The sequence below is a fragment of the Lissotriton helveticus genome, chromosome 8 (genome assembly GCF_964261635.1).
Source record: "Lissotriton helveticus chromosome 8, aLisHel1.1, whole genome shotgun sequence".
Taxonomy (NCBI): Eukaryota; Metazoa; Chordata; class Amphibia; order Caudata; family Salamandridae; genus Lissotriton; species Lissotriton helveticus.
This window is the reverse complement of record NC_136069.1, coordinates 1,343,833,802-1,343,976,417: the sequence shown is the minus strand read 5'-3', so window position 1 is coordinate 1,343,976,417 and position 142,616 is coordinate 1,343,833,802. Positions and strand designations below refer to the sequence as shown.

Below are 142,616 nucleotides of genomic sequence, written 5' to 3'. Positions count from 1 at the left end.
AATCACATGAAGTAGCCCACAATAATGGACAGAGAACACAGTCAATGGCACGTTGTAAATCAATAAAAACCACATATATCAGTTGCTTTGTCAGAACCACAAACTTGATAATTAGGAGAAAAAACCTGAATGCTTGATCTGCTGGGACCATTTACTTTCTGAAGCCAGCCTGGCAGTTGGATAAGATATTGTTCTCTTTAGCCCAGCTTTCAATCCTTGCAAGCAGTAAAGTTGAAAATACTCTTTGGATATCAACAACATGCTTTATTTTGGCAAAACATGTCATAAAAGCAGTACAACGCATATAATTTAAAAAAAACTGCTTGAAACTGAATAGTTGACATGGGACTTCATTACATAGGTCTGGGTGTCAAAATAAATAATAATGATTGAAAACAAATCTCTATAGAACATAAAATCACTGCAAGGGTAATATGTTAAAAAAAATACATTTTTGTATAAAAATTCATAAAAACCAAATACCATGAACAGTCATATAAATAAAGTGCAATAAACAAAGTGCAGCAGAGAAAGAAGTACTGATCAGGATCGTCACACTCTAGCAAGGGGGAGGCTAAGATTCACTGTGTTCCCTCTGGAAAGGAATGGATAGCTTCTTGCGCCTTATGACCCCCATCAAGGCTACAAATTTAGATATCATTAAGCAAGCTAATTGGTGATAAGCAATATCCATCCAACTATCGACCAATCTCAGCAGTGAGGCAGGGATGGAGGCTCCCTGTAGAACTACATTGCAGGTAAGGATAATATAGTGAACCTATAGAAGGGGGTCTGTTTTGTAGAGGTCTGATTGAATGGCATTGAGGCCAGAGGCCTTTCCAGATCTTTTACCCAATTGGGGCTGCTATCACCAGTTTTAGCAAGAAAGAGCGAAGGCCATGAGCTACAGTACGGCTACACCAGGAAACGGGTGATCCAGTTGACAGGGCTTCCAGAGAATATAAGGTTGGAAAATGGGAGTGCCATTGAGCCTCACTTAAATATAGCTCTGGGGAGGAAGTTTTGTTAATGTGTCCTAAAGCTATGATTTTCCAGGTCCTTGTTCCTTACTGCAGTAAGCAGTTTGTTCCAATTAGCTTTTTCCCATTCTGATTTTATTACACTAATCCAAATTGCAAAAGTGTGTTGTGCCTATGATCGCTGCAAGTGACCTGTTCTGAATCTATTGTATTAGGGATGTCTTAACCAATTTATATAATTTGTCACACCACTGCACAGATTGAAAAGAAGATTTCTTCCTGTGCAGAACTAGCCTATATATAAATTATGCTATGAATAGTGCAAGGGTGTCATACTGGATCATGATATGTGGAGGACAAGAGAAGAAGCTCTCTTCTTGGTGCCAATTGATCTTGTAAAGCAGTAGACCACAATGATAGGGCACTGTTATATTGTACTTCATGAAATTTCAACCTCCAGCCGAACTGTGCAGTCTGAAGGCCATTACAATCAGCGATACTGGGAATAGAATGAGAATCGATTTCAAGGATGAGGAAGAGCACCAGTGTATCATGGCCGGTTTCTGTTGTATTTCTATGTGCATGTTGTTCAGTCTATCCAACTGATGAATGCTCAAAAGGAGTACTGTATTATTGATTAAAGATAACTGTTGTTGGTCGCCCTGGAGAATATTAATTGGATCTCCCATTGCAGGCACGTAGGCTATGCAACTGTCATCAGACCTAACTGACGCACAGTTGCTGTAAGGTGGCCCATGTCACTTTCCTTTAAGGGTGGAATACCCTTCATCCTCCATCATATTGCAGTATTCTTCATAAGAGTTGAAAGAAGTACTTAAATCTCCTGCAGTAATTACTCTTGGTTAGTGGCAAGTTTTTGGGTCTGAAATCCAAGCAATTAGTGCCTGTCCGAGGGTCAAGAGAGCTGTTGCGGTTTCTACAGGAAGGGTCGTCTGCAAAAAAAACCATAAAAAGTGAAATTTGTAAGGTAGAAAAGTTAAAAGTAGGTGCTAGATGAGCGATTGCAAGTGATAGCTTAATCTTGCAGTTCAATGGGCTATGAATCCAGGTGGACAATCCGCCTGAAGGCCTCCCTATGGGTTTTTTTTGTCCCGAAGGGACATTGCAGCAACTACAGCCAGACCTGTACAGGGGAGAGGGGCGGGGATAGGGCACAGGTTTCCTGGAATACGCATATGTGATGTTTGTGAAAAAAGAGGGAGTGCTGAGTCCTGTGAATTTAAGATCTTTTCGTGTTCCTCAGTTTATTTATTTTTATTTTTGGCATTTGTTCAGCGCTCTGTTACCCGTAGGTGTCCTGGTGCTCAGTTGTTTTCTGCTATAAAGAATATATGAGTGATGCTTCTCGTAGATTATCTTGCTTTTTTAGTATTCACCTTCGGAAAATATTCATCATTTGACATATTTCATAGAATATCAAATGCCACAGCAGCCATCACATGTTTTGCCCTTTTAATTGGCTAGTTACCCTGGGGCTTTCTCAAGGCTTTTTTTTTGTTTTTAAACATTTTTATTCAATTTTGCATAGTAAAACAAAACATTCTCCATTACATCATGTTCCATTACATTGACCGTTATTTCTTTACAATAAGTCACATTGGTTCTCTGGCTAATCAGTTCGTCCCACCCTACCAAACTTGCATCAGACTTTTCCTTTGCACCCCCTCCCGTCTCACTATGGTGTCGAATACCTGGCCAGGGCTTTAATCTTTTCATTGCCATCATTCAGGGCTTGCGTCATGGCTTGACTGTTTGTGCGGGTTCGCATATGTAACCCCTAAATTCATTCTATTTCCCCCAAATCTTGGCACATTTCCTGGGGCATCCCCTGTGTATAAAAACTGCCCTTTCCGCCATCATTGCTTCATCTATATCGTTTCTCCAGTGCTGGTATGTGGGCAGTACATCTGTTATCCAGGTCCTTGCTATATTCCTTTTAGCAATTGTCATCCCCAATGTAACCCAGTTTGGCATTTGCAGGGTCAAGTCCGTGGGTTCCCACATGTGTAGGAGACACCTCTTTGGGTTTGGCAGGACCTCCACCCCCCGCCTGTGATAGCACACTCATAATTTTCCCCCAGTATATCTGTATCCGCGGGCATTCCCATAGTATATGGTAGAATGTACCCGGGAGTCCACAGTTTCGCAAGCACAGTGAGTCAGGTGCACGGCCAATTTTATGTAGCATGGTGCGGGAGTAGTACATGCGGTGAAGTACCTTTAGCTGTACTAGTTTGAGTTTGGATGGTATTGCCCCTTCGCGTGGTGATGTCAATGCATCATGCCAGTCAGAGTCTTCCATGTCGCCCAGGTCTATCTGCCATCGCTCCCTTAGGGCTGTCGTTGGGTCAGGTACATTATTCATGATCTTACGATACATTAGGGAAATAGCCTTCTTATCCATGTGGTCTGTGAGGAGTCTATCTTCTAGGGGAGCGGTCTCCGGTAATTGTGTCTCTGGAGGAATGGCACTTGTAAGGGCATGTTTGATTTGGGTGTATCTATACAGTTCGAACTCCGCTAGTTCATATTTTCCCTGCAGTGTTGCAAAGGACACCACCTCCCCTTTAGACCCAGGTCTCCTATTTTGCTAATACCAATTAGGTCCCATTGCTTTAAACCCTTCGTTCTGGACAAGTTTCCTAGTTTTTGAGTCTCCCATAGGGGGTTGCCTGGGTCAGTACTCCCTCCCAGCCTAGTGCCCGTTGCGCCATATGCCAGATTTTGATTGTGTGTGCTGTGGGGCCTGTAAGTGTAGTCTTTCTTTTGGTGGTGTAGAGGGCTCTCATCAAGCGATCCGCAGGCAGAATGAATCTGTCCTTCCGAAAAGCAGGTTCGTCTTGCAGTGTATGTATCCAGTGATTTATCACCATAAGTTGTGCTGCCCAATAATACAATTTTATGTTAGGTAAGGCAATCCATCCGTCATACCAACTACGGGTCAACTTGTGTTGTGCTATTCGCGCTGCCTTGCCGTCCCATAGTAGTGTGGAGACCTCCGTTTCAATTGCCTTGAAATATGTGGGGAGGGGGGGGCGGAAATGGAGTGTTTTGGAGGGCATATAAAAACTGAGGCAGGGCCAACATCTTAAAGAGGGCAGCTCTGCCCAAAAGTGTCAACGGGAGAGCCCTCCAATGTGTGACGTTGAGTAGTGGTTTCACAAGGTTTTCGTCTATGAATAATGTTTGCTGTGTCGTAACATAGATTCCCAGGTATTTGAATCCTAGGGTTGTGATCTGTAGTGCACATCCCTGCGGAAGCTGTGGTGTGGGGCCATGCATTACATAAAGAAGAGACTTCGTCCAATTAATTGTGTATCCCGACACCTTTCCGTATGCAGTGCATTTATTCAGCAGGCAGCTCAGTGATCGGGTCGGTGATGTCAATTATATCAGGACATAATCCGCATAAAGCGAGATGCGGTCTTCCCATGACTCTTCCCATCTTATCCAACGGATCACTTCGTCCTGTCTTATCCAAGTTGCTAACGGTTCTAGTATCAGTGCGAACAGGAGAGGTGACAGGGGGCAACCTTGTCTTGTGCCTCTTCCTAACGCAAATTCCCTGGAGATACGTCCATTTGCTACCACTTGTGCCAAAGGGGCAGTGTATAGCAACTTTATCCAAGCGCAGAATTTTGGACCAAAACCTACCCTCTGGAGGACTGCAAACAAGAACGGCCATTCAACGAGGTCGAACGCCATTGTTGCGTCTAGTGATAGGATTGCAGCATCTTCCTTTATGTCAGATCTCTGGGCCAGTACCTCGTGTAGACATCTCAAATTTAAAGCAGTACTGCGTCCCGGCATGAACCCGGATTGATCGGGGTGAATCAATGTCGCACAGTAAGGCTGCAGGCGGGACACCAGGGCTTTTGCCAAAATCTTGGCCTCTCTATTCAGGAGGGATATTGGGCGATAAGACAAGCATTGTAATTGTGGTTTACCCAGTTTATAGATCGCTACTATGGTAGCCAAGTGCTGGTCTTTAGGTAGTATTCCTTTTTCTATACTCTCGTTATACATATTTAGTAGTCGAGGCAAGAGTGGCACCGCTGCTTTTTTGTATAATTCTACCGGCAACACGTTGGGCCCTAGTGCTTTCCCCGTGTGGAGTGCATTTAGCGCCTTACCCAATTCTTCTGTAGTTAATGCCCTTTCTAAATCCAGACTTTCCGTTTGTGACAGCGTGGCCAGCTGTATGTCTCGCAGAAAGTCTAGGTTTTCGTCCACTGTGGCCGTAGGCGTGTATATACTGTTTCATAGTGGGAGGCTAGCTCTTCCACTATTTGCTGCGGGTCTGTCGTATTGGTGCCATCTGCCCTTGTCAGCTGGACAATCCAACGGCTTGCCTCCTCACGTTTCTCTAGCCACGCCAGCAGTTTACCTGTTTTGGCCTCTATCTCATATAACAGTTGATTTGTGGCTGTGTGTTTAGCTTTAATTTCTTCCGCTGCAAATATCCTAAATTCTTGGCAGGCTAGTGCTAGGTCATGTGTAGTGATGTCTGTGGTGTTTGCTGCATGTGCCTCTTCCGCCTGTCGGACTTTCTCTTCTAGCTCCTCCATATTTTGTCTATGTTCCCGCCTATGGCTCGTGACTAACGATATGGCCTGTCCTCTAACCACTGTATTGTATGCCTCCCATAATACACTCGGTGAATCTACCGACATCTCATTTTCTACAAAGTACTGCTTTGTGGATTTAAGCAACTCCTTGCCAATCTTAGGGACTTTCAAGTATCCGGGATATATTGTGAAAATGCACCTCCTACTCAATGTCTGAGAAATGCATTTAAATATTATTGGCAAGTGATCTGATATGCCCCTGGGTAGGTGAGTTATCTCCAAACGTCTCCCTTGAGTGATTGCCATTGTAAAAATGTAGTCTATTCTCGAGACACTGATATGCACTCCAGAGTGGAATGTGTATTGTCGGTCCGTTGGGTGTTGTCTGCACCATATATCAGTCCCATGGAGTCTATGAAATCCTTTAGTAGTTGACTGGGCCTATTGGGTTCCCTGGGGGGCATCTGTCCAGGGCAGTGTCCATTACTGTGTTGAAGTCGCCCACTATAATCAGTTCACCCTCTGGAAGGTCTAGTAGAAACTTACTGAGATCCTGAAGCGCCATTTGGTGGAGCGTAGGGGGAACATAGACCGATATCATGTTATATGTTTTCCCTTCCCACTGACAGGACAATGCTACAAATCGGCCTTGGTCATCCGTCCAAGTTACTGTTACAATCAGCGGTGAGCTTTTTAGGACTAGTATACCCACCCATCGGGACCCTGTGATAAATGCTGAGTGAGCCACCATTTTAAACCCCCCTCGATCGAGTGCCCTGCATTTTGAACCCGTAAGGTGTGTTTCCTGGAGTAGTGTCACTACCGGCGCCTTATGTTTTAAGTATTGGAGTACCAGCCCCCTTTTTATCTTATTTCCCAACCCGTTGACATTCCAGAGATTACCGTTAGGGGAGGGGTCAGTTGCACGGGTGCCTTGGGGTGGGTTTCTGCGTCATCAGGCATCTGCGATATCGTACAGATACTTGAGTGCTGCTTTTATCTGATGCAATCGGCTGTGGGACAAACAGTGTGTAATTGTGCGTCGTCAATGTCTATCAAGTCGCCATGGAGAAAGAACAGTACACATAACTTCCAACAAAAAATGCAATACCCAAGAAGAATCTTTCTGATAATCTTGCAACGGAAATCCGGCATCAAACTTAGTGACCTAATTCTTTGATGATCCCACCCCACCGCCCCCTTCCCATCCCTGCTACCTAGCGGCTTTTGAACTACCCGCCTCCCCAACTTAGCAGCGTGTTCAACCCTCCCTGCTTCCCTGCTTCCCTGCCCGGCGGAATTTGAACTCCCCGCCTCCCCAACTGAGCAGAGGGCTTTGATTCCCCAACAGTCATCATATAACGTGGGGGTGAGTCTAACAGTGATCCCAACAAGTCCCCTTCAGGAGTGAAACAGTCGCCACAGAAAGTAACAATGAAAGTCTGTTCATACCTTTGTGGAGCGCCCGCCCAAGCCCCCAGTACTTTACGGTATGTTGTGGTCCTTACGTGAGTGAAGTCGCCTGCAATGTTACCCGTCTGGAAACTGAGGCTGCAGTAGCTTCCTGTCCTAGTTGTGTGCACCCAACCTCAAAGACTGGAGTTCCAGGTGAAGTCAGTCCTCAATTTCGCTTTGTTCTCTGATCCCGGACAGTTGAGAGTCGGTCAGTCCGCACTCCAGGTTCTTGCCACGTGCTCTGGAGACGTTTGCCGGGCGCCATCCATCCAACCATTCCTGTGCGTCCTCGGGTGTAGCAAAAAAAACACGCCTTCCCCTCAGCTTCTACTCGTAGTTTTGCCGGGAAGAGCATGGAGTTTTTGAGTTCTCTTGTGCGCAGTTCCCTTTTCACCTCCATAAAACCACGTCTTTGTTTGGTGACCTCCGCCGTGTAATCCGGATAGACTGAACCACTCAGTTATCAATCCGTACTGTGGGTGCAATTCTTGCTGCCTGCAGGATGGTGTCGCGGTCGCGAAAGTTGAAAATCCGTGCTAGTACAGGTCGAGGGGGGGCCCCCGGGTGCGGCCTACCACCCGGCGCGCCCTTTCCACCGAGAAAAAAACTGGACAGTCCCGGGGCTGCAGTTGGTTCTTGATAAGGTCTTCTACAAATAGGTCCAGCGCTGGCCGGCCCGCCCACCCTCTCCGGCACTCCCACTAGGCGTACATTATTGCACCTTGAACGCCCTTCTTGGTCGTCCAGTTTCGCAGAGAGTAGTTTATTGTCCGCTTCTAGGTGCTTCACTTGCCGTTGTAAAGTAGTTGTGTTAGTGGTGAGGTCAACCGTCGTCTTTTCCACCTCCACCAGCCTCTCCGTCATTTTGGAAAAGTCCGACCTGATCAGGGAGATGTCTGTTGATATCGTGCCAATGGAGGATTGCACCTTGTTAAAGGCCGCCATCACATCTTTAAGGGTGACTTCATCTGGTGCGTTTGATTTACCAGTGACTGGGCCAGTAGCGTGAGCCCCTTCCTTTTGCAACCCCTCAGTGTCCTTGGAGTATGCATATTTCTCCAACCTAACGGTTGACTCAGTTCTTGGGCCACTGCCCCCCATTGCGTCTATCAGCCCCAGTTATGTTGCTGCCACACGTGGGCGATCGAAGTCTCTGCTGCCTGTCGTGCGATTACTTTCACCCGCAGTCTTCTAGGTTTCCCGCCACTCACACCAGCCCAGTGAACAGAGTACTATCGCTCCCGCCGCAAGTTATGCCCCTCAGCGATATCGCAGTGCGGCGAGGAGTAAGTGTCCTTAATTGCCTCTGTAAGTTGCCTGGGAGGGAGGGGGGGGGGGAGCACCCTTCGAGAAGTCTTGAAGCGCTGTTGGTGGTCCACGAAGAACACCTCAGTCTCTTGCAATGCCCCCTGCGGACCCTGTAGGTTCGGGCGTTGAGTCCGTGCAGGCTCCGCATGCGCTCACCGTTCTGTACCGCACTCGCAAGCCGCGTCCTCTCTCCCTCACCCAGCAATGGGAGATTAGTTGCAGGCTGCACGTTGTAGTGGCACTGTGGTGCGCAAAGGGTTTTGTGCAGGCGGTCGGTCCGCTGTAACTGTGCCGGTCCCCCGTCGCCTCAGGGTCTTCCGCCGCTCACCTTCCTTCGGGTTCCGGATTCACTTGAGGTCCCTGCCGCAGCTCCGCCCATAGGCCCCGTGCCCGCCGCCGATCTTACTCCTTCTCTACACCACCCACAGCACTCCGGAGCGATTCAAACCATGTCGGAAGCATGGTGGGGCATCATACCACCATGTGCCATCCTGTGGAGTCAGGATTAATAAGCGGATTTATAGGGGAAATCACCCGGGATCACGGAGCTCTAGGCAGCAGTGGCCATCTTCCATGGCTGCTAGCCACGCCCCCCCTTTCTCAAGGCTTTTACATTCAACCGAACATCATAATTTCGACAGTCCTGAGCTGAGGTAGAGAAGAGGTTATACCGATATGGCTGATCATGCAATTTCAAGTCATGGGTTTAATTTCCGATGTTAGTGTTTACCGATAGTAAAATTTACTATCGTTCCTCCTACACACACAAAAATGGAAAGGGCGTTGCTTGCCAGGGGAAGAGTTTTGGACCTTGCATTTGAAAACTTCATATGTGGTGTTTGTTGATAAACTCACACCATTCAGCGTCGTCCATGTTGCCCAGCAGGTCTGCCCCATTCCAGCTGAGTAATTTGAAGACAGGGAAATTACTTCCTTTATATGAGGACAGTGAATGATTAACATGTGAAGGTGCTGTTAATGCTCAAATCCAAGATACTGTATTAGAGATCTTGCAGTGGTTTATGTAGTAAGGACTGCAGCACGTTATCATTCTTGAGGAGTTTGTTGTTGGCTTTCATTATTGTTCTACTGTCCTTGCAGGTATCATATCTTATTTTCATCGAGTGGAGATTGTGAGCTGATGAGAACCCTAAGCATGGGTCAATGTTTGCGTCCAGCAGGTCTTAACCTTTTGAATTCCATTGACTTCCACTTAATCATTACTGGAGCCGGGGACCCCCACCAAGTCATTATTGGCAGGCTGGGTCTACGCTAAGCATTTTCGAGTATTTGGACCACAATAAAAATACAAAACCAAAGCATTCACCAAACAAATACACAAATAATTAAATATGTATTTAATTTACAAATATATTATATTTTTATAAATCTAAATTTTAATAAGGTTGGAGCTATTCTAAATTCAATTGCGGTCACCCCCCTATGCATACTATATTCTGTTTGATGCATTTGCACTGCTCCCACAAATAAATCTGAGGATACTAACAATTTTTAATCTCCAATTTTAAATTCCTTTACGTTTATAGAACATTTTAATTTGGCTTCTTTATTTATACGTCCCTGGGTAATTCAATTGTGGAGAAAGGAGGTAGGGGACAAAATACCTGATGCTGCCAAATGGTCTTACCCATTGCTTAATTCTGCAGTTGTAGGGGAGGCAATATGGCTACATTCAGAATGATTAGATTTATTGATACAGATCAGGTGGTAATCACTGAATGGCATTTTATTAGAAGTTGCCATATGTGATTGAACCACAGATTTGGGGTGTATTGCTCTCCGTTAGTTTTTTAGTCTGAATAGCTTTCTAAGCCTTTTTATTGCACACAAACTGGAAGTTACTATTCAGACCATTGTCTTCAAAGTCTGTTGTTACTAGGCTAAAGTCCATAGTCTCAATAGGGGCTGGTGTGGTAGGATGAGTCTTTGGTTCAAATACTATGGTTCTATTGGTATCAAGAACGCAAGGCGCCATGGGCATTTTTGAAAAATTGCCGCTGTCTATAAGGGCAAGCCTAGTGGTTGTAGGTTGAGGGATATGGAGGGCTGATATATTAGCCACAGTTGCAGGTAATAACTTTTCAACAAGTTACATAATAAACTATCTAGAAGGTAACTAATTAAGATTTTTAAAGGGAAAAAAAAAAAGCTAGATATCCTTCAGTTAAATTTTATACCACTGCCAACTCATAGCTAGGACACCTCCGCATGAACTGTAAATAGGTGGGGCTGAAAATTAGGTGTGGTGAGGTAAGCACCCTTGAGCTCTAGACAGATCACCTGATGCCCTGGTGGAAGGATTATACCCTTAGGAGGGTATCCATCAGAAGATACATACCCTCCATCTTGAAGTGTGCTTCATGTTGATGTGTGCTTCATGTTGATGTGTGCTTCATGTATGGAAGTGAAATGCCCTGTTTAGTAAAGGCAACACGTTGGTGAATGGCCCACACCGGATCTGAAGCATTCCAGTGATGAGTGACACGGTTAACCAGACCGCATTTAATCACATAATATTGCCACGAAGCTGCTTGAAAGAGAAAATCTACACTAGCACCAGAAAGCCCACATCATGCGTGGACGTAAGTTGAAAGACCAAGAGTAAACTTTAGAGGTTTCAGGCTTACAACCATGCACATTTGCAAAAAAGCTGCCACTTCCACCTATAAACTGTGTTATAAACCTTTAAAACAGAGTATTTAATTCCACATTGGTACAAGGTAACCTCCCCCACTGCATATCAAAGATTACATTTGAAGCTCAGGCTACAGATTCAAAGCATAATGTGTGGCTTACAGTACTGAAACTAGAAGAGAGCCAATGAAAGCCTATTCAACGTAAAGCCTGTAAGCATACCAACATCGTAGCGGATGTTACTGCATCACTTAAAGTTAGGAACTACACTTACATAAGGTTGTTGGTGTTTTCATTTTATCCATTGAGAACGGAATTGAAATTAGTAAAACAGTCTATGAGGCACAAATAACTCTTAATTCCGCCCCGCCCCCCCCATGTGGGTGGGGTCCAGAAGTTATTGGTTAACTTTCAGCTAGTAAGAAGGAAAACACTGTTGTGGAAATTGGGCGTTCTTTACAAGAAGGGAAAACAGGCTTCTTGCCTCTTCTTATAAAGCATAGAGTAAAGGTGCTTACTAGAAAACAATTTCTTAAATGCTCACCAATTCTCCAAGTATGGAGTAAGGTACAGCCTATTCTGGGTTGCAGATGTGCAGCACTAGCAATTCACCCTTACAGAATATCACGGTAACCTGAATACTGCCAGACATACCATAGCTTCTTCTGGAGTTTACTCATGTGACCGTACACGCTGTGGTATAAGCAGCAGAAGAAATGAGGATCTTCCTGCAGGCCTTACAAGGATATGCCACCTCAAGGTGGTCAAGTAAATCCAATCTAGGGCTATGCTTGTTATTCCAGTCCATTATTTTACTTTAGTCACATAGTCTACCACATCTTTCTGCACCCAGTGGATCACAAGCTTCCCTTCCAGTAGCGCTCAGCCACCTTCAAAGTAGCTTGCAGCCTTGAGTTAAGTTTTATAGAAGCACAGGATCACATTTTACTTTGAAGGTTAAGCATTTATCTAACATTATCATCAGGCTGCAGATAGCAGAGCCTGATAATGAGAAGTGCCCAGTCAGATTTACGGGCCAGGCTTGGTCAGAGAGGTAAAGAACGGAAGTATTTAACTCTTAAATATAAGTACAAACAAAATGATGTTTCTGAATCCTTTGAACAGGAGAAAAGTAAAATGAAAGGTTACCTTAATGATTAACTCTTCATTTGAATTTCCCCCCCATTTCTAAGTGTTGCATTTAAAAGCAACAGGCTTTTTGCTCACAGTGGCCAGTAGACACTGTGACATATTTATAACTGACAGTCCTTTTTATCTCTCGCCTAGGGCGCGTTCTTCTCTCCCTCCCCCTCCCTTCCAATCAGCGAGCGGCCTCCAGTGTATTCATCAGAGTAGCCAATAGAGCAAACACCTTTTTTTCATGCTCGTGCTTCGCTTCTCCCTTCAACAGCAGAGTACAAAATTGTTCTCCTCAGAAATATTCCTGTTGTGTTGTTTCTAGCAGCCTCGTTTCTGCTTTCTGGGAGTAAAGACAACCCTGCTCGAATGTGCATCTGAACCCACCAAGAAGCCATTAGGCAGCTGCCACTAGTCTTGGCATGTACATTTCACTAGACTGCCAGGCGCATCACATACATACAAGGCAGTAGAGCACAGTTAGGCGTCGGAAAAAAAAGGGGGGGGGGCGTGGGAAGGGATACTGTTCAGAGATATTCAAGAACTCTTCTTCGCAGGAATGGTAAGAGACTTGGCAAAGGGATGTAAACGTGTTGTCAGTGTCACTGAAAAGGCGCAATCTCTACACATGTTTTGCTACTGTGTGCCATCTGTGGTGGTGTCCGCTGTGATAAAGATTCTAATGCAAGGGGCGCTTTGTGTGTGTGACAGGCATTTCAAATTCAACATTCAGCTGCCATCTCTAAGCCGTTAACAACGCTGAAAATAGACTGGGGCGATGAGCGAGAAATATTGCATTTAAAACGATTAGGGCAGAACAGCAGAAGGGAGGAAATGGTGGGTGTGCAACACAGATGCCATGGTGTCCTGGAGTCATGGATTTATAACTTTTGTTTGTGTGCCTATCCTTATGAATTCATTGTAAAATGGATTGGCAGTTCAGCAGATCGATAGATTTATGGATGTGCTTTTAGAACCGCATTAAATCTCATCTACTACAACACTGAATGTGCATGTAGCTGCTGTGCAAATGCCTACCCAATACTTTATTACCTGTTCGGGACAACAGTAACCAACTTTTTTGTGTTTAGGACTTACTATCAAATTAATTTCTGCGTTATACATTTATCTGTGGATAGATGAAAGGTCGAATCAACCATTCCACAAGGAACATGTGACGTGCAAAATATATGCTATGTCTGAGCAACATAACTGACAAATATGCACAAAACAAAAACACCATGAAATGCACTTGGTGCAAATATACCTACTGTAGGATACAGTGGATAACCGTACTAAGCAACACCCAAGCCCACCACACACATTTTCACAGTTGAAATGAGTAACGGGGTGAGAATGCCAGCTCGCACAAATGTAATAAAAAAGGTAGGTCTTTCTTCATTGTGACAGAATACATATTGTTGAGCCTTAAGCCACACTGAGTGAAGAAACCGTGTGTTTTTGAAGGACTTCACTCAAGGCCGCTGAGCCAACAAATCACAGGGTCTTTTCAAGCAGACATTGGCGGATGTGAAAACAAGATAGCAAGACATGAAGCAGTGACACGATATCGCAAGAACGAAAGGGTCATAGGAAAGAACCCATGTAGCTCCAAGTACCAGCATGCATGATTGTTAGAATAAACTCACAAATCCATTAACCATAAGCAAATGCATGAAGCATCTGTGTACTGAGTGATAAGTCAAAGAGCAGCACAAAAAACACAATACATGGCTTGATGCTCATCCCCAAAACTGTCCAGCAAAGTAATACTTAAGAACCAGCTTGTCAAACTACACTATTAAACACAAAGCAGGTGCAAATTATGAAAGAGGCAATTGTAGCACGTCACTATAGAAGTTCGACTTATAAAACTATATATGCCAAAAAGGCACTTCATTGGCCAGGCGGTCATCCAGTTAATGCAGAACACCATATGGGATTGGTTATTGACTTGCCCGCAGGGGCCTGGAGTGGAGCTCTGGTCCTCTGTGTGCCCTATGCTGACTGGACCCTAGCTACTGGCTTGTGCATCGTTGGTGCCATCGCTCTAACTTCGTTGAGCGCTGCTATCCACTGGCATCCTGCCATGTCAGAGACAAGCATTGACACTGGAGCTACAGATACTGCTGCACAAAGGGTTACACTTAAAGGGAGCTGCATAGGTGGCAGTGGTTGTGGGATGGACACTGACTGCATCCGGTGTGGTGACTGTTATTGAGCATGCGTGTCCATTCCAGCCCACTTCAAAAATTGACAGTCAACTGCTAGCAGCTTCTCTGGTTTCATCAGTAATTGCTCATTTTAAGTCCTCCAGACAGTGTTGCTGCTATGGTCTCATCGGTAATTCCTCCAAGTCCGCCAGACAGTACTGCTAGCTGCTTCTATGGTCCAGTCAGTAACTTCTCCGTTCTAAGTCCACAAGGCAGTGCTGCAGCCGCTTCTCTTGTCCCAATGGTAATTCCACATTCTTACTCTTCTATACAGTGCTGCTAACTGCTTCTCTGGTCCAGCCGGTAATACCTCGTTGTAAGTCCTCTAGATAGTGCTGCAGCTGTGTCTGGTCCCAGTGGTAATTCCTCATTCTATTCCTGTACAGTGCTGCCAGCTGCTTTTCTGGTCCCAGTGGTAATTCCTCATTCAACTGCTTCTCTGGCAGTCAGTAACTCCTCCATTCTAAGTCCTCTAAGCAGTACTGCAGCTGCGTCTCTGTTCCCAGTGGCAATTCCAAGTCCTCTAGAAAGTGCTGCAGCTGTGTCTCTTCCTGTGGCAATTCCTCATTCTCAGTCCTCTAGGAAGTGCTGCTAGCTGCCTCTCTGGTCCAGTCGGTAATTCCCACTTTCTAAGTTTTCTAGGCAGTGCCGAGCTGTGCTGTGCCTCTGTTCCCAATTGTAATTCCTCATTCCAAGTCCTCTAGGCAGTGATGCAGCTATGTCTCTGTTCATACATCCACTACACTCCAAAACAAAACACATAGGTTAAAGACATTATCATTTACAACGCCAATAGCTCTAACTTCAAAAAAAGTGAGACCTACTGCATTGCAAATGCTTGTTTTCAAATGGGAGAAATTTAAAGGGAAGAAACCTTTTTCTTTGAAACATTAAGTATTAATGCCTTTCTGAACTTTCAATTAAGCCATAAACCTCTTAATGCTTTATGAAGCATGTTTTCACTTAAAACTCCATCCACTTAAATGTAGTTTTCTGTATAAATATGGCACCATGTCTACAGGCCACTGGGAGCAAGATGCTTGGTGTCTATAAATGTGATGCTTGTAAAAGGGAGAAAATGTAAATGACAAATTTGATGGAAACCACATAAAGTTAACTTTTCAGTTAAATTTTCTCAACACAGTGCCATATTTATAAGTGAAAAACATACAGCTATTAAGTTGGAGAAATTTAAAGTGCAAAAAAAGATTCCATACTGTACATTTTTGCATAACATTTTTCTGCAGTTTAAATTTCTCCCATTTGTGTAATACGTGTCACAGTGCCACATATGGTGAAAGGCAAAACATTACAACATCCTCACACACCCCCTTGCCTGCCCCACGCCGGGTATGCGGTAGGGGGGGGAGGGTGGGCACGCCGGACATGACGTGTCCAGCTCGCCCTGTAAGGGGACTCCTACTGGAGTCCAGTGACTAGGTTGGGGAGGCGCCTAAATTGAACTAAGTAAGGCCTTCCTCCGAGGTGGCCCCCTGCGGGGGCCGCGGGCAGCCGCATAGTTCCAATATCGGCACAGGATGATCCCCACCCGCACCAAAGTCGAAAACACATGCATAAATAAATACACAACACAACGCCAATCCCGTATGAGTGACTGAATGCATAGGGGACACTGCCCCATTGTTTGTGTCCAGCGAAGCCTTCGACCATCGGCGCCTATCCGCCCACTAACAGCATGCCGCTGGGTTTGGCTCCGGTACATGCTGTCTCTCTCACTCGCATCTCCCTGGACCCAGGCGTGTGGGAGTTAAATAATAAAAGTTATTTCATTTGGAAGTAACAGTGCTGCATTCTCAGATCCGCTTAATTAAGGAAACCGCAAAAGAGTTTCATGTGTGTTGCAAAACACTCAGGTTCCATGTAAACGGAAGCAGAAGCAAACTTTAGCTTTCGGGAGAAGAGGTTTTCCGGGAAAACATGGTGGCCTGCAGTTAGCGGGTCACGGGAGCAACCTCGGAGCAGGAAAGAATCTCGGGCAACCTCGGAGCAGGAAAGAATCTCGGGCGAGTGAGGAAATGGCACGTTACAAACTTTAAAGATGCATAAGGCACAAGTGTAAAACAAGCAGAGCCACATAAGTAACATCGAGTTTTAATAAAAAGTGTCCAAGCACATGCAACTGACGAAAACAGGGCAGGGGGAGAAAGGAGGGGTGATTGAAAGCAAAGGTTACGAGAAGGGCTGGAGAAAAAGGGAGGGGGGAATGTAAGTGATGACTTGTGTCTGTTTGAAGGGCTGGTGGAGAAGGGAGGGGGAATGTGAGCAGCAGGGCAGGGGGAGAAAGGAGGGGTGATTGAAAGCAAAGGTTGCGAGGCTTCCTTTAAAGTCGGGTGGGGGGGCGGGAGAGCAGGGGAGCAAGCGAGTGGGAGGGAACGAGGTGTGAGTGAGGCCAAGCGCGTGCCTGGCAAAGCGTCATGGTGCATTAGACAACATGCTTTGGGAGGAATCCGGCTTGGAATCCTCTTGGTCAGAGAGTTTGTTCCAACCAAATTACTCTCGTCTATTTATCCCTGCGGGATAGAATAGTCGAGACCTAAAAAGGCGACTCTTGCTTCCCCTGGTGATGTTGCCCGTTCTCATACTTTGTAGGGGTTCTAAGATCAAGTGGCAAATGTGATTGTGTAGTGAGTTCTGCTGATAGTGAAGATCTTTAAAGGAGGAAGGGGTTTATGCCACGTCCAGCTACGCCTTACTAAAAATAGTAACACTCTGTTATATTTCTGATAACAGTACAGTTGTGATGCGATTGCTGTACTGTACTGTTCATAGTATTTATCAGTGTGATAGAGCCAACAGGAATACTTCTGGTGTTATAATGTTGCAACTTTGTCTCTGGTATAGAAATCAAATGAACCAAAATACATTGTGTGTACTCATTTGATCAAAAACTCAAATACAAAAGAAATATTCAGTGTAAAATTTTATTAAAAAACTACAAAATAAAAAACAGCTAAAATACATTTTTTGCTCTCAACTACATATAGTAAAACCAAATATTTAGCAAAGTGAGCCATTTTAACATTTTCTCTTTTCAAAATATCAGTCAAGAAATGTCACTTGTCAGATTCATCACCAGCAATGTATTTTACCATTCAGGCAGTAGTTTAGTACTCAGCTTGTGCGTCAAGTGTGACCGTACAATTTTAAGTGAAATAATGGAACTGTAAACAATGACACTTCTAGTTAATTTCTCAGTTTGTGTGTGCCATCAATGTCAATGTTGACCATGAAGCAACATTACGAACCCAGGGCTGTAGAAAGCTTTGTTAGCCAGCTGGAAAAAAATTGCACTTCTGATCAAAATTGAAACATCAGTTCTGTTACAAATTTATAATTGACAAGTCTAATCATACAATTTAAACACTGGTTTTAAAAATATTGACACTTGTACTTTTAGAATTGCAGGAGGCAGTGCATTAAGCATACAATTCAAAAACATACATACTTTGTTACGCAACAGACAGCTGGTCCAAAAATGTAATGTGCGGATAAATTCCCTGGGATCTGGTCTCCATTTATTGTTTTGAGATGCTACCTGGACTTTGTAAACTTTCAACTAGGATCCCTAAACCAAAAGGCACATTGCTTTATAGTTTTACATGTAAATGCAGGTTTGATGCCCTCCAAGGTACTAAGTGTGTGAATCAAAGACAGCAGTGATCAGGATGTTTTGTCCTCGCTATCTTAAAAGAAAAAGTTTACCACAACCTTTTGGTCAGACAACAGATATGGTGCTATGTACCTATATAAGACCACTGAAAAATGGCCTTGAAAAAAGTCAGCAAAGCTCTATAAGATTTGAAGAAATACAAAGTTATCTTGCATGTAGGCAACAGATGGCACATGGAGTTTTCGTAATTAGTAGGCATACTAACCACTTTGGGAGGCCTAGATGCAGATGAATGCTAGTGTCAAATCTTTGGTCAACCAATGTATAAGAGGTTGCCACAATGACTTATGTGACAGTAATTGCGAAGCATACATTCTCCTTTTAATTGCATTTAGGCAGATTCATATGAAAATTGTATCAAATACAGAACGACCACCATCAATGAATGAATAAGTAATTAACAGGTTTGCTTCACCTAAAGAGAAAAAAATGTACACACAGAGGGCAGCACAGCCTCCTGTGACCACAAAAGAAACTATCCCCATTGTTTGAGCTAATTTAGACCAACTGCATGTCTCTAGTGTTTGTACTACTATAACTAGCAAGTCTGTTCATGTTGCATACTTTACTTCCTAAAATGGGCCACATTTTACGAAGCAGATGCTAAACTGGTGTATGAAAACGTACCCACATACACAACATAAAGTACTCATGGCTGACTAAATATAACCTACAAACATATTTACAATAGTCAGGATGAATTTGAAAGCAAATGTTTAACTGGATACAAGGCTTCTGCTGATTCAAAACGTTGCCATCAAGAAGTGGGAAATGTTGTATCCCTGACTGTCCAATATGACATATGCAATGTGACAGTGTGGAAAGTCATTTCACTTCAGACAAAAAGTCTGCCATTAGAGAAGATTGGATACATTTCTAAACTGGCATTACTATCCTTAGTTTTAAAACGAAACACTGTTTTGAACTGAGGATTTGCAACCAACCAAACATTTCCAGACTAAAACAACGCATGAAATCCGACCTCGGTCCTATTCCCCCTTTCTTGCCAATGTATGCTCGAAGGAATTCCCCACTCAAGGTGCTTCCTTTTATCTGCATGCCGAAATAAATGTCTCCTTTCTGGATTCCCTGTGCAGTTAAACAAGCATATTTCCTAACATATGCTTTTAAAGCTGTACAGAGAAACCTACCATAGCCTATTATATCTGCGTGCAATCAAAACACTGGTGAGAGGCAGAACTTTCATTACATCGTAAAAGTGGCACACAATGCGGAGTGTGGGAGAAGGGGTAGCTCCTATGCAAGTGCATTTCCGGTTGAAAACATAGCCCAAAACAATATTTAATTAAGAGGGAGAGGTTGAGATATAGGAAATCTTTCTTATGTGGCCTTAAAATACTATAAAAAGAAGACTTTCAAGACAACAATATTCCTCAGATACGATAACGATCAAATTACATATTTTGAACTCGTTCAAAATTCAGGTTTGGTTGTGAAGTCATCAGAACAACTTGCTTAAGTTGTCTTTAAAGGGTGTGCATATTAAAGTACTTGAACACTGAGTGCATTGACATTGTATTTATATCATTTAAACTGTGCAAACAGAGAAACGCCATGTAAAAATATTCTATTCAGAAAACTCTGAAAAACCTTTATGAAATTCACCAACTCTTCAGACAAGCAAAGAAATACATTATGTTGCAAGGATACAGTTCGTCATAACAAGTACACAAATACTGAACCATTATCTTTCTAATACATTAAAGGGTAGTGGAATACTGCATGTACACAAATTAAATCGCCAGCTCAAAGAGGCTAAGATCATACATGGAAACTATTGCATGTATGTTCTCGTTTCATATTTTGGTAGGATATCAGATTAAAGTACATTTTATTTGGCATGATTTCTCAAACTATCCACTTAGCTTTCATTAATGTTTAACTATGGCACAGTACACTCCGAATTGCTGTGGAAATGTGTCAGATGCCAGTGCTAGACATTTTTACTTTTTATGCCAATGGAAATAGATTTCAAGGCATACCTCACAACCCACTAACAATATGGTTGTAATATAAAAAAGTTAGTCGATAAGTACAAAGGAAAGCATTTAAAGCGGATTTGTTTTTTAAACCGTGGCCTCCTTTAGCTTCATAATAAAACCTTATACAGTCACACAGAGAAATTCTGGAAAGGTTTATATTGACTACTGGGGCAAAACTTACTATTATTATGCCTCAGCCTTAAGGACCCTGTGCCACATCAAATGATCAAATTAAGAAAATCTAGAATCTGTATAAGTATTGACATAGATTCCAAAATACAACTTCCAAGTTTGTGTTTGTTGATAAGGCATACGTTGGTGCAAAGGGGAAATTAGTCAATAGGCTCTTATAATTTACAGGACGCCCTCAGCCATGTCCGGTTTCTAACCATTCTATGTGACAAACAGGAAGCCTATAATGAAACATGCATACATTATTCAGATACTAACCTAGACCACAGAATCATCATATTAAGGGTTAAAAAACAGAAAAGTTAAAGTTGTACATTTTCGGTTTCTTATGGGGATTCTGCATATTGCAATAGCAAAAGAGGCCCAGTTGTTGTAACACATCTAGTCACAAGGAGCCTGCATGATACAGATCCCTGCAGCAATTAATCAAAATCATGGTTTTCTTTTCAGTGCGTACCTCACCGACAATTTCCTTTCCCTCTCCCACAATCTTTCTTCTCCTTAAGAAAAATCTAGATTACTGTTGCATTTTAGGACTGAAATCTATGTGTACAAAGCTAGAATACGAATACTACTTGAATATTTGATACTGACCATTTGGCATTGGAAAGTTGTTTTATGAAGCAGTATGCATTCCTGCAAACATTGAATAAAAATCTGAGCTCTCTACTTGTAGCCAATTGGTGGATAATAAGGTGTTTCTCACAAATAGAGAGACTTTCCAGAGTTACATTCTCACTTGTCAGATTACACGTTAACATGTTTAGAAAATCAATCCACAGCTAAAAAAAAAATTTAAAAAAAAAATAGAATACTTTGGTGGTGTAACATTAAGGACACATTTCTGTCAAATGCAGAAATTTACAGCACCGATATGCAATCAATTTGCTGTAAAAAGGGAAGGAAAGCAAAATATACATAAAAAATATGCATTTAAAATGTATGCGGACATGCAGAAAAACAACTAAGCTAAAAGTTCTCATTGGTAAGCTAGCTCAATGATGTAATGCACCTGCTGCCAATGTGCACTTTTAGCCTGCAGGTCATAGATTTCAATCAGATTGTGCCACTACAGCCTCATACTTTTCAGTGGTCAATAAAATAGCATAAGTTAAAGTTATAGCATCTGTACTAGCTAAGATCACATATTTAAGTTGAGTTAAACAAAGAACATAGTTACCAATAGACTTCTGAAAGAATTATTGCTGCAAATGATAGTGTAGTTTCTGAATTTGCTAAGCATAAGGTAACCTTTCCAACATAAACCCAGGCTCAAGATTGTCAGTACTCCCTATTAAGAGTGCATTACCGAGCAGTCTTTGGAGAGAAAGGGGCTTAAAGGCAGAATGATGATGCTTCAGTCCTGAGAAGAATACAGAGATGCTCTAAAATACCCAAAACAGAAATCAGAACTGAAAAGCGATTTAAAAAAAAAACAACAAAAAGAATTTATCTAGTGCCCTACTCTGTGCAACTAAAATGTTAAAAACATTAAGTGATTTGTACTTCCAGTAACCATTTTGGAGATTTGAGAAATGGAAAGAAACTTCTCTGTACAGTAGAAATGCAACACGGTTTTAAAATGGAGCTTCAAAGGGAAGACAAAAAGATAAGCAACACTGAGGCAGCTCTTTGTAAAAGAGTACGTGCCCTTGACAATGGTTGGCAAAGCTGATATTAAAGAAAGGCTCTGCCTAACTTATAATTCATCAACTACTTATATTAAAACGTTTGGCTGCATTTGACATGTTTTATTCCGTTTTTAGGCCATAAAAAGTATTAGCTTCCCATTGGATGTTGTGCCACTTTTGCAGGAAGTGCCTCTTAACAAGCGAAAAGCAGTGTGACCATTTGGGTGTGCAATATAAATTATGAATGGGCTCAAAAAACGTAATTTCGTTTTTTTCGGGTTCGGTTTTGTTTTTGTAAACATACTCTAAAGCCTTACTTCTGGAAATCCAAGTAAAATTTGTCAGCCTGGTTCTGCTTAGACTTGCAATTTCAGGTATATCACCCCCCAAAAATCCAGTTTTTAGAAGTAAGGTCATAGAAGGAGGGCACTTATAACACTTTCGGTAACAGAAAAAGGCCACATGGTGTTGGCAGTCTGCACTGTACATTTTGAACCATCTTCATCACCACAAAAGCACTATGCTAATACAATTCGGATGAGCTATTTAACAGATTTACAATAGATGGCTGTAACACGTAAAGGCTGCCATGAATTATGAACACAATCTGTCACATTTATATTGCCTTTAGAGCAATATCAGCTAATAAACTCTCCATTAAAAGCTTACAAAAGAAATCAGGTCAGTTAAAATATTTGTACTTGCTCTTTTCACACCTAGAGGCTGATGAAAGCAGCTCGATTCTCAACTTCAGAAATTAAATGTGGGCGATGAGGCATACCAACCATACCAGAGCAAAGCAGAATTCTCTCTTGATAAAAGAACAATGTACTCTGCTCTCCTTGCATTCTGAAAATACACTGCCACGTCAAGAGCCAAAAAACCGAAAAACTGGAGAAATCGAGGATTGGTGAAACCTTTGAAGAGATGTATTCAATGTAATGGGGAAAGTGGGGTATGTTGGCTTGCTGTGGGATTTTTGGAACGGTCAATGGAAGGCTGTGAAATAATCACATTTGAAAGGACTGGAAATATATATATTTTTTTTAAAGTTCCATGCTTTACATTCCAGCTACAAAAAGGGAAAACCCTGCCACAAAATTCCACTGAAATATTATTTAGTGCATGTTGTAGAACAAAGGCACTTTCAGAAAGAGGTCCTAGGAATTCCATTTAGGAATGTATGCATAAGTATTGAGCCAAACAGTTCTATACATCCCAGAACTGTTTGTGACCCTTTTAGTGTACCTGTAAGACTAATTTTCAATTTTTTTTAAAACCACTTCAAACGCTTTTCCATGGTTTTCCATCACGTCTAACACCACAAGAGCTATTTAATAAAAAATATAAAAAGTTGCCACATGTACAAGACATTTTAACAAAGGCATGTGGGTTGTTTTACTTCATGACTGTCCAATGTACATCAGTGGAGCACCCGCATACAGGTCCATGCTACAATACCTAGACAACCACTGATTGTAAAGAAGTTCCAAATACATGATGTGTATGTAAATGTAACATTTTGGATAGACATAGCATGGTTCGAAACCCCGACATTTGCTAGGCACCCCTGCTTAAAAAAAAATCCTCTCCAGACAAGCTTTTCAGTGTCCCTGAAACAATTCAAGCCCATGATCGTGTGCCTTACAGAAAATAAGCATAAATGCCACAAATTAAAATAAGGGGAAACACTCAATGAACTAAAAAAAAAAAGTCTGCAGTCATTATCCTTGTGTAATTTGTACAGTTTTGGAAAGTTTATGTTACTGGACACTTTTAAATTATTGAAAAGCCATAAATGTAGTGTGCATAAAAGTACTTACACACGGAAATGGATTACTAATATCTGCCGATTTAATCCTTGCAAAATAAAAGTGTAAAATATCTGCAAGCATTTCCTAATTTCCAAACTTTCATTTTGACATGCCAGGTAATTAGCAGATGAAGTCTCTGAATTTAAGGGAGAGAGGCATAATTCAGAGACCAATCAGAATTCAATGCAGATGTAATCTATGTTTGGTAGTAAAAAAAAACCCTCATAAGAACCTAAAGATATTGTGCAATAACACATCACTGAAAGCCAACACTTACATATGCATGTATGCATAGAGAAAGAACCCCTGAACGTTATAGATTTAATTATCTGCAGTAGATAATGCATCTTTAGGGAAAACTAAATACAGTCAGGACAAGTGCTTCTGGTAATACTGCTACAGTTATTTACTTTAAACTCAATTTTCCACTTGCTCATGAGCTGGAGGACGCAATGAAAAAGTATACACACCCATTAACCATTACAGGCTGTGAATTAAGTATAAGACTCATGGTTTTCTCATCAAATGAGCCTTACAAAATACATATGTTTATGTAATTTGTGGTGTGCACAAATTCACGTTACGTGAAATATTATTTAATACAAAATACTACTGAAGGGCGCTGTTTGCTTTAAAACACACACATACCCTCTTTACTTTTACAGTATGGATCCCCTTCTTTAACCTCGCCTTTTAATTTGCACGTTCTGCCATCCAGGTGCTTTCTTATTTTACTCATAACAATAACAATTTAAAGCTCAGCGTTATATTTTATGTATGATAGTCTTTCTTAGTACTTCACAACAAATACTTTCATTTGGTGAAACGTCCAAAAGCCCAGTTCAGGTGACCCAGAATTTCTTGGCAGTGAAACGCTAACCACCCAGAATATGGAATTTTTACACCAATGGATTCCTCTGAAATCCTGACACTAGAGTGGCAACGACCAAAAGCATGGTTGGGCAAGGGTTGCTGCTGGCACTCTTGCTGGAATTTATATTCTACATGCCTCCTTTTCCTGGGTCCCCTTGCAACTGACCTGACATTTTTTAGATGGAGGAGTCTGGACGCAGGTGCGAAGACCACAGAGAGCTGTAATATAATGTTTGATCATCTACCTCCCTTCTATTCCCTTTCCAGATAGCTGTTGTGCATTTTAGATCATCAGTACCACGAGAGCGGATAGTTTCCACAAGCAGTTATGACACCAATGGAAATGACTCATTCATTTCTGAGGTCAGGTCTTAGCAGCCGAAAATGAGAATTTTTACTTTTTTAAGCCCTACGCGCTGCTTGGGGATTGAATATCTAAATGAGTACCATAGCTATTTAGTCACACTGTACTCAGGTACCATTAAGGAAATCTATGTACTTTGCATAACCCTTTGGCACGAATGCAACCATCTTATTATACCGGTACAGAATACCTGCAAAATTGTAGGGACTGCCACCACTTTTTGCTAAACTCTTTTAAAGGTCCGTGCAACGTAAACATAGATCAGAAAGATTCAGCACAGCAAAAGGATTGATGTCCATGTGCTTCAAAGTAACGGATTTCAAGTGTTTTTTGCCACTGTTGTCACAAAAAACCTACAAAAAAGGAATGAATTTAGTAGAAGTTGGTAGATTCGTTCTCTTCTTTGTTTCCACTGTTAAAAATTCCCTTCCTCAATACTCTGCAGGTGAAGTCTTTGACCGTTGTGGCTTTTGGTGCATTTTCGAATATTGATACTTCCTTGAGTTGATCGAGCTGCAAATGACGCACCTTGAATGGCATCTTCCCCAAACAAACTGATTTTAGCATCTGTTTCGATAGTTTTTGCAAGACAGGCAGCAAAGCTGTCCAATGATGTATGGACTTCAGCACTGACATGGACTATTGATTTTTTAGCCGATTCTGGAATAAATCAAGATACATATAACGTTAAAACACTGCAATTAACGGACTGTATGTAAAGCATAAACATGGAGAGAACGTAAGCGCCATCAACAAATTGGGTCATTTTTGAAATATCAAATGTTTTTCAGTTTTTCACATTTAAGCTTCACAAGCTGAATTTCGACCAGACCAATGGCCCTTTTAATTAAGTACAAGGGAGCCTGGGTATATATAAACATGCCTAAAGCATCGGGATTTTAGCAGCAAACCCATGTCAGTTATGAAAACTGTATAATTAACTTGAATGCACTGATTCGCTCCATTTAATCATAATGGCATTTTCCTGTTCCACTATCTTGTAGGTTCTTTAAGATTATGTATTTTGTACTATTTTGTTAAGACATTTTTTCTGAAAGTCAAAATACAAAACATTTGTCTCATTTAACCTAAACAGCACTCATTTGGATCTATAACACTGTACGCAGTTGAGGGATGTAAAACCTGAAGTTGCAGGAGCAGGGAAAAGTCCAGCTATATTTGCAATACAATCTGAAATACAATAGAGTTACAATTTGTCCTTGCGCTCAAAGAATGCAAGGGGCTTTCAAGTACAGAGATTTCACATTTATACAGCAGTGCCTTACAAAAGCTACAGTTTTTGTTTTTGTGGTAGAAAGTGGAACAAACAGCTGATTTGTAGGAGTAAATGTGTATCAGGAATAAAACAAGTGTATAGAGTTAGAAAAAAAAAAAAAGAATGACAAAGTTACCCTGTGAAACAAAGTCTTGGGGACAGAGGAATTGTGATTGTGGCAGCCACTTTTCCGCATTATTATGAATCCGATACACTTGCTACAAAATCCATCGCCTGCCGCATAATTTGCAGATTTTAACGAAAAAAATTGTCTCGCTCAACCAGATCAAAAAAGTTACTAAGAATGATTTCAGACGTCTTGGTGCAGTGACAGGTTCTTTGAAGCGGTTAATTAGCAAACTTTCAGTTGCTGACTGATGTTATTTAGATATTAAACTGATAACTATTGAAGTGGAAACTTTGCCCACAGTATTAAAATATGTACAAAATTATAAAATAACGAATACTGCCACAAAATGTGCAGGCAGTATGCTGCATAATTTGCCTTTCTTTGGAGCATCATTTAATATGCCCTGCTGCACTGCATGATTAGGCCCTTCCTTGCTACATAATTCCAGTGGCCATACTCCTAGTCCTTCAAGGTTGTAGGGTCCTTACTATTATTATCTTGTGGTTCTCTGCCACCTACTGGAGAGACCACAAACTACTCCTGCACTTGTCTTTTAACCTTACTTCCGATTTTTAATGTGTGGATGGAATTTATATAAAACGAGAAACCGGCTAGGCAAATCGCTGAACAGAAACTTCTGGTAAAATTTTACATTACTCTGGGAGGATTCCTGAAAGAGGTGCTGTTAACAAGTCCACACATTCAATGCCCGTGCCGGCAGATGCTCTACTTTAAGCAAAATTTGGTGGTGATTGGTCGAGTGCCCTATCGATAATACCAATAGTTGAGGCGAGGGAGTGCCCCTTTGTTTCTATAAGTCATACATTGCTGTCTCGTCTGTTTTCACCAGGACTCTTTCTTGGAAACAGAACGTAAAATACTTTGAGTTCCAACTGAATTGCTGTTAGCTCTATGAAATTGCTATTTATTTTTTGCTGCTGGTGTGTCCAGGTGCCTTGACCGGTCTGTTTGCCTAGAATTGCACCCTATCCTGAGACTGCGGCATCTCATCACCGGTGGCGGAGGGTGGCAAACAATCTGCCCAGTAACAAGTTCTTGTGGCTCCACCCTTTGAGATTGTGCTGAACTCTGTCAACACTAGATAGTCACATTGACCCGAAGCTTGTGACCATTTCTTAGCCAGACACTACAGTGGTGGCCAAAGGGGAGTTGAGCATGCAGCACTATCGCAATGTACGAGGTCATCCTCCACAACAAATCCATTATCATTGTTACAGGACATATGGCATCCAATAAAGATGGAGCAGCCTTTGAAATGCAATGTCTCTATCCTGGCTGTGATGGGCTTTGCCTAGGACTGTTTAATACCTCCCCAAAAAGCATTTTATCTGCTAAGGGGAGAGATGCAACTGTTTTGGCTTGGACTGCAAAACCTAACCTGTGTAAAAGTGACACTGCTGTCTGAGTGTGCGCTAGGCACTGCTGCTCTTTAACAGCGAGTCTTCCAGATAAGAAAGACATGAATAGCGCTACCGCTAAGGTGTGCTGCAATTATCGCGAAACACTTTTTAAAAAACCTTGCAGGATGTCTGTAGTTTAACAAGACCCTGTAACTACCAGCACGACATGGCTGCTGTGAGCATAATGAGATCCAACATATGGGTGATGGCAAGAGTCTAGGACTGAACCTTTTGAACAGGACACTACTGGACTACAGGAGAACTCAAGGAGACACCAATGGCAGCAGTGTTCAAATTACTTGCTATCTACAGTTGCTCACCTTGGGGACAACAGTATTGAAGTAGAAATTTATCAATTTATAATTGCAGGCAAATTGAACAAAGGCATATCCCACAGTAAAGGTAACATTTTTTTACTTTATAGAATTGACAAATAACGCATAAACTCATGACATTTCTGAAACATAAGTCATCAACTGAAACATACCTTTAAGTTGCTCAACCTCGTCTTCAAAGGTAACTGAACTCCTCCTTCGGCTAGGATAAATATACTCAGGTTGGTGTGCACTGTCAGAACATTCCTCAAGCAGCATTACATCAGTTCCTGAAACAAGTGGTAAACCGACAGAACTATGTGATTTAAAATGTTTCTAAAGCGTTATAGCAAATAAAATGGAATGATTGACATTAAAAAGTGTCACTGCTTGTAATAAACCTATGCAATACCCTAAAACAGAATGACAGGCAAACCTTTTCATGAAGGTTATTGCCAATACTTAAGCTTTGGAAGCAGCTACAAGCAAATATACCAGCTTCCAGTTTCTATATAAATGTTATATTTACCAGATTCTTGTGAGCAACTGAAACCAGTATCCCCAGTGCTACTGCTATAACCAGTAGGCTGTGAACTTGCCATGATAGCCGTGAGATGTGGCGACAATCCCAAATCTGAAAAACACAATTTGAAAACCGTCCTTAGAACAGCATTTATAGTCTCAAAGATATGTCTTTTACACAGTGTTTACAAAAGTTAAACTTGGTTCATATCGATATACATCCAAATTTGATGATCAAAGCGTGGAAGTAAGTTTACTTTACCATAAAAATTAAATGAAGTAGTCAATTATGTAACATAACAACCACACATTTGGGTAGTTGTCAAGATGGCAGGTTAGCATACAGAGTATAACAAATATGAAGATAGCAAGAATAGGATTCAAGATTACAGTCGCCTGTAATACCAGAACCGGCATTGTGGCACACCAGTCATTCTAATGTGCTGGAAATCTCTACAAAAACTACTGTCCATCTGCATAATATCTTAAATACCTTGGACGCGGTGCAGCGAGCTGCTGTCCCAGGAGCAGAGGAAATGTACTCTTTGAACTTTCCCTCAACCGTTGAGACCCTGCCATTTGACCAATGCCCAGTGAAGCTACCGGTTAGCTGAAGAGGAGACGGGCTGTGGATCACCCCTCGGCTGTCACCTATCCAGCCGGACATTGGGCAGACGTTTCTTCGTCTCTGTCGTATACCCCTCCTACCCCTTCACCATACCCCCTTCCCCCTCTACGCTCCCTTCTTCTTGCCTTTTATCCCGTTAATGTTTTTCTGTTGAGACCTAGCTATCTGACCGATGCCCGGTGGAGCTACCCGATAGCTGAAAAGGAGATGGGCTGCGGATTCCCACTCAGCCGTCACCTACCCAGCCGGACCTTGGGCAGACTTTCCCTTCGTCTCACCGTTGTATCTATACCCTACCCCTTTCTCCCATACCCCCTTACCCTTCTCACTCTATTTTCCTTTTCTTCTATGCTCCTTAAATGTTTTTACTGGTATCATTGGTAATATGTAACTGATGTAAGTTTGCAACTATGTGGGACCTTATGTAAAGTGCTCCGATACCTTCGGGTCTAGCCAACGCTATATAAAACTCTTTAAATAAAAACATAAATAAACAAACAAACAGCTGAAGTGAGTGGGGGACTGGAAAATGCACTAAGCGATGAATGAAGACGGGAGATTATATCCTGTGGCAAAATATCAGTTGTATAAGCAGACAACCCTTATCTCAATCCCAACTTATTTATTTATTTCCCAAAAAAGTCAAGCACATACTTCAAATTAATACAGTACAGATATAGTTTAGTTGGTAGACAAGAAGTTTTGTGGATTTGAAACATGGTAGGTAGTGAATGAGAAGCAACATACAGACTTAAACATGTATCTTATGTGTATTGTGCACTCGCTCTCTCATATATATATATAAATATTTGTGTATGAACCAAACATACATTTTTGTTAGGGCATTGACATTAGAGGGGAGTGAAAGAGCAGAGCTAAACTGAATTACTGTGGCCACTTTCGAGGTAAGGTCTCAATAGCCAAACCCCTTCACCCAAGCCACTTTCCAACTGTGGCTTGGGTGACTAGCAGATAAAGAGTACTGTCGCTAATACCAGAGCTGTAGTTAGATGGTAGCATCACTACTGATGCTACACGGTTCTATTAAATAATGTAGGAGTACTACCCCCTTATCCAGCTAATCCACCTAAGGTTACTATGCATGAGGACACAATGTTTCATGCATATCGGAGGTACTTTAGGCTACACTATGAGGTGGGATTATAAAAATTAGATAGAATACGAACAAGGAAGCTAATGGAACTAAAGAAAACAAATCATAGACTAAGAGAAAGCCCACATCACCTCTAAAGATAAACACATTCTAAATGAGATTGTCAAGAAAAGAAAGGACTACAACAAGCTTTTAAGCACTAGAGCAGGCATTTGGGTCAAACAAAAAATCATTAGGTTATGAGAGGATACTAAAAAGGGCAAAACCCTAGTAGACGACTATTAAAAAAAATATGATACAAAAGGTAGTCTATAAATGCTATTAAGGACAATAAAGGTCTCATCCACACCAACTCCAATAAAACGGTTTATATCTTCAGAGAGCTCTACCAAGAACTTTATGGTTTAAATCTTTTATTGAGTTTTCACAAGGGACAAAACAACACGAACTAACTGTGTCAAGCATGTGTAGCGCAGTAAGCTTCAATGCAATAATAATAAGTATACTCTGTGCTAGAGGAAGCAATTTGGCGTTGTAGGTCACAGATAACACCCCCCAACAAAACAACAGGTCCCTCCCCCTTCCCGCCCCCCTTGTCCACAAAGCAAAACGATAAACCTGTTATGAAAAGGAAAGTCAATGAGTGAGTGTAACATCAGCGCGTGGTTGCAGTTTGCACTTGGGCGCCTTCTGATCCGGGATTGGGGTGTCCGCCAATCGGAGAAGGCGTAGGTATCGGGGGCAACTCAGTTCACGGAACTCCCCTGTGAGGAGAGTCAAGAATGGCCTACACAGCTCCGCGAATTAGTCTCCCCGACCAGCCTTTACCAGGGATAGCTTCTCCATTCCAAGCACCATCCACAGCCTGTCTAACCAGCCTGTATGTGGGGTGGCCTGTGGTGTCCTCCAGTGTGCTAAGATGTTTTGCGTGGCCTCCCCTAATGCAATAGCAATCAGGCGGCCTCTCCGTGACTTCAAGGGATACATCAGGGCATTCGGCAATCCCAGCAGGATGTAAGCAGGGAATCGGGGAAGTTGGGTGTCTAAGTGTGAGTCTATGTCATCCAATATCGTGCCCCAGTACCCCTGTAGGTGGTCGCAGCTCCAGAGCAGATGTTCCAGTGTGCTCAACTCCCCACACCCTCTCCAGCAGCGATCGCTGATGCGGGGGTCAAACGAATGCAAGAGCTCAGGCGTGCGATATCAGTAGGTGGCCACTTTAGTCAGGGATTTGGTCAGTCCAAGGTGATATGCGGAATGCCTTGCTCTGTGATGGACACTGCCCCATTCTTTATGCGTGAAGGCCCTCCCCAGTTCCCGCTCCCAGTATGTGTAAGTGCTCAAGAGGGGGAGGTGTTGATACAGGTCTGAGATTCATTTCTTCTCGGGAGTGCGGGTGACTAGCCATTTCTCGTAGGGAGTTAGATGTCGTTATGCTCCAGGTCGAACCTCAGGGTGGAGTGCCCAATGACGCACCTGTATGTAGGATAGCCTGCTATCCTCCGGGATGCCATAGTCCTCTTCATCTGTGGAAAGGAGAGGATACCATCCAAATTAAAAAGATGTCCCAGGGCTCTGCACGGGGACTGTCGCCAGGCCACAAAAGCCTTAGGGTCCAGTCCCGGGGTGAAGTCGGGGTTAGCAAATAGCGGTGTTAGAGGGGAGGGGAACGATGTCAACTCATGTTTGATGGCGACCCGATCCCACACTACCATAACCATGCCTGTGATCTGGGACGCGTAGAGGTTGGGCGGCCGATGGCGCCTTGGGAGAAAGGGGATCCCCTGGAGGGGCATACCCGCTACAGCCTGGTCCTGGAAGAGCCAAGTCTTTCCGGATTCCAGTTGATACCACTCCACCAAGATTCGGAGTTGTGTTGCGTTAAAATAAAGTTGGAGATCTGCTACGCCGCCATGGTCAGGTGGGAGAACTGCGATATCATGTTTAAAGTGTGGTCGGCGTTCCTGCCAAATGAAGCGTGCCAGATCGGACTGTGTTTGTTGGATCCAGCCCTTCGGTGGCCGGAGGGGAAAGGTCTGGAACAGATAAAGTATCTGTGGCAGAAGGGTCATTTTCCTGGCAGCTATCCTCCCAAGCCATGAGAGAGAGTGGCGCTTCCATCGCCTGAGTTCTTCGCGGAGCTGCGTGCGAAGTCTGGTATAATTCGCCTCAATGGTAGCTGGAATGGTGGGGCCCAGAAGGACTCCTAGGTAGGGGACCGTGGTGCAGGACCATTGCACATCATGTTCCCCTTGAACATCTGCCAGCGTCTCCGTTGGCAGGGATACATTAAGGGCAATCGATTTGTCTGTATTAATCTTGAAACCGAAAGCGAGTGCAAAGTTATGGAGTTCAATAAAAAGCGCACAAAGTGATTGGACCGGTTCGGTGACAGAAAGTAATACATCGTCCGCGTAGAGGCTGATTTTGTGAGTGTCTCCTCCGAACAGAATGCCCTTGATAAGGGCGTGCTGCCTGACTCGCTGCGCCAGCGGTTCCATATAGAGGGCGAATAAGATAGGGGAGAGGGGGCATCCTTGTCGGGTCCCCCTGCCAATTGGGAAGCGAGAGGAAGTGTGGCCGTTGACACGTACAGTGGCGGTAGGCTGACTGTAGCAGTTTAAGATACGAGTACAGAGGACATCCCCCAGGCCGAAGTGACGCAAAACTTGTTCCAGATAGGGCCAGTGCACCCTATCAAAAACCTTTTCGGCGTCGATAGTGAGGAGCATGCAATCTGGCCTCGTACGTGAACCCACTTCAATGGGGTGAAGGACCCACCTAGTGTGGTCACTAGTTTGCCGCTGCGGTATGAAGCCCGCCTGAACCGGCTCCACCAGTTGCTGCATGTAAGGTGCAAGCCGGCTCGCCAGAATTACGGTGTACAGTTTGAAAGCAATGTTTAATAGCGAGATCGGCCGATATGAACTACAGCGGGCCCTATCCCTACCCGGTTTCGGTATGACCGAAATGGCGGCTTCTAGAAGGTTTGCGGGGTTCGCGCCCGGCTGGGCAAAAGAATTAAAAATATCACGCAGGAGGGGTGCCACCTGATGACAGAATGTTTTGTAAAAGATCGCAGGGTACCCATCGGGTCCGGGGCATTTCCCAAGCTTCAAGCGTGAGATCGCCGACACCACCTCCTCCAAGCCTATGGGTCGATCCAGAAACTCCGCCTGTGCCTGGTTCAGGAACGGGAGACGCGCCCCGTGCAAATAAGACTGGCCCGCCTGCAAGTCGAGAGTGTGGCTGGCGTAGAGGGATTTATAGAACGACCCGAAGGTCTCCGCTATTGCAGCGTCGTCCGCAACTACATCGCCCTGCTCCGTCCGTATGGCCTGTAACCCCTGCCTCTGGCGTTGTTCACGCAGCTTGTTCGCCAGTAGTCGAATGCACCAGTCTCCCCGTGCATAATAGGCGTGCCAGAGCTGGAGGGCCGCGTACTCCGCAGCGTCCTGATCTAACGCGGCTAACACCTTCCGCTCGGTGCATAATTGACGCCAAGCCCGCGCCGCCCCCGTGCACTGGTGCATTTGCTCCAGCTCCGTCACCCGTTGCGCTATTTCGGCCCTTTTTTGCGCTCGCTCGCGATTGTTGGCCGTGGCGATGGAAATAAATTTGCCTCGTAGGACCGCTTTAAGGGCAGCCCATTGAGTGGCCCGCGTCGTGTCGGTGGTGTTGTTGTGTGTCTGGAAGTTCGTAATGGCGGTTGTAATTTGGTCTACTGTCGACGGGTGTGGAGAAGGTTCTCCCTATGACGCCAGTGTCGTTGTGGGGTTGGTGCGGCAGGGAAGAGGAATGTGGCCACCACCAGGGAGTGGTCGGACAGTGAGGCTGGCAAGATTTCCACTTCCCGCACTCGCGGTACCATCGCAGAGGAAGTAGTCGAGCCTGGCGTAGGACTTATGGGCCCCGGAATGGTAAGTGTATGCGGTGCTAAGTGGGTGGATGTGTCGCCACAGATCCGTGAGGCCTAGATCTCGAAGGTGTGCATGTCCAGACTTGGAGAGGGCCCCCACCTGGCCTGACCTTTGGCAGGAGTGGCAGCTATGTTATGGAAAACGAGGTTGAGGTCACCCCCAAGCACTAGGTGTCGTTCAGTGTTGGCTGTGGCAGCCGCGAACGCTGTCTGGAGAAAAGTTTCCTGTCCCTCGTTGGGTGCGTAAATCGAGCCCACCAGTAATGTCAGTCCTGCTATCAGGAAGCGATACACCAAAAGTATCCCTTTTATCTCCGCCTCTCGCTGTAGGACTCTGCCTGTGAAAGATTTGGATACCAGTATTGCCACCCCAGCCACTTTTTTGGAAGAGGAAGAGAAGAGTTGCGTGGGAAAGGCCCATGTTCTAAGTCGGTGCTGGTCTTTGGGCAACAAGTGAGTCTCCTGAAGGAGGCAAATGTCAGCCGAGGAGTGTTCCAAAAGTGAGGGGACCGCTTGGCGCTTAATTGGGTTGTTGAGCCCTCTCACATTAAGGGAAAGGACTTTAAGGTTGTAGAGTGCCATAGCCCTTCATGATGGACTCCAGAGCTTTGTGTAACGTGTGGGAAAGAGAACAAAAAAGGAAAAAAGCGGACAAAGGAAAGCCCCCAACCCTCCAAAACAACCCTCCCAACAGCCCCCCCTCTCTGAACTCTCCCCCCGGATCTGCGGCATGACTGATGCTGATGGTTCCTCCCCCCGGAGGCAAATCAGTCTGCAAGAGCGGTGTCCTTGGCCACCTCTTGGATGGCGTGGTCCATCTCTGTCTAAATGGTGTGCGCATCGGGCCTTGAACTTGCTCCCGACGACAGTCGCAGAACAATTTGCTGCCAGCCATCCCTAGACGGCCGCCCAGGTAGCCTCAGTGATGCGCCCTCTTCAGTCTGGTTGATGCCCAACAGGGCGCATGTTTCCTGAAGGGAGCGAAGCTGATGCAGGGTGCCGTTCCACCGGAAGATCAGGCGGAAGGGGTGTCCCCAGGCATAAGGTGTCTCTTTGCTCCTTAGAAAGTCCGTCGCCACCTTGAAGGCCTTCCGTTTTTGGAGTGTGATTGCTGACAAGTCCTGGAAGAGGGCCACCGGGTGGCCCTGAAACCGCAGGGGCTGCTGTCGCCGTGCCTCCCTGAGGATGCGCTCCTTGAGAGGGTAGTCCGGTAGGAAGGCCAGGATGTCCGTCGCATTAATCCCACTCTATGAGCTCTGTCTATTCTGATTGCAAAGTCCGCAGATTCGCCCAGGATGTCTTGGAATAGGGCTTGTAGGTACCCCGTGATGTCTGTGCCATCTTCTTTAGGTGGAACGCCTCGGACCCGGATGTTGTTCCGCCGGGACCTATTTTCCAAATCCTCGGCGTGGGCCTGGAGGTCGACTTGTTGTTCCTTCAGCCGTACTACCTCTTGCTGTAGCAGTTCCACTTCCTCGTCCCTTGCGTGTCCCGCCTCTTCCATGGTGGATACCCTTTCGCCAAGGCCATCAACTTCTCTCCTGATCTCTCGGACTTCCCCTGCGACCTCTTGCTTCAAAGTATGGAAGTCCTCTCTAAGCGAATTGAAGAGAGTCTCCAGGAAGGATTTGGTGATGGGCACTTCCCCTTCATTGGCCTCTTGGTGGGGCTTGGGTGCGCCCGGGGATGGTTGTCCTTTATTCCCCTTCAACTGCCCTTTGCCCAGCATTTCGGGGAGGGTGCGTTCTTCCTTTTTCCCCCCTATGGCACGCCATCGTGTGTCTCGTGGTGGGGGTTATGGACCTGCAACCCTCTCAGCTCGGCCCGGGTTCCTCTCTTCTGGGTCCCTGTCTTGCTCGCCCGCCCCAGCTCCCGGGGGGGAAGGGGGATGGGACAACACGGAACCCCTCTCCAGGCAGCTCACTCGGTCTGTGCGACGTGGATACAGCCCAAACGGCGATGGCCTCCGGGGGCACTGACCCCTGCTCTGCTCCGGTCGGGTAGGCACGCGGGGGTTGGCTGCTTTATGAAGGATCTCTCTTACCTCGCCTCTCTTGTGTCTGCAGGGTAGGCCGCAGGGGCTCCCACGTGAGTCCGGCCGGCCGGTGATGCGCACCCGCTCGCCTTTCGGGCCCCTGGTATCTTCTCCGGATCCTGGTGCCACCAGCTCAGTAGGACATCCTCACGTAGCAGCAGAGAGGACAGGCGATCGTGCGGCAGGCCCCCGGCTCTGCTACGGGTGCTATGGAGGCAGTGCGTTCGGACCGGGCCCTAGGCTGTGCTCCAGGCCCCCAGCCTGGCTACTCCCCCAAGGCCGTCTACAGCTCTGGTGGTGGGTGTGGAGCCGCTCCGTCTCTCCCTCGTTGTCGCAGTAGCCCCGCCGGGTGACTCGTGCCCTGAGGCCGCAGTGCAGGCCCATGCGGGTAGGACCCGGCACCTCCAGGTGTAGGCCGGATCCCTGGCCTCAATTTCTCCGGACCCCTAGGTGCGCCGGGGGAGTCTGGGGAGCATCTGTGTGCCCCCGATCGGTGCAGAAGCGTCCGGGCGGGCTCCTCTAAGCGCCGCACTCTCTCATAGGCCGCACCGAGGCGCGGCGCCGCCACTCACCGGCTTCCTCTGGGCCACGGGGCCTGCTCCTCTCGGCCCCCTCTGGAGTGGCGTTGCTTGGGGCAGCCGCGGCCCCCTGGATGGCAGCGGCGTCCGCCGCAGGCCTCAGCGGCCTACCACGCCCTTCTTCACCGCAGTCCCGAGGCCTCCCGGCGGGCGCCCCAGATTGCATCGCCGCCGCAGGCGTGCTCCCGTTCTGGCTCCCTCCAGCTCGAAGGAAGCGAAACTGGCCCCAGGAGCGGCGGGGGTGAGTCTCTGTCCTCTCCCGCCCCCGTTACAGCGTTGTGGGGGGGGAGAGATGCAGTGGTAGGGGGCCCGGGAAAGTTGAAAGCGGAGGAGCTCACGGAGTGTGCGACTCCTCACTCCGCCATCTTGGCCACTCCACGTTACCAAGAACTTTAGACGAAAAATACTTCAATAGGTACAAGTGCGACGCATATCTTGATAGAGTCAACCTGCCCAAACTAACAGAAAAAGAGATCAAAATGATTGTCTGACAACACAAGAGGAAATAGTCAATGCTATTAAAAAGCACAAAACTGGAAAAGGCCCTGATGTGTACACAGCACAATTCTTTAACCCCTTTAGAGCTTGTAAACAAACCTCCCCAGTGCTGCGCTGTCCATTATCCAGTGCTGAACTGGACGTCCAACGGTCGTGCGCAGCACTGGGGAGGTAGTGGCCGTGACGACCGTTGGCCGACGGCAGCAATTAAGGGGTTAAAACTCCACAGAACAATCCCCACCACTACTAAAGCTTTATATTATAGAACCTTTTCTAGATGGGTTATGGATTCCCCTCCACCAACAAGCTAGTGCCAGGCACAAAAGTGGTACAGCTGGGTACCTTCTTCAGAACATTGATGTACCTGTGAAAAACAAAATAAGAACTACACCTGCTGAACCAAAGGACTGGAACTTGGAAGGACTGAGCCTGCTGTTTAACTGTGGAGAGAAACCTCAGGGCGGTATCTGTTCCCACCCGAACCCAGAAAAGAAGGATGGACTTCAAGGACTGGTTGGCTATCCTAATAATTAACCTCCAGGCACACAAAAGCTGCAAGAAGCCAGCAACAAGGAAAGGCCAGGCAACAAGTTCCCACAGGATTTACCCTGGACTCTGCTTATGGCTTCTAGGAGATTGGGTCTTAACTCACCAAGTGGCGCCCAAAAGGTCCAGGATCCCTGGCGGGAGTTAGTGTACTCTCTCCTCTTCAAGATTGTAAATGTGGGCACTTTTTCTGAAATTTCCCCCCAAAAGAATGAGGCTAGCAAGGGACCACCACCGAACCAGTCGTGCTGGTGAGCTTCAACATGCTGGTTTGCCTTGCTGAAAGTAACACGAAAGTTTCCAAGTTTCTGGCCAAATGCTAAGCAGCACCCCATCGTCGTCTAGCACTCTGGCGGATCCAGCCAGCAGCCTGCTCCGCTGCCGTAAAAATATCTTCCACAACAAATGCTTAGTAAAAAGGTCCATTACTGTCAGCCTTGGCTTTGGACTTAAAGCCGGTCTAGCGTGACCAGATAGCGGGAACTGCAGATTTGTGGCGGAAGATAACTCAAACTCCTAAAAATCAGGTCTCCAGTTCTCCCGATTTGATCTTGCTTGTTTTGATGTCTTATCTGCTCATTAAAATGTATACTACTTTTATGAATTAAAGTGGGATTTTTATTGTGCTTTCAACTTAACACTGTACTGGTAAATGATTTACACTTATTTTTCTCCGAGTAAAGCTTGACAGCTCTGCGCCACAGCCACCCAGGACTGTGCTAAGATTTAAATTACTTACCTGGATCTGATACAGAACAGGGATATTATTAATTTGTGAGGTCTAACAACCACTCCAACTAACAATCCACTAATCTCACAATATATATTTTATTTATTACTGTTGCGAAGCAGTTCCAAGAACTTTACATTTGGTCCAGCTATTTTAAGTTGTTGGTTTTAGGGATTGTGGTGGTTTGTCATGTTTTTTCCCTTGACATACTGTTTTTGTTTAGTTGCATCATTTTATTGCTGTGCTTTGACATTCATTTATTGCTGTAGTAAGTTTTCGACATTGACTTTGGAAATGTAAATTGTGTCCATTCTCGTTTTGGGTACAGTCTTCTTGTGATGTTCTCATCCATATATCCTCTACCTTCGTTCTCCAACTCATCCCAAACCTCATTTTCCTACTGTGATCTCGCTGATCCATCTCTAGGGACTCTTGCGTCCTCCATCACTTCTTTTTTTTTTTTTTACTTATCCCAAACCTCATCTTACTACTATAATCTCCCAAATAACACTTTCTAAACTCTTCCTTCTTCCATCTCTCAATTATCAAATTCAGTTAACAGACTTGCATGTCCACCACTCAAATTAACTCATGTTTCCCTATACTAATCCATCACTAATCCTTTTTGGGCTCCAGAGTAGCATGCTACTTGCCGAAACTCTCTCTCTCTCACCTCATCCGGAGTAGTAAGCGCTATATAAAAACAATTACAATCCAATACTTTGCCAATACAGGTCAAGTCACAGGCACCCTCGCAGAGACCATCATAACTGTTGTTCCCAAAGAAGGGAAAGATGCAATGCTTCCAAACAATTACAGACCAATCTTACTGCTTAGCCTAGACTGCAACATTTATGCCATTATACTTTCTACTTGGCTACAAAAAAACATATCTTAACTCATCCACCCCATAAAAGTTGGATTTCTAAAGAACAGAATATCTAGCGACAATACAAGGATACTCTGCCACGTTAATGAGAAAGCCAAACTGTCAAACACCCCAACACTAGTGATCACAATAGATGTGGAAAGTAACTAACTTTGATTGGAAGTGTATCTAAAAATCCCCCTTTACAAATAGGATTTCGCCAATGCGGTCTTAACTAAATAGATACTTCACAGATCGTACTGGACCCCCGAAAAATGACAAACTCAACCTTAGACAAGACCCCACCTACTCGAAGTGTGGCTTCATACAGATGATTTGGCACACATGCTCTTTTATTGTCCCACACTGAAATTACCGGGATAACATTTTTAAATTAATTAAAAACTACCCTGGACATTAACCCCTTTCATGAACTCCTACATTTTGCTAGGACAACTTATCCCACAAATAAGAAAAGAAGCAGACAAATTTCTTTTGGACTAAATGCTAACTGTAGCTTGCAAATTGGTTCTCACCAATCTGAATAAACCCAATATTGTATCCTTTCATATGTGAAGTGAATGGCTAACGTTTCTCGGAGAAGAGGATACTACCTCACTGCAACTTACCCACAAGCGTCTGCCCAACAGATCTATGTGGGGTGCACTTGAGGCTGCTACTTTTTCAATTAAACTACCACAGCCTGAAGGCTTTCCCGCTATGGCCTAAACTGCCGATTCACTCCACCTTGGTTACTTATTCTTAAATATCAGTAATGCAACCCTTAATGAATTCAAAACAGCTCACTCATACTCATCAGATCTTTGTTATTGAAGTGCTTATTGTAGTTCCTACTGTGCCTCCATATGACAATACAAAATGTTTACTGCCCAGTCTTACCCCCCCTTCCCTAACCATATGTTTCTCTCTACCTATTCCACTTGCGCTCGATATGTTGGTGATACAATACAATATGGACTGTAGGAAGGGCACATTCTCTTTCTTATTATCTGCTTTTCCAACTGTTTGTTTATCTTCTTATATAATCAATAAAGATTTGAACAAAAAGAAACTTGAACAAAAAGAAACTTGAACAAAAAGAAAGTATACACTAAAGCCTCTTGTGAATGAACTGGTTTTCTAGAGACACCAGATCTTGGACCGGTCTGGATAGCCACGATGAAACACTCAAATTTGGGGAACATGCCGTAAAAATAGATGGAACAAAATCTAAAGGGATGTTGAAAAAGTATTTTATTGTTTTTGTTATTTTGACTTTTACTTAGGATATCACTCTTCATCAACAATGGTGGAAACGTGCATTTATTGTAAAGTAGAAATCAAGTCCCATGTGGCAAAACAAAGTAGGATAACTAAAATCCACTCCGTTACCATTCAGAGATGTCTGATAGCAATAGCTGGAATACGGATTGTGTATTCCGGATGGAAAGGACATGCATGTATTGTAACTGAATAATGAACGAGCACCTGAATCAAGCAGTGGTAGCACAGTATACATCTCAAAAAGCAGTGGTGAGCCAGTTCACGCAATACGACAGGCCGTTAAATACTGCATCCCTTTGTAACATCAGTGACAGGCCTGCAGCGATCGCAGAACATTAGGTACACTCCATATTGGTTACTGGGTTACCCTTGTGAGTCCCTAGTATATGGCACCTTAGGTACTAAGGTCATAGGTACCCTAGAGGTCTACCAGGGGCTGAAACATGTATTAAGCCACCCCTGGGAAGCCTTCCAAAATGGCACCCAGATCGGCTACGGTTACCTATATCTACCTTTAATCACCGACACATATAAACCTATAAGTCAGTCCTATGACAGGCCTTATCAATCCTGAAGGCAGAGTGCTTGGTTTTGTGTGAGAGGGTGCCCATGCATGAGAAAAACCTCTCTGCAGCTTTCGGAATAAATTCTCTATAGCTGTTCTGTGATGAAAACAGACCAGATACTCTTAAGTGCATTATAACCTTGCGGTAATTTCTAACTTTGGAATGGCTGCATGGAAACGTGTTGTGTTTGGTGTCAAACAATTTGGAATCCTAACCCCCTGCCAGTCCTGGCGGCGGGGGTAGAATTCCACCCTTCTAGAGGGGGAAGACATGTACACACTAACCTAACCGGTAATAGTTTAAAAGCGGCCCAGCATCACAAAATGGATGCTGCAGCCACAGACACAAGTCTGACCTCCTGCTGCTGGACGACAGTCCGGCAGGGGAGGCCTGGACAGTAGGTTTCCTGTCACAGGGAGGTGCAACAACCTCCCAGACAGACTTTAGTGTATTGGGGCTGGGTGGGTGCATTCAGAGAATGCTTTTCAGACAGTGCTGGGGGTACACTTGGTGTCCCTGTGCATATCCCAGTTCAAACCGATTGCAGCGGCACTCAGCCCCTGCTGTGGCGCGAAACTGGACAAAGGGAATGGGTGTAACCACTCCTCTTCCCAGACCCTCCCATAGGTGGGTCCCCAGCGTATGTCCAACCCCCTTTCTTAGTTTAAGTTTGTGACCTCAGTCATTAGGACTTCAGATTACACCTGGAACTTAGACATTCTACATCGACTAGAAGATGGAAGAATCTCCCTTGGGGTCAAGGAGTGACTCCCCTGTTCAAACAGGCACCAAAGAAATATCTTGCCGGTCTGCATTTCTAAGGCTCCCGCCGGATTTGCGACTCAGGACCCGGACTTCTCAGAGGCCGACAGGAGATTCCATCAAAGCGGAGACCCGCAGCCCTCACAAGTGACGTGGGACCGGAACTCCTAGACAACGTGCACATTTGCTAGTGCATCCACTTCCTGAGCTTTCCCAAGTTTTGCATTGGGCTACTTGTAGTCCATGCCCCGAGCACCATCTGCACCGAAGATTGTGGACCTACACTCCACAAGTGTTCCGTGAGCCCACTTCTAGCATTTCTGCTCGAGGCCCTGTCGCGATCCCTGGTCCGTGGACTGGTCCCCACGAACGTAACTCTTCTTTTCCTTGTGCTTCCCTAGTTGCTCCAGACGTGCCCTGACTCCCCACCAAGGGGTGAGTCCATCAGACCTTGTTGGTCTGCACTGAAGCCAATCTCTGCTTTCTGCGTGGGTTGTTGTTGCCAAGGCTTGTTGGGTCCAATCCGGAAACCAACACCGCAGCACTCGTCATCCTTCATGGGACAGCTCAAATCAAGCACCTGGTCGACGCCGACGCCTCCTGGGCCTCGTGGCTGAAGAGTCAATCTTCACCTGAAATCACCCGACATCGGTGGGCATCCGCTCATCGCCCTCCTGGTCACTGGAAAGTGACCCAGACCCTGTCCCCTCTGCTTTCAGGTTCTTTACAGCTCCGATCCACTCGGACACTTTCCACTTGGTCGCCAGCAGCACTTTTGCAGCAACTCGCTGTTGAAATCAACGACGAAACCCGACATCAAAAGACACCTAAGCACCCGGCTTCCCTGGGTGAGGTAACTCGAGTACTCTGGTGCTCCCTTGGGTGTGGACTCTAGAAACTCCTAGTTTTAAAGGGGTTTGCTCCAAGTCCTCTTCTAAATGCCCTTAATCTTTCAAATTCCAACCACGACTTTCCCCATACAAGTTAATGGTGATTCGCGGCTGTGTTTAGACACTGCACGCGTCCCCCGTGGGTCCCCTGTGTCACTACCATGGGTGGTTCCTGGTGGCCCCAGCGGTTCTAAAGGCTCTAGGCCTTGTATCTATGTCAGTCGTAGTTCTTATACCACTTTCTTAATATATGGTTTGGTACGTCCCTGGGCTTAACGTATACTGTGCTAATTTACTGTGTGCTAATTAAGTTTACTGAATGTACTTTTGCCTTTAGCCTCAAAGAGACTAGAGGGATGCGTTTAGAATAAGTACATTACATATACACATACATATACACACACACACACATACATACATATACACATATACATATACATACATACATATACACATACACATACATATACATATACACACACACACACACACACACACACATATACACACACACACACACACACATATATACACACACACACACACACACACACACACACACCTGGCATGGTTTTCCTTTTATTTGGTCATTCATGAGATTATAGACTGGTAAAACAAGTTGTTTTACATTCCTCCAAGACTTAGCCTGAAGGCTGCTCTCCACAGATACCACTAGGATAGTTTTCTATATAGGTTGTCTTTAAACCTACCATCAATAAGGGTCATTTGGACTGGTGAAAGGTGCCCACTAGAATAGTGGACAGCATATGCCAGGCCAACTTCGGACACCTGTTACATGGGCAACTATCTTCAACACCAAGCCTTCTAATGTGGCACATTTGTATGTACGCCTTGATTCATCCAGGCTCAGACGAGGCAGACTTTGATTTCCCTGCCATAGTTATAAAAACAATTAACCACTAGGTATACTCAAACCAGAAGCAATGGAACAACTTGTCTGAGTGACATCTGTGGCAGACATCCACCATGACAACGTTGGTTCTATAGTGCCATGAAGGTGCCAGAAACATGCGACACAAATAATTAAAATGCACAGATTTGAAGTGGGAATTATAGGAAACTGTCACAAGGTATGCCAACTGTCTTTCCCATTAGGTTTGTTTTGCCCTTTCCCTATACCCTAGCTAGAGAAAATGCAGGGCAAATTACAAGGTGCAGCCTTCAGAGATCTTAACCACGTTCTAACATAATCGTAAATATATTCATTTAAACACACTATACATCTATGACGTTTTAAGTCCAATAAGAACTGAGGGGAACCTAGTGCGGTACTCCGTCACCTTTTTTTTAAAGAAAATCATATTCAAAAGAACAGTATTTGCATAAGGGCTTCTCTATTTAGAATAACCTAATTCTAAATGATGTAACAACTTCTACTCTGGTCACCATATTGCTCTGGGAGGTCTAGCTGGGCATCTTGTCACATACAGTAAGTCACATACAGTAAGTGTAATATCCCGGGTAGTTGCTGCCAATTACACTTTAATCATATGGGACCAGCCACCATGGGGGCGTACTTGAAGCATCCATGTCCTCAGGCAAGTGTCCAGAATATAAATTAGTATTGCTGGGGATGAGGCAGTAACATTTCACGAACTGTTTTGGTACAAAGAGCCAAACCTGCCAATCTTATCAACATACCCTACTTTCTCTTGTTGAATTGCTGCCTTGGGAATACCTGGGTCGTCCATTCTGTCCCAAGATTCCGAAATTCTACCCCAGTGGGTCTTGTCTAGGTTTGACATTCTTCACCTGTCACCAACAAGACCTATCTAGAGCGACGAATTGATGAGGCTGAGAACACCTGCAAAGAGATTTTTAAAGTGGTCCAGGATTTTACATCTCCTGCCATGTGTACCCCTATTCATACACATTCAGAACCCTGGATAAAACAACTAGCCACCTTCTTTGTTAATAAAATTACAACCATTCAGGCCTCCCTTTCTTATTCTTGCCCACAGTTGGATCTGAGCCTTCCATCCTCTTTATCCTCTCCGGTGGGTCAGGGCCCTTTTCTTTTTGAATTTCCCCCTATGTGCCTCAATACATCTTTGGATCTTCTGTCAGGCTTGAAATCTGGCTCACCATTAGACCTGTGCCCGGCTAAATATCTGGGAAAAGTGGCATCAGCCCTAAATGCTCTGCTGAACCCTCTTCTGAATTCCTCCCTGTCTACAGGTGTGGTTCCGCAGGCATGGAAACGCGCCATGATCATACCACTGCTCAAAAAACCTGCCCTAGATCCCATCATTCATGCTAACTACAGGCCAATCTCCCTCCTCCCTGCATTGGCGAAAGTGACCGAGAGATATGTGCATAGGTCGATTTCCAGTTTCATCAAAGGAAACGAACTTTTGCACGCATCACAATCTGGTTTCCGTGCTAATTTTAGCACGGAGACGGCCTTACTCTAGGTCACTGATGCCATCAGGGAGGTGCTCGACTCTGGGGGAAAGGCCGTGTTAGTTATGCTTGATTTGTCGGCGGCTTTCGACACCGTTCCTCACGAGGGCCTCCTTTTAAGACTCTGGGAATGTGGCCTTCGTGGAACGGTGTGGAACTGGTTCAAATCCTTTCTGGCCGGCCGCCGACAAACGATCTGGGCGCCCCCTTTCTCCGCTGACATGACACCGCTAGAGGTAGGGGTTCCACAGGGGTCCATTCTTAGCCCCATGCTTTTTAACATCTTTATGGCCCCTCTAGCGGTGGTAGCGGAGTCCTTTGGCACCCAGATCATATCCTACGCCGATGATACCCAGCTCCTGTTCACATGCGACCGGGGCGGGATGTTTGATGGCATACAGATTAGGGAATGGCTAGGTGCGGTTTTTGAGTGGTTTAGGTGTCATGGCTTGAAGTGCAACTCCGACAAGTCTGAGCTGCTCTTCTTTGGATGCGCTCCCGAGCCAAATTGGAAATCCTGGTGGCCACAGGATATGTTTCCTCCTGACAGTGTGTCCTTCAAGGCCAAGAACCTTGGAGTGATAGTGGACAGCGATCTGTCTTTTGGGCCACATATCTCGTGCCTTTCAGGGAAGTGTTTCGGCATTCTGCGGATGCTGAGAAAGTTCCTTCCTTTGGTGTCACTTCACCATAGGAAAATAATTGTTCAGGCACTGATTGGATCACGATTAGACTACGCAAACGTTCTTTTTTTGGGTCTACCGAAGTATCTTTTGACCCGTTTGCAAGTAGTACAGAACTCGGCAGCCCGAGCCATCTATGGACTGCCGAGAAGAGCAGGTGCCACTGTATTACTTAACACCTTGCACTGGCTACCTACTTCAAAGAGGATCCTCTTCAAAAGCCTGACACTGGCTTTCAAAGCTCTACATGGCGTAGGTCCCAAGTATATTGGGAAACGCCTTTTTTTTTTTACCAACCCAGCAGAACCCTCAGGTCAACTTTTTTGTCCAAAATGACGGTCCCTGCCATTAGGCGTGCAAGAATGGGAGGCCGGTCGTTTCGCTACCTGGTCCCGCGGGCCTGGAACGAACTACCACTGCCCTTGAGACAGGCTACCAGCCTTCTTGCTTTTAGGAAGGGCTTGAAAACGTGGCTTTTTACTAAATAATCTTTATCTTTTTCTTTTCTTAGTCTGCGTTTTAGTTGTTATGTTGCCTTCTACCTGCTGATATTCTTCGCCAAAGCGCCGGGATGCTCCTTGGAGTAGCCGAGCGCTATAGAAGAAAAAATTAACATAACATAACATAGCATCCCAATCCTAGGTGGCTTTCGGATTTGTGACTCAAATCTTAGTACCAGCAACCATCTTCAGCTTTGTTGGGATGGAACATCAACAGGAATTTTACCTCAAAACTTCACAGCTTCATTTTAACACTGTTAACTGAAACTTGCTGCAGTTCGAGTACTTGGTTGTAGGGGGAGGAAGATAAACACAGACATCCTGGTGGTGCATGCAAACATGGCATCTTGACATTTATAGAAAATGACTAGGGTCGGTATTACTCCAAGGACAAGTAATGATGCCATGCGGACGGGCCCCATATAGGGATTAAGGGGCGAGCACTTTAGAAGAACTGGTGAGCATGCTCCATTGAGAAGCTCCTCTTCTGGCAGGCACCATTTTAATATGGTGGCGCCTTAAGCAGCCTTCTGCTTCATTGGCCGTTTACTCATGGAATTCCTGTGACCCAGAATATCTTACATTTGCCATTTAAGGATAGTGACTGTTGCCACTAGGTCTTCAATTAATCCTTTAGTACTGGTAACTCTTACAGTGATGTTGTGCAAATTACAGCGATATGGATTAAAGTCTATTATTACCCAGATCAGTGCAAGAGATGAAAAAAGGGGTACAAGGTTGAAAGTCCAGCAATATTGTGTAATCTCAGCACTCACATTTTGGTTTTTCCTGTATCACCTAGCACATTCAGCAATCAACTGCTGCCACCACTGCTGGAGGTCAACCAGCATGTTGCCTCATTCTCAAACACAGGGCTTGAGGGCAGTACGTACTTCTATCACCAGCACCAGGCCAGGTATGGACCATCAGTGCAAGTCCGCAAAAGACGCTCTAGGACAAGGATGTTTGGATACTCTACACATCTTGAACACCCGGTCACCAAGTACACTTCTCTCCAAGGCTCCAAGTGAGGTATGCCTCTTCAGTGCACTGGGCTACAGCAGACAAACCACACTAAGGACTTACCTGCCTGCAGTTCACTTGGTCCCAGAGCAATAGTCATCATGGTAATTTGATTTAGTAACAGATTACCAGAAGCCCCTCAGTTTTCAGTCTTGTGTCTCCAGTGGCAATGGCTGCATTCATCCAGCAATACTGCAGAAAGGTACTACCCCTTTACGCTCAGGAGTCAACACTCAGGAGAACTGAACTGGTTCCCTGGCATGTGAGTGGATGCATGTCACTATGGGCAATAGAATCATGCCAGAATGCTGTTTTAATAAGGTACACAGCAGAGGGTGTGGGAGGCAGTCACTGGCCATGACCATCTCCACAGAAAGCTTTAATGAATTTACTATATTCATCAGGTTTCCATTCAACCTTCTTTTCTTAACGTTAGAATAAAATATTTATTTTTATGGAGAGATTTTCAATTTATCACAATGATTTCATAATTGATTGAGTGGTGCTTAGGTTGCAACAGACTCTGCCCGCCTCTCGCATATTTTCCAATGCAAGACTGACATATAGCGGTTTCTGTTGCAGCCTTGTCCAGCAGTACTAATCTTTCAATCACTAGTCGGACGTGACTGACTGAACAAGCCCTACCTGCCTTTCAGAGACAAAACTATAATGAGGCCTACACTTATCCAAACCAACTGGCTTTTACAAGTGAGAGGTGACCACAGTGCTGAGCAGGTGTTCCATGACATGCGACGCCTTCATCCAGTCAGGGATTTTCGGCCACCAGCACTCTGGCTTACACATTATAAAAGTGTGCTCCACAGTCTCAGCATGCGATGTGCTGTTGGCCAATGAACCGCAACTGGAGTAGTATATCTATGGGCAGATTAAATTGGTTATCAGCACATGAAAAACCACAGAAGAGGCCAGAAACTGTTTGACAGCTGGATCTCAAAAGTGATAGCCTGCATCGTCAAAGGGCAGTGTCACTGGCAAAAAAAATTAAGTACTAACCGAGTATACAGGGCACGCGTCGGGGTGGACACTATTTTTTGTGTACCGTGACCTAATGATGTTTAACAAACTAGAAGCACTTTTTGCTCGGAAGATAGATAAACACCAACACAAAACAAATACTCCTTAATATATAGTAAGTTAATAAATACACACAGCCCATGCTGTTTGCTCACTAACTGTAGCCTAAAAATGTAATTTACACGTTCCACATGACTATTTAAAACTTTTAGTCATTTCCAAGCTGTTAGACCTTTGATAGCTGAAAAAATACATAAGATTTATAAAAAATAAAGCCAAAACAATGTTCTTTTTCTATCTCTTAGTGATTATGTTAATATGCTTTTTCGGTAAAAATAGACTCCACCTTTTAGGTAAGGATTATTTTAGGGTCATGACAACACTACGTAGTTGTGAAGCCATTTCTGAATTACATATAATTAGTTACCCCACTTTGTTCCTTAGGATTTTTACAGTGTGGGTATGGTAAAGACTTTAAACAACTCAATCTCCAACTAGTTAATAGTAGCTGATAAGTGGACAAGAACAAAAAAGCCTAGAATCAATTTTATTAACACATACAAAGGATAAGAAATTGGCTTCTCTATGTAGAATGGTTTATGGTAGGAAAATTGCCGCACATAGGCAGTTAGTCAAACGTCTTTGAATATTACACAATATTTCATGTTAGAGAACTGTGATATTCAAATTCTTAGCCGTTAATGGCAGCAGAAAGATAATCCCCTGAGACGGATCTGAGCTTGCAGTTGCTCACTGTACACCATTTATGATCATCACACAACTATTGATATAAATCAAGGTTCTCCTGTTGCATATATCTAAGAACAAGATTAACCTCTTTAGATAAAATTTAAAAAAAAAGGTTGTTTAAAAAAGAAAAAACACATTCTTTATCTTTTTGTGTTTCTGAAGCACAAGCGTGAAGAGATATAGCTGACAATGCCAAAAGTGCTGTTGAGACAAGCTATAGTAACTAGCTCGAAATCAGTCTTTGGCTCTTTTTCAGTTTATAGGTTATTGAGTTTGTTTCCTCTAAAGCAGTGTCAGGATAGTAACTCCAATTCAAGGGGGCAAAACTCCCAAATAAGTACTCGAATAGGATCATGCACCCAAAATAAAATCATCATCTTTGGTGAAACGGTTTAACATTGGGCCTGCAATTCATATTTTTCCATCTACATCTTAAGCATAATGGCCAACTTCTAGTCTTCGTAAATTCCACACTGCTCAATGTCCTTCACCCCTTCAATACATCTTAGTCCTATACTTGATAGAAGGAGGAAAGAAAAATCCACCATACTTCTTCCCTTTAATAAAAAAATAGGGAACATATACACACACTTCCAACCCACCTGCCTCAACTCCCACTGAATGAGTGAATAAATGCTGGCATTATAACTTTACTCTGATAAGTGTAGTTAATACACCTTGCTTTACATAATTAAAGCAACATTGATCTAACCACTAGCTTCTGAACTGACCACCACAAAATACGGACACCCAGACAATCAACCACATCTCTGAAATTTTCTTGCTCTAACCATGCACTAGGGTACACACATTTTCAATGACATGGGCCACATTCACCTTCAAAGGTCATTAGCTGTACAAAAAAACACATCACTCCATTCCTCAAACTAACAGGACAACCCTTTCCTACAAACATAAATACACAAATTCAATAAGGAGGCCATAATCCATTAGACTTCAATAGTCAACATGATGTGATCCTCCAAATATTTGTAAAACAAAAAAAATATTTTACAGTTGAAGTGTGCAGTATTTAATACTCATTTTCATTTGAAAGAAAATGTCTGTAGTTAGCTAAAGCACCTTCAGAATCAGTGCATGTGATATTAACGAAGGCGGTTTGCTATATTTATTAATGTATCACACTAACATTGCTTTGAAAAAATTAGATGTGCATGGTTTTAAAACGCCTTATAACACATTGGGAATATATTCATTACCTGTAATCCTGTTGGAAATGCTGAACATCCTGGACGTCCTATTTCGTTGAACAAAAGACTCTCTGTAGTATCGGTCTCCAAAGCACATTCCTAATAGCTCCTTTCGAACGGTTTTGTTCCACAGTCCATAAATAAGTGGATGGCAGATTGCACTTGTGAAAGAGAGCCAAGTAGCTAAAGTCTCAAGAGCAGGTGAAATACTGTCTTTCCCCCAAAGGGCTTCAGTGCTTATCACAACCATGTAAGGTCCCCAGGTGAGAACGAAAGCACCAATCACAACTAAGATAGTAATAAGTGCTTTGCATTGATTGGCAGAATAGACAATATGTGGAAAGGCACTCCTTTTGCTTCCAGATGAAGAGGTAGAAGTGTTTGAGTTCTTTCTTCCATTCTTTTGGGATTCTTCTTGAACGATGACCACAGTACCACAGTGAACCTTCCGTGCTTTAATTCTAGCAACACGGAAGATAAATCCATAGCAAAGCACCATAACGAGAAATGGCAGTAATGCACACCAAATCTGCCAAAAAGCTGTGTATCCAACATTCTTGTGCCATGCAGCCACACACATCCATTTGAAATGATCAAACTCCAAAGATGACCACCCAAAAAGAGGAGGAAGGCATCCAATGAGGGAATGAAGCCATACATAGACGATGGCAAAGACTGCTCGGTTTCCAGTTATCTTCATAGGATAAACCATTGGATAGAGAACCGCATAATAGCTAGAGAGAGAGAGAGAGAGATAGAATACAATGTCGGTTAAACCAGTCTCTGAACAGGTTTTACACTTAAAGAAATAAACGTGCTATACAAAACTAGTGAAGGCAAAATAAATATATATTAGTCCTATCAACAGGACAAATGCTTAGCAACTACACAAGAGGAAAGAAAATATTTTGACGGCATGGAGAGAGCAATACGATTCAGAGATGTTATATCAGAATAGAGATGGGAGAACATGTGGTGGACTTCTTCACTTCGTGTATAGTTTTTTTTTTTTTTAACTCTGGTGAAAGCAAAAACATTTGATGCTGCATTTTCTAATTATTTTTTTCAACAGATATTGCTATTTTCAAACAACAAAGACAATTCAGCATCAGTGATGGCCATCATATGCTCTTCTATATTAATAATCAGCATGGTCCTGTACATTGTATCTGGGCAGCACCTTGGGGTCATATTATATGATTTAACAAGTATTTAAAGTAATGTTTAGGCATACATGGTTAGGTTGGCTCATCTAGTTCCGAAATCTCACCCCTCGCACCTCGTAGCAACAAAGTAGATCGTCTCAGGAGGAGTCTACCACCCTCTAAGTACTCGCAATCCTACATCTGAAGCCTGTCTCCTCATTGTCCATCTCTAGCCCCCAGCCCATCTCCTCCCTATGGTCAGTCATTATTCAAGGGTAAGTTAGCGTGTTCAGGCTATCAATGGTGTTTTTTTTTCAAAACAGTCCAGCAACACTTTTTTCCAGGCCCTAGCCCCGTCCACAAAGCCACAACCTCTCCTCATTTCCTGATGTAGTACTGCCCCCTCATAGCTAGCCCACGTCAGCAAGGTCATCCTCCATATGGATATCTGGGGGCCGGTAGATGCCTTCCATTTCATAGTGATTGCCCGTTTTGCTAGTACTAAAGCTAGGTCTACAAATCTAGTAGTGAACCGATGTTTAGTAGGGCGGGGGAAGTTCCCTAGTAGGCAGACCAGTGTGGTATATGGGAGGGTCCTATCTGTTACATCATTAATGCAGGCCATTACTCCCTCCCAAAACTCTTGCAGTTCCAGACATGCCCACACCATATGCAGGATTTTAGCTCCCAGCTCTCCACATCTAGGACTTCTCCGTTCACATGATACGAAATTCCAAGCAAGGGAGTTACACACCGAAGATAACCCCTGCTTACCCCCTTGGTAGCTTGGCAGAGCAGTCAGGCTTATCCCAGAGGCAATGTGCAAAGCGTTTGCGAAATACACTCACACAGCAGCGAAACACTAGGCCCACAACACAATGCGCCTAAATCCTGCCCAGCAAGTATCTATCTGGACGGATACAAAAGAGTTCATTCCCTCGCAGCATCTGTGCCAGCAAGGTGTTACCTGGGAGTAGCAGTATTTTCAGCACTCCCGCTGATTGCTGGTCAGGTGAAAGGAGAATTGCCAGAAGCACCTGCCAATGGGAGGGTGCAGGACTATGTAAGGACGCAGGTGGGGCAGCACTTTGATTTACAGCGGCATCCAAAGAAGGCTGCCGAAATGCATCATGCCATTTGCTGTGTTTAAATACACGCTTCTGAAGAAATCCCCTGTGTGGCCTCTACCTTTCGTAATTGGAGGGGTTAGATAGATATATATAGATATATATATATATATATATATATATATATATATATATATAGATATATATATAGATATATATATATATATATATATATAGATATAGATATATAGATATATAGATATATAGATATATATATATATAGATATAGATATATATATATATATATAGATATATAGATATATATATATATATATATATCCACCTCCATTTCTCCGACCTTGAGCCCATGACCTCCACAGGGTAGTCACGGCGCGTGGTGACCGCAGCACCTCACTAATTTCCAACAACACCTTCCTTGTGAGCACCAAAGAAGGGCGCCGCACACCAGACTTTGTAGAAAACAGGAGCTATCATTGCAGATTCATCAGCATGGCAGCAAGTTCTATCCCAACACGTTTCAGCTCGTGGGGAGCCTTGGTCACAGGTGAGTCATTTGGATCAAAGAGGGCATGACCATGATAATGCCCGCTTATCTAAGACTCCTACGTCACTTCGTAGTCATAGAATACTATATTGTCCATAATGCACTGGGAAAGTAATTATTTTGATGTTGAAATTCCAGTCTGCTATTTAGTTTTCCAAAATATTTCTTTTCTTTTCAGGGAAAGTGCGAACTGTATATTGAATTATTCTCGCTTCCCATGCACTCCAGCGGCTCAAAAATGTCATGCTGCCATCATTCTTGCAATACCCTGCAGCGTTTGCTTTCCAAAGTCCATTACAAACAGACAAGTGTCCATTCGTTTTCCCTTGCTCTGCTGCACTTGTTAACGGTTGAGCATTTCATACCTTTCTGTAGTGCATGATGCAGGCGGGTCAGGCTCTAGTAACTTCACACTCCACCTCCATTTCTCCGTTCTTGAGCCCATGACAGCCACAGGGCGGTCTAGGAGCGCAGGGACAGGAGCACCTCGCTAATTTCCAACACCACCAGGAAGGTGGGGGGGGGGGAGGTTTGAGCTCCTGGTGGGAGGCGCAAGCAGCGCTGCAAGCCCACCAGTAGCATTATTTAATTTAGTGGCCCGGGTATCTTTACAAGGGACTGATAGGTAAATTAAATACAGCAAACAGGTATAGACCAATCTTACCACGTTTACCATATAGAGCACATGCACTTTACACTAGACATAAGTGATAAAGTGCCTAGAGTCCTAAAACTACCAACACCAGGTCAGAAGAAATACCAGGAGGAAGGAAATGTTCAGGGATGACCCTGCAAAAAGGACTAAGTCTAACATAGGAAGTTTGGTCCCAACTCTTGCCAGGAAGTGCAACTTTGACCCGATCAGCTGTTAATATCGAGTGTAAATAGTAACAGGAGGAAGACTTTTTTCTTTTTTTAAAAAGGAGACGCTGGTGGGAGGTCTTACTCACTTACAGGCAGCCAAAACAAAGCTTCAGCCAGCCTAAATGCCCTACTGTAATTGTGAAGGCCAGACAACCAAAATCTTCCTTTGGAGATTGGCATTGTATGTTTTTGGGGGTAGGGATTGCTTAGCAGTTGACACCAGCAAAATCTGAGACATAATGTTCCAATGTCTCCACAAGGTGTATCAGAACTGGGAAGAAAGACGAGTTCAGAAAATGTTAACAGCAAATTGTTTGCAAAACTCAAGTCATATTCGTATGGATCTAGGATGACATTTAATTGCTTTCTTATTTCAACCAGCTAAAGTGCTAAGTTCAACTAACAGTGTATTCCTGTTTAGAGCCTTTGATTAAACGCACTTCCTCTTGAACCGGACAGATGCATTAATTCCCATTTTGGATCTTTCATATAAAGAAATTAAGATTTCAGAATGATTCTCCCATATTCAGTCTTCTTAACATCATATGTGAATATCCCCATCATGCTGTAGTAGATGCCTTTTCGGCATCAACCCGCACAAATAAATAATGACCTAGCATTGTTCGTTCTTCAAGCGTCTATTAAGGGCCTAATCACAAAGGTAATTATTTTTGTAAATGTAAGTTTAGGGTAGAAAAGCGCCCCCTCCCAACACTTGACAGAATTCAACAAAGGGATTCCTGGCAGGTGTAAATGCATTTACTAGTGTGGATTTCCCCATCACTAGTGCAGAGAAATCTGCAGTAGGAAATCAAGCGGTGAGATGTTTGAGTTTTTAGGCATGGTTTGTCTTTGAAGTTTGGGAGCATCCACAAACCTATACAGTTGTAGGCATTCTCAAACTTCTCTTGGATCCCTTTGCATCCTGGGAATGGTCAGAGGATGGATAGGGGTAACCAGGTCCCAGGTGCACTGAATGAAAAACTGACTGGGAAGAAAAAACCCATTTAGAACTAAAATGGTAGAAAGTAATTCTGATGGGGGTTTTGTCTGCTTCAGAGCACGGGGTTCCCAATAGGACAACTATACTACTCAATGGCGAATTGTTGAACACAACAGGATGTAGAATGGGAATCCTGGCTCAAGGAGCATAGAAACGGGCAAATGATTGATAGAAAAAGCCATAACCGCTGTTAGTGGGAGGCCCATAGGAACCTTAAATATAGGCTATTAATGTAGGCCCAATGCTGACCAACCAACTAAGATTAAAGTACTGTCATGGAATGAGATTAGTGGTATGTTATATGAATTAGATAGGGGCAGCATATAGATGACAACAAGATGATGGATGGAATGCTGAACATTTTCAACCACCCACCACTAGTGACACATCTGGGTTTAATCCATTGTTCTTTTGCTCACTATGCAACCCCAGTTTGGACCCAGCCATATGCAAATCAGTTTCGACCCTGTTCCTCATGGGAACAGTCTGGCCCGAACTACCAGGCCAGGTCTTCCCTGGACCAGAAACAAGAATCCTAGAACCGGTTTCGGGGTTTCATCCCTAATCAGCCAGGCCAGCTTGAATATAGTGGCACAGTGAGCAAGGGACCCACGTCTGGGCATACCCATGGCCACTTAGGGCAAACATAGCAAACACAACAAGATGATGGACGGAGTGCTGAAACTTTTTAACTACTCACCCCCATTTGCATTTGTCTGGGTCTGAACTGGGGTGGCAAAATGAGCAGAAGAATGATGATGGATTTAGCCCAGATCTAATAGTGACTGGGGGAGAGTGTGTGAAATGTTTCAGCGCGCCATCCAACATCTTACTGGGTTTGCTCTGCTCGCCCTAAGTTGGCAGGGTATACCCAGATGTGGGTCCCTTGCTCACTTTGCCACTGGATTCAAGCTATCCTGCCTGATGAGGGATGTTACCCCAAAACCGGTCCCAGGAGGCTTGTTTCCGGTCCAGGGAGGACCTGCCTCGCAGTTCAGACTGGACTATTCCCATGCGGAACAGGGTTAAAACTGATTTGCATATGGCTGGGTCTGACCTGGGGTGGCGAACGGATCAGAAGTATTATGATGGATTTAACCCAGATCCAATAAATACAGGGGGTGGGAGTGGGCGGTGGAGGAGAATGTCAATGCTCCATCCATCATCTTATTGTGTTTGCAGCCTAGAAAGGACCATATGTGCTTGCTGCAGGAGACCTGGTCCTCTGCCCCTATCTTTAGGAATGGATTTATGTCATTCTGTATTAATGCAACTCAGATAGGGGGAAGACACTCTGGGGATCTTGCAATCTGTGTAAAGATTTTACTTCAATGTAGAATTAACCCTAGCGCCATTGATTCTAGAGATGCTCTAGTCATTAGCTTGGTGCTCCTGTCAGGTATGTCACTGAAAGTTTTTCATGCATACAATTGGGTGGTTGCTCGTAATTTAAAGTCTGAAGTGATCAATATCCTAGATAATATGCTTTCCGAGTCATTTGGAAAAAAACACCTAATAGTAGCTGGGGATTTTAACATTACTTTTGAACCCATGCTAGTAACCCCCTCTGATTTAACTGAAGAACAGGATCGCCAGTGGAAGATTCCACAGACAGATCTCCTGTCTGAAGTGGTTTCCTAGATCAGAGCAAGTATTTGCCTTGAAACTGAATTTTGATCTACGAGCTGCCAATGGAAGGAAATCTACCGATAAGGAAAGCAAGGCCACATTCAATAGACTGGGCCACTCGAGTCAGATTTTTTAATCAACTTAGGTTTTTGGCCCTTTCTGACAGACATGACAGTAATGGAGAGACTGCTCAGTGACCATAAAGCCTTGAGCCTGACCTTAGTGAGATGTATGGTAGAGAAACTATTGACTAAAAGAAAAATGGTTTTTGGGGATCTTTCCCATACTAATAATGGGCAAGCAATTTGGTGGGACTTGCTCATCAAGCACCCCAATGTATTGGAGCTAGCCCACAAGAAAGTTAAGGTAGAAGTTGAGAAAATGCCTGCCCTTCCGAGGCATGAATAGTCATAAAGCAAGACAATCATGAAGTGTTCTATACACAAATTAGAGCAATGGTATCCCATCACCAGAGAATGTGGGCTCCTAAGGAGGTGGCCTGGTATAACAAAGACTGCAGGAAAGCAAAAGAAAATCTGTTGGCAGCTGTTAATGCAGATGGTAGATCTGATTTGAAGAGGTATAGATTGCATTATAGGAGAGAACTGGTTAAAGCCAAAAGAGATTGGGAGAGTGTCTTGTGGGAAAATCTACATGATCCATTGATAGCCAAAGATAATAAACCTTCTGGAAACATGCAACAGACTGCTCCAGGGGATCTAAATGAGATTGGGTAGTTAACTTTATCAATTGATACCCGTGCAACAGATCCAGGCCAGGATGGTACAGATTTACTGCAGGATTATGAACTTAGTAACCCATGTAACATGAGCAGACTAGAATTTGAGTTAAGTGAAACCCTAGCTGCAATGGAATTTGTAAAGTGCATATAACCAACAGGCATCAATGCGCTATAACAGGCAAGAACAAACGAGGGAGACCAGCCAAGGCCATTATGGTTGTGAGAAAAACCAGGTTTCCACATGCTTGCAAAAAGCAGAATAAATTAATACCAACAACCTGTGCAGGTAGTGTGTTCCATATCCTGGCCACTGACACAGAGAAGGTACGCTCACCCCATCACGCCTTCCTGAGACGGGGTACAATCACTTTCCTCTGCCCAGCTGATCTCAAATGTCTGCTGGCTCTCAGGTATCAAGAACCCAGCTGCGTGAGGGCCTTATAAACCAGACACAAGGCTTTAAAGATAAACCGCTTACTCACTAGGGGCCAGTGCAGTGTCCGCAATCCCTCACTCACAGAGATATTTCAGAACACCCAACACCAGCCGCATTTTGGATAACCTGAAGTTTAAGTGAATACTGGTTGGTGTTCAAATACAGAGCGTTACAGTAGCCAAGGCATGTTATGAGCGCAATGACCACTGACACTCAACTCCTCGGGTAGGAAGGGGATCTTCAGGCTCTACTGACCTGCAAGTTGAATGTCAGTGTTATCGAAAATCAACACCAGGTTCTTAGCGGAGCAGGAGAGGACTGCATGTCTCCAGCCGCCAGCGATCAGACCAACCAGAGTTCTCCTCCCTGAAGACCACAATCTCTGTCTTCTTGGCGTTCATCCAGAGCCAACTGATTCACTTCCAGTTCCTGAATTCTACCATACAAGACCTAACCTTGTATGTTACTCTTGTTCAATTGCCAAATATAGAAACAATGATTTGGATATCGTCCGCATAAGACCATACCTGAAAAACTAAGGAGCGAACAAGTTTTGCCAGAGGGGCCACAAAGATTAAATAATGTGGGATTGTGGTAGGACCCTTGCGAGACACCGCAGGGGAGAGGGAAAGGTTTAGCACTGAAGTCCACACAGCTCACTATCTGGGTCCTATTCAGAAAGGATTCCAATAGATTTAAGGCAGAACCCCCTCAGCCTGTACTGATGCAGTCTTTGCACCATTTCCAGTAGGGAGATTGTGTCGAAGCATGCCGATAAATTTAGCACAACTAGAATGGCCGTGCTTCCCCGATTCACTTCCTGGTTAATGGAATCTACAGCTGCGATCAGTACAGATTCGGTGCTGTGGTTCCTCCTAAAGGAGTTCTGTGAGGAATCCAAAAGCTTATGATCTGTCAAAAATGGCGCAAGATCCTGATTTATGTGCCTTTCAAGGATTTTGACGAGTGCAGGCAAAAGGGAGATAGGGTGGAGATTTTTCAAGTCTTCTGAAACCCCATTTGGTTTCTTTTGAGGTGCATGATAATCGACTCTTTCGAGCACTGGGGATAAACTCTGGACTTCAGAATGTGAGTGTAAACCTTCTCTAAAAAAAGGGCTATTAAGTCTCTTGAAAGTTGCATCACTGGAGGCAGGCTAGGATCATCTGGTGAGCCTGAAGTAATTTTGCCTCAAGAGTTATAATTTGAGCTGGAAAAAGAGGACACTTTGCAATTGTTGGGGGCCTACCCAGAGTAATAATTTCCCACAGATAAGAGAGCTGTGCCATCCTCAGTGATGATCATTCAGAGAGGATCTTTCAAGATCGTATCCTAAAAAACCAAAATAAATAAATAAAGAAAATAAAGAAAAAAAATACTATGCCACCCTATTGGAGAAATTATGAGAATTCTCTGACTCCTGTTGAGCTCGTTGTAACGAAAGATGTCTTGCCACCTTAAACAATTCCCTGGGTGGGGAGTGGCCAAGATGGCAGTCGAGCTTTAGTGACGCTCCCAGTAACTGATGGCCATCACTCTTCATCCTGCCTGACAGCGCCTATGCAGAGACACCCTGCGGTGGCTATTGAGGCCCCCGAAGCCACAACAGGGACAGAGGAGATGGCCCGAGCCGCCTACCACTCGTGCATCCCACAAGATGGTGGCCACAGTTACGGCATAGAGCCCCAGTGGTCCTTCTCTACGCCCGGAGCCTTGCTGAGACGGCCAAGAATGCACCATAATCACCAAATGGCTTATCAACGAGAGTCGGCTCTGGAAGCGGATCATGGTCAGACAGGCACTGTAGACCTTGTGCCAGCCGGTGAGTTGGGGCGAACCAGAGCGCTTGTCTGTGGGTGGCAGCAGCCCTCGATTCTGTCTTCCAAAGCAGCATGGGGGTGTCTAACCTTGCGGCACTGTGCGTTTTTCTGCGGGCGGTGGGAGAGGGGACAAACTTTTTGCCCCCTCCTCCCGCCGCCAGCTTTTCTTTTTTGCTTGCACCTGCAGAAGGGCGTTTCCGGGAAGAGCGAGACTCTGGACCTCCGGTGGCAGGCGGCTGTCGTTCCCCAAGCGGTGCGCGGCAGCCTGCAGGGCCCCTCCATCCGGCCTGTGACTGCCTTTGGAGAACAACACCTGCAAGACTGGCGCCAAGCCCCATGAGTCCCAGAGAGTGTGGAGATGTCCTAGTAGCCACGCCCAGAGGTCTACCTCCCTCCCCCACTCTGGATAGAGACTACCACGCTGCGCTGGAGGCTAAATCCAGCAGTACCTCCTACACTGTGGAAAACTGATGTTGGGCAGAGGCCCAGGCGATAATTGGTGCAGTGCCTTGCTGAGACCTTCAAGAGCTTGCTCTCCCATCCTTCACTGCCTCCCCACCCGAGATTTTAATGCCATTCCAGACCCAGAACATGATACATTCACTGAACCTCGCCCTGGCAGGAGGTCCCAATCCACGTCTCACAACCTGGGCTGATTTCATGGGCCTATGCGATTCCTGGCATCCCTCGACACAAGCTTACACTCACCGGTCTATAGCCCATAACACCAAAGCCCGAATCGACCTGCTGTGGCTACCGGCGACTGATCTGATACTGAGCTCTAGCCAACTTCTTTGGTGCGGTATTTCGGACCACAAACCCATCCTGGCGGAGTGAGGCATTCAGCCCACGATGCTGAGACTCATCTGGCGATTTAGTGCATGTTACCCAAGGGCCCCACCGAGTGTGCCTCTTTCATAGAACTAACTCCTAAACTACTTCCAAACTAACAACGGCTCAGTGTTAAATATGACACTCTCTGCAGCAAGCAAGTCCACCATAAGAGGACTGCTCTACATATACCCCTGACCGCGAAGAGGTAGTCGCCGCCACATCTGGGCTTCAATTGGGTAAGACCTCTGGGCCTGATGGATACCCCATTGAATACTAGAAGAGATTTTGCTCCATTATTGCGCCCCACCTGTTAAAGGTTTACACCGAGGTGACATACCAACGTTCCTTTCACGCCGACTTAGACTGTGCAACCATTCTGGTCATCCCCAAGGAGGGAAGGCCTCTTGACCAGTGTGCCTCCTACCGGCCGATCTCCCTCATCAAAATCCTAGCAGCTCGTTTGATATGCACCCTTATCCATTTCATTCATCCAGACCAATGTGGGCTCATGCGGGTAGAAGCCCAAACACAGAAGCTGGAGCGTAAACTAGCCCTTCTTGTAGGGCTTAAATAAAGCCTTTGATAAGCTCTCCTGCGAATTCTTAGAGACCGCCCTGACGCGAGCAGGCCTGGGACAAAGATTTCATGAACAGCATACAATCGGCACCCTTCCCGATCTGCCTGGGGATGCGTCAAGGGTGCCCACCCTCCCCTCTGTTCGCCTTAGCCATTGAGCCGTTGGCACACCTCATTCAATCCGTGGGTCGATGGGTGGAGATTGGGGGTGGGGGGGGGGAGAAACGGGGGTTCGAGGGCCAGGCGGCATTCTATGCAGATGTCTTGCTGGTCCTCGTGGACCCCCTGAGCTCCAACCCTCACTGCCTGGAGATTATTCGCCTCTACAGAGACCTCTGGTCTCCATATTAACCCGGCCTAGTCCACACTGGTGGAAGTAAGAGGGGATGCAGAGGGCCGTTAATGGTGCCCGACGAGTCCACTGCAGCTTAATACATTTAAATACCTGGGATTCCACTTATCCTACCTCCTGCACCTAATTTTCAGGGCCTGGCCGCTTCCCTTGATCGAGATTTCAGCCACTGGCAGCGGCTGCCACTGAATCCAATTGGGATCGGTGCGCTCTTCAAGATGATGTGTCTTCACCGGTACTTATATATATATTGGAGAACTTCCCATACCTAGGCAATGGTTCCACTCCCTAACCTCTAAACTGACTATCTTTTTCTAGGCTGGGAAACACCACAAGGTGACCTCAGCAGCACGAAAGTTACCCTTTTATGTGAGATTGGGAGTGTCCAATATTTACGCATACTATTTGGCTGCAAAATTAGTGCCCATCAATGAATGGTTTAGGGGAGGATGGGATGACCCAGCAGATCACCTGGAACTTCACATGATGGGATTTGAGGGTCTACTCAACAGTCTCTATGAAAGCCCGGTGTCAAGGAGATGCCCTCATGCACCAGAGTGGCGATACACTTATGGTGGGCGGCACTGCGCTAGATTCATTGGGACCGCAAACTCACCCCCCTGAGGTGGGGCGCGTGGCTCCATCAGCTCTCTGCCTTGAAGGTGTTCCATCAATGGGACCGTGTAGGTATCACATATCTTGGAGAAGTTTACAAAGGGACTATGCGGATGTCCTTCCAAGAGTTGCAGGAACAGTATGCCCTGGCCACCACGCAGTTTTTTAGTGTTCTCCAGATGCAGCATGCTTGGCGACGCATCTCGCCTCCGGCACACAAATCCTGGAATATAGTCACTGGAAACAAAGATCCTGATGGGGCGATTGGGGAAGGGGGAGATCACCCAATTCTATCGCTCACTGATTAATCACGCTCCCAATAATTTTGACTCCCTGAGCCAGAAGTGGATTGGAGGGAAACTTAGACGATGATTGGAGGGAGGCTTGTATGTCCCCTAGGAAGCTGGTAAACTCTGCATGACTGCGTATGATACAGATAAACTACCTCCATGTGACCTACTTATCCCCTTCATGCATGCAACAGATGTTTCCCGGATGCTTGTTCCCCATGTGCATGCTGTAAAAGGTCAACTGCTGACCTCATGCACGTAGCGTGGAACTGCCCTGGGGTGGAGCCCTTTTAGACTGGGGAGGGGAATTGCTGAGGTCCTGAGTTGCCCAATCGAGTTAACCCCTAGAGTGACAGTACTGGGGCTGGTGGAGGAGCTGGGGGATCCCCGTGCTGAATAACTGGTCGTAGGAGTGACTTACCTGGTGACCAAGCTAGATAAATTTAGGATTTCCAGATCGACAAATCAAAAGGCCTACAAGAGAAATGTGTACATGGGAAGTAATCAAATTGAGCAGGCGTGATATCTTAATTACCTAGAGATGAGACTAACTCCAAATTTATATTGGGCCCTGCAACTCCAAAAAACACATGTTGTACAGATGCAACATACAGTGAGCTTTGTTAAAATGCACAGACAAACACCATCAAGGAGTGTAGCATCGGCCTTAGAGATTTATAACTTAAAAGCCTTAGCTGTAGCCTTACATGTCTCAGAAATCCAAAACTTTTGTCAACAGAAGAAAAGAAGTTTATTAGATCACTCCTGGGCCTCCCAGTGAGCAGACCAATGACTCCGGTGTACCTAGAGCTGGCACATCGAGGAACAGACCAGAAAATAGAGTGCAGAACTATTACTTTACTGGTAACTGATTGTGGACAATGACAGCCTGAAGATCATATAGGGTGGGAGTAAATGAGCTCAAGTAAATGTAAATGTAAATGTAAATGTGTTGGACTTGTAAAGCGCACAGCTGCCCGTGAGCGTCCCGGCGCTTGCTTAGGGAACCCGTCCTGGTATTCCCCTGAGAGAAACCCCGGCAGGGTGACCACAAGGTGAAAGCCAGGCATCCCGCCACGAGGGGCCGTAGTGGAGATTAAGCAAGCTATTGCCCAGAGTCGCAGAGTGTGACCCCGTGAGTTGAGTAGGCACCAGAGCGAGAATTGTCGAGTCCGTGGAATTTTGAGCCCGAGACCCGCCGAGGCGGGGAATCGAACCCTGGTCCACGGTCAATCTCAGCTTCCGGGTCTGCCGCCTCTAACCACTGAGCCACGCTTCTCCACTGCACTGCAAATATCTATAAGATTCCATGGCTGAACGCTGTAAAATCATTACTGGGGAGACTAGTCTGGAGAAATGGCTTCCATCTCCAAAGCAGGGCTGAAACAAATATATTGGGAAGATCAGATGGTCCACAGGGTAACACATTGCAGAGGATCTTTGGCCTCTGAGGTCTTGGATGCAAACCCTTCCCTTGCTAGGAGTCCTACATGGACTAAATCACACCCACTCCCCCACCAGCAAACTGTATAGTCCATAGACAATTTTGTTTTGCACCAAATGGCCAGTAGCTATATATGACCTTTGTCTTACTTGTGTAGAGGCATCGGAATCATTAATTCACTTTTTATTCTGCTGCCCAGCATATCATTATCAAAGAGCAAACTGAATAGCACCTTGAGGCTGGGTACAACTCGCACAAGGTGGCCTTCAGATTCTTTAGCTCAGGCACAAACAGATTGGTGGTATACTCGATTGCCAGATTTCTTAGGTCAATTTGGATCTGGTGCAGGAAGTGCATTTTAGTGAATGGTTAATTACTGTAATTTTGTATGCCAAGTAGGAAGCTTGTGTGGTTCTAGCTTCAAGTCCTCTTTTTGTATAATTGGAGACTTTTGATGGGCACAGTCTCCTAAATTGTGCTTCTGCTTAACACTTGGAATATAAAGAAATATTATGACTCTTAAAATAGACAACACTAGCTGGACTAATACTGCTTCTGTCACTGCATTTTATTGCCTTTTGCACATTATAAGCGAGTTGTGCTTGGGGAGAGTCCCATCCCAGAAAATGTTTGGTGGTCCTATGAGGACATTTTTTGTGGTTCTGTTTTAGTCTCCCCTTATGTACAATTGGAGATTATTGCTAGACTCAATCCTTTAAAATTGTGCTTTCTGTATACTGTTTGTTATAGAATGAATGTATGTGATTCATGAAACAGACAACACTAGCTAACTTATGCTACTTCGGTTATTGCACTCTATTGCTTTGTGCACGTAAGGGAGTTGAGTTCTGGGGAGCTTATTTTTTTTTATTTTGAAAGTTTTATATAGCGCGAACAAGATCTTTGCAGATATCAGAGCGCTTTACAAAGCAGGGAATATAACAAGAGAGTGAGAAGCAGGTCATTAGGTATAGCGAGATTAAACGTAATAAGTGAAATGGGTAGGTACGTGGGGGAGCAAAGTAGAACAGGTACATCAGCAATGCAAGTATTACAGATAAAAGTGTGCATAGATAGTCAGGGAAGTCAATAATACAGGTGAGACACAGTCGTAGCGTTCGAGCAAAATAATACAGATCGGTGTAAAGTCTTTACAGCAAAGTAGAACAGGTACATCAATAATGCAAGTATTACCGATAAATGTGTGCATAGATAATCAGGTAAGTCAAATAATACAAGTGAGACACATAGTCGTAGAGTTCGAGCCAAATAATACAGATCGGTGTAGAGAGTCTTTACAGATCCATGTTAATAGGTTAGGTGTATTTGGCCATAAGAATAGCTTTTACTTCTTTCTTAAAAAGTGTGATGGAGGAGATGAGCCTGGTTTCAGGAGGAAGTGAGTTCCAGATCCTGGGTGCCATTCCTGAGAAAGAGCGTTTATACGTTTTTTCCTTACGGAATCTTCGGGGTTTTAGCAGAAGATTGTTTGTGCCTCTAGTGTTTCTAGAGCCGCCAGAGATTGACAGCTTCTGAGTGAGGTATCCGGGAGAGCTCAGGTGTATAGCCTTGTGTGTCATGCAGGCGATTTTCAGGTGTATTCTGGCTTCAAAAGGCAGCCAGTTCAAGGATTTCAAGTCAGGGGAGATAAGCAAGTGTTTTTTTGACCCAGTGATGAGTCTCGCTGCAGCGTTTAGAGAAGCTCTTAGGGGTGCAGTAGTGGTTAACGGGAGACCGCAGAGGGCGATGCTGCCGTATTCAATTCGCGGGATTACTAGTGCTTGTACTGCAGTTTGAAAGTCTTTGGCTGGTAGGAAGGGTTTGAGTTTCCTCAGGGTATTGATTTGGAAGTTCGCTCCCTTAGTAGCCTTGTTGATATGATGCTGCATGTTGAGATTGGGGTCTAGAGTTATGCCTAGGGATTTTGCTGAATCCACTATGGTGGGTTGGACATTGAGTGCAGTTAGTTGTTTAAGCCAGGTTTGAGTGGTAGAGATCTTCGCGGGAGGTGAGAACAGAAGGAATTCTGTTTTCAGAGCATTGAGTTTGAGGTGTTTATCAGCAAGCCAGGATTGGGTGCTTCTGATCGTTGAGTTCAGGAGTACAATGTCATTAGGGGATTGTAATTTGAGATATAGTTCGGTGTCATCTGCGTACATGTGAAAAAGTACATTGGATGCTTTTAGCAAGGTGGTGAGAGGTTCCATAACTAGGTTGAACAAGGTTGGTGATAGGGAGGATCCTTGGGGGACGCCTAACGAAAGTTAGGCGTCCCCCAAGGATCCTCCCTATCACCTAGCTTAGAGTTCTGTATCAGTTTTTAAACCTTGTGTTATTGCTAGGATGGAGAAAATGGATTTTTAACAGGTCATTTTTAGCACCTGTTGCTTTTAAAATTGATTTCAGCTTCCATTTAGTTCTTGCTATCAGCATTTAAAGAACGATTTTTATGCACTTGGACTTCCTGTTTTTAAATCATTGCGGTGAGGAATCAAAACCAATGTACGCTAGCCTCGTCGGAGAAGGTATGTATCTTATTTGGAAATATGACTTTTTACTGTTTATGCAAAAGCAATAGTGGAACTTTTGGCCTGCAAATATACATATCATAATATATGTTAAATAGCCAAAACGAGATAAAATTTGATACAGCCATATGAAATGTTACTACTGTTGGTCCACCATAGCACGCTTATTTATGTGTAAACTTTTCCTTGTGATTGTTTTATGTTTAGTTGTAGTTTTACGATCATATTGATTGAAAAAACATTATTATGATGATGAAATGAAACATGAAGCCCATGAAAGAAACAAAGACGCAATATTCCGCACCCAAGAAAAGATGACCAGCAAGCGCAAGTATGGAAACTACACGCACAAACTCACTAAAGGTTTCATTTGGCAATCAGGAAAAACCTGCAGAAAGTCCCTTAAGGATTTCAGAGTAATGTTTGAATTCGTGGACATACAGTATAGATTCCTTGCATTTGTTCCATTATCATATTTTATGTGGAAATGTGGGTGAACATACTATTATACATTTCTATGTGAATCGGTAACCAATGTTAATCACAAATGCAAGATGCATATATTTTTGTTATATACAGTATGTTTATTTTTAAAACTGTGTAATGAAGTTTGCAACATGAAGATGAGAAGAGAAAAAATACTGGGCAACTTACCGATCGATAGCAATCAGTCCTAGAGTAAGCATGCTTGCAGAGCTTATCAGCATGTACAGAAGTGCGGAGAAGTTGCACCAGACTACCCCAAAAATCCATGTCCTGCGGATGGAGCTAGTGACAACAAAAGGGAGTACCAAAACGGACAAGAGACAGTTTGACAATGTTAAGCTAAATACAAACTTATTGCTTAGTGTCAGGAGATAGGATTTCTTGTACAGGGTGACCGTAATCACAAGATTACCCAGGCAGACTAGGACAGCAATAATTATGATGGCAATAGACTCTGTGACTATAACAGCATCATCTTCTTCTGAGGTATGGTTTGTTAGTTCCTCTCCATCTGTAGAGTTGCTGCTCATTGTAAATAAACACAGTTGTAAAACAGGCAGAACATGATGCCAATCTGCAATAAGAAAGAGAAAAGCCCTTAGAAACACATACAATGAAACAGTCCACATATTTTTTTTATGGATCAGTACTTTGGACTTAAGTCATTCAAGTTGCAGGCTCCCAATATATGGTTCACATTACTAGCTCTTGGAAGGCCCTATATATTGTACTATAAATCTCGTGGGGTATGGGAGAACAACTCTCAATTAGTCATGCGGCGGCCACAAGAATAATCATTCTGGCCTAAGCGCCTGATCAAGTGAAGCGTGGGTGGAGAATTGGAGGAAGGCATAAGGACGGCGGTGGGTAAGGGTATGGTGTACCGATCTCATCTTACTTATTCCCTGTGGTCTGGAATAAACTTACCTTTAATAGTCTACTGCTTCTAGCATCTTGCTTTCGCATACTACCAAGCCTCCCATTTGTTTCCCCATTTCTAGATTATGGTACATTTTCTTGTTTTAACCTCATCTAATGTACTGAGGCACAGTTCTCATACCATGCTTACTTTGATGCAACTCAAGCAAATTATTTCGAAATTTGCATACTGGTGTCATAATGTGCTTTATAGGATTTTGTGAATACCTTGCTTTATTTGGGGTCCTACCTCAACAATAACATGTCCTTAAATAAGCAGGATTGTTACACTTGCTTTGCCAGTTATTCATAATTTTCATTATGCATGTACCAGAACTTGAAAATGCTTTGATCTTATACAAAAGGAATTTATCAAGATACTGGAAAAATTACAGAAAACCAAGGTTAAGGACTATAAACCACTTCTAGAGTAGGGCATAGCATTTTTAACACGGAAGGCTAATTAGCTATTGAGTGGGTGTGACACTATAGCCTGCTAGTCATACGCAGCTTAATTTTTAGCACAGCCATTAACAAACATAGGAAATGGCAATTAGTCTCTGCTTCAATGGCGTGACAATCTTTTAGCTTTGCCATTGGTGCTGCCAATATTTTGCTTTGGGAAAAAAATTGTTTGCCATTATGAACAGCACCAACTTGTACCCTAAGTCTATGGGGAGAAGTGTGAAAGCAATGGATGAATCAGGGGAAGGGGTGAGAAACACAGAGCGGGGATGGGATTCAGGGTTTCGGGGGTAGCAGTACGCTGGGGGGCTAAGCAAGAAAACAAACAACTCTCATGGTGTGCTGAAAAGAGAAAGTTTCCTGAATATAGGCAGCTGAAGGATACAAGAAACCCAATCAAGAGAATGAATCGAGGCTATGCTTCAGGGGAGGGTCTAACAAGAAGAGGAAGGGATGCCACTGAATAAGAAGCAAGTAAGGGACATTGACCAACCATTCAACGGTAAGAAATGGGCTAACCCAAAACCTGCTTTATGTACTGGTATTGCCTACAACAGGTTTTCGATAACAGACAGCTAAAATGTTTTCTGTGCGAGACTTAAAAACACTAAATTGTAGCAATGCTCAGAAACTAAAAACACAGGCACAGACTCGGTAGATCTGCTTGATAAGGAGAACCTCCGCCTAGCCAACTTCAGTACTTGGAGTATACTGTGATGGTAGCTATTTGGGAACCTGTCTAATGTGTGGACGAAGAAGCTGGCATTTGAAGGGCTGTTCTGAGCAATGCTCCAACAGAATCTTGGGCTGCAGAAGTTGAGTGAATGGAGAGGCATTTCTCCCTCTACTCTGCATGTGGCCTACTTGGCCATGAAAACAAGGAATAAGCTTGCACATGAAAGGATATGAAATACAAAAGAATATACAGATTTCCTACATGAATTCCGTCTCTTTCCAGTTAAGGCTTTACCCAAGGAGCAGTGCAAGGGATGTCTCCTTGAAAGCATCACAGACAAAAGCAGATCAAGTGTTCCTTCACAAAACTGGTTTTCTACCACCGGTGAAAAAGGTCACGGACTAGAAGCACAAATCACTAGATAGGGGTATAGATTTGGTAATGCAGCAATGATTTCCCCAGATACCGACGTAAGATTTTCAGGAACTACAAAGACCTTAGATATGGACAGCGACTGAGGGATATAGCAGGGGCTGAGTGGACTAGCTTTTCCCATAGTTGGCCCTTCCAGTATCCCCGTAGTCCCTTTCACAGCGTCACCCACCTGCTTCCAAACACACTGCAACAGTGTATAGAACAGGAACTCAGCAATAACTAATTCAGAAACGAAAGGGTATTTACTGCCGAGGCATTTAAAAACATGAAAGCATAATGTTAAGGTTATAAACGGTTGCTATGAAAATTGAAAGCAGCAATATATATATATATATATTAAATACTCGGAAGTGGAAGAGCAAAAACCACAAAGAATGCTGGAGACTATAATAGGATCTTCATGTGCTCCTACAGGTAAATAGTCATATACAACAGGCTTGATGCTCTTTTATGCTGTCCCTTTGTCAGTATGCATGTGCTATGTGTATTTATGAATGAGAAAATGGTCTGTGTACTCTCTAAGCACATAACAGATTGTCTGTTTTATACAGACGTTCGAGATTATGGGTCTGTGACAGCAAAAAAGGGGCCACCACTGGATACAATGGGAGGGCAAACTCACAAGTGACACTCTGGCATGAACATACAACACGATCAGAAGGTTTTTTAGCGTAGCACGATACTGTGATCTCAAATGGGCGACTTATGAGGGGAACCGTCTAGAAAGCCCTGTACCACTCTTTAAAAAGCATCGGTGCTTTATAAAAATCACAATTTTATAGATGCCTCCAACTGAGTCATGCATTAGAGGCTCACCGCTCCTCCTTGTTACAACTTCTGGAATACAGCCATCCTTGAAGGCAATTAACTAACGAAAGAATCGATAGAGGTGGAATTTTTAAATTATACCTATCCCTTATTGTTAATGAGCTGGCAGACTTATAGACCTTGAAACATTGGGAAGATTTAGGCCCCTTCCACCAAGCGGTAAGAAAGGTGCACTACTTGCCTCCCGACAGCTGGCCATATCTGTAAGGCTGAGGCTGGTACAACTGAAATACCTACATAGGGTTTATTTTACTCCAAAGCAGCCGTGAAAAATTAGAAGGGCACAGTCTCCAAATTACACAAGATGTCACAAGGGAGCGGGTGATGTATTCCATATAATATGGCCATGTCCAATAAAATAATTTTCCTGGTATAAAATATGCCTACAGTGTTGGGGAGACCTATCGCTTTTCACCCAAGATCATTTTATGGGGGATTCAGGAAGAGATCAATAGCTCAAGGGGTGAACAGACCTTGGAAGAATTAGGCATATTGCTTACAAAAAGAGATCTAGGTACACCCTAGAAATCAAAGTCAGCTCCTGCACACAGGTGATCAAAAATAAACAAAAAAGAAATAGAGCATTTGAGGGTTCATTTTCAGTGGCGTGCAGCTTGAGTAGGCTTTACAGTCCCTTGCAAAAGGAAACACTAGCGGAGCAAGAGAATTAGGGTTATATTGTATTCAAGGAACATATGAATGCTCTCAGAGGAAAATATAACATTTTTCTTTACTTGGTTATGCATAACAATCATTTAAAAACACACAGTGTGCCATACTTCATTGGTGCACCTGGATCAGTCGGTTTCCATAAAACATAGGGTAACCAGACAAAGTGTTTCCTGTCACTGGTTTGATTTTGTGAAAAACCTCGACAGCCCACTGGCAGCGTGGTGACCTGATGCCAAAAAAGCATTTAACTCCATGGAATGGGGTTTCATGTTTGGAGTCCTGGGTCCCAACTTCGCGTTATGGGTCTGCCTCCTGTATAATAATCGAACTACAAAAGTAGGAATATCAGGCTGTCCAGAAAATGTACTCTTGCAAGTGGGAGGCAGGGTTTGTTAGCGGGGTGGGCAGGGATGACCTGTATTTTCACTCGTATTTGCACTTCGTGCAGAACCCTTGACGTGATGGAGAAACAGGACGTAAAAGTACGAGGATTTCAATGTAGGATGGCCAGGAGAATTGTACCTCTCCATACACAGATGTGTTCCTTTTACTGGCAGACAGACAATCCACTATACTTGAATGGTGGCATTTTTTACTGAATTACAAAGATACTCTAGATATACCAATAACTATGATAAGCATATCACTGTATGGACAGGAAAGGTTGTGATAAAGATCAAAATTGCTAGGGACTGAACCTACTTAGACCAGAAAAATGTAGCCCCATCTTTCAAACATTCTAGGATTATATTGTACACTGCAGGAGCTCCCATTGTCATTACTGGGAAAATAAGCCTTATTCAATATGTTTAAACTACCACCTTTTCCTCAAACTATGCAAACTATCCCATTTCCAATTTAATAGGCTGAATATACAATGCATACGTTATCATGGAGTGCCAAATTTCTCATATACCTCTTGCCTAATTATATTCACCCAACGTAGGATTGGGGAATAGCTCTCCCAACCCGTAGACAGGATTATTAGTAGTGTTAAACAGCTGGTCTTATTCTCCAATGAATGAGCCATTTAGAGTGAAAGCAAATGGCTCTGAATCCAAAGACCTACATGCACTACAGTTACAGAGGTAATAGACTAAACTATATGCCTAATGTCACAACCGTGGTATTCATATACTACGACGTCCAGGGTGATAAGATGACATAAAAAATAATAAAGAACAGTGGGTGCATACAGTTCTTAAAGTGGTGCACATGAAAGGATATACACATGGGATCTCATAGGATCACTACATTAGGTGGCATGGTGAGGCTACATGGGTCAAATTGTTTTTTAAACTACAAACAGAATTCAAGTTAGCTAACACAGAGTACTTTATAGATATCTACAAATTCAATATGCCCTGGAAAGTAATAGGAGAGGTTGGAAGGAGGTCACAGATCATTGCCCCAATCACGATAAGAGTCCTAATGGAAGAAATGGGATACGACAGTCGCAATTACACACAGAACTACAATGAATTATTTGCCTAATAATATGCCAGGGCTAAGCGATAGAGGGTACAAAGGGCAATCTGAAGAAGAGGACTGGGGAGACGCCCTGATGCAACCATACAATAAACCTTCACTCAGACAAAGGTGTAACACAGATTATGCTGCCACCAATCACAGCTTTGCTCGATGGGACTTCTAAGCACCTTAGACTGCATGAGGTACAATACAGAGGCTGGCACAGTCTGATATACTATACGGGACTATGGCCTATGTCAACCCTTTTGGTCAGTAATACATGAGAAACTGATGGAAGTATGGAAATTTCAGATATTACTGATCCATCACATAGTATTTTCTTTATGTAAAATGGTAAATCTACCTCCTCAAATATAAAATGCCTGTTTATTCTTATAGTCAGGTGGTATAATGTAGAAACATTGCAAACATATGTGGCAGTTGTATTAGCACTGACCTGAGTACTTGGCGAAGAGGAATAACTTGGTGCAGGACTACAGGAGTATAGAGGATGCGTCCACAAAAATAGAAGATACGGGGAGTCTGGCGAGGCACATAAAGAGCGTCCTATCAAGCAAAGAAAATTTTCTAGCACCTGCTCAGCACACAACTGCTCTTAGCCAGCCGATTTGCGTGGTCTTCTGATGCAAATTAAGTCACATTGAGAAGCAGTTTTTCCTCTTGCAAACTAAGTTATGAAACCACTTGCTACTACAAAATTTGTAAAGGACACCTTTTGCTGTTTTCGGCCAATGACCTAGGGCGTAATCCATTTTAGGAACATACTCTAGATTGTTCTGTCATTTTGTCTTTGAAGTAGCAGCTGGGGGTCCTTCCATGTCAAAAGCTGCTGTATGAAGCTTGTCCAAATCCTCAACAAATATAGGGTAAAGAAATGGTAGAGTGGACACACCAGTTAGGTCATGTCACAATACCATAACTCAAATTGCATAGGATAAGACAAGGTGGAAAAAACAGTCAGCAAACTTGTATCCACACATGCCTTACACTTTATTTTCCGATTTAAAACAAGAAAAAAACAAACAAAAAAAAAAGAAAACACACACACGCAAACACTTGACAATTTGCCTGAATATGAAGCTGCTTTCTTTTTGCTTTCACATATATGCAGTTTCACCTTTCAGTCAGTGCAGGTTAGCCTTCTTTGGCATTCGTTTTTCAGCCTAATACCTTTCAGTGATACACTATTGTGCCACCTTGTCTTTGGATCTTGATCAACCTTTAAAAATGCATTATGATTCGCAGGCTAGCAGGACTAGAGGGTTCTACATCTGGCCTTTAAACATCCTCAGTTTGGATCCTTTTACCTGTGTATTTGTGATGAGTCAAGATCTATCTCCTTGAAGTGTTTGGGGACACTTATTAGGTTGTTCCTCTAAATGTTGCTTGGGGGATTGACGCCAAATGTTTATGATATCGAAGGAGAAAGGACTTGTAAGCTGAATGGTGGCAGCAAAAGATAAATGCATGTTCTGTACAAGAAATAATTTATAGCTGTCGCGCTATGTTACTGTGGAGTACTTGTTAAGGCACTTGATGGATGGATTTGCCGCTTTTGTCACATAATTCACCATCTGCCGCATAATGTGTAGATTTCAAATAAAAAAAAATAATAATAAAAAAAAGACATTGTGTCTAGCTCAAACGGGTCAAAAGTTACTGAAAATGCAGCGATACATGTTGCCAAACAGTGATAGGCCGTTTGCAAAGCTGGACTGGTCACGTTTCTGCTGCTTATTTGTATATTTGGGTGTTAAACTGGCACTAATGAGGTGTAACCAATGCTCATACAGTGTTACCAAGTTTAAAAATGAGGAAATAAGTAAAACTATTTAAAAATGTGCCACATAATTAGCCTCACTAAACTGCTAAATTAATGGAGTATGAATATGCTGAAGATGGAATGGCCATGAAAGATGTGCCATATATATATATATATATATATATATATATATCTAACTATAGGCGATTATTCCACAGAGGGAAAAGAATGAATAGGCATGAAGCATGCTATCGTCCAGCAGAGACCAAAGAAACTGTATACATTTTATTGTTTTATCATGAAAAACTAAAATAAACAAATATTCCATGTGGTCTAAGTGCAAATGGGTGAGTTTACAATAGTAAATCTTTCAAGACTAGCAGTTGATGATACTTTACTTCAATCCCTCAGCAAGTTCTCTCAGACACTTCAGTTATCAGTCATACTTAACTAAAGGGCTCCAAGTGACTTTCCCATATTTCCACACATTTAATGGACATTGTAATCTTTCTGAAGACACTTACCAATCAATACCCTTGCACGGTGCCTCTAGATGTGTTGCTTTGGTGCTCCCTCATTCATGGGCTTTCCCTCTTCTTTTGAAGGGCATGCATCACTTGGAGCTATACGAGTAGATTATGTCCCCTTCATCTATCGAAGGAAAGCGGTTGTGGCATTGCCCTCGACAATACAGCAGAGGAGTAATTTCCTACTTTTCTCCAGTAAACTAGGAGTTAGTCACACACCTACAGAGTATGACTAAATGGTGGTCTTTCTTTTTACACACGAGGCATAAATAGCTCCATGATATATAATGCCTAATTTGGGTACAATATCCTCTGTAATATCAGTTGTGTCACCCTTCAGTAGGTTTAAATGGCTAAATTGCCTGGGATCCATCATGACCTCTTGCTAATCGGATTCCTTCTCAAAGGGACTTCAGACAGTCTGCTGTATTCTTTAAAAAGGTTTTACACATCTAGGATATGGCCACCTCAGCAAACTCCCTGGTTTAAATTGAGAAAGGTTTGGCATTTCCCTCACCCAGCATGGGGTTGTAGGCACCTCACTCCTTTGTTTAAGTCAAAGCAGTTACTAAGATTTCTAGATATCCTGTCCCACCAGATGTCCTAGTTTTGATACGCATTATAAATCCCATCTACTGAATTTAGCCTGCCCACATCTCCCAAGTTCACCCTCCCATAAAAGGGTCTCTCTCATTAACTTCCCTTTTCAAACCTAAACAGTAGACCCAGAACTCGGAGATCAAAGACTGAATGAATACTCTTCTCTCCTTCACCCACCTTCATTACGATTTTCTCCGCCAAACGGCTTACGATGAAGCAGACCCCTAATGAGAACCAGTTATGCATCCACCCTTTCATGTGTCAGTGGTTTTGCGAGAGACTGGGGGCAGTTGTGTATGTGTGTGTGGGGGGTGTCTCTGTTCCACTATAAACTAATTGCTGAGCATAGAACTGGGGTGCGGAGGGTGTGTGCATTTATTAGAGAAAATGAACATTACTCTAGACCATGTGATGTTAGGTTTGGGGTGCGCTAATTTAGGATGTGTGGGTAGCTTGTACTGCTGCTCCCTAAAAAGGTATGTATTCTGTAGATGGGGCAGGTGTAGCTTGCACTACTGAAGCCCAGATTAGACCTGGGGAAAGGAGAGAGGAGTAAGGGGAGGGAGAGTGTATGCACATAGCGCTTCCTCCGGACCCATTCTTTATGAGCAAGGGAAGCTTGCATTGGAGATGTCCAAGTGATACCAGTTTTGTGTGCTTCAACCTAACTTGAGAACATTTTTCACTGTACAAAATCCACAAACGACTCTTTGTCCATGCAGGTTTGTACATTGTTCAGTTGCACTTCCAAAACTGTCTAGGCTGCGACAAAGGAAGTACAAAATGACTCACTTTTGCAGACTCAAATTACACTAGATTAATCATATGCACAATTGCAACGCTATTTTATTATTAGCAATGAGAAACTCTTAAATGGTGAGTTTTCTGCGAAAAACGTATCACAGTTACATTGCGTCAAATACAAGTACGACTAATATCTACATGATTTTTCTATTTCCCTACAAAACACAATAGATATTTTCTAAACAAACAAATAGCTACATGAAGGGAACAGAAGCCATTTACTTCAACGCTGGTCCCTGAGGCATGTACTTTTGGCACACAACAGACTAATGCAAACTTGTATGAGCCTGCAGAGATGACTTACCTAACCTGGCATTCCAGTCACATGTTCTTACTATTTAAGAAATCTTTGTGGGTGGTGGTTATATTCCATGACGCCTACATAGCATAGATACTGTATACAGATGCAGCTAAGAGAGATAACAGCAATGTCATTCAAGCCTGGAATCATTATAATAGAGGTTGACCAGTGAATCTGGAGCTAGAAACCATGTAAAATTGAGTCATTCAGATGCACACCGATTATTCTGTTTGGACTTCAGAATACCTATCAGGTTCAAAGCAGAAGAAAGTCTAAAGAAAAGAACAAGAGGAGGCAACAAACACAGAAAACATGCAAGGCTGAACCAAAAAGCTGAGTCACCAGGGCTTGAAATGTGGCCCACGAGGGACACAATCTAAAACTAGGATTTTGCTTGTGGAGTCTAAATTGATGTGAAATCAGAACCACTACATTTCTAGTGCACACTTTAATATGGCATAAATAAACAGTAAACATATTGGGTCTGCTATCGAACATCAAATAACTTGACGTCTACGTAAGTGAACTGCTTACAGGAACAAGCCAAGTTCAACTAGAACTCCATTTTTGGGCAAGATATGCCGCATTTTAGCCGTCACTCAGACTGTTGGTGCTCTTTGACAAACTCGCTCTTTAAATTTTACCCAGTTTTAGATTTGACTCAGTGTGGCTGTTTTCGTTCCATGTGTCACCTTAGGCAGCACTTCACTCAACTCAGGCTGGAATTTAGATTTAAGCTGCCATCACTGTTGGCAGAGGAAAATGTTCCAAAAGATATGTTCGTAATAGGTGGAGCACTGGAGAGTTTAAGTCCATTAACTTAGTCGGAACAGACCGCAGAACACACTATGTACAAAAACTCCTAAGGTATAGACACATGAGGTGCTAAATGCCAACTATCAACGGAGCGCAATACACCGTCAGGAGAGCAAAGCAGGAGCTTTTCGAAATATATATGTGTGTGATTTTTTTATGCTTTATTTCAGGAAAAGCAGATCTGGTCCCACGTTTGGACTTGCCAAGAGTAGATTATATATACAAATATGACATTAAGCATACACATGCCATATGAATAAGCCAACTGTGATCTACGAATACTCAGCAGACCCCTTCACATTCAAGGCAATGTGTGATATAGAAACAGAATGCCCTGTGTTGTGGGGAAAAAATATCACCTAAAACATTAAACCTACATGAACGATCAAATGTCACGATTCAAAACTGGATATACTCCTAAGTACCGCAATAATTTTTTTTTTAAATGATAGTAGAACCCCAAGACGGGTAATGTACCATTTGGTAAAATACAATGCTCTCCTTCAGACAGTGAGTTGGTGTTGGGTGGGGTCATAGTCACTAATTGGGAACACCATACAAAAGGTATCTATAAAAAACAAAATAAAAAAAACAAAAAACACAATAAAAGCAGAAATCACCTTTGGTGAGGGGGCAATTCATACTTCAACAAATATCAGCGAGTGGGCCAGAGTGCTCCCGGAGGGCCATTATTCATGGTCTTTAAGACAGGAGGCCAGTCTTCGGTTTAAGATTCCACACAGTCATTCCTATTGCAGCTTATGTGCAGCTTGATAAAAGCCAGCTTTTTCCTGAGAGGTGATATTGAGTCAGATAGGATGCATAATGGTGTTCTCCAGTTGCAATAGCTTCTTGGCTCCTGTCCCTTCTGGACAGCTACTGTGAAGTTTGGGGAGATGGCCATCACCATGGAAGAACAATTCACGATGTTCTAGAGGCAAAGTGTGGTATCCCAATCACTAGAATTCAAAAAGTGCACATTGATAGGCCTGAAAGTTGGACCAGGAACCGATCTAAGGGTCAGAGTGCTACGTGCTCTTTCAATGACAAACAAGACTGAAAACGTAGTTTTATCAAATGGGCACATAAGACTATCTTCCACAGAGGTTTTCAGAAAAGTGGATACTGCGACTCCCACAAAACTAAAATTGTTGGGTTGGATTTGGCCCCGAGATCTTGGTTTTTAGCCTGGCTCACATAAGGGACGTTTTCATCTCCATTACTTTTTCATACTGAGCATTAGGAGAACAATCTATATCAGACATTCTTCGCTAGGCCATGTCAATATGAATTGCTTCTATATCTAATCTTCCCTTCATACAATCCAAGTGATCATCAGGGAGCTGTTTTCACCCCATGGCGGTGCAAACGTCTTTGCCTATCCAAAAGAAATTATACATCCTATCCACACTGAAAACCAATGCGTTGTTCAGGTTGTGAGTCAGAGTCAAGGGATGGCTCCCCTTTCTCAGATGTTCATTCTCTAGTGGTCACAGGTCCATTGTGCCTGCTTTTTAACACATTTGCTTCGCCCATGACGATTGAACAGGATGAGCTACATGCCCAAGGTGGTGGTTTGGCTGGAGAGGCGTTGGAGCGAGCACTGAGTTAACGTGCCGCCGACCTTGTTTGGATGCTGAAGGAAGACTGCGAGACTTGAGCCACTTCAGAGATTATTCTCTATCTGGGCGGACATTATGAAGATATAAAGAGTGTACGGGAATAGAGTCTAGACGGTGGTTCCTACCCCACCCACTTTGGTGGTTGTGGGGGGGCCGGCGATACCAGCCCGAGGTTTAGCCAGGGCCGCGAAGAATAGAGTACCTATGTCCTGATGAAGCCTATATCATCTGGCTGAAACGCGACCGCGACTGCGTCGACACCTTATGCTTTGAACGGAGTCCCCTGTAAAAATTTAAGGAAGATTGGATTTTTTCCTAGGCGCACCAACACAAATGTAGGCTGAGTTGATAAGTCAACCCCCTGGTGTTTTTGTGACTACCATTTTGTTGTGTACTCCACCCCAAATTGAGAGGAGGTACATATGTAAATTGGTGTATATATATATATATTCTTTTGTCTCAAGGGTACAGAGAAGTGTTTTTGGTATTGTATAGTGTTCTGTGTATTTGTATATAACGTACATGTGATGTGTTGTATATAGACTGTGTTATCTGTTTATATTGTGCCTCTCTGGCTGTTCGCTCATATATGTGTATATGAACTAATATATACTTACGCTGCGTATAATCCGCAAATCACAAGACAATTGATTGTTTCTTGTTTGATAATTAAAAGTAGATTGATCCCTTCAGTACCATTTGTTTCTACTTTTTCATCTTTGGATGTCTCCTGCTCAGGTACGGGAGGGTGAGGTGGGCAGAACCCCTAACCATTTTTTCTAGTCAAGGCAAAGAAAAGTCAGGTTTATCACTATCCTGCTACTAGCCAGGTCACCTATATTTAAGTGATGGGCAGCGAACACAGCTCCACAAACAGAGGCAGAACAGAATTGGTATACAGACCAGGTAAGCCAAAAGTCAGTAGACTGAAGCATCTAAAAAAGACAGAAGTGCAACCGCTCTGCTTCCATAAGAGTATAAGCCCCACACTAGAGCAGGGACTATGTTAAAGTCAAGAGAGAATTCCGAGAATGTTAAGTGGTGAACAATGAGAGCATGCTTATTTTTGCAGGGAGGAGTCAAGGGTCTGGCCCAACAGATCCTCAAAAATCGTGTTACACGTCAAGATTCTCTATTCAACCTCCTCTCCTAGCATGCACAACAGTGTCAAGTATTCAGGTAATTATTCACACCCCCAAGTCTCTCCAGCAGACTTTTCCACAGAAACCTGATTGGGACAGGAGTGAAGTCAACTGGACATAACAATTGATCAACAGACCCCAGGGGCCGGAAAGCTGTTAATTTCAGCCTCTCAACTTAATCCAGGCGTTGGCCTCCTCATTCACATACCAGAGTGAAGGCACGCCGACACATCACCACCACAGCTCTGGTCCCAGCCTCCACAGAGCTCAGCCACCACCAGTCCAGTTGTTCAGTCAAACAGGAGTAGGTACCCAGGCAGGACAATTTTAATTCCTGGGGAGCTAGAGACAGCACAGTACCAGACTATCTAGTGGCAGAACCTCAAATGCCTACAACTTAGCTGCCAGCATGACAGTCCCTGAAAAGGTCAACATGGGAGTATCACCCCCCCCCCTCCCCAAGAAACTGGCATATAGCAATGCAGATCAAGGCAGCCTCCAGAGGGGCTCCAATAAGGGCCATGATCACAGGCTCACCAGCAGCCTCAGCCCTCACCTCTTGGTCACCCACAGATCAGGCATCCAAGTTGGGGCGTCACTTTGTGAAGTAGGTGAGCTTCATGCAAGCAAGTAGATCATTAGCAAGTAGATCATTATTTCTCTGACAGGCAGGCGCACAATATTGTGGGCATTATAGAATGCTGAAGGATCTTGTATCTGATGTTCTCAGAAAGCAGCCAGTCAAGGCCCCCAAGATTTTACAGTACAGCCATTTTCATTTATATTTTGTGAGCCAGAGCATGCTTAATTATTTTATTTGCTCTAATGTGAGTTATTAATGATCGTAAGGCAGTCTGTTCTAACAAAAATTATTTTACATTTTTCTATAGCTCCACTCTGCCAAGGGAAACAAACTGTGAAGACAGAGGTCTCGGGGTATACTGAAACAAGCTGTGGGGTGTACACTTCAGAGTCAGGAGTTAAGGAGTGAACACATTTGTAAAAGCACAATAACGGTCTGCATATTTAGATGATCAGATAGGGGTTAAGGCCTATAGTAGCAGGGGAAAAGACAATGGGAAGGGTAAGGAAGAGAGGGTGGGAGTGGAAGAATAGAAACAAAGCAGTGTGCATGGCAGGCTGACAAGCGTTGCGGGCAGGGAGAGGGATCAAGAAGTGGAAGGACCGGAATGAAGGTCTAGGAGCTCATGAGTTACCAATTCAAGTGGTGTTTAAATAGAAACATTTTTTATTGTATTTGTTTTTTTAGAACTGGGCACACATTTTCTTGACATTTTATTTCAGATATTTAGAATGGATTTGAAAGAACTGGGGCTGCTTGAGAGAAGGAATGGTAAAAGGCCTCAGTTTCTCGATTGAAACCAGAGTACACTTTTGATTGATCTGGGTTCATTCCTTATTGAGATCTTTAGGGCAGATCGTAGGTAAAGGTTTGGGCCAAGTAAATGCCTTTGGACGTTATGAAGATGAAGTTGATTCCAACATCAGCCAATGAAGTTTTCAGTACTGAGGTAAATGGAGCAAATGATATGTTGCCAGACACCAATCTTGCCTATAAATGTAGAATAGCAGTGAGGAGCGTATGTGTGAACTTTGATACTCTCATGGCGGTGGAATTCTCATAATCAATTCAGCTATTACTAGAGTTGAACCATCCGGTCAAAATGACTTAGTGCAGATTTGATTTTTTTTAAGGCAATTCGTGTAGATTTGGATGACTGTACAGTGTGGTCGAGCTGTGATGACTCTGATTTGGAGTGACTGATCAAGAGGGCAAAGGACTTTACTTCATTTAATAGGAGAATAAAGCAGTTGGGCAGTAGTTAATTCAGCTATTCCATGTTGAATTTGTATTCATAGCATCTCCGTAGAATTCACTATTTTCCGGATTAAGGCGGATTCAGACGTTCAGAGTAAGAAGGACTGTAGAAGGCGTATGCTTTTCAGTAAATCTGGGCCTTAGAAGTAACCTGGTGGATCTTACCACCAATCTCTTTTATCAGAGTTCTCATTAACCCCCACATACAAATGGAATGAAACAGGAGCATGTACTAAACCCCAAGAGGCTCCACAAATTACTGGTTTTGTTAAAGGTAACCCACTGTAAACAGTTGTTTGCAGAGGGTGAGGATTCCAATCAACCGAGAACCTTTCCACTGAAGCACATGAAATTTGAAGAGAATAAGATAGTCAAGGGGATTAAAGCTTGATGTTAAATCGAGAAAGGTAAGGAGGAGTATGCAAGGCATCAAGGATTTTTAACATTGCTGTGCTGCATCTACTGTGGATAGCAGATCGGTAGGAGGCTAGGATGTTCTTGGTGATACATAATTATACCTGTTCTGCCACACATTTCTCAAAGACTTTCCTTCGATGTGGATGTTTAATACAGATAGTTCGAGAGATCAACTGGGTGGGCCATTTTTTTGTAGCATTGTGAATTGAGCTGCTTTTAATAAAACAAAAAAAAATGCCTTACTGTAGGCATGCATTTATTAGCTGTCGCAGAGACAGGAAATTTTTGTTGTGGCAAATATTTTTTATTTCAACCCATGTAGAAAGCACCTCAGAATCCACTTTTCAGCACTACCTTTTCAAGGCTATCTGCTAACGACTTTCTCCAGATGGTCTGCTAAGTGATGCAGTGGTATGGCAAAGTCCAATGGCATCAGGTAACGAAGTAGCTCACTGGCATGGGTACACAAATGCTGAAAGGGTGTGCGTTAAACACTGTCTGCTGTGTAGGAAGCAAGCTTATACCAGAGTACAAGTGGGGCACCAGCGGTGTAGCATTTTTATCCCGTAGATGACGGATAACAATCTGGTGTTGTCTGGCTCCTCTAGAAGACTGCTGATGGCTGCGTAAGCGATGCAGTGGTATGACAGTCACATGGCAAAGGGGATCCAGGTTGAGGAGAGGCACTGATTGCCCCACTGCACGCACCAACCGCCATAGAATGATATATACTGCTGTGCCAAAAGATGGACTGGTCTACAAGGAAGAGAGGGGACGTAAAAGACCTATGGTCTGTAGGGAAAAATACACACCCTGCCTTTGTGGCATTGTATATTTGATCTAAGCAGCAGCTAGGTGTGCAAATGAAGCACGTAAACTAGGGGTTAGCTGATGATGTGAGGTGGAAGTTGGTACAATGGAAAACAAAGTGAAATATTAAAGATTTAAATGAAAAAACAAAAAACACACACACACACACACACACCAAAGGAAGAGATTGACCTGAAGTTGTACAAGAAGAGGTGCAAGAAAAAAAAAAAAAAAAAAAAAATTATATATATATATATATATATATATATATATATATATATATATATATATATATATATATATATATATATATATATATATATATATATATATTTGCTCGAACAATTCTCAAACCGCTGTCGCGCGGAAAAAGAGATAGCAGCACTCCAAGGGTATATGCACACAGTTTATTTCAAGAACGCGCTTTCGGCACTCGGCCTTCTTCAGTATTAGATCAGTTGCCACAAACAACTACCATTTAAAATAAAATAAAAGTCACATGACATATAGACAGAAAAAACGGACTTGAATGCAAACAATCGAAAGCAAATGGTCGCCATTTTGGAATGGGAAAGTACATGAGACTGAAAGCATCCCATTATATCGTTTTGTTTCATATACATTCTAATTATGTTGTCGATTCAAACCCTGGATGGGTCTACCATTCGTTACTAGCAGCAGAAAATTACATCCTAGGTGCATTGTATATGCACATCGATTAATCCACTTATATAGTGCAAAATAAATAAAGGCCAATGATCGCCATTTACGAATGGGAAAATACCTGAAGCGGAATGCATCACGTGATATCCCATCATCTTATATACAGTCATATCAAGTTAGTAATCAAAACCATACATGGGTTCCCCATTTGCAACTAGCACCAAAATTTTGCATTGTATATGCATATCAATTATTCCCCTTGTATACTTTTATAATCTTGCCCTAAATGGGCCACTTTTATCCAAGCCCGCTGTCCAGGTCCATATTGATGTACATCTCACATCTCATTATATAGTCATATTCTCAATTCATTACAGATTGTTATATTTCATAAAATTACGGAATCATAATACACCCACAATCATATAAGATGAACTCCCAAGTCTTCATGTATGTTTAAACCCATCGGTGTCTTAGTTTGAAGATCAATTATGTATCGCGACTCGAGTCGCCTAAGTTTCTGTAACCTGTCTCCCCCTCTTTCATTTACCGGGACAGCATCCAGACAAAAATATGATAACAGATCCCTGTTACGAGCATGTTCTAAATCAAAATGCCTGGCCACCGGATAACTGGGGTCCGCATTCTGAATCGCTCTCTGATGCTCCAAAATCCGTAATTTAACCGGATTCGTAGTACTTCCGACATACCTTCTGCCACAAGGACATGTCAGACAGTACACCACATATGGTGTGGTACAGGTTAGGAACTTCAATATCTTTCTGGGTTTTTGCATACCAGGAACACTGTATTGTACAGTTCGCTTGCTGCCCTTGCACGCTTTGCAGCGCCCACAGGGAAAGAAGCCTTTCAGGGGTTCTGACTTCGAAGTGGGTTTCTGATCTTTATGATGACTCTGTACTAAATAGTCCTTTAAAGCTCTCGCTTTCCTAAAAGTTACCAGTGGATGTGGTGGTAGATCTTTCTTTATAATATTGTCGGTCATCAATATGTTCCAATGTTTTCTCATAATACGTTTTAAATCTGAGGCATTACTGGAATAGGTGGTAATGAATCTAAATTTGCCACCCTTAGTTTTCTCCTGTTTTTTGGTTAGAAGTGTCTTTCTATCTAGTTTCTTAACTTTTTGTAGAGCTTGTCTCAGGATCCCATCTTTGTATCCCCTGGCCTTAAACCTTTGTACACAACTGCCTGCTGCTTTTAAGAATTCTTCATTATCGGTGTTGTTCCTTTTGATACGAAGCAACTCGCCATATGGTATACTATTTACCAAGCTGATCGGGTGACTGCTGGAAGCATATAAGGTGGAATTCCCAGCAGTAGTTTTTCGGAACAGCTTAGTTTGTAGGCGACCATTCTTAATGAATATAGTCAGATCCAGGTAATTTACCTCCGTCTGACTGACTTCACCTGTGAATTTCAGGTTACATACATTGTGATTTAATACTTCAATGTACTCTTCAGCTAATGTACTCTTCAGCTAATGCCACCGACCCCTCTATGATGATAAAGAGGTCGTCAATGTAACGATACCATCCTTTCACAATATCGTTCCATTTTTTGTTTTCGGGTGCCCAAGCTACCTGCTCCTCCCACCATCCCACGAAGAGATTCGCAAAACTGGGGGCGGAGCAGGTACCCATCGCCACGCCTGTCAGCTGTCTGAACAGTTCTTTACCAAACAGGAAGATGTTATTATCTAAACAAAATTGTGTAAATTCAAGCAGCATTTTGTTGTGCTCAAAGTACTTAACAGGTCTAGTTTCAAGGAACCATGCAATAGCCAATAATCCAGGTTCATGTCCAATACATGTATACAATCCTGTAATGTCTATGACCAACATAGTATACCCATCATGCCATTCAAATTGATCCATACAATTTAAGAAATGTTTCGTGTCTTTTAGGTAGGACTTCAAACTTGTCACCAAAGGAGAAAGAAAAGAATCAATGTAAATGGATAAATGTTCTGTTAAGCTGCCTATGGAGGCAACAATAGGTCTCCCGGGAGGGTTCACCAAGTCTTTATGTACCTTGGGTAGGTAATAAAATGTGGGAGTCACAGGATTCAGGCATCTAAGAAAAAGGTGTTCATCACAGTTTAGCATATCTTTGTTATACCATTTGAGGATCATTTTATGGTACATTTGAATGCTGTTATTATATGTGGATTCAGTGACCCTTATATATGTGTTGGAATCGTTTAGTTGTCGTAACGCCTCTTTCTCGTATTGAGTCTTAGTGAGCAAAACAATATTCCCCCCCTTATCAGAGGGTTTGCAGACCAAGGAAGAGTCCTCACATAATTTTTTCAATGCCATATGTTGTTTATTTGAAAAATTATTTTGGTTCACTTGTTTGTATTTCAACGTCCCCCTCATCTTCCTCAGATCTTGAATCACTGCCTCCGAAAAAGTATCAATAGCATCAGATCCCATAGTTGGCATAAAGGTTGAAGTGGGTTTGAAAGCTGTAGCACCGCCTTTTTGTTGTATATCCATTTCCTTGACTAATTGAGTATTTCTCAGACTCGCATCATCATCTTCCATTATTTCAAGTCTCAATTCTTCCAATGATCTTATTCCAGCTAAATCCCTACAGGTCAGGATGCCTTCTCCTGTAGTACTTGCTGGCGATGGTTTACCTGGTTGAGGTTTCAATTTGAAATACTTGAATAACTTCAATTTCCGAATAAACTTGAAGAGGTCTATACGAGTCTGTGTAAACTCTAGATTTTTTTGAGGACAGAAGGTAAGTCCCAGTTTAAGAATACTTTGTTCTTCTTCAGTCAAGACTTTCGGTGTTAGATTGATTATAGTTAGGTTATCTTGTGTCGCTGTGCTTACTTCTTGTAGAAGTTCCTCTTGCTCCTTGTCATGGGTGGCGACCCTGTGGTGTTTGCGGCTCCAGCCCCCCCTCCTCGTTTTCCTCTTGTTTCTCTTTGGTCCGGGGGTTTGCCCCTGCCCCCCTGCAATTGCTGTTTTCGCATTACTCGATATTCCTCGCGAAAAGCCGAAGTCTCTTGTAGACCTTCCTGACCTCCCTCATTAGAGCTTTCATCTCCAGAGATAGATGAGTCTGAGGTTTCTGGAATCGGGACAATTACTTCTGGTTGTTTCTTCTTTCTTACTTCTTTCCTGGGATTATCATATTTTCTGGCAAAGGTAAGAACCCTTCCCCTGCTATAGTCTTTTTCGTCCCTCTCAAATTTTTCTTCTTTTCTTTGTTTAATTTTTTCTTCATATTTCTTTAGCCGTTTTTTCATGGCTTCTCGTTTTTCATCCAATTTAGATTGATCCTCTTCTTTTAATAGGTCATGTTCAATATCTTTTATTTCGGCTAAAGCCTTTTCTCGATCGCTCCAGGCAAAGCGTACCAGAATTATAAGGCTCCCTTTACACGATTGGGCAGTGTGTTCAGCCCATGCATCGAGTAAAGCGGGGTCTGGGTTTTCGTATGCCGGTATCGTGTATATCCTAAGTCCTCTAGGAACACGATCAACATCTATATAATTTTGGAGGGAGGTCGCCTCCCACCATTTCCTGATCTCTCTTTCATAGAGACGTTCCAATGATGTTAGTTTTGCATTTATACCGGTCCCCATCTTGCCGGTAACGCCCTGTGCTCCTTCCTGTGCATCTGTTGTTTTGTTTTTATTTTTGAACATGCCCTGCTCCGCTTTTTTACGTTCCGTTTCACAAAACATGGCTATTTGCCTGTAGTTGCAGCCGCAACAACAAAAGAGAAATAATGTGCCCCCTACGCCAACAACAGTCGATTTCTTAACTGGATAATTACAGTCGGAGTTCCCTTACCCGGTGCGCCGCTTCTCGCCACAGTCACAGTCCATCCGGAAAGGCGAAGGGCGATGGGTGGGATCCGCTGCTAATTCCAAGTGTCCTCACGTTGTGGTGCGGCTGGAAACTTGTATTCCCGCTCCGTGTACACCTGCCGACCGCACTCGTAGGCTGGTGCTTGCTTTGTCGGGGGTGTGCCCGACATTCAATATTTGCTCGAACAATTCTCAAACCGCTGTCGCGCGGAAAAAGAGATAGCAGCACTCCAAGGGTATATGCACACAGTTTATTTCAAGAACGCGCTTTCGGCACTCGGCCTTCTTCAGTATTAGATCAGTTGCCACAAACAACTACCATTTAAAATAAAATAAAAGTCACATGACATATAGACAGAAAAAACGGACTTGAATGCAAACAATCGAAAGCAAATGGTCGCCATTTTGGAATGGGAAAGTACATGAGACTGAAAGCATCCCATTATATCGTTTTGTTTCATATACATTCTAATTATGTTGTCGATTCAAACCCTGGATGGGTCTACCATTCGTTACTAGCAGCAGAAAATTACATCCTAGGTGCATTGTATATGCACATCGATTAATCCACTTATATAGTGCAAAATAAATAAAGGCCAATGATCGCCATATATAGTTAGGAATTAGCATTTACAAAACCTTATTTTACTCACACAAAACCATTGAAATTCGCATACATAGTTAGTTGCACTAACTATATATCGCGCACCCGCAATCCACTGCTGATCATGTCACATATTACATCATTCATGACATGGTCAGCGACATCACTGATGACATCACTGATGACATCACTGATGACATCACTGATGACATCACTGATGACTACATCCAGTGACTGTTTGTTTCTGTAAAGTTAAAATATGTCTTACATATTGAAGAATGAGTGGATTTATAAGTGTCTGGATGAAGGATTTAGTAGGTGCATGACTGACTGTATGAGTGAGTGATTAAATGTGTCTCACTGAGTGCATGGGTTAGTGACTAAACTGTCTTAATTTGTGCATCATTATATCTGTTGTTCTGTAAACTGCTGCATGTGTTGATCAGTAGCTATATGAGTAACTATATGGGTTATTGATTGGTTGCCCAAGTATTTGTATGGGAGACTGAGTGTGTGTGTGTGTGGGTGGCTGGGAGGTGTATGACTGTGCATAGATGTGTGAGCAGTTGATTCACTAGATGTATGGGTTCAAAAGTGCATGTGGACAGCTGTATGGGCGGTTGACTGTGTGCATGAGTGTATTGGCGAGTGAATGGATATCTCAGTGCTACATGTCAAAGTAAGTACATATGTAAAACACAGTACATTTGAGAGTTGACATATATAAATAACTGTGCATAAGAGCCAGTGAATGTGTGAGTGGCTGTATGGATCATTGTGAACTTGTATCGGGATTGTATAAGAGAGTAAATATGTGTTAGTATATGTTTGAATAAGTAAGGTGTGTATATCTGTATAGTTGAGAAAATGGAGGTGTGATTGATTCTTTGCATGACTGACTAGGTGTGTGTGTGTGTAACTTCATGGATGAGTGACAGTCTGTGAGTGTCTGTTTACACTGAGTGTATCTAAGGTTATATTAGAGTCTGAAGAGGTTCATCGTATTATCACATGAATGATGTCATCAGTGATGTGATCAGTAATGGCAAATGAGATGTCATCAGTGATGTCATCAGTGATGTCATCAGTGATGTCACTGACCATGTCATGAATGATGTAATATGTGACATGATCAGCAGTGGATTGCGGGTGCGCGATATATAGTTAGTGCAACTAACTATATATGCGAATTTCAATGGTTTTGTGTGAGTAAAATAAGGTTTTGTAAATGCTAATTCCTAACTATATATGGTGTATAACCTATGGTTTTTTCAGTGAATTTTCAAGGTTTTGTAAATGCTAATTCCTAACTATATATGGTCTATAACCTATGGTTTTATCAGTGAATTTCAATGGTTTTTTAATAGCAAATATCAAAAGCTTTAAAATGTATTCTTCTTTAAATCGAAAAATATATTTTATATGTTTTTAATACAATTTTTTTATGTATATATTTTTTTTTGTTTCGCTACCGGTCCGCGCACCGGGTAGCTTCCCGTTAGCTCAATTTGGTGCTGCGACCCGGTCCGCGAACCGGTAAACGTTCCGTTTGCGCAACTGCCGCGTTAGAAAACAACATCGTGACGCGTCGCATAAGCGCGACGTATCGCGTTGTCGCGTAATGCATCTTATGACGCGCCGCGTTAGCGCACCCGGAAGTGCTCCGGAGCGCGAACCGAGGCGCGAAGCGCAGCACCCCGGAAGCGATCCGGGGCGCGTAACGTAAGCGTAACAGGTCATGTGACTTGTTAATAAAACTTTTCATTGGTTCATTTCACTTTTGGTTTCCTAATGATGTAAGGCTAGGTCATGTGACCTAAAAATAACACTTTTCATTGGTTTAGAACATTTTTTTTGCCAAATGATGAAAGCCCCCACCTTTTTTCTCACTCTGACTTTCAACTTTGTGAGAGGAAGACCTATTTTGATTAATAAGAAATGGCTTCATTAGTAGCTGCAGCTGGTGCACCCCCACCACCACCACCACCTCCTAGGAAGGAAGGACCACCTCCTCAGGTCATCCTTAATCAAGAGGAGGAAGAGGAGGAAGAGGAGGAAGAAGAGGAGGAAGAGGAGGAAGAAGAGGAAGAGGGGCAAGAGAGGAGACAGTTTTTGCCTGAAGAGCCAAGGAGGTCAAGATGTCACCAATTGATACCATTGGTGAAAACCTTTTTGCATTTGCCAAAACCTGACCTGTTAATTGTGCACTGTGGAGGAAATGACTTGGGCACTTTGACTGGGGTAGGTCTGGAAATGCTTTTAAAGGACACCTTTGAGCAATTGATGGCACTTTTTCCTCAAACTGCCTTGGTATATTCAAATATATGCCAAAGACAGAAATGGAGGTGGTCCAATCAATTTTGTCCACAAATTGAGAAGCATGTAAATAAGTCTGTTTCAGCTTACATGAGAGACCATGGAATGAGCTCCATCTACAACAATAACTTGCGTTACTACATGCAAGCTATCTACAGAGGAGATGGAGTTCACTTCTCAGATGAGGGGAACAGAGTTTTCATCCTGAATTTAAGACTATGTATTGGTACCTACTTATAAGTACCTAAATCTACCACAGACCCAAAAGCTCTTCTCAGAGCTACCCTAACTATGATCACTCTAAACAAATTTTAAATGTAACTTTTTTTTTACTAATTTTCACGATTTGCGCTTTCCGGAGCGCTACCCGGTTCGCGCACCGGACGCTAACCGCGTGAAAATTTGAAAAAAAAAGTGGTTTTTTTCCCCGCACATATGGGCCTCCTCAGCCACTCTCAGAAAACCTAGGGGGTCAGGATACGTCTCCCGTGCCCCCTTATACCCATTTCCCACATTGTTTTCCCTCCATCTTGTGATTAAATTCGACCAAAACACAAGATGGCGGACTCCCGTTACGCTACCGGTTAGCTACCTGGTTCGCGTACCGGGTAGCGCCTCTACCGCAAAAAAACGATTTTTTTTAAATTTTTTGCCCCGCAGGACCGTTTAATAGCCCCCTCATCAATCCTAGGGGGTCAGGAGGGGTCTACCTTGCCCCCTTTCATTAATTTCCCCCTTCGTTTTTCTTCACCTCTTGTCTCTCGATCCTACCGAGAGACAAGATGGCGGCCGCTCCGGACTGTTTAGAATGTTGACAGACACCGGAGAGCCAATCAGCTTCGCTTCGCGAAGTTCCGTTACGCGTCAGGTACGCGAACCGGGGCGCTAACCGGAGCGCTGTTACAGATATATATATTTTTTTGAACGTTAATTTATCAAAATCCACTGGAGCACATATATTGAGACCTAGCAAAGGCACATCGGGCAAACAATATCTACAATTTTGCCAAGTTTCGTGGAAATCCATTCAGCCGTTCGAGCTAAAAGTGAGTCCAACCGCCCTATGGAAAATTGCATGGGAAAAACGCGTTTTGGGACCGCCCTTTTTTCTCGGCCCCCCCTTGACGAAACCCCCCCAAATTTTCAGGGACTGCTCAGAAACAAAATGTTCCATTTTCCTGAAAATGTCAGCCAATTCCGTCCTCAAACACCAAAGTTATTCGACATAGGATTTTTGAAAATTCTAACTATATATACACCTACTGGCGACCGCCAGTAGGTAAAATTATATATTAGATATAGATATAGATATAGATATAGATATATATATATATATATATATATATATATATATATATATCTATATATATCTATATATATCTATATATATCTATATATATCTATCTATCTATCTATCTATCTACATAATACATTTTTTTAAAGCGAAGGGAAATAAAGGTTGGAAAATGGGTCCAGGAAGCGATTCGGAAGCTTAGACAGGTATGGTTTTAGAATTTTCTTTGAGGGAAGTGCATGGAGGAAACCTTGTGCTGTCATGACCCGTTCAGCCTGTTCCATCTGTGCTGCCCAATGAAGGCATGCCACATGTGTAGTATGGTGTCTCCTACTCATGGTTATGGCCCTTCATTCCATGTTCAGACCCTTCTCCCTACCTTTTTGGCTCCCTAGGTCCCTTGTGTTTTCCCTCTTCCTTCCCCCTTTCCCCCACAATTGAGGCCTCCAGCCTTCTTTGGCCGGTTTCAACATGAGCCATACCCTTCCTGACGCTGCGAAAGCTGACAACTTGGCAGCAATCATGGGCAGTTTTGTATTTAAAATAGCCCCTCCTGGTAGCATCCACTTGGCTTCAGACTCAGATTATTGCCTACTAGCCGAGCACCTGAAAGGAGAGCAGCATCGCACAACTTACCTGTTCCAAATATCCTGTTTGGCCCGGAGTACTCCTGGAGTTCTTCACAATCATCTGTAAGGAGAAAAGACTGTTTGAAGAAGGAAAGGCACAGTAAGAATTATCACTGTTTGATTGTGAGCAAGTGCCAATCACCCACCCTTCTCAAGGAAAAGGTTAGTAAAGAGCAAGGAGCAATAAATATTGTTAAAGACTTAGCAAATCATTACGTAGTTCTTGAAGATTGTGTTGCAAGTACAAAAGAGGCAAGCGATGAGCACAAACAAGGGGGCATGGCCAACTGCTGATGGAGTGAGACGTGGCTTTTGGGCGCCCAAGGCAGGCCTCTACATCGGACCCCATCCTGCTGAATATTCCAGCCCCTGGGGGTCTGCGAGACCACCCCCCCTCCCCCAATTGTGGGACGGACCTCAGAAGAGCAGCTACTACATGACCATGATTGCAAGGAGCATTGTGTCCTGCGGGTCACCTTCACTTGCCTACTCACACTGCTGGGCTACAACTGTGACAGAAGGGACAACCCCCAATAACTCTGTATCTGAGGGGTGCTGTCTGCAGCCCCCTAGCATAGCTACTGCTGGGGGCCCACCGAGACATTGTGTTGGCAGCTCCCCTCACCATTTCTCCACTCCATGTCCCAGCAGCTCACCTCCATCTCCATGAATCAGTGCCTGAAAGTGTGCATGCAGAGAAGGTACTCCTCTCCTTCCTTGCCTAACTCCATGCCGCGCCGTGGCCACAGGAAGAAGGACCAAGGACACAGCCCTATTGAGGAGTCTTGCTTACAGTCAGATTCAGTTTTGGCACCACAGGACATGTTGGACTCTATGGACATTGAAAACTCTAAAGAAACCATTGAAGACAAAATAGACAATGGTAGTGGACCTCTGCCTCTTGAGGGCTGGTCACCATAAACTAGAGGAACGCATTGCTGCTACAGAATTTACCTTGTAGGAGCTAGTCCCTTCAACCAAGGATCTGAAAACTCAGTTGGGGGAGGTAGGCAACCAGGTTAGAGTTCTTAAAGCCGGTGCAGAAGACGGAGAGCCAAGCCCACAGGGATATATCCAGGTGGTGGGTGTGCCTGAGAAGTCAGAGAGCACCGCTTTAGTAGCCTTTTTTCTTCAACATGGTTGGGACCGGAGGACTTTGCTTTTCTTGTCTTCCTGTTTTGCGGTGGAGAGAGCCCTTAGGGTGCTGGTTCGGGCCCTGTCAGGCTGCCTCGATCTATTACTGCTTGCCTTTCCACATCCTGGACAGGGACCACATCCTTAAATGTGCCAGAGACATTGAGGAACACCAAGTGCACAGTTGCGTAATGCTCTTCCCGGATTTCACACTTGCAGTCCAGAAACAGAAGACCTTGTTCCTGGAAGCCAAACGCAAGCTCCAATACTTGATATTCAATATGGCACGCTTTGCCCTGCATGATTGAGACTGATCACTGCCCAGGACACAAAAATGTTCCTAGAACCCAGTGAAGTGTGGGACTGGCTTGACCAGGGTCAAGACTCACTGAAGTGTAGTAGGTTTCCTCTGATTCAAAAACAGAATAGAGGGGGGGCAAAGTGGTGCCCCCTCATCAGACCAGGTCCATACAGATCACCAGAGCGATGTTGAAAGCAGCGAAACTTGTGACTTCCGGCTCTGGACAGTGTTCACCCGAAGAGGGAGCAGCCTCCAGTGGCACAAAGTCAGATTTAACCCTGCATACCAACTAGAGTAGAGATTTGCCCAAGGTCACCACGCACACTGCAGAAGGACTGCTTTAATACCTTGTTCCTATGATGTTATCTTTTATGTACTATGCTTTATGCTCCCTTGGCCTTTCCCCTCCTCCGTTGTGCCTCGAGGTAGGATCATTTGCTCTTTCCCTGCACCATGCTTGGGGGGTTCTTTCTCCTCGCACTTGGGGTTTCTTTCCCTTTTATTTGGTACAGGGGCATGGTTGGGGGTAACCGGTCTGGTTGCCTTTCAAGGGCACAGTCTCATTTCTACCACCCTTCTGCTTAGGCGGTGGGTGTATTTATGTTCCACAGTGTTGTTTACTTGTAGTATTTAGTTTCGGTGGGAGTGTCAATGCCCGACTGTCCTGGGGAAGGGGTGTTGGAGTGTTCTGTTTGTTGGGGTTACCTGGGGTCCTGCAGCCACTCTCTCCTTCTCCTCTTTTTGTGTATGGCTATATGCCCCCCTTTACAGATAGTAGTTAAAAAGAACAAGGGTACCCCATTAGTAAAACCTGGGGTTGAAGTATTTATAGAAATAACAATGGTTTTGGGTGGCCTCAAAAGGTCCTAATGAAATGGAGTATAACTTTAGTTATGAAATCAATCCTGGGAGAGTTTTTGTAGGGTACCATACACATAGAGTCCTTTATTAATGTTTTTACAATTAAGTATTTCAGGTGCTCACACATGTGATAAAGTGCTTATAGTGACTGAGTGAGAAATTATTAAAACAACTATATACAAGGTGTCACAAACAAGGTTATTCCCTACAAAAAAATATATACAATGGGGTAGGGGAGTTTCCTTGAATGGGTCGACGGCGTTTCGATCTAAACAATTCTAGATCATCATCAGGACGTGAGCTTTCTTCAAAAATTTATTGGCAGAAGTATTTTCATCAGATATTTGAAGAGCAGGGTTCTGAGGCTGTTGTGACTAAATGCAACTGCACGGCGTCTGTTTAGCAGAGCTCGAGAAATTAATTATTGGTATGCTTTGGTATACTTTATAGCGTTTCCAACATTGTCGATGTTTGGATATTCTTTTCAGAATATAATTGGTGAAAAGCAAGATCATGCGAATTCTGATCCGAAATTAATGGCTGTACAGAGTCCCGACGGGAATTAATCACCGCGGTACGCGGCGCCGCGATCTGTGCCTCGCTGCTTCGGCACCGAACGCCAATTATATTCTGAAAAGAATATCCAAACATCGACAATGTTGGAAACGCTATAAAGTATACCAAAGCATACCAAGAATTAATTTCTCGAGCTCTGCTAAACAGACGCCGTGCAGTTGGATTTAGTCACAACAGCCTCAGAACCCTGCTCTTCAAATATCTAATGAAAATACTTCTGCCAATATATTTTTGAAGAAAGCTCACGTCCTGATGATGATCTAGAATTGTTTAGATCGAAACGCCATCGACCCATTCAAGGAAACTCCCCTACCCCATTGTATATATTTTTTTGTAGGGAATAACCTTGTTTGTGACACCTTGTATATAGTTGTTTTAATAATTTCTCACTCAGTCACTATAAGCACTTTGTCACATGTGTGAGCACCTGAAATACTTAATTGTAAAAACATTAATAAAGGACTCTATGTGTATGGTACCCTACAAAAACTTTCTCCCAGGATTGATTTCATAACTAAAGTTATACTCCATTTCATTAGGACCTTTTGAGGCCACCCAAAACCATTGTTAAAACCCCTTTACAGATATGCATATACCCGGCAGACTGGGTCTAGGTTTTAAATTCCTCTCCTGGAAGGTCCAGAATTGCTGGCACCTTTGTTACCTCTGGCATTATCGTTGGAGGTGATTTCAACTGTGTTGCCAACACGGATTTAGACCACTTTCACCCTCCTCTCAGAGACTCACCTACAGGGAGAGTGGCATGGAAATTCTAGAGCTGGCACGGTCAATGGGGTTGACGGCTGGTGTCACCGCCAACCCCTAAATCAAGATTATTTCTTCCACTCGGTCATGCATGCACTATGTGTGGCTTGACACCATATGTGCACCTGACACCCTAGGGGCCATTTTATCCATGGAATACTCAGTCTCCAACATCTCTGAATACAATCCCTTGTTATGGACAATGCAATGGGGTGGAATTCACACCTGCATACCAAGCTGGCGCCTGAGAGTAGAGAGCCTAGAAGAATGTATGTTTCGCAAAGCCGTTCTGGAGGGTTTCAGCATTATTTCAATGAGAACACAGGTTCAGCTTCCCCTCTGCTTGTGGAATAGGAGGCCTTTAAGGAGGTTATTAGGGGGAGATGCTTGTCAAAATCAACAGGGGTCCAGAGGACTTTATTACTAGATTGTTATCCACTTAGTACTTGGAGCACTTACATCCACACCCAGACCCAGAGAGACCCGACCTGTAGCAGGAATTACTAGAAGCAAAGGAGAGGGTAGCAGAACATGTGGAGCGCCTGCACTGTTTCGATCAGTGTGTTATGGTTAGGGCTTCAGAGGGGGAATAGGTCGGGCCCCTTACTTGCTTGGTTTGCTAACTCCTTGTGCCGCAGATCGCTGATACTAGAACTGATAACACCCAACGGTGCCCAACCATACACCTAGGGGCGAAGGGGTTCCATTGTTAATGAGTGGCTGACTGCTTTGTCACCTAATGAACGGACACGAGATGTCGTGGACGCACAGGGGGGGGCTGGGGAGGGGGGGGGGCAGTAAAGGACTTTAAGGAGGAGATCTGGGCTGAAGACCGGGGCATTGCCTGTGGGAAAGTTCAAAGTACCGATGGCAAACCAGGTGGAATTCAATGCTGCTTACCTCGACATTCTTGCTCCCTAATTGGCTGCCTTGTACCAACATGAACTGACTGCCAAGACGCTGCCCCCCACAATGCGCGAGACCCTTATTGTTCCTCTGCTCAATCCAGGGAAACCCGCCTCAGGTGCAACTGCCTACCCTCCCCAGTCAATGTTAAACGATTACAAGATTTAGTGGTGTGCTGGCGCACATTTACTTCCCCGCATGCCTGGATTAATCCACGTCGACCAGATCGGATTTATGCTGGTGAACGGCTCTGAACAGATGCATGCTGGTAATAATGGGAGGGGGTTAGTGACAGCCGGAATGGACGGAGTGCACATTAGTTGATATCAAAAAGCATTTGATCAGTGCTGCTTCCGGGAAGCAGCAGTGAGGCGAGGAGGGAAGAGGGGGATAAGGAAAGTGCTGTGGGACATGGCACCTGTCCCTGCTTCTTTTTGCCATTGCAGTGTAACCACTAGCATGTAAGGCGCGCAGTGGCTTGTCCTTTCCTGGCATTCAGGCTCGTGGGGTGTCTCACGTTATTTCCCTGTACACAAATGATAAAGCTTACTAGCACGACCTGCACACAGAACCTAAAAGGCGACACACTTCTTTGCGGCCTTTGGTAAGGTAAGGCCTCCAAGTGAACTAGCTGAACACCAGTCTGTTTTAACAGAGAAGTGCCCCCAGACTTGAGAGACATGAGCTGGGAACTGACTGGGTGCAATTCCTCAGGGTTTGGATCTACCAGACCCTCCCTGACCTCCTAGAAGGCAATATAGGAACAGCAGTAGCTATGCGTGTGAGCATGGTATTTTGGAAGACTCTTACCCTCTGTGGTGGGGCGGTATTGCCATGGCTAAAATGGTGGAGCTGCCTCCTCTAGTGTACTTCTCTGCAGTGCTCGTATTAATAAAAATATTTCCCTAAAAAATAAAAATTAACAGTTTTGCGTTAAAATCACATTACATCGTTATATTTATGTGCACGACAGTAGTATTGCTGTTCAGTAGTAGGACATACATCATTTACTCAGGAGAGGCATCTGTCTAATGGTCTACATATCCTCTTCGTAAAGTGATGTCGGGGGGACTGGGGAAATAAAATCGGGGATGCAATGAGAAGGGGGTCAGGGTGTTTGCATCAGATAGGGTGTCTGGGTCACGTCAACTATAGTATGTAGGTGTGTCACAGCGTTGTTTTTGGGCTATCAGTTGGACAACGTGGTCAGTTGCAGTATACGGTGCAGTGCACTGTGGAGTTTTTGTGTATCACTTGTTGGTTGGGGCGGTGGGGGCAGTGTCATGTGTACTCCCGTTTGAGGGTTGTGCTTCCGAGTCTGCTGAGTTGTGCGGGGAGCTGCCAGGGTTGGTGTGCGTTTGTAGTTGCTTGAACTGGTGTAATAATAGGGCCCACTCCATGGATATGGGATGCTTACTCATTCTTTTCACCGCCTTCTCCCTTAGTGTTTCTTCTTCTGCTGTCGTCCATTTCTGTACCGCTCCCACCCACGCCTCTATTGGGGGGCCTAATGGGGCTCGCCAGTTCATGGCGATACTTCTTTTAGCTAGTAGCGTTGCTAGTGATGTGAAGCGGACAGGCACTTTGTGTGTCTTTGGTCTTCTGAATATTTCGAGTGAGACTGCCTCCCAAGTGTGTATATCTGTAAGACCCTTGAGTTCTTTGAGTGTCTCAAGGACTATAGTCCAGGATGATTGTAAGGTGGGGCTGCTTCAGAACATGTGGCGAAAGTGGGCGTCTGGCGAGTGACATCTGGGGCAGAGAAATTGGGTGTCCGGGTGGAACCGCTGCAGGCGTGCTGGTGTTTGATACGCTCTATGTAGGACATTAAAAAACTGTATATTTTTGAAACGGGCATTTCTAGATACTTTTTTGGGGTACTCTAGGGCCCTTTCCCATTCTTTGTCGTGTAATTGACTTTCAAGTTAGTCTTAGGAGGAGTGTGGCTCAATGGGTAGAGCGGCAGACCCTGATGCAGAGTTCTGGCCCGGGACCAGGGTTCAATTCCCGCCTCGGCGGGTCTTGGGCTCAATTTCCTCGAACCTGACAATTCTCGCCTCGGTGCCTATTCTAATCATGGGCCCCACGCTGCAACTCTGGGCAATAGCTTGCTTAACCTCCACACCGGCCCCAACAGCGCTAGGATGCCTGGCTTCACCCTGGGGGTGCCCAGGAGTGGACACTTCACAGGGAAAGCCAGGAAGGGTTCAACAGCAGTATGAGTAATAGCGTCAGGAAACCGCTCGGTGACAGTGCGCTCTACAAATACCTTGACATTTTACATTTACATTCCCATGTGGCTCGAAAGGTTAGCAGTGGTTTATTTGTGAGTTCTCTTATTGACTTATAAAGCCATGTAACTAGGTGCCGACCCGTACCCATAGACAGAATGGTGTGAATGACCGGGTGTGTTGCTGGCTCGCCTGCAGAGAGGTCAGAGTCTGGCCGATAATTTTCTAGGAGCTGTCGGTGTATTAAAAACTGACCCGAGGGGAACTCCGATCCACCGGTTTCACCATCTTGGGCGGCCTGGGAAGCGGATCTGGGTGTTGCCCTGGAGCCCGGACAGCGCAAACGCATCGGAGCTCTCACCCGTAAGGTGTCGTGCAACGCGAGTTTTAAATTAATTCATTTCAATTTTGTACATCGCACCTATATCACCCCGGTCTCCTTGCGGCGCATCCCTGGAGACAGACGGGACGACTGCCCTAGGTGTGGGGTGGAGGGGGCGGGATTTCTGCACTTGGCCTGGGAGTGCCCGCTGGTCGGGGACTTCTGGAGGCAGGTGGTGGAGCACATTCGGAATGTTACGGGCCTCCGGATCGCCTTGACCCATCTTCATTGTTTGTTAGCTTTGGTCCCCGAGCCCAAAAAGAGAAATGTATCCTATAAGATGTTGCAGCTGCTCCTGGTGTTAGCACGGCGAAGGGTGGCTATTACCTGGATGGGACAAAGAGCCCCTGAGATATCATTGTGGCTTAGGGTTGTCAGGGAATGGTCCTTAGCTGAAGAGACACACATGCAGCACACCCGTAGGGATGAAAAGCTGCAGGAGGACCTGCTTGCATGGAGGATGATGTGTGCAGTGGGGTCGTCCTGTAGTGACTCGGACGCCACCAGCGTTGAACTGTTTACCCCGGAGGAGTCGGAATCCGAGGGAGAGGGAGGCGGGAGCGGGGATGGCGACTGTCCTGGGGTAGTGCCCTGCTGAGAACGCATGTATAATCACTGTTGCAATTGTGATTTGCTTTGTTTCCAGAAAGTTTGCTTAGGATTCTGATGCCTGTGCTCGAATGGGCCCTGAAGAGATGAACGAACTGTACACACATGTTTAGCTAGTGATGCCTAGTTTGGGGGGGGGGGGGGGGGGGGGGGGGGAAGGACTGTTTCGTTGTTCCTAAAAAATGTTTACCGATAAAAATGTCAAACCGTGATGATACTATCTCCTGTATGTTAAGTGGTTATGGATGCGGATACTATCTCCTGTATGTTAAGTGGTTATGGATGCGGAGCTCCTTAGCTCATTACCATATTGCCGCCCAGCCCCCAGGATGTGGGCTGAATGGCTGTGTTTTATCTAGGTCTTTTGGACCAAGTCCCATTGTGTGCTGTGATCTCGCTCCACTGTATATTTTTCATCACAATAAAAACAAATTTAATAAAAAAACTTTTTTTTAAATGACCCGAGGGGTGATCGTAGTCCTCCATAAGCTGGCAATAAGGTCTGAGCTGCCCATCTGCGAATAGCGATTCAGCCTGAGTTATCTCACGGTCCGTCCATATATGGAGCATGGCAGTTGTGAAGTATTTCTCCCGTCTGGGCCAGCAGGCCAGTGGCCGCCGAGGGGAGTAGTGCGGGGTCCCTGCCGACATGTGGTTTATTCTTTGCATGCATCGACGGGGCACTGGTACCTGTAGGGGATATGTCCGTCGTGGCTTGGTGCCTGGGAGCAGCAGGCGACAGAGTTCCGGGGTAGGGACTGGGCCTAGAGTTGTGTGCGTTTCACCTGTATGCCTACCCGTCGTCCAGTACGACAGCCATTGTAACTGCGCCGCCAGGAAGTACGACTCGAAGGAGGGGGCACCTAGACCCCCTTGTGTAGTGGGCAATTGCAGTTTAGTGAGGGCTATCTGGTGTCTGTTTGCCCCCCAGATGAGCGAGCGGAGGAGCAGGTCTAGATCGCGTAAAAAGGCTTTGGGTGGAATTACCGGTAAATTCGTAAAGTGGTACAGCAGCCGGGGGACAATGATCATCTTTGCCAAGGCCACACGGCCAATTGGGGCCAGCGGTAGGTTCTTCCAAAAGCCTATCGCCGATCTGATTCCGTCCAGCACGTTGCGATGATTACCCTCATAAATGTTGGTGGGGGAGTGGTATAGGCGGATGCCAAGATATCAGGGGGCATGTACTCCAAGGCAGGCTCTGCATTTAGATTCGCACCTCCTGTGGCGCGAGGTTTGGGTGCAGTGGGTAAATTGTGGGGATTTGTCCCAATTTACTTTAAGTCCGGACGCTTCCGCAAACTCAGTATTGTCCGGATCGGTGGAAGGTCCGCGGTGATATCTCGGATGTATAAGAGTAGGTCGTCCGCGTACATAGAGACGCTATGGATGGTGTCCGCTATGGGGGATGCCCCACTCTGCTCTATCCTGGCGTAATCGTAGAGCCAGAGGTTCCACAGCCAGGGCGAAGATCAGGGGCGATAGAGGGCACCCTTGTCTTGTACCTCTCTCTACCTTGAATGGTGACGAGATGTATCGGCCCATTCGAATGTGAGATGTAGGCTTGGTATAGAGAAGCGGTGTGTACGTTTGAAGGGTTGGACCTATCGATGCTCGTTGCAGGACGGAGAAAAGGTATGGCCATGTGAGGGTATCAAAGGCCTTTTCGAGGTTTAAAATTAAGCAGGCCGATTTAGGGTGTGTCTCTCCTACTTGTTCTTAAATGTGGACTAAGCGACGTATTTTTTGGGACATGATTCTACCGGGAACGAATCCGCACTGATCTGGGTGGACCAGGGGCCGCAGAATATGTTCATACCTATCCGCCAACATTTTCCCCAGTATTTTGCAGTCGGTAGAGAGAAGCGTGATGGGGCGGTATGAAGACATTTGTCGCGGGTCTCGGTGTGGTTTGAGGAATGTTAAAATGACCGGCTCGCGAAGGGAGCTGGGCAATTCTCTCTTTTCGAGTGCGGTCTCAAACATCTCTGCTAGACGGGGGACTAGCAGGGAAGAGAAGGTTCTGTAATATTCAAGAGGAAGGCCGCCTAGGCCCGGTGTCTTGTTACGCGCTAGCGCACGGATTGCATGGGTGACATCAGTCGACGTTATTTTGTCATCTAGTGTGTTTTTTTGTGATTCCGTGATGCATGTGATAGGTAGGGGGTCTAGAAAGAGGCTTATCGCCTCCTGTCTGAACTGTGTTACATTAAAGGGGTATACCGAATCAAGTCACTGCGACCTGGGTAACTGAAGGTACAGAGAGGGAGTGGTCCCAGGATAAACACAAATCAGTACAGCGAGTAGATTTTTTTTAAACAAAAGTAGAGAGAAAATAAGTAGCTTTGTTGTTTAATCACAAAGTACTGCATGAAAAATCAGCACACACAGCATGAATGTACTAATCAACATAACAGTGCCCAAGGAAAGGGGGGTTGGCAAAGTGAGGGTATAAATGGTGAAGGGTAGTGCAGGAACAAAATATATTATACAGTATATGTCACAAGTACTCCTTTTGCGAGATATTACGAGACTGGCTTAGGCTGGCGCCAGGCACAAAATAACGCATACATGACACTGTATTTAATTTACACCATGCCTTCAAATGAAAAAGCCAAATTATTTGCAGTTCGGGAGGGAGGCTGGTGTGGGATCCGGTTGTTGAAGTTTCGATCCCATAAAAGCGTAGGAACAGGTTGGCCCTTACAAGAGGGTCTTCATCAGGACACGTGGGGAGTGGTTGGGCAGACGACCTAGGGTGAAGTAAGGAAATAATTGGAATTACAAATATTTACATAAGCCCCAAAATGGGTCGGGCATGCTCAAAGTGAATACAAGGTGGAAGTAGAGGGAAGATTCAATACCGTGGGTTTAGAGTCCTCCTGGGATTCAGATCAATGGCTCCAAGGTACGGGTCGAATTCTGAAAAGACATTAATGTCGCGCCTATATTTAAACCAAAACCATTACAAACTATGGAAAAATGGATGACTAACATTGCCACAAATATATTAGACGTAACTCACTCGAAGAGTTGAAAGGTGAACAGAGCCGGGGCTTCGCTTCACCAATGGCAGGGGTGCCGTCGGCTACCCGCAGTGCCTGAGGAAAGGGAAAAACATAACCAAGTGTTAGTTAAAAGGGGCCCAGCTGGGTTAAGCAGTCGGAGCAAAATGCTCGAACGGGCAAAATGCCTGGTCCGAATACAGGTTAGGGGGAAGGAAAGGGGACTGTCATACCTCTTAGTTGAATTCCAGATAGGTCGGGCGTAGCGTCCCGTGTGTCAAGAGAGCTGCACCCAAAGTGCTCGCTTTCAGTGGAGACACTGACGGCCGGTAAGCGCACGTGCACGTAGTTGCCACGCACCTGGCGTGCAACCTGTAAGAGGAAAGACTAGCGGGAAAGGGAAAGAAATAGTCATGAAATCGAGGTTATTATGTGGATGGTTATTAAAATGTATTAGGAAGGCATTTACGCGTGAGGACACATGAACAGAATAAAATGATGATACCATGTCATGAACGGGTAAAAAAAACAGCACTATTGGCAGCTACCTACCTCACAGGGTGGTAAAGGTGCCGTATGATCAATAGAATTAAGGTAAAACATTTAGAATATAAGGTGGACACATCATATCACTGCTGACAGAGGTTATTTGAGTGAGGAATGAGACGCCCGTTTGTTATGGAAAAATAACCCTTATAATTGCGGTGAGATAGATTTAAGCTCTTAACCAGAGGGATAATTTACAAGAAGTATGTTATCCAGTTAAAGATGGACATGCAACGTGGGGTTGCCAGGCATGCACCTGCCTCGCAGGTTAGTAAAAATGCCGTAGGCCAGACATTTTGAATATAAGATGGACACATCATATCACTGTTGACATAAAGGTTAATTAAATGAGGGTTATTTTTCCTTAACAAACGGGTGTTTAATATAACGTATTTTGAGCAGGCGCTGGCCTGCGAGGTTCCTTTCTCACTCAGATTGATTCTGACCCTCAAATATGGTGGAGAATGAACTTTTCTCCTATACTGAAGACTACATAAACCAATTTTTCCGGGACCCAGCCAACAACCTCCTTTCCCCCCTCAACACCCCAGCCATAGACATTACGCTTAACGATAAGACAGCACGTTTGGAACGACTAGAGAAGAAGCTAATACGAACCAAGTTACATGGTCACGTACTCACCAAATACTTACACTCTAACATCTCGCTAGGTCTCCAGATCAAAATAGAACCTGCCATTTTTGTGGATGTACCCAGATTCAAAGAAGGGTTTAGTTTTGTTGCCAACAACTGCTCCCGGCACTGGATGGTGCTGGGAGTAGAAACAGCTGCAGAGCAGGTCCAGATTCTCATTAGAGATTTTGCAGCCCTTCGGGCTGAGATTGCTGGTGACTCAACACTCATCAATGCTAAGGATGCATTAACTTGCTTGGACGCCACACTCAAGGACTTTGACACCACGACCCAGACCAGGAAGCTCGAGAAACTGGCCCGCGACATCCGTTTCTATGACAAAAAGAAAACCTACCCCTACCTACAGGAGGACTACTACCGACAAGATAACCGAGGTCGCTTCACCAACCTGGGACGAGGTGGTTTTCGAGGGAGACGGAATTACACCACCTTCTACGATTCCTCTTACAGTTCTGAGAGCGATCAGGACCAGGTCGGTCCAAGTTCTGCATATACTTACCCGGAGTACAACTATCCTCAGCAGATACCCCCCTTTTTTAGGGGAGGGACAATGGGGACCCACCCCAGAGGCCGGGGCAACAATTGGTCCAGGGGCCCACCGAGGGGCCAGCAAGCCAACAACATGGACTGGTATGGAGGACGTGGCAGAGCTCAGAAACAGGTTTGCTTCACACCAGAAGAACATGGCGAGAGATCCACCCGACGGAAGGTCTACAGGTGGTAAGACCTCCTTTGAATCCTGTGGTCAACTCTCAATGACGATGACATCAAGGTTGTGAGTAAGGGACTGTCCTACCTCCCCACCGCAGCACCCAATAACTTTGCAATCAAGACGGAACTCCACAGATTTTTCAGAAAGATAAGACTCGGCTACTACTTCAGAAATTCCACCACCATTCCACGCAATTTCAATACTGGACTGCGCATCCCGTCCACCTTTGTGCCACCCTCCTATGCCATGACAAGTAAGATCCTGGCCTACGAAAGTGTTGTGATGAGAGATGTCACTAAAATTCGGAGTCTAGAAAAATACACCAAGTTCAACATTAGTAGGACAGAGAAGATGGCACTAATGACTCTGAACAACAATAGAGAGGTTGTCATTAAGCCCGCCGACAAAGGCGGTGCCATTGTCATCCAAGATGTTGAAAAATACAAGAAGGAGATCCTTAAACAACTAAATGATGGAGTCAGCTACCGGAAGTTACCTGGTGATCCTTCCAAAGAATTATCTGTGGAACTATTAAAGATCACGGAAACCGGCCGTTACCAAGGTTTCCTCTCAGAACATGAATTCCTCTTCTTAAATCAGAAGAACCCCAGAACACCAACAATTTATACATTACTGAAAATACACAAGGACATGACCAACCCACCTAGACGCCCCATTGTGTCCGGCTGCGGCTCCATGCTGGAGCCACTATGCCGTAAATAGACGTTTTCCTGAAGCCCATCGCGGAAAAGACGCAGACTACCTACGGAACACTACACAGATTATCAACCTTGTGTATGGTCACCCTTTCGACAGGAATAATCAACTTCTTGTCACCTGTGACATCGTTTCGCTCTACACGAGCATCCCCCAGGAATCAGCACTCGAGGCCATGCAGACAATACTGGATCAACGTGAGACTCCCGTAACTGTACCCACGGAGTTGCCATGATGAAGAACTTTTTTATGATCCAAGATTGCTTCTACCTCCAAACCAAAGGTGTAGCTATGGGGGCCACTTTTGCCCCCGATTTAGCTATTATCTTCATGGCTACTTTCGAAAGTGATTTAATCTTGAACGACCTGAACCCTTTCCGATCTAATGTGGGTCTATGGATGCGTTATATCGACGATATCATTCTAATTTGGATAGGCAGCGCTCTGGAACTCACATCTTTCTATACTTGGCTAAATTTGCGGTCACAGGATATCAAATTTACTATGCACTTGGATGAATGAAAGATCGATTTTCTAGATATAACCATCTTTGACGACAATGGGACACTACGGACAACCCTGTATCGGAAAATAGCAGAGCGCAACTCCCTTCTCCAATACAATAGCCACCATCCTAGAAGATTAAGGGACAACCTACCATACGGGCAGTTCCCCCCGCATTAGGAGGAACTGCTCTTTGAAGCAAGATTACATGATGGAATCTGAGGATCTCTCCCACCGCCTCATTGAACGTGGCTACCCAAAGAGACTGGTGAAGAAGGCCAGAAAACGGGCATGGTTCAACCCGAGAGAAACACTACTTCAAACACGTGAAAGACTTGACAATCAGGGTGAAAGACTGATTTATGTGACTACATACTGCACGAAAAGTAATGCCATCTCAAAAATTATAAACAAGCACGGGAACATCATATCAGATGACCTCACAATACCAGCTCCACGATACATTCTTTCAAAAGGGCAAAGAGCATAAGGGATCATGGGGTGCGTTCTTTTTTGGAAACACCGAAGCAACGCACTATCCTTTCCCTCTGGAATTTACCACCCATTGTTGGTCACCACAGGTGTGGTCACTGTAAGGGCTGCGACACCACGATTCAAACTAAGGAATTTCACTACAAACATCACAAGATTATTCTGAAAACACACACCAATTGCAACACTAATAATGTGATCTATGGGATTCTGTGTCTGTGCGACTTGATCTATATAGGACAAACCCAACAGAAGATCAAAGCAAGGGTGTTACAACATTGTAGTCGGATCCGTTGCGAAGTCACGGGGGCACCGATGGTTGAACATTTTAAGCAACAAGGCCATGCTCCTGAGAGTATGAAGTGGATTGTACTGGAAAAAGCCACCTTGGGCCCAAGGGGAGGCAACATTGGCCAAATACTCAACATTCGCGAGTCAAGATGGATGCTCCACTGGACTCAATAGAAAAGGGTCTGAATGAAACGGACAGTGCTACGCCCAACTAGAGACCATGGCATTATAGTCCTGCTACATTTCTTTTGCTACTTTACTATTCTTGATCTTTCCCTACATCACCTCTGACATTTATACCACCCTGTGAAGTAGGTATCTGCCTGGGGGTTCTTGTTCGACTATCAATGCCTGACATACAGTTTCCATGTACTATGCACTTGCCATAAACTGCTATGTAATCCACTTGCTGACCGGCAGGGCATCGTTACTACCCTGTGAGGCAGGTACATGCCGGGAAATCCTTGCACACGCCATCTACGACACGTTTACTACCCTACGAGGCAGGTACATGCCCGAAAAAAAAACCTATGTTGCGTGTCCATCAGTATTTACGCTATAACACGCCTAATGTGAATCATCCTTCTGATTAAGAGTTCATATCTATCCCACCGTAATTATAAGGGTTATATATTTTTTTCATAACAAACGTGCGTCACGTTCCTCATTTAATTAACCTTTATGTCAACAGTGATATGATGTGTCCATCTTATATTCAAAATGTCTGGCCTTCGGCATTTTTACTACCCTGCGAGGCAGGTACATGCCTGACAATCCCGCGTTGCATGTCCATCTTTAACTGTATAACATACTTCATGTAAATTATCCCACTGATTAAGAGTTTAAATCTATCTCACCGCAATTATAAGGGGTATTTTTCCATAACAAACGGCCGTCTCATCCCTCACTCAAATAACCTCTATGTCAACAGTGATATGATGTGTCCACCTTATATTCAAAATGTTTTGCCTTAATTCTATTGATCATACGGCACCTTTACCACCCTGTGAGGTAGGTAGCTGCCAATAGTGCCGTTTTATTTTGTACCCGTTCATGACATGGTATCATCATTTTATTCTGTTCATGTGTCCTCATGCGTAAATGCCTTCCAAATACATTTTATTAATCATCCACATAATATCCTCGATTTCATGACTATAGCTTTCCCTTTCCCGCTAGTCTTTCCTCTGTCACGTTGCACGCCAGATGCGTGGCAACTAAGTGCACGCGCGCCTACTGGCCGTCAGTGTCTCCATCTAAAGCGAGCACTTTGGGTGCGACTCTCTTGACACACGGGACGCTACGCCCGACCTATCTGGAATTCAACTAAGAGGTATGACAGTTCCCTTCCCTTCCCCCTAACCCGCATTCGGACCAGGCATTTTGCCCGTTCGAGCATTTTGCTCCGACTGCTTAACCCAGCTGGGCCCCTTTTAATTAGCACTCGGTTATGTTTTCCCCTTTCCTCAGACACTGCGGGTAGCCGATGGCATCCCTGCCATTGGTGAAGCGAAGCCCCGGCTCTGTTCACCTTTCAACTCTTAGAGAGAGTTACATCTAATATATTCGTGGCAATGTTAGGCATCCATTTTTCCATACTTTGCAATGGTTTAAATATAGGCGCGACTTTAATGTCTTTTCAGAATTCGTCCCGTACCTTGGAGCCATAGATCTGAATCCCAGGAGGACTCTAAACCCACGGTATTGAGTCTTCCCTCTACTTACACCTTGAGCACGCCCGACCCATTTTGGGGCTTATGTAAATATTTGTAATTCCAATTATTTCCTTACTTCACCCTAGATCGTCTGCCCAACCACTCCCCCCGTGTCCTGATGAAGACCCTCTTGTAAGGGCCAACCTGTTCCTACGCTGGGGGGTGGAAACGTTGACAACCGGATCCCACATCAGCCTCCCTCCCGAGCTGCAAATAATTTGGCTTTTTCATTTGAAGGCATGGTGTAAATTAAATACAGTGCCATTTATGCGTTATTTTGTACCTGGAGTCAACCTTAGCCAGTCTCGTAATATCTCGCAAAAGGAGTACTTGTGACATATACTGTATAATATAGTTTGTTCCTGCACTACCCTTCACCACGTATACCCTCACCTTGCCCTTCACCACGTATACCCTCCCCTTGCCCCACCCCCCTTTTCTTGGGCACTATGTTATGTTGATTAGTACATTCATGCTATGTGTGCTGATTTTTCATGCAGTACTTTGTAATTAAACAACATTCTACTCAATGTACTAATTTGCGTTTATCCTGGGACCACTCCCTCTCTGTACCTCCTGTCTGAACTGTGTCGGAGTGCAGTAGATCGTGGTTTAATAATGTTGAAATGAACATAAGATGTCCGTTTGGGATTGCACTAAGTTACCGAGGGGGTCTATTATCTCAGTGATGGGTTTTGTGTCGATGTTCTGTCTTGCTAGCCATGCTAGGAGTGTGCCCGTTTTATCTCTCTCCTTATGCATTCGAGTGGCGTAGGTTCTAAAGTAGTATTTGCGTAAGTCTGCCATGGCAGCTGAGTAATGTGTTTTGGCCTCCGCCACCTGCACCGCATCTGCATCTTCTCGTCTTGAGGACAGCGGACTTTGTTTCGGTGCTAGTGAGTGTTTCTTCCAGTGTGTGTTTCACCCCTACTATTTGTTGGATGCATGCTCCTCGAGCTACTACTATTTTAAATGCGTCCCATTCTATCAGTTTGGAAGTTGCCGTCCCAGCGTGGTTAGTAAAGTAGTCCTGTATGTTTTGCTCATGGTCGTTTAAACACTTGGTCCGTCAGACAGTCGCGTGGCAGGTTCCAAGTGGGTACCAGGGGGCCTCCAATGAATGCATAATATATGTGCATCATGGTCAGAAATAACTCGGCCTAGGTAGTTCCGTGTGCTGAACTTCGGGAATCAGTGATGGGGAGCATAAAAATCCATCTAATTGGATCCGCAAGTTGTGCGGAATGGAGCAGAACGAGTACAGTCGTGATTGAGGGTGGTGTGCTCTCCATGCGTCTACTGGTGCCCAGTGCGTGACCCATCTTCGAAAGCTCTCGGTCTGTTTCGGAGCGGGAGAGTGTGGTGGGTGGGATCTGTCTAGTGCGATATCGAGTGCACAGTTGTAGTCGCCCCCTAGGATCGATGCAAATTGGGCTAGAACCCCAGTGAGGGATTCCCAGAATCTGTCTTGTTCAACATTCGGGCGTATATGCTACCTAATAGGACGGATTGTCTGTCTAAGAGCCCCTCCAGCAGTGCAAATCTAACCGCTTTGTCTACCACTCTCCGGAGCACTTGAAAAGGGGTGCGCGGCCGGACCCAGACCAGCGCGCCCCGTGGCTCCGTGCCATCTGGCCCGCAGTTTGTTGATGTCGGGCGTTGTGAGGTGTGTCTCTTGTAGGAATGCTATTTGTGAGTTTTGGCGTTTAATGTAGGAGTATGTTGCGTACCGTTGGCTAGGCGTATGGAGGCCCCGTGTGTTTAAGGTTATTATACTAATGTCTGCGCTCTGCATTTGGGTATGCAGTGATTGTTACCTGTGCACGTTGGTGTGATAAATGGTGGCTGCGTCATGGATTCTGGTGGTGCCCCCACCGTGTGTTTATCAGAAATGGAGGTCGATGACGTACACCAGAGTAGGATGGCTGCCCTGTTGAGTGCATTCCCTGAGGGGTAAAGGGTTAGAGTAATCCGGGTCGGTGAACCAAGAACCGGGGTTGGGAAACAGTCCCAATACCTGGGACGTACCAGCCGGGCCGATACGTCGAAACTGACTCTCACTGAACTAGAGAGTGAACAATTGTTACATGGGGTGGCAGTTCGTGCCTACGAGGCGGAGTCCCGACAGGGCATTTATAGGATCGATGTTAGTCATCTGGACTGTGGACCATCAGGGATGACATGATGCACGTTGTGTGTGTGTTCTATTTGTGTGTGGCAGCATATGTCTACCGGTCGAACAGGACACTTCTGATTACAGACTTGCGCTTCCATTAGTGCAGATTATCGGCAGTTTGTGGAGTGACCTGGGGCAAGGTGATAGAGTCGGTTTTGGATTGAGTCTCATCGCTATTGTCTTCTCCTTCCAATGAGAAAAGGTGTGGGGCAGAGTCTATGTCTTCCCCTGGCGGAGTGGTCCCCAAACAAGAACGGTTGAATTATGCATATATAAACCTACGAACACTGAACACGGACATCAAGGTGCTCTGAAAAGTAACACATAAGGTAATACAGGTAGCAAGACAAGTAGGAGCTGTCTTGACTAGTTAGAGGCGTCACTGACTATCCTGTTTACTAGGTGATACAGAGCGTAATCACATTCCCCTCGAAGAGGCTGACAGTAGTGCTTAGTATGAAAATTGTCAAACAAGTGAACAGACAGAAGTACATCTATTGCAGAGAGGTAATTACACATGAAGAAAGAGCCAGGTTGGGAGAGGAAGGCACATAACTACAGGAGTGATATATAACCTTCACGTGTGTTTTCAACAGAGACAGCCTATACACTAACATGACCGTAACACTACCGCCCTCCCCCTCCCCAAACCAACCAGATTTGCCCAAGACCAGGCTATGCAGTGACTTACCAGCCAGTCCAAGAACAGCCAGACGACTCTTAACCCCTTTCCCTGGGCAGCTATTTCCAGTGTGCAGTGTGTTGAGTAATCATTCTTTAGGGGGATCGGTGGGCTTTGCTTTGCTCCTGAAGACTTAGTCAACGTAAAACTTTGTGAAATGGCTTCCTGACATGTGCCATGGACTAGGGCTGATCTTTGTGCTTTTACAACAAATTTTCCAAAATTGAGAGGGGAAAAGGACAAGTGGTACAAAGAAATACACCTGTTTATAAACATATCACAGATGTTGTAGACCGGTTTAAAATTGTGTGCAGAATGTAAGGTGATTGCAAGTCCAACTGAAGAGCCAGCTAGGGTTGCTCCTAATGCTCCTTCTGAGGAAGTAGCCAATTCGCACAGACAGGTAATTAAACATTTGAAGAAATGTATATCTTTTTAGGCATAATTTAAGTGAACATTTTTAAAATCACATGAAGTGAAGGAGTCAGTTCATGCTTTTTATGAGAGGCTCATGCAGATTTCAAGAAACGGTGGAGTGATAAACCAGAGAAAGATGGTGTCTGGTTTTGTTTCGGTTTTTGTTATGGATTTGAGGCCAGAGCTTAGTAATCATGTACAGAGTAAATTGTGTTGGCAGACAAAAAAACAAATGAGATCCTGAAGCTGTGAAATACAGTGGTGATTACATTGATGCAATGTGGACAGGTGTGTGTTTATGTGTTTCTCAAGTAGTTTGCTTTGGAGAGGGAGCAGTGAGATGGTTCGGTAGTTCGTAATAACGTAAGGGAGCAGTTTGGCATTTTTCCTGATAGGCAGGATTTGTGCAGCTTTCCACTCCTTAGGGAGTTTGCCTTCCTTTAAGAAACTGTTTAAAATGGAACAGATGGGGCAGCAAGCTGAGTGTCGAGTAATCTGGAGATTTTGGCTGGGATGAGGTCTGTAGGGGATCCAGATTTGGTCATTTTCAGCAGGGATTCTGTGTCCTCTGTAGTGAGCAAAGGGAATTCCTCTAGTTTATTAATGCTAGATGAGACATAGGGGGGTTTGAATCTGGGGTTTGAGCGAGAGCTGGTGGTCGCAGTTATTTTGTTGTATATGTTATAAAAATTGTGTGTGATGTATCCTGCAATACTGTCACATAGAATCTGGGATGGCGCTTCTTCCGTGTTACAAGCTTTGGGATTGATGAAAGTATTAAGTACATGGAATAGGGCTTTGGGAGTGTTATCTGCCTGCTAGAGCTGGTTAGTGATATGTTTCTTTTGGGCGAGTTTCAAGTTTCTATGGTATTTGGTCTGGGCAGATTTAAAACCTTCTTTGTCGAGGGGGTCATGGGTTCGTCGCCATAGTCGCTCTAGTTTCTTGCACTGGCTCTTTTCCGTCCAGAGGTCAGTGGTGTACCAAGGGGCCTGGGGGCGTTTGGGGATCGCTAGGGACCTTTTCAGGGGCATCAGTGGGTCTAATGTGAACTTTATGCTGGTCTGAAAATCTGTTAAGCGTTTTTCCACTGTGCTGGAGATGGAAATTTGGGGAGGTATGAAGGTATCTTTGAAAAGAGTGGGCGTTAATTTGTGCCACTGTCTGTAGCTTCTGGTAGTTTGTGCTCTCTGGATCCCACTAAGCAGAATTCAATTAACCACTTCTAACCAGTGCTTGCTCCCTAAAACATGGTACATTTGGCACATTGTATGTACTTAGAAGTCCTTAGAAGATGGTACTACATGTACCCAGGGACTGTACATTAAAAGCTGCTAGTGAGCCTGCTGCACTCCTTGTGCCACCCACTAATCTATCCTTTGAAAACGTGTCTCGGGCCCAACACTCGAGCCTGTAACAGTTTTAAAACGCCATTTTTACCTCAGAGAACCCCAGGTAGGCTACTGACACCCCATAGGGCAGGGTACATTGGATTTAAAAAGTTGGAAGTGTTTAAAAGTTTTAAATGTTCACTAAAGCTAGGCCTATCTCTCCCACAGGATACCATTAAGTTACCTTACTAAGTGATAATAGATAGGAATATCAAGTCAGGACTCATGCGAGTTGTAATTTAAATTCCAGCTCAATGGTAAAGTAGGATTTAAAGTCGCAATTCTGAAAAGGCTACTTTTAGAAACAGGGATGTGGCATTCCTATAGCCCGACGCCCAGGACATATTGTTTGGGGTCAAGGGCAACAAGTTTTAACGTGTATTATCTCCTTAGGACAAGTAGGCCCTACACCACAAACCCTTAGGCTGCCAGTTTACAGTAACAAACGATGGGTCAGGGAAGTGCATTATCTGCAGTTAAGGTAATATTTGCATCCATGTGTTAATGCTGTTCAAACTTGTATTTATCGTTCAGTAATGCAAAGCCTTTAATTACTATGGTAAGTGCTCCAAGTAAATGTAAGCTTTGACTGCGCTACTGACACTGGTTCCAGTATAAAACAAGCAATCGAAATGCAATAGGTCTCGGATTTATTTGAGTTAGAGCGAATGGCATTGTAAATGGCAATGTCTTTTAGCCATGTGTTATGGAGTGTATGCATGTGGTGTGTAATAGAATTATGTGGTTTGGATTGGAATTGTTCACCCTGCACGCTCACACACTGTTCACCCTGCACGCTCACACACTGTTCACACACTGTTCACCCTGCACGGTCACACTGTTCACACACTGTTCACCCTGCACGCTCACACACTGTTCACCCTGCACGCTCACACACTGTTCACACACTGTTCACCCTGCACGCTCACACACTGTTCACCCTGCACGGTCACACTGTTCACACACTGTTCACCCTGCACGCTCACACACTGTTCACCCTGCACGCTCACACACTGTTCACACACTGTTCACCCTGCACGCTCACACACTGTTCACACACTGTTCACCCTGCACGCTCACACACTGTTCACCCTGCACGCTCACACACTGTTCACCCTGCACGCTCACACACTGTTCACCCTGCACGCTCACACACTGTTCACCCTGCACGCTCACACACTGTTCACCCTGCACGCTCACACACTGTTCACCCTGCACGCTCACACACTGTTCACACACTGTTCACCCTGAGCACTCACCACTCTGCACACTCACCACTCTGCACACTCACCACTCTGCACACTCACCACTCTGCACACTCACCACTCTGCACACTCACCACTCTGCACACTCACCACTCTGCACACTCACCACTCTGCACACTCACTATAATAATCCTTATGTCCTGTAACAAAGGGTTTGCCATCATTGAAATAGTTCACTGCAATAACCTACTTTTCTTAGCCTTGGACATGTACTTTACTAGGAACCGGCATGTTAATAAATATATAAATACGTGCGACGGCAATAAAGCAGCTTTGAAAAACAAGGGTTTGCCATTATTGAAATAGTTCACTGCAATAACCTACTTTTCTTAGCCTTGGACATGTACTTTACTAAGAACAGGCATGTTAATAAATATATAAATACGTGCGACGGCAATAAAGCAGCATTGAAAAACAAGGGTTTGCCATTATTGTAATAGTTCACTGCAATAACCTACTTTTCTTAGCCTTGGACATGTACTTTACTAAGAACCGGCATGTTAATAAATATATAAATACGTGCGGCGGCAATAAAGCAGCATTGAAAAACAAGCATCTGCCTTCAATTACCGGCACCTCTGACAGCTGCTAATTGAGAATTTATGGCATTCTCCTGGACGGGGAGACAGCATGCGCGCACACACAGCTCAAGAAAACTACAGAGTCGTGAATGCGCGAAGGGACCCTGACATCTGGTAATTGGGAATTTATGGCATTCTCATGCGCGGGTTAGCACGGAAAATGCAGGAAGTGAATAGAGAAAAATTCCTAGGGCCTATTGCGTGAACACTTACAAAAACACAGCCGTCAGAGGACCAATGACCATGCAGATGGCACACAACACCGCGAAAAATTCTTGCGCACTGAGGAATTTTTACTTCACGATTCTGAGCCCCTTAACAATACGGCTCGGAGCTCCGCCCCACTTCTGACGAAGTGGTGACGTAGGCCGAGCCCTAAAAATATGGGCATACGTTTTCAAAGTTTAGCAATATGAGGCTATGTATAATACTCCCAGAATGCTCTCAGATTAGATGCAAATAATTGCGGAAGCTTCAAAGCAAGATTGAGGATTCTTTGCTTTCAAAATAAAAAAAAAGTTCACAAAAAATGCAAGTAGGAAAAAAAACATTTAGCTAAACTACTATCAAATTTTAGGTACCTTTTCTTTGCAGTGTCATTTGGTAAAATGTGTTGATGAATGCTAGTATTCCCCAAATATATTCATAATGGGAAAAGAAAAAAAAAGAAAAATCAGTGTAACTAGTTTCAATAAGATTATGGGAAACAAAAATAAACAAGCATTGGCAAAGCAGGCAGTTCTAAAATGGGTGGTCAGCTTTTGGTTGTCAATGTGTGGCTTATTTTGGTATGGTTATGGTAAATACTAATTGGTGTGGAAAATGCTGGGCCCTCACCATTATAACAAACATTGGCAAAAGCAAAACGTGTTTTTGGTCTCAAAAAGCACATATTACCACAGTAGTTAACGGCCCTAAACAAAGCTACTTGTTGTGTCAATAAGCTCCTTGTAAAAGAGCAGAGTGCTGTTACTCACAATGAAGATAGACAGCGAGACAGAATTTTAATAAACACAAAAAGTCATGATTAACGTCAGACATAATTAGGGGCCCAGTTATTAAAGAAAGTCTCAAACGTGCACCCACGGTATATGTCCTTGCATTAAGTGTAGATATACAACTTTCATGAATTCACAAAAGGATGCCAAGAAATAGTAATCCTAGAAAATATTTGTAAACTGCATTTTAGCATGAGCAAATATGCATGTGTCAATTTGCTCATGCGAAAATCTAAGTGTTCACTTTCCCTCCAACCACTTTTTTCCTCAACCCTGGAAGGAGTTTCACATCTCCATTGTCAGGAGTAAAGTTCCAACCTCTCCCAGTATGGGAAAATATTAGAGAAGATTTGGTGAAGACACTTAAAACATGCAAGTTAGACTCAACAGGGCATTCAAACCCTGGAACTATTGCTTAACGCTACCTTCCGCCCCAGTATGCAGATCTGCAGAAACATGGCAACATAAGGGAACGGCTAGTATTCAACCCTTACAATAGTATAAGCCCTGGCATAATCAGAGAGGCTATATCAGAGCTCTAATACGAGATTACAGCCATAAGGAGTCTCCGCATCACATGCTACAAAAGAGACAAGTGGATTTTGTTACATTGTAGATTTATGAAAGAACCTGCCACATGCAAAAGTAGATATTTTATTAAATTCCACACCCCTGAGAAAGTTGCCATGTTCTTGTCCACACCATTTGGTGCCTGCTGCCCATGTCCTAGGTCACGTGACATTAGCTTGGCAGTTGGCTTTTGTATTCCTCTCAGACAGTAAGAGGAAAAGGGAATAGATTCAGTCAGGATGTGCCTGGCCTCCCTTATGTTACAAAGAGCTGCCTCCAACACACACCTGACACTAGTCTTTTGTAAGCCCAGACTCCTTGGAGCCTTGAAAGGGGAGATACTTTTTAGAACCAGATGTTAGCGTAGTATAGGGAGTACCACTGCTTCAAAGGCTGGCACGGGCTATAAAAATTGGATCTCCTGAGCCACTCATCAGTACACAGCTGGACACCACAGGAATGCCTTGTTCCCCAGATTGCCCTGTAATAGATGTCAGCTCTCTGAGAAAGCTAGACCTGCTGCTTTCATCCCACACAAACCTGACTGACTCCATGGGTCAGTTGGCTGATATGCTCAGAGCTACAAAACAAGCTCCGGATGCCTCCCTGCAAATGGATCTGCCTGAGCCCTGCTGGAATAAATCCCTGAACCCCAATATGTGCCTCCCCAAATCTTAGACCCTTGGCTGACAGGGAACCCCATATTTAGTCTAAAGGGAAAAAGAGGGCCCCTGGAAGAAAAGGAACAAGTGGATGCAGATGGAGGGGAAATTGACTCAAACTAAAGAAAAATAGCCGCCAACCATATATCATTACATTAGTACACATTAAAAGACATTGCTTTATTCATTAGCCCAAAAATGTTGATAACCCAAAAAAATTATACTTCACTGGTTATATATTTTCAGTATACTTGCTCTTAGTGTTTACAAATTAACTACTCATTTTTGGATAATAGAAAGTAAAAACAAATATTCATAAAGCACAATAGTCACATTTAATACAAGGTAAGACCAACCTTTCTCCACAGAGTACACCAAAACTACAACGCAACATCATTCATATCCGAATCATTCCTCACACATACCTCAATTGTAAACAACCAATCAAAAAACACGTTATCAGGTAGGGTACAGCAAGAAGATAAACATCACACAACTCAAATTAACTACTTCAAGAAAACAACGTACCCATTTCCATTATTATACAAAAGAGTATGCACTATGCTTTAACAAAGGCGATCTATTCTAATTTAGGATTTGCAGAATTTAAATCTTTCCATAGAAATGCAAAAATAAACACTCTTTGGATAGAGAAATCTTCCTTGTGTTTTCTTCCGATATGGGTAGTCTACAAAGAAAAATAAAATTACATAAAAGAACGTGAAGGGATACCACCTGTAGATAATATGTAAATATAACGCTCAATTAACCATAAAATAAACTGAATATTGAATAGAACTAGTGTACTATGAAACCCAAAAATAATTCATTAAACCCCAAGGGCTCTAACACCAAACGTAACCAACATACAAATAGGAGTAGGACTGACACATACTGACAAAACTCACCCAAGCATGTGTATAGGCGTGAAAAGGAAACCAAGAAATAAATGGGACTATGGATAGATAGCCCAGTAAAAAGCCAAAAATACATGTATCACATTTTTTGCAAGTACTCGTACAAAGACTTGCATCTTATTTCAAAATATGTACACAGCTATTAAGGCAGGTGGACAAAACGGTCCCTTAATCAAGAGTGTGCAGCTAAGATGAACTGACCAATTAGCAGCCACCAGGAAACAGGAATCAAAACACTAGACGGCTAATGTTGTGATTAAGTACCTAGAATTGATAAATTAAAGCCCAAAAATGACAAGAGTAGATGGCTGGCATACAAAGAAATGTCGATGGATCACAAGGAAATTTCTCCAGAGCCGTAAATGTAACCAAACAATGGCTCAGCTGTACGAGGTACAGCATCGTCCTCAAGAGAATGCTGCAGGGGAAGAATAAAACAAAATTCTATAGTGCGGGGATAGGATATCTTCTCGTGTACATACACAGCAAGGAGAATTTGGTCTCCTGTAAAAGCATACAAAGGACTGAACAAAGTATATAACACTTTAAAGGCATACAACCCACATGGAAAGCAGCTCAATCTATATCAACACTATAGAAAATAGTGCTAGTGAAAAGCAGAAGAAAAAAACAAACAAAAAATACGCAAACACTCACACCCTACCCTTAGTGGGGTTAAAGTCTACCCTAGAGCGAATGTGACCCCATGAACAGGCTGGATTTCAATCTAAAAATCTGCAATGCCAGGAGCAGAAACCCAGAATTTGAAACACGTTAAAAAGTTATGAGGGCTTCACCCGGTGTAAATAAAAAAACAGAGGGATCAAAAACACTTAGTAGGTTCAACCAAAAAAAGAAATCCCAGACGAAGAAGCAATCTCAATACAATACAGGGGGATAAACACCCCCACGGGTCAGAACGATGGAAGGGAAAGAGTGAAGACGTGGCCAGCAGATAAAATAGGCCATCAAGCTAGTAGAAAACGTGCATGCATTCCGGAGCCGTATCGGTGTAAAACCCTGGGTAACAGTCTTAATATAACATATTGGGACAAACGCACACTCGAGTCAAAACAATAGGGAGGGGGGCGTACAGACAGAGCCGGGAATAAAAAAGTCTATCGCTCTAGAAAGAGAGCTAGCATACCAGAGCAGTACGGATAAAGAAACCGAGGTGAGTGCTTACACACAGAGCGGGAAACCGCTGGGAATCTAAACAAAGAGGTGACGGCATACGGGACTAACTTACCTGAAAATGAAAAAAAGACCAGTTCGCACGCGATCCATCCAAATCAAAAACCCACGGCAGATCTACAGCCGACAAAGCCCCCTGAGTAGGGGTGCATTAAAGCATGGGGCGGGCTGCGTGTCATGTGACACCGCAAGGGGGGGGCAAAGTAAAGTCCACATTTTGTAAAGCGCACAATCACCCGTAAGGGTCTCTAGGCGCTGGGGGCCGTCAGGAAGTTTAAGCGAGCTATTGCCCAGAGTCACATGGTGCTGGGCTAATCTGCCGCCGGAGCCGGGGATCGAACCGTGATCCCCAGATTCCAGCGTCAGTCGCCCTGGCGCCACACCTGTATAGAAAGAGGACTGTCGCGCTGAAAGAGTAGAAGAAAAAAACATTTGGAGGCCGCCATATTTGAAATGAAAACAACATGCCTGGTAGGCTTTTAATGATGAACAGACTGCACAAATTGTGGCAATTGTGTCTTTTCTTTATTTTTATTATGGAATGTAGAGTGTATTTAGATAATTTAGAATACATAGATGTAATCTTAGAACTATTGTTGTGAAGCTTGTTTTGAGATTGATACAGCTGGACGCTTTTACATCTGCACCAGTGGGTCTTTTACTACAGCACTAAATAAATACAATTTCTTTATATTTTATGTCTCCATCACATCTTTACACAAATCTAAACAGTTAACGAAAATAGAACAATAATTCAAGAATGATAAATAACTAATACATATACGAAAAAACTGAATAATTAAACCTACGTGAACATCTATGCGGAAAAGTATAAAGACTTGGTATCATAAACCTTAAGGACAGCAAGTAGCAGACCCAGGCAGCAAGGCACCTGCATAAACCAGCCTTGGCATAGTCAATAGGTCTCGCCTTTGGTACCTTATAAGTGCTTAGCCATGCAACAGTTGATGTTGTTGCACCAAGGATATTGTGCTGCATAACTAAATACTTATAAGGTCCCAAAAGCGAGACCTATTGGCTATGTCAATGCTTGTTCCACATGAACCCAGGAGATGTGCCCAGGCTCCCAACAATGCATGCACGTTGCACCAGAAACCTCAGCCCCCAGGGGCTGGAGTGGCACGAGACATATGGCCACTACCCTCGAAGGCGTTGCCATTGCCAGCATAAGTGTGATGGTCAATGATTTACCACCTCCTTGAAGATGCTGTATGCCTGCTTCTCATGAGCATATAATAGGCATGATAATACGCATACAGTCCGGGTGGCACATGGTGGCAAAGTGCGCCACAAATGTTCTTTCTTGAATCCTCACGTCAGGGCAGTGCTTTATCTATATATACAGGGGTCATGGCATTTCACTATTCTCCCTTCCACACGGCCCTCTGCACATTGGCCCCACAATTCAAAGAAGGGAAGTTTGAATGGCGGTGTTGGTGCACGGGATCACCACATAAAGACGGGTGACAGGAAATGCTCCATCAGTGATGATGACGATGATTTTTGACACAAATTTCTGTGCATGAAGCTTCCAACAAGCATTGGCTGAAAAGAGCTTACCTAAAAGGTGTTATTTTAAGGTATTTCGTAATTTTAAATATTATACATTTTTGCCTTTTAATTTTATCTTTTTTTCAGTCCATATTTCGAATGTAACGGTTCTTTGACAATTTCAAACGATAACCGATTAAAGGTGCCAAAGATTTACTATTAATATGGTGAGGAATGCAAGGACAAAATGATTTGCTTTCATTCATTATTTTTTTTTAAATGTCTCTATACAAACACTACTCCTCTCACTGAGGAAATTACCAGAAAACAGCATAGCAACTTTCCCATTTCTGTCAACTGTTTTCATGTCACGCATGGCACATTCAGCAAAACTTTGTTTTTTCAGCAAAAGCACATTGCAATTTAGAACATAGAGACTGACAGGGCATTATGTAAATGACCTATAGCTCTCAGCATGGAAATCGCCCTTGACTCAAAAGTTAGTAACTTTGCAAAGGCAGGTGTACGAATAATTCCTGATCACAATGCTCTTTTTTTTAAGTCTTTAATTGTAATTTCAGTCAGGTTTATGCAACAGCTGTGAAAGTTTAAACATGGCTGATTAGGAACTGTAACAGCACATTAAATGTTGCTTATTATGCCAGCTTCTCTACAAGCCAGAGGAAATTATTGCTTTTAAAACATGGGAATGTCACGCACATGAGCTGAAGGAAACAATGCAATGCAACGTATATAAATCACTGACAACTGCAAAGCGGCAGCGAAAGTGAAAATGATTGCGATCAAGCGCGGCGAGCGAGGCACTTAATGAGCATGCCGAGGAAAACCATATGGCGCCTCTGCTCGTAAGCGCGCACCCGCGCACATGCACGCAAGCTGTAGGCCGGCCATGGTAGCATTTTTTGAAGCCCTTACTAAAAGCCTCGCCAGACCAGCGCATGTGCTGGGTCAGGGGAGACCTAAACATGGAACAAGCATTGGAAATACAATAGGTCTAGCATTAGGAAAGTTTGAACTATTGGTCTTATAAATGACATTTTATTTATGCGTTGTTTTTTAAATTAATAGCTTTGTCATTTACAATGCCAATAGTTATAACTTTTGCAAATGTGACACCTATAGCATTTGTAATGCAACATGCAAGAGTGACAGACGATAGAAACAGAGAGGGGAGAAAGTGAAGGAAACGAGAGGAGAGGGAAGACGGAAGAAGGCAGACAGTGAGGGAAGCAGGGAGCGAAATACAATGATGGGAGATTGAATGAGAATAAAATACAGACCGGCCAAGCAACATCAAGTTCCACTTCATTAGACTCCGAGGTATTCTCTTATGGCTAAAACACGAAACATATCCACCTCCAACAGACTAAGGATAATGTTCACCAGCTGGGGACGCGACAATGGGAAACTGACAACTCTCTATAGTATGGTTCTTTTTATGTTCTCATCGCAGCTTGTTCATGCTTTTGTTGACAACATACTATATTGTTTAATTAGGCAAAGTCTGCTTGTACCTATATAATATGGCTCATGCAGCACGATTTTGACAAAAACCATTAAAAAATGCTATTTACATTTGTTTGTTTTTTAAAGCCATAAAGTGCTGTAAAACCAGGTGGCAATTCCAGCTACAGAATTAGAGCAAAATGAATTGCTACAAACTACAAGACAGGGGCCATGTGCAAACACACTATCACCCCAGGTGAGAAATCTCAGAAGCAACTAACAATAAAGTGCAAGGTCAGAGTTCAGAGGAAGGCCCTGTCTGCTAACAATGTTAACTGTTTCACATAGAATGTGAGATTCATTTAAAAATACACTGCCTCCAACGAGAGTAAACAAAAAAGTACTACTGTGTGGAACCGCCCACTGAGTCCCTGACTTCAGAAAGATTGTTTACAAACCCCAAACCAGTCTCCTGCTCGGTAATCACTCACCGGTGGTGGGAAAAGGCGAAATACCTTCCAACTTGAAGCGCCATCAAAGGAAAATCAGATGCGAAGTATGTCCTTATTTGTGATTTTGAAAAGCTCAGGCAATGTCAATAAAGCATTCTCAAATTGAATTGCATGGGAGAAAAAAATGGAAGAGAGCGGTAGTAGTTATAGCAAAGAGCGTTTTCCAGAAAACTGAAGAGAGTGCATGCCTACTCTACAGTAGATGATGCACTCTTGCATAAGAGGAGAGGATGTGTTACCCAGGACTGCCGACATTAAAACAGGAAAACCAGGTTTGAATCTCGGCGTCGGATCAACATCCTGTGATACTGGACAAATCACGTAATCTTCCTGTTGCTAAAAAACGAACAAAAAAAGATAAATGTGTCCTTTGGTGATGTAACTGGAGCTAATGTAAAGCGCTCTAGTGCCTTCTGGTCAAGTTCGACATAAAACTACGAAAAATAGAAAAGAGAATGTAGGATCGGACTATAGGTTTGATTAAAAAAAGCAACGCATCAGGGGTTGGAGTGCAGTGCACACCTTCATTGAACACGTGTAACTGCATTTCTGTCATTTTTGTGACTAATCATCAAATCGTACACAATATAAGCGCTTTTGCGCTGATCACAACAAAAAGCCTCTGTGTAAACTGAAAGATGGTTTACAAACCCCAAACCAGTCTCCTGCTCGGTATTCACTCAACAGTGGTGGGAAGAGGCAATTTACCTTCCAACTTAAAGCGCCAAAAAGGGCTGTTACAATCAGATGCGATGTATGTCCTATGTGTGATAAAGCATTCTCAAATTGAATTGCATGAGAGAGAAAAAATGGAAGAGAGCGGTAGTAATTATAGCAAAGAGTGTTTTCAAGAAAACAGAAGAGAGTGCATGCCTACTCTACAGTAAATGATGCGCTCTTGCATAAGAGGAGGAGAAGATGTGCTACCCAGGGCTGCCGACTTTGAAACAGGAAAGCTAGGTTCGAATCTCGGCGTCGGATCAACATTCCGTGATTCGGGGCAAATCACGTAATCTTCCCGTGGCTAAAAAACGAACAAAAAAAGATAAATGTGTCATTTGGTGATGTAACTGGAGCTAATGTAAAGCGCTCTAGTGCCTTCTGGTCAAGCTCGACATAAAACTACGAAAAATAAAAAAGAGAATATCGGATTGGACCATAGGTTTGAATAAAAACAAGACGGAGGGCATTGCTGTGGGGAGGGGGGAGGAGAAATGCGACACGGCCGCAGCAGGGGGCGGAGCGGGGAGAGCGGCGATGAGGGAGAGACGTGAATAGTGTTAAGCAGCAGGGGCCAGCATGAAGCAGAATTTGTTACAGGTTGGGGAAACCTACTGCAGATTTATCATGCAAGATGTGATGTGTCTAACGGAGGCAGGGGTGCATGCATAAATTAAGGGGTATCTTGCCGTCCTGAGCCCAGCACGGAGTATGCCTGTCGCCTCCGTGAGTGGTCTATGCCAGGGGCTGTCAGGGTGCCGAATACAAAGAAACAAGACGGAGGGCATTGCTGTGGGGAGGGGAGGAGAAATGAGCCACGGCCGCAGCAGGGGGCGGAGCGGGGAGAGCGGCAATGAGGGAGAGACGTGAATAGTGTGAAGCAGCAGGGGCCTTTGAAGTGAAGCTAAGCTTCACTTCAAAGGTGTGGGAGGAGTGCGGCTGAGGCAGAGCGCACGCTGGGGGAAGCTTGTGGGACGGAGCGGGAAGAGCTGCTGGGGAACAGATGGCTGGCGATTTGATGCTGTGCACGCGCATTTTAACTCATTGCGCTTGCGCATTGAGCTAAAAGCGCACATGCACTTCCTCAAATCGCCAGTCTGGTTAAACTCTGTTTAAGCCCCTATAGTCTCGCTCCGCTCAATGCGCATGCGCATTGACAGGCGAGACCTAAAAAGAGTAGCCAAAAGGATGCCACTGCAGAGGTACCATCACCAATCGAGAATGAAGTATAAGCAAGCATTGGCATAGCCAATTGGTCTCGCCTTTGGGATAAGTCACCAACACCCCACCCTACACTCACCAACCCCCATATTAATAACAAATGGAAGATTGATGCTAAACAGCAGAGCTAGGACTATGTGTGCAGATTTCAAATCAACTTATAAGCCATAATAAAGCAAATGATCCGGTTCTTAAGTGCAGGTCAAACCAACTCCAGGGTCATACAAATGACTCGCCCCAGATTGCGCAATGTGGTTATAAGAGCACTAGGATATGCTTCCAATTCAGTGATTAGTTACCTGTTTAACCATGTGATCCTCTGCATAATGCTTCTCAAAACAACCATTATTAATGACTGCCAGGAATCCTATCTGGTTGCCTATAATGAGGGATGATGTGTAACCTAAAACTAATTTTATCGACCCTAGCAGCTTGAACTACTAACTTGCCCTGAAAGATTCAAATCTTTTTCAAGAATATTATATAAAAAAAAAAAATCGCCTATAGGCTCTCGGCAGTGGCACTAAACCCACGCGCTATCCCAGCCCCACAAACTTTACGTATGTTCTAAACTGCACCATTTTTTTGTATTGGATGCCTATCTCACTGGTTTAAGTGCCCTGTTTTCACTCTTTATTGATGTATAAAAAAACAAATAAAAGCATGATTTCTGACAATTCTTACAACACTGCAGAAAAGAAAGACATTAATTCTAAAAACAGGCTGTGAGGGCAGAGAAACATCACAACTTCGTATTATCCTTGGCAACAACAAAACAAAGCCCCCCCCCCCTTTGTGAGGGGACATTAGGAAGATCAGACAACTCAGAGTAACATGCTGCCCATCCACAAAGGGCTTCAGCCCCTCGCCAAGCATAGCAAGTACTATACAAATGTCCATAGCATACAATGAAGATTGTCCCGTTCACGCTGGAATATTTAACACCCATCCTACACCCAGAGGCTTTGACTCACCGGCTTCCGTGGGGAATCCTCTTTCCTTGCTCCGGTCCCGCTCCGATCGGGTCACTCTGCTGCCGGCATGCGGGACTCTCTGGCTGCCGGTATGCGGGACTCTCTGGCTGCCGGTCTGCTTCCTTCGCCGGCCTCTTGCTGGGGCCCTCCTCTCGCTGGGGGAGCCTCGGGGAGAGACGCTGGCTACACTCCGGTGGTGGAGGAGCGCGGGATAGGCTCCCGTGGACTTCCTGCCTTTCTCTTGGCCAATAGCTTCCTCCCAGCCGGGGGAAGCGGAAATGGAGCCTGCGAGGCTCTTCTCTCTGTCCCGGCCGGCCCCGCCCACCGTCAGGCGCGGCGCCGGTGTACAGTGGTTTCAATCTCCCCATCTGTATGGTCTCCCTCCTCGTTTGTGCGCATGCGTATCAGTAAACGCATGCGCAGGATGCTCTTTTCCGAAATTGGGTATTTTTGAACTTCCCCCGTGTTCTGCCGTTTTAGTGCGCATGCGTTTTACACTCCCTGTCCTGAATTTGCACCCATGCCAGTTGGTCACCTTAGACACAGCGTGCCCTTACTTGTTTTTATTTTTATTAAATCGAAGGTGCGGCTGAACCACAAGTAACTAAAGGATCTCTGTGGCAAAAGCATTAACCGGCTGAGCTATCTACATAAAATACAGTTCGGTAATGTCAAAGTACACCTTCTTTGTTGCAGCATGTTAACTCTCTGCACAGACAGGAGCATTTCGCTCTGCGCCTGCAGTGGTTAGAGAAAGATCAGAGCTGGCCAGATGTAATCTGAAACCAGTTCTGCTCAGTGAAGGTACACTGTGTCTTTCCATAAGATAATGCAATGGGACTCCCTGCTTTCCACGCCTGCAATTTCCATCCAGGATTTATGGCTTCCCCTTCACTCCCCCTGATAGATTCAAACCCATACAAAATAAAACCCGTGCGAGAGGCAATTTGGATTGTGTGTTTTAGCTTTCAGTAATTAATTAAATTAGACTCCGCACACTTAGTTTAACTGTTAATGTCTAAAATCACGCCGCACCGAAAACAATTACACCCATGATGCAAGAAGCCAGCAACACAGCCATGATCAGCCACAATTCGAATCCTTTCCACGCTGAATCATTTTCGAAAGCGAATTCGCAAATCAGAGAGCAATTTTGCCTGCCAACCGAAGAATACAAGGTTTTGTTTGAAAGGCTGCCAATGATTGCTGGTTGTGTGGAGTGAACAGTTTAAAACCCGGCTCTCAGCAGGAATGTTCATGGCGCATAAATGAAATATAAAGCAATTACATTATCTTCGACAGTAATGTCAATGGCAGTCTCTCAGAGTGAAGCACGGAACCCGACCAGCACATGAGAGTCTGCGGGCCTCAAACTCGACTGGCTGCATCATCCGTGGTCCGGTCTTGCGCAGAATCAACAGAGGCTGCAGGCACCACTTAACCCTTTTGCCCAGCACTGCAGGGACCGCGGTCCTCCAACTCTGTTCCGGAGCAGGCAAGCGGCTCCTTGATAAGAGGGCAGCACAACAGAGGTGCGAGAAGCGGCAGGCTCCACGGACTCAAACGTTAGGAGGCACTCAACTCTCTCGAGTCTCCCGCCGCTTCTAAAGACCAGGGACCTCACTTCCTCTGCAGGCAGCCGGACGTGATGAGGTCACATCCGATTAACAATCCCCGGCCCAGTCAATACATTTGTAGTGCGCCGACTCTCAGAGAGCTGCGCAGTCTGCTGCTGTTAACTGTTTCGGGACACAGGCAGCACGGTCGAGCAGCAGAGAGAGCCACGGTGACGGGCACAGTGACAGGCGCCGTTGGCTCACCTGGCAGGTGCAAAAATGCGTAACATTTCATTTCAGTGCGGTGATGCGGATCACCGCACTGAAATGCGTGGGCGTCACACGTGTTGCATGACGCTTGGCAGGACTGTCGAATGCGCTTTGCTGTCAGTTAATGTATCTAACTGTTTCCCCGCTTGCTTGTCAGTAGGCCGTCATAGCTGTAGGCCAGCCTCTGGGGGTGGGCAAGGAGTCCAGTAGCTGGCAAGCCCCTCAGTGTGTAATAGCACTCCCCTTGGCCCGGTGAGCAAACAGGTGCGCTGAAGGTGTGGGTGCGCCATGTTCGAGAGGCCTCCCCAGAGCGGTGGAAGATCATGTCCACCTCATGGAAGGCATCTCTTAGTCCATTGGTAGCTGCCCCAGTGCCTATAAAAAAACCTCAACCATCCCTGGCTGTTCGAAAACGGGTAGGGAAGAAAAGGAAAAGGACTGTCTTTTCTTTCTTGCCCAGATCAGACAAAGACAGTCTCCACTTATGCGCTGACGCTGGCAGCTGCTCTCTCCCCCTTATTCCCTCTCTTTGTCTCGCCCCTCACTTAGTGAAAACACAGACTCTTACCCTCTATTTTCTCTGCATTCCACACGCGTCCCCCTGTGAAATGGTTAAACAAAACAAATTTTTTTTTAGAAATGTTGTCTTTCTGACATTTTTGAATTCCAAAGTTCAGCCTCTAGATGGAGAGGAAAAAAAAGGTTTAAAATATAAATAATTAAATAAAACAATCTAGATTGATCGTAAAGTGGCCAGATTGGTTTTATTCACACCCAAACACATTAGTGCCACTTTACAGAGTTTGCCAGTTAAGCGCTACTGTTGTTTTCTGGTCTTTTTGTTTCAACAGTATTGTTTTCCCTGGGTGGGGAAGTGCACCACTCCTGGAGGTACCCCAATACTTGGTTGATCCGTGCAGTGGTAAACTTTTAATGTGATATGTGTCAGCTGTTTTGCTTGCTTTAGTTTATAAAATGTATACCGCTGCTCTATGTTCAGGGTTTTTATAAACCATACTGCTGTCATGTTCTTAACTTATCAGGCAAAAACACTCATTGATTTCGGACTAATGTAAAAGCATTAAGTTTACCATGTTGTTACTGCTTATATTTCACACACTTTACTTAATCTTGCATTCACTACGAGTGTTTGCTTTTTCGAGGATGTTGTTTCTTTTTTTTCCGGGCAGAATATTACTTACTCTTGTGTAGTGCATAATTTGAATTGCGTCGCATCCAAGTGTTTATAGCGGGACACAATAGGGTTGTAGCTGCAATCACTGCAAGTTTCTCTCAGTGGGGCAGTATGGTGTTCAATAGGAGAGAGGATGTGGCACTATGGCCAGAGCTGTTGAATTTGGAACTGAGGAATCCTGGTTAAGCCTTCATGACCAGGCCATTCTCCAGAGGGAGCACATTTCCATGCTTGAATTTAGACTGCTCCACTGGACCTTAGAAGCCCTGCTGTCATAGCACCAGCAGATGTACCCTAGCAGTGGCAAGTGTGGGTTAACCTTGAATGCCTGTCCACTACAATCCATACTGAAGTTCTTCTCCAGTCATCCGGGTAATCCCACGAAGCAGCACTCCCCAGAGCGACATCGACTTTCACTGAGGTCACAGGGCCATTGATGCCAGTTTGCCTCACCCATTGGTACCGCCATTGGCATTGTTTCATGAATAGCAGGGGCAACTCACCAGGGCTTGGCAATACAGGATTTGCACACACACCAAACTAAGTTTTAAAACTGCATGCTTCAGACACAAGCACTAATACTAGGTTTTCTGATTTACATTGCTCATTGAGCCACTGGAGGAGCATCTTGTGCCCTCTCATAGTTTACATCAAAAGTTAATGTCAATAATGTGTTTAATTTGTGGTGCTTTAGTTTACAGCGTGGGTGACAACCAGAATCAACATGGAAGCTTGGATTATTTGGTCTCAAGGGGACCTCGTGCTGCACCAGAGCCAGGCATCTGACTCGAGCCTCCAATGGCTTGCACAGTTTTTAGTTTAATCTCACATGACTTGCACTCGGTGGGAATGTGGATACTGCCAAAGAGGTTGTTGGCTTTACTGCTTTTGATGAAATGTGGAAAAGTAGGTTTGGAAACCAGATTTTATAGGCAACACTCGCCTGGAACAGTCTGGTGTGTACTGACTGCAGTAAAACTGCAGATACTGGTCCTGCCACTGTGGGACAGATCACATAGACCCCCCTGCAGTTATGTGGTGTTCTGATATGATTAAGTGCTTCACTAAATTTTTGGTACTTGCAATGTTTGTACATTGTCCGGCATATTAATCCATCTATGTCATTGCTCTAAATTCTCCACTCCTCCTTTTGATAGTTTAGGACTCCCAGCCATTGTCACCCCTGTTTATTTATTATGTGTCCTGCGCCTGACAAATGGGATATTTGGATGTTGTTGCCATGTTTAGTGCTCCTGTACCCAGGGGGTTGGGACACAGTGCGGGACCATGGCCTGCTGGTAAACGGATGGTGCATGCATTGTTTTAAATGGAAAACTCTGGAAAAGGGCGCCTGGTGAATAGAGGCCTGGGGGAGGAGGGATATGATGTCTCCGCCATTGGAATGTTTTTCATTGGGTTTTTTCATAGGCTGTTTAATACTCTAGTAATTCAGTTGCACACAGAATTTTTGGAGCGGTTGATTTGCATCAATCCACTTGCCTTTCTGTCTGTGCGTAAAAAGCCTTGGAATGTGTCCATAAATGTTTCCTGAGGCAAGCATTTATTCCTGAATCAGACTGCATGACCCAGTATGTAATAATTGTATAGCTCTTGGTGGCACAGTTCCCAGGATAATGTGCTTCATGGCTAAAAACGTGTAAAGTCCCAAAAGAGAGACCTATTGGCTGTGCTGATGCTTGTTCTCTACAGTGAACTCCACAAAGAGCTGACCACCCACCTGATGGTCTTTGGTACAAATCTGTATCAAGGGTACTGTTGGCGGAACGCATGTCTGATTGAGAAATGCCTTGGAAACACCAGTCTGCAGAAGTGCTGACATTGCTTGTACTTGGGGGTGGCAAACAGAGCGAAGGTTCTCCCGATTTGTGGAAGAGAACCTGCTCTGCTTCCATGTGTAATTGCCGCTCTTGATCCGCTAGGCGCCGACTGCTGAATTAATCCACCTAGACCTCTGACATTCTGGTCAGAATACTGCTCTTCCCCTCAGGCAGCTCCACCATTAAGTGCCTGCCCCCAGCGCTGGAAGGTTGGTGTTAAAGGCTTCTGTGCCTCCTCCTGCTTGTCTCCGCTTCTGTGCCTAATTCTTTCGCCCTTATGCTTGCCTTTTTAAGTTTTCATTTTTTGTTTTCTGTTTCTGTGCCTTTTCCTGTTCCTTTTTGTCTTTTTTTCTGTTCCTTTTTTTTCCTCACCTCTTCCCCTTTTTTATTCTCGCTACTGCAGTTCCACCAGCATGGTCCCGCCCTTCACCTACTTAATAGCGGCTGTGCGCCAAAGGCAAGCCCGTCAATGCGCGTCGTGGGCAGCACCAGCGACCCCGGTCCTCTGGCCTTCCAGCGCTACAGCTCTTCGGCCCTATAGGCACTCAATGTAGGCCAGGACAACTGCAAGGGTTCTTCATCTATTTACACCCACGGACCTTTTACCTGCTGCCACTGTCAACACACTTTCGCCGAGACCTAGACCCACCTCAACTCACTGCCACAATTCCACTGCACCCCAAACCTTGCAACGCATCCTCCTCAATGTTCATTCCCTCCAGAGACACATAGCGGAAATCTTAGACCTCGTAGACTGCACCGCCCCACGATGTCGCCTTCCTCACAGAAACCTGGATAAACAATGCCTCTGGAACTTTTGTCGCAATCGCCATCCCCAAAGGTTCCAAGATCACTCAGAAGGACCGCCCCAGGGGAGGCATTGCCATCGCTCACAAATCCAACATCCGACGGAGCACCCACACAGACAGGCCCAAAGACCTGATGGAACACATTCACTTCAACATGCGGACCAACCCGACCACCACCCTCCGAGGCACCCTCTTCTACAGACCCCACAGACCCCGCGCACCTTTCTCCGACTCCTTCACCGACAACATCCCGCAAGCCATCACCTCCACGTATTACACCTTGCTGGGAGAACTCCACTTCCACCTCGACAACCACCATGACCCCAACTCCTCCTCCCTCCTGGACAACCTCCTCAACACTGGACTCAAACAGATCATACCAGAACCCACACACTCAACAGGACATTCCCTCGACCGCCAGGCCCCCCCCGCAATCTTCAGCAGGAAACTTCATCACTTTCAGCCACACCTCCGCTTTCCAGGCCATCATATCCTCCACTTCACCTTCAAAACCAACATCACCTACAAACATCCACACCAGTTCCAATGCAGGAATTGGAACAAGATCTACAATGACCAGCTCACTGCCTCCCTTAGCAGCTCCACTCCCACCAACACGGACGACGACCCAGCCACCACTGCCCGAACCCTGCACAGTTAGCTCACAGTCTGCGCCAACATCCTCATCCCCCATCAAGAAAACTACCAACCCACAAGTCAAGAGAGCCAGCTGGTTCTCCGTCAAACTCTGCAAATTGAGACGAACTTGCAAACGCCTCAAAAAGATATGAAGGAACTCCAAAACTGCAGCAGAATTTGACAACTTTTGGACGCCGGAGAAAATGGTAGCGTAGGTCTGTACCTTCTCCCGTGGCGCCACTTTTCTTTTATACTTTGGCAATATAACCTGGTGCTAAATCGATGCTGGCATCAATTCTGGCAATCGGATTATGAAGACTCTCTCGTACCTGGTTTTGGTAGTGTTTCAGCGTGTCCCGTGACTACGACGGGCTCGAACGCAGCTTGACCCGTTACCCTGCCAAGCTCCGGAGACTGCCAAACACGAAGAAGGGCTGCGGGGGTAACGCTGCAGCTGCGGTCTCGATGTAACGTGGAGCACTCGGAGGCAGCTTGAGATTCCCAGAGCTTGTAGTAAGTGAACATGCGGGGTGCGGAGAGCCGGCTTTAAATACCTCACCAGTAACGCGCGCACATTTATAAAATGGCGGGCGCGATCGGGGCCTAATGTAGAGCACAATTGGCCTTTGGCCTGCCATCATCTGAGCGAATATCGGTGCACTAGCAAGCCTACACCATTAAATAACTGCACATCTGTTCCCCGGCACCGAGGTCTCATGATCATCTGAGAGGCTGATGACTGTGCGGACGAGTGCGCTGTGAGAAAATGGCAGGCACAGTCGGCACTTAACGGAGGTTCGCCGGTGACTACACAATTACAAAACGGCCTTGTTCTCACATTGGCGCCCACATCATATCACTGACAGCCTGTGCCTCTGATTCATGGTGTGTGCTAGTGCACGAAATTTCGGCTTCTTCTACAAGCATTCTTCAGCACGCCTTGAAGTCGGGAACATACCCTAAGACAGTAATTATATGTGCTCCTTGCTCCATGATTAGTGAGACCTCCCTATTCACGATATATCTGGTTCTTTGTACAGTAGAGGCTACCACACTATGGTTAACAAGAGACGTAAGAGACACCATAGAACGCCTAAACCTACAGAAGCACTACTACACCTACAGAAGTGCTATTTATGCTGCCCAACACTGAGTGGTGTTTAGCTTGTATGTGTCACGGAAAGCTGAAATAGCACATAGGAACATGGCACGTTATTCCGAGCTTTATGAATCCACAGCGGAAGACAAAATGGCACACGCACTAGATACAGATGTCTAATATAGAGGCCTGGATACCATTACAGCGAATAGCGTGCTGGGCTCTCTGGCACTAGATTATTGAATCCTAACGGTGCATTTCATGTCATCTCATGCCAGCCATGTGCTTCTTATGCCACCTGCCACATTCTGTGAGTCCATGTTAAATTAATGCTGTTCGTGAATATATTAATACATATCTGTGACCCCTGGATTGTATTCTTAGACTCCGGCCACGTGGGTTTGCCAAATGCGTCTGAGTGTAGGCTGTACCAAGTTGGTTACCGATGCCCTTGCTTGCCAGGTATCTGATGGTATTTACTTATGAAATGCCTTTCTTGAGCACCTCTCTTGTGGTGCCTGACCCTAAAATGGCCGCCATCTAAATCTGCCTATCTTAGTCAGTGACCTTACCTGTCTCTAAGATGGCGCTCTGGAGGTTCTGGATGTAAAATCTCTTGCTATTATTGTACTCCACTCTGTTCATACGTGGCTGCTGCCCATCTCTCATCTACTAACAAAATACTATTCTGGAACAACGTGAGTGCAAACATCCAGATCACACAGCTGGGCATCATGGGCAAGAAAGAGGCAAAAAATCTGAAAAGACTCAAGGCAGATCCACCTAACCCTGATTCGGCCACCATGGGCAGGAAAGATATCAACGCTTAAATGGACACACTACTGAATAAACTAGCGTAAGTGCATGACTTGGCGAAATCCACGAAAGAAGAAATTATTGCAATCAGACAGGACATTCGAGATACCAACTCCAGACTAACTGAGACGGAAGGATAAGCCGTCTAGAAGACTCTGAGACAAAAGTCTGTAAATCCCTAAAAAATGTATCACTCGCTTCAGATTCCATGTCAAGGAGGTTGTCTGAGCTTGAGGACAGGAATCGTAGAGGGAACTTACGCATCTTTGGCATACCGGAGGGTTCGGAGGAAGCCTTCAGCTCATGTATTTCCTTTTTGGAATCCTGGTTCTCACAAGCAACTAACCTAACCTTTCATCAACCGCTTGAATTTGACAGGGCTCACAGAGTTCCCAGTAGAGTCACTCCGGCCCAAAAAGGCCCTAGACCAATCGTATGTAAACCCCTGCGTTATCAACACGTGGAACAGATCTTTTCCTTTGTACGCAAAAACAACCACATCCTATGGAAGTCCAGTAAGATCTTCATATCCCAGGACTACAGCAAGGAGACGGTTGACATAAGAAAAGGCTTTCTTGCTCTTCGTCCAAGGCTGCGCTCGTTGGGCTACCAATTTGGGTTCGTGGGCCCTGCAATGTTCCGAGTGATCATCCAAGGTACACCCCAGGTTTTCATGGACCCTCAGAAACTCAAAGGATTCCTTGATGGTCCGAATGAACTCCTCATGGACACGACGATACCGGACCCATCCGCAGCTACTACTTGAGTATCCTTTCAATCGTTCTGGTTCATGGTTTAAAAGGATGTGACTTTATTTCTTCAATAATGTACTCTTAATAAAGTTTGCTATGGCTGTCTCACATCTGCATGTTTGGTACGGCAGTATCACTGCTACTAGGCACTTGTCAATGTTGATTGAACCACCCCACAACTTTCAAATGTGTCTTGCTACCTGAAATGCCTCTTTATATGACTCTATGTTATGAGGGTGAGGCTTTGGACTTTGGGATTATGTTTCGGTGGGTTTAACCGTTAAGATACTGCCCGTAATACCTCTGCGGAGACTGTTCTCTCTGTACACTTGAATGTTCCGAAGTCTCCGCAGTTTGGTGGCTGTCAGTACTATATGCTTTATATTTGGTCTGTTTAATATATTGCGATTTTGTAATCTGAGAAGGTTGCACTACCTCACCTGTGCCACAATCTAATTCCCATTTAGGCTATATTAGTTTATTGCTACAGTTATTCTACACATTATGCATCCAATGTTTTGAATGTTGGTCTAGTTGTAATACTTCACCATGGTTCTTGTTATTGCCATGGGAGGGAAGCTGTTTTCCCTCATCACCATGCCTACTACTTTATTTCAGGGTGGGATGGGAGGGGGAGGGGTCGGGGGGGGGGGGATGGGTCCGACTTCATTTTGGTTATTTCTGTGTCTCATAATTACTTTTTATTTTATTTGGTCCTTCTATTTTTATTCTGATTACTCGAGTTACGTTACAAACCATACCTCAAGCAGCACTTGTCTTATATCGAAAGGTTGCCCTGACTTTCAATTACCTTCTAAGACGCTTCATCCTACCCTGGGACACACCTGGTTGGGACGAAGGATATGGTTCCTCTGGTATATGCAGCTCATGTGGCAAATAGGAGTAACTGGAAACTCAAAGATATCTGATATGGCTCAACACAACTTTGCTTCTCTTACTTTACAACTTTATACAGCTACATGCATCCTATTTTTACTGTTACCCAATAGGAATCGACCGTCCAGGGGCGTCATCGACGGCAGTGTCATTGAGCTAGATTGGATTAATCTTCCCTTGTACTCTTATGTCACACACTACAGTTAACACTCCACTAGGAACCTCTAAGGTAGACAACCTGAAAATAATCTCACTTAATGTCAAAGGTCTTAACCAACCGATTAAGCGGCAGAAGATCCTGGACTATCTCCGTAGACAAAAAGGAGATATTGTTCTTTTACAAGAAACAAAGATAGACACAAAACAATTATGCACAATAAGGAATAGATTTTACAGTGAGGTGGTAGGTTCTGATGCAGTTGGCAAGAAAAACGGTGTCCTGACGCTGATAGCCAAAAAATCTAATATTGAATTGGATTCATATACAGCCGACACTATTGGGAGGTGGGTCACGACTAAACTGATCAAGGACAACACGGAGTTTTATGTCACGAATGTCTATGCCCCTAACACTAGCGACCTGAATTTCTGGAACAACCTTACTAAACAGATTGAAACTATACCTAACTCGGCTGTGCATGTCCTGGCAGGGGACTTTAATCTACCCTTAGATCTGACTCTTGACAGGGACTCAAGGTGCGCTTATCGTAGTAACAAATCCCATAAAGCCTTTACTAACCTCTGCGCGTGTTTCAACTTGGTAGACTCCTGGAGGTTACAAAACCCTACGGGTAGAGAATATACATTTTATTCACCACCCCACAATTCATATACTCGCATTGACTATCTCCTTATCACGAGTAACGGCATCTCCAGAATCGAAGAGACATCAATAGAGCCCAGGGTTCTATCAGATCATTCTTGTATCTCATTATCCATCTCCAACGTAAAACCGACCAGCCGCCAGTCCATATGGAGGCTAAATGATGAGGTGTTGGATAAGGAACAGAATAGGACAATCATAGCAAATGCAATCCAATCCTACCTAGAGCACAACAAGAGGGGTGACACCTCTGACCTAACCCGTAGGGAAGCTTTGAAGAGTACTATCAGAGGGGTAATCATTAAAATCAGATCAGCTGTAAATAAGGAGCATAACGGGGCCCTTGACAAATTAGAAAAGGAGACCTCAGCCCTAGAAAGCAAGCATCTGACATCTAGGGACGACTTAACGCTCAATAAACTAGCTAATAAAAAATATGAATATAATAAAATAATAAGCAGAAGAGCAGGGGTCTGGTTAAACTGACAAAAGAGGTTCAAGCTATGTGAATTGAACAAGGCGGGTAAGAGTCTAGCTGCATACTTAAAATTCAAAGTGCAGAAAAACACGATTAATAGTATAAAAGACCATAGTGGCATGACATTCTCAGACCCAGATAAGATTGCGGATATATTTAAAAACTTCTATAACACATTATATTCCAAAAACAAGAACGTAGATAATGCTAAAATTCAAGAGTATCTTAGCGAGTGTGATTTACCGTCCCTATCACTCAAGGAAAATCATTAAAATGTGGTAAGGCTCCTGGGCCGGATGGGTTCAGTGCTAAATTTTATAAATTTTTCCCTTCTCTCCTGTCTCCGCCACTATTGCACCTGTTTAACAAATTCAGTGACACAGGTAAAATCACAGGTACACTGTCTGAAGCCATCATTGCTGTGTTGCCTAAGGAAGCGAAAGACCCAACACTCCCTAAAAATTACAGACCAATTTCCCTTATCAATATAGACTGTAAGCTCTTTGCCATGATTCTGGCTAACCGCCTTCAAAAGATCCTTCCCAAACTTATTCATCCCTCTCAGGTTGTTTTTTTAAAGAACAGACTTTCCAGCGACAACACCAGAGTCTTAGCTAATGTGTTGGAAAAGGCTAAACTCACCAGATCTCCCACAGTAGCGGTAACGCTCGATGCTGAGAAGGCCTTTGATAAAGTCGATTGGACGTACCTAGAAGCGTTGTTGAATAGGTTTGGGTTGGAAAGAAACTTCACGAAGATGGTAATGTCGCTATACTTCAGTCCTTCAGCCAGGGTCAGAGCGGGAGGCTCGTTCTCTTCATCCTTCCAGCTACAACAAGGAACTAGGCAGGGGTGTCCCCTCTCCCCCTCATTATTCTTACTCGCAATTGAACCTTTTTTATTCCACATAAGGAACAATGACCGTATCTCTGGAATCCACTTTAACGATTATACGGTAAAAATTACTGCTTATGCGGACGACGTCTTAGTTGTCTCGGAAAAGGCTGAGGAGGCCATCCCTGCTCTCATGTCCACAATTGATAACTTCTCCCGTGTGTCAGGGTACAAATTAAACAAAGATACAACTGAAGTAAAACTCCTGAATAATCTAGGCAACAAAGAGGTACTGGGTGATTCCGGCTTGACGTGGCAGCCAAAATGTTTTAAATACCTGGGGCTGGATTTTGACAAAGACTTAATCTCTACCCTGCACATCAACGAAAATCTAATCTTCCAAAAAATCTCCAATCTACTTGATGGGTGGTCACCTAAATATCTCTCATGGTGGGGTAGGGCTGAAACATTGAAAATGATGGTGACTCCTTTGGTGAATTACCTTGCAAGCATGTTGCCGATTACTTTCTCCTCTGACTTCTTGAACAAGATTGATAAGCTCTTTAATAACTTCGTTTGGCAGGGGAAGAAGCCAAGAGTATCTCTGATTAAGCTGCAGCTATCTAAGGAAAAAGGCGGTCTGGGTCTCCCTAACTTCAGGAATGATCAAACAGCATTTTTGTGCAAACAAGGAGCTAGTTGGCTGACTGTAAATCCGGATTACACACCGGTCTGGTTAGAAATAGAGAAATCACTCATCCACAACGTTCCCTTACCTGCCCTGCTCACTATGGATCTCTCTGTTGATTTGCTACACCTACTACTTGGATTGACTCACCTGAGAGAGGAAGGTTTTCTATTTCCACTGATCTAACAGTAGAACGGGTAGCACCTGTGTCCACAAGAAAAGTGATTTCTACATCATTCACTTTACCATTTACAAATGGATCACACTGATCTACCTCAAGAGTGGCTCCAAGCACACACTCTTCCTTCTCTCTTAGGCACCGTCATGAGTAATCTTCTGAATCACTCCCCTAATTTTCTTTCAACCAAAATTGTTGAGAAACATTTGACACATTCACTCTTTGTGGTCTGTTTACCTGATCACCTCCGCAGAATCCCGTTTCAGGACTATACCTCTGCACATTCACACAGTTCGGTAAAGGTGCCTGTGGAATTTGGCTCTGCTGATTCACTAACTGTCGCTGTAGCTGTCGCTGCTGACTTATTTCATTTAACTGTTGCTGTAGCTGTTGCTGTTGATTTATCTCACTCTGCATCTGTGGATTTAATGATGCATTTTTAAAATTTCTGGGCGAATTCTTACATTCTCGTTTCCAGTGTCCAATTTCCCCGCAATTAAAACATGGTAGCTTTTGTTTGAGCTCTTCAATATTAACATTAAATTTTGGTTTATTAACAAAGTTACCCTTAAATTTGCCTTGATTCTGGTGACTATTTTTACTTTCTAAAGTCTGTTCAGCTCCCTTCACCTGTGCCCACATCGCCTTTTCTTTGAGCTTCGTCTGCTTCGCCTCTATCTCATCACTACAACATTTTGCTTTTCTCAAATTGTCATCAACTGTTAGTGACTGCCAACCTACAATCCCATTTCTGATCATCTCACCTATTTCAGGTCTCAGGCCATATTCAAATCTGTATATAAAGTGGCTCATGTATTTTTCACTTAGTTTTTCATAGCCACTGTATTGTTTAAAAACCAGCAGTAACCTTTCATAAAATGAATGTACTGATTCTTTTGGTTCCTGATTTGTTCTATCTATTGTAACCCAATCAACTTCTTTCGGGGGAATCTTATTTTTCAACCAATAAATTACTTTATCATATAAATCCATGACATCTGCTGATGGAGCACCTGTTATTCTATCTCGAGGAGGTTCTTCTTTAGGCCAACTTACAGAAATTTTACATTCTGTCCAAAGATCTGATGGGACAACAATATCAAAGAATCCATCTAGATCAATCCACAGAACTTTTGAGACTTCGATGAATCTGTCCACCTGTCGATACCATTCTACTGGCTTTTCTCTCAACCGAGGAAAATCATTTGTGAACAGTAAAATGTCCTGCCTTGACCAAGGAACATGTACATATCCACCACCAGCAATTTCTCTCATTGGAAACTGACCAGCAACTTCACCTCTTTCTCTCCTTTCTTCCTCTTTTTACTTTGTCCATTTTACCCTCCACTTACTTATATCACCTAATCTTTTTAAATATACGATCAATTCTTTATTTTATTTTTTTAAATATGTTTTTATTGCAGGGAGTTCAATATACTCATACAATAGCTGCCTGTTAGAAGGTGTATATCAGAATCGGCAGTGGTGGTAGATTATCTATACACGGCCATTCAGCCCACAACCTGGGGGTCGGGCGGCCCTTGCAACTAATATTCAGTAGATGTCTCCACGTATCAACAAGGTAAAACCGACGAAAATGAAACGGTCTCCACTGCTTTTCTATACAACCCAAATAAACATCCCTCCCTCCCCAAACAGTCCTACCTCCCCAAGGAGTGGGTCGCTAGACCTGACAGTTTAGTACTCTGATGTGTCGTGGAAACGAATGGTTCTCTCATTTCTCAGTTCACCTCCCCCCTCCCCTCCCTCCCCGCTCGTCATCGGCAGTGCAGTAAATAGCCAAATAGCGTGTGTCAAGAGACTTAGTTCTCCTTACTGGGGACATCTCATCGATATTAGGTTATTGGGGTCCGGGTACCTCCTCGTCAACACAGAATACGATCAATTCTTTTATATGAACTATTCTTCCATTGGTATTCATACTTTCAATGTCTTTTTCAGAGAAATCCACCCTGTAACTTTTTCCCAAATTTTTCTGTCTACTCAAATCAATCTCCAATTCAGCAGCTAATTCCTCCAATTGATCATACTTTGTTTTCGTTTTCCATTGTATGCTTTTCCAAATAAACAATAATTCATCATCCTGATATTGCTTTAAATTGTCAGGTCCAATTGTGCAAATAATTAATTCCTCCAAGTCAGCTTTTAGTTTTGCAACATCAAGTAATTTATTTTCTGGAGTCCTTGGGGTATGTGTTAAATCTATTTTATTTAGGCTCTTTACAGGTGACTCAACATCAGATTCTGCACCCAATGGAGTTTTACATGGTGAATCTGGATGAAAAGTTAAACTCGGAGACATCATTGTTCTCTCTCTATTAATTTCTGATAAATCTGAATAAAAATTTTCAGCCACTTTTTGAATTTCTACGTTTAACGGAACTGTTAAAGTTGAATGTTTAACTTCTCTTTGATCAAATACTGGTTGAACAGGACCAATCGTTACTGGAACTGTTAACGCTTCTATGCTTTTAGTTAACTGTTGTATTATTCTTCTTTTGCCCGTAAATATTCTGAAGTATTTAACATATCTCCAGAACCTTCTGTGCTTAATACTTTTCTTGCGATTTCATTTCTATGAACTGAAGTTTCAACATGATTTCTATTTACACATGATATGCTAGAATTAGTTCCAGTTTCTACTCTTTCAGGAGTATTTACATTATTCGGGTATAATCTAGGAGATGCTTCATTATTAATTTCTCTTGGTGGTGCACTTGGAATAATTCTTGGAGAAATTATTGGGGAAGACCATGAACAAACTGGTTGATAAGGAGGAGGCTTTTTTCGATTTGTAGTTAAAATCTCTTCTAAAACAGAATCTTCTAGATCACTTTCTTCTTCATTATTATTTTTCTTTTGGGTACTCTTTTTACTTTGTGTTTAAACAACCATCTCTCTTACTGGGTACATACCATCACACATATCTGCACGTCTCCAAGGACGCATTCTATCTTCATGAGTTTCCCTATTAATATCTAATTTTGGACCTCTGTTTTCTCGTTGAAGTTCAAACATTTCATCTTCCCATTCATCTAAACCTTCAAATTGAGTAGGTCTAGGCTTTGGTACACGAGCCATCATTCTTTCTCTTAAATTTTTCAAAACTTTAATATTAAATGATACATCTTCCGGCCATGCTAATACACCATCATCTTTGGTATATCGCATCCAATTGTCAAACTAAAGGCAATTATGATAACCATATTCACCTTCCATGTATGCTGCGGGTGTTTTGTACTTATGAAGTAACTTTCCACCACGCGTTTCAATTTTCTTGTCAGGGCTAATTATATTTTTCAATTTTTGAAACCATGTAAGCTTCTTTTCCTCTCTCTTGTAGTAATAACTCATGTTTTTAATCAAATCCACTTATTCGAAAAAGATCGTAAGTATTTCCTTGTTGTTCCGCTACTCTAGCCAATCCGTGCGCGAAACTCACCATCAAGCCAATCGGGTTAAGCTACGTCACCACCTTGCTCAACCAATAGAAGTACTGTTTTCAGAATTGACCAATCAGCTTTCTGCTCGTTTTGGTCACGTGAACCAACCAGTGCGCTTGCTGTGACG

At 44.1% G+C, this 142,616-nt stretch overlaps 1 protein-coding gene across 4 annotated transcripts; it reads right to left on the bottom strand.

Moving 5' to 3' along the window:
• Positions 1–21,026: 21,026 nt before the first annotated feature.
• On the bottom strand, positions 21,027–126,396 carry GPR161 (G protein-coupled receptor 161). Of its 4 annotated transcripts, XM_078658326.1 has the most exons (8): positions 126,154–126,396; positions 97,847–97,941; positions 92,501–92,554; positions 67,177–67,582; positions 50,622–51,346; positions 28,576–28,680; positions 28,220–28,336; positions 21,027–25,565 (listed from the first exon to the last, which is right to left on the bottom strand). In XM_078658326.1, the coding sequence occupies exons 4-8, from the start codon at positions 67,536–67,538 to the stop codon at positions 25,321–25,323; spliced, it is 1,554 nt and encodes a 517-aa protein (XP_078514452.1). In that variant the 5' UTR covers positions 67,539–67,582; positions 92,501–92,554; positions 97,847–97,941; positions 126,154–126,396; the 3' UTR covers positions 21,027–25,320. The 4 variants fall into 4 exon arrangements, with proteins under 4 accessions (XP_078514452.1, XP_078514453.1, XP_078514454.1 ...); XM_078658327.1 differs by lacking the exon at positions 97,847–97,941 and having other exon boundaries at positions 23,585–25,565; positions 126,154–126,334; XM_078658328.1 differs by lacking the exons at positions 97,847–97,941; positions 126,154–126,396 and adding an exon at positions 119,803–119,917 and having other exon boundaries at positions 23,585–25,565.
• Positions 126,397–142,616: the final 16,220 nt, after the last annotated feature.

Excerpts from the sequence above, each read along its gene's own strand:
- GPR161 (XM_078658326.1), bottom strand. The coding sequence starts at position 67,538 with ATGAGCAGCAACTCTACAGATGGAGAGGAACTAACAAACCATACCTCA. Across the intron at positions 51,347-67,176 it reads GGACTGATTGCTATCGATCG|CTATTATGCGGTTCTCTATC; the intron begins GTAAGTTGCCCA and ends CTCTCTCTCTAG. Across the intron at positions 28,681-50,621 it reads CATTTCCAACAGGATTACAG|ATTTGGGATTGTCGCCACAT; the intron begins GTAATGAATATA and ends TGTGTTTTTCAG.